Genomic DNA, 108,655 nt, shown 5'->3' with positions numbered 1-108,655 from the left:
TCTTGGTATGCCTGGGAAGAAGTATTTAGTGCAGTAACTCTGACTCCCAGCTTGGTATCACAATGTGTACATCAAACAGTCCCTTTATTCTCAATAACAGAAGGCTGCTCACTCTCCTTCACAGCCAGGCGTGCCTCCCTCCCTGGGTGGGGGCCCTGCTCATCTCACGTCTCCAGCGAGCAGTCTCTCGAGTGCAGTTTCCACAGGCAGGGCTTCTTGGTCTGGCCATTCTCTTCCACCCTGATAAGCCAGGTCTAGGTAGGTATCCAGCATCTGATCATTGATACCCGGATCGATCGCGCAGAAGGCACTCTTCAGATCATCTGCCCTCACCTCTCTGTGCAAAAACAACTCAGTCACTGCTATGTGGTGGTATGGGAAAGGAATATTTACTTATTTGTGTCACAGTAAGAATCCACGTTGCTTAAGTGCAGAGCACTGCAGAGCAGAAATGTCTTCTGATGCTGTTATCTCTGCCTCTACTAGCATCCCTCTGTTTTAAATACACATCAAATAAAGACTACTAAGAACTAAATTTCAAACTGAATGGAAGTTAGGAATAGATTTGTGATAACCTGGGAGACCTTAATTTCACTCTGTTGTGCATTGTGATATCATTTGTTAGAGAAATATAGTTTTTCCTTGCTCATTCATTGCCTACATTGGACAGTACTTAACTTCATGGGCATCTACCCCACCTTTGGTCTTCTCCTCCGTGCTCGGCACCAGGCTTTTTTTTTTATGCCTCTTTTTTTGAGGTGGAATTATTTCTCACATTTGCACCTTTAAATGTGCAGTTGTCAGTCCTATTCACTCTTCCCTCCTCAGAACCGATCTCTGAGGATGTGCAGGACTTTACTGCTATTTTTGGAGAGCTGAGGAGTGTTGAGGCATGAGACTTCAGGTACTGAAGGGGATTATTGGTACAACCAACATTCTCTACTCTCTGTCTGCTGTATCCAAGTCGTTTGGGTCAGGAGCTGACTCTGTGCAGTGTTTTGTAGAGCAGGGCTCAGCCAGGTTTGGGTATTTACTGTAATATTGACAGCTGGGGCTCTCTGTAGTGCAGGGGGCCCTGTGCTGGCCACGCACTCCTGTGCCCCCAGCGGGGTTCCCTCTGCACATGCTATCCTGTTCTACTGTCCCCATCAGCCCCTTCCCTCCAGACTTAGATTAAATCTCCCAGCTTGGTCTTCAGTTGGCTCAGATACTCCTGCTTCTCCCTGACATATTGGCTCCTCAGCTTTGCAACAAAAGGTTCAGCGTTCCCCTCCTCATCCTGAAAGAAATTACAGGTGTGTTAGCACTGAACATGGGTTCCAGTCTGGACAGGAGCTGCCCCCTGGTGTGTATTAAAATAACTCAGCTCTCCTAGAAATGGAATTTCAATGTGAAAAGTGGAAATAAAGAGAAAGAATATGGAAAAGGCACCAGCTTGCATTGCTGTTGTCTGCAGATGGCCTTCAGGTCTTAGAGCTTGTTGGCACTGCAGATTTGTTAGTCTGATAAACCTAGTTAGTCTGATAAAACTAATTTAATCCCTAAATTAGGCTCAATCCGAATCAAAAGGAGAACTTAAGTAACATTGTCTTACTTCTTTGAATAAGGATATGTAGTCAATGAGGTCTTCAGTGCTGTCCAGCTGGTACCTGCTTGCATCAACTAGTTCTTGGATTGACTCTTGCCTTTTCAGGGGAAAAGCTTCCCTCAGGGCCATGCTGTGTGGAGACAGGCAATCCAGACAGAAGCGTGTATGCTGTTTGCAGTACCTGCACTTAACAATGGCCAGCGTGGCTGGCTGGTTTTCAGGCTGTCAGGTTGTGCAAGTATTCTATGGGGCCAGGTCTTCAAAAATTCATTGCTTTCACAGGAGATGCATTTCAAGAAGCATGTGTACCTTCAGACACCAAAACAAGGGCAAAGCTTTCAGCAGAGCTTTAGGGCTCAGGTGAGTGTTGGATGCTGAGCCATGTGGGACACTCTGAATGCAGCTGTATTGGTTTTCTGTAAGCCCAGACCAAACTGGTTAGCGTGTCTGTACTGGATCCATGTTCCTAGCAAAGTGCTGGAAATGGCTGCTGCTTCTCTCCCATGCCATAGCCCAAAGAAATGCTGTATTTAGAGTTTCACTTAAGGCACAGCTGATTGATCAACTTGTAGAAGATTGACAAACCTTGCACCGCTACAAAATTCACAGAAATGCTTTGTGACCTTTACCAGGAGCTCGCGGGAGCACCATTCAGGGTCTCCTGTCCCCTCAGGGAGCAGGGCAGGGCACAGGAGCTGCCAGCCTGTCCCCCTGCATGTGTGAAACCCCCCATGTCTGCTCTCAGGCCTCCGGTTGCACTATTTAAAACCTGCAGTATTCACATTATTCTAAACCTAATGCAGAGCTTAACAAGTATAGACTTGCTACAGCTGTCCACACAGGAATATGAAAGAGAGAAAAACCCTCCTCCCCTGGCTGTGCTGGCTGATAAGCAAAGCAGACAGACTCAGCAGATCACAACATCTGACGTGTGCCAGACGTGGGCAGAGCTCAATGGGCAACAGTCAGCCTCCTGCCTGAACCGCTCGCTGGTCAGGGATCTGCTGTGCAAGCTGTCGCAGGCAGCCAGCTCCTTCCGCAGGTTGGAAACCAGCTCATTCTGGCCATGGTACTGTTCTTCACCCACCTGTGAAACAGGGCAGGTTCACCCGTCAGTAACCACCTCATCTGTCCCTCGGATTACCTTCAAGAGGGGAGCAAAACTGCGAAAGGATTGTGCTTGCTTCTAAAGCAACTTTTAGCAATTTACAAATAATTAAGCAAGCAACACAGTGACTTCTTGTTGAACATGTTGCCGATGTCCCTCCCCCACCCTTGGACACAAGTAGGGCACAAACCCCGGGTTAAAATAAGAAGAAATTTAATACAACAGTGTAATAAACAATCTGAACAACAACAGTAGCAATGATAACAACCATAAACAGCAATAACAGTGAACAAGACAAAAGATATACAGAGAAATACCGCAATGGATACAGACAGCTCGCTCGCGATGCTCCCTGCGACCAAAGCCACAAAGGAAAAAGTTCCCGCGCTCCCTCACCCGGACCTGACATCAGCATGCTAGGAATAACCCGGCTGGAGATCCCTTCCCCCTCTCTCTCTTAACCCTATCCTAGCTGAACCAGGACACTTCTTGTTGAACAACTTAAACTGTTAAACCCTCAGGTGCAGTTGCTCCCCAGAATGGCAGCAGCCTCCCTGCTCAGATGGTGGCACTTAGTCCCAGCCACTTTTCCATTTCCAAACAAGACATAAGTAGGGCAAGTATCAGAGGACCTGGGGGGTGGCACATGTCTGTGTTACAGGAGAGGGAAAGACGTGGCCATGTAGCTGGAGCTCTCCAGCTCTGACACGGTGCTGAGGAGCAGACAGCCAGGCTGCCGGGGCCTGCACAGTGCTGCAGTTCAGAGACTGTCCCCTGAACTTCACAAACACTGCCCAGGGACAGACCATGAGCTGTTTCGGGAAAGACTACTGAGAGAAGGAGGCACGTATGTAAGGCTTAGGAGGACCTCATCACAGTTCAACAGCACCTACAAAGAGAACGGAGGCTCTCTCTTTGGAAGAGCCACGTGGAGAGGATGAGGGGCAACAGGTACAAGTTACATTGGGAGAGGTTTCATCTTGGTATAAGAAATCTTTCACAGTGAGAACAATTAATCCCTGTAACAACCTCCACAGGGATGTGATGGAGTCCCCATCACTGGAGATTTTCACGGTGCAATTGGACAGGGTGCTAGATAATGTCACCATGCCTTCCTTCTCCACAGAAGGTTGAACCAGATGATCTTTCAAGGTCTCTTCCAACCTGAGCTGTTCTATGATTCTAAGTCTTGCAAACAGAAGCCTCTCATTGGAGAGTGCAGATAGGATGTGACTGAAAAAAATGGGGTCTTGTAGAAGCTCTGTTGGGAGCAGTAAGAGCCTGCCATGTCTTGCACGTACAGGGTTCCCTTCTCTGGGAAGCGTCAGTGTTTACTTTTATTCTCATGGGAAGATGCAGCTTCCCAGGGGGAGAATGGGAAGTGAAGGTGCTTTGCAGAGGAATGCTTCCCTGTCCCAGCAAAGGTGTGTGGGCAGAGTCTGGGCTGCGGGTTGCCTACCTTCCCGGTGAGGACGTCATAGAATGAACTTAGGACGTGGTTCGACTGACAGAGCCGCATGTTCTCGTGGAGGGTGTAAGACCACTGGAAAGCGGCATCGCCGTGCTTCCTCTGGAGGTAGCTGAGAAAGAACTCGGGAAGATTGGATCACATCCCCGTCTGCAGGTAGTAAGTGAGTAACTTCCAGCACTAAATCAAATCTGCCTATTTGATTCCAGCTGTTTTGTGTCTAGATGTCTGTCTTCTGGGGATCTCACACAGTGCCAGTGCTGGCTGGAGTCTTCTCTGTTATTGGGTTGTTCAAAATGTTTCTCCCAGGTTTGTCCTCTAACTGTGGGCAAGTTCACAGTGAAGCTCTTCTGTTGCTAAGATCACTGATAAAGTCTCTCTTCTACCTATTTTTGTGAAATATGTAGGAACTTGCTATCTGTAAGGTGCTACCCCTCTGCTAGATTTAGCTGATTTAGGTTGGCTCATGGGTTGAGATATGGAAGCAGTTACTGAAGAAAAGTAGAGCCAGGCAGTGATTGCAGCAACCCTATTTCCCCAGGAAACAAAGCTGAAAGTAAAAGACAGCTGCCATAGAAAATATTAAGCCATTTAGGGTTGGTCTCAGAGCTGTTTCTAGGCTTCTACCTCAAGAGAAGAAATCTGTAAAGTGATTCTGCGTCTCTCAAGGTTACTCTCATATGACTAAGGCACAGTAATAGGGTTTGTCCGGTATCTGGGGAGATGGTATCATACCTGTCCCTAACATGGGAAGAATTAAACAGCCACTTTTATACTCTTATAGACTCTTATGTCACCCCAGACAGGCAACCCATAATATCTGCCTTGGCAGAGAACACACACCTCATCCCCCTGACCTCCAGTTGTCACTCCAACCCACCCTGGACAAAGAAAGGGAAATTATTTGGGGTTTGTGTAACAAAATATTAATTTATTTATCAATATAATTTATTTTTTTTTTCCCCCTGCTCCTCATTTTTCCTGTAGTGCCACCTGTTCCTCTCTCGCATGGGCACAAACACCATGGAGCTTAATAACTGATTGGTGTGGGTTAAAATCAACCCTGGCCCTGCTGTGGCTGCACAGAGGTTGCCAAGTTTTCCACCACCTGAGAACAGATGCTGCAGAGTCATGATGGTGTGGCGGGGTACAGAGCCCCATCATAGCCCAGAATAACAGCAGTCCATCCAGCTGAGGCCTCGGACTCATGAGTGGGGCTGATTTAGCTGAGGGTGACTGCAGGGGTTCCTCCCCTGGGCACCCTGCCCTCACTGACAGCTCAGCTGCTCTTGCAGCAGCTGCTGGACTGCTGCAGTTTACAGCTCTGGACATCAAAGCAACCAGCGCTGACTTCTGGTTTCCTGAATGCCTCTGAGTTTGCAGTGGTGGCTGGGCATCAGCTGCTTCGTGAGCACTCAGCTCTCTTGGGAGAGGGAGCTGCAGAAGAAGCCTCTTCGGCCTGGGATGGAGCTACTCCAGTTATCCACGTGACACTATCCTAATGGTGAGTCAGAGCCCTGCCAGGTGCAGGGTTACTGCCAGCTGGGGCAGTTTGTTCTTACAATGTTTCACGCAGCTTGATCCAGATGAAACACTAAGCGGGACATGGGCAAGACCCTGGCTTCCCAAACTGGACTGACTGTCAGAGCTGTTTGTGGAGAGGAAAAATGGGACCAACCTGCTGTTCTAGTGCAATTTTCTCCTTCCAGACATCCTTTAGGATGTTCACCATATCCTTCTTAGTCAGCTTTTTGTTCTTGACTTCACCTTCATGCCTCAGGTACACAGGAACGTTGTCACCTTTGCCTTAAGTAATGGAAAAGAAATACAGAGAGAGGTAAGGCATTCGCCTCGCTGGCTGAAATGCAGCAGCAAAGCCACATTCTCAGCATCTGAAGCCATCAAAAGGAATAATTTGTGTGGGTCTCCTTCCCAGTACTATAAACCACATCTGTCAGCACCTCTGCAGTGTGTCTCAGGGGATTCAGGGTGGACAAAGTGGAACCATGTGAGAGGTTCTGCCCAGAAAAAACAGAAGGTGAAAGATCTTCCTTGGAAATATCTTCTAGGAAGGGCAGGACAAGCAGTTGAAGTGTCTGGAAAGGCTGAGGAAGAGATGTTCAAGGACTAAAGAAATGCTACTCTGTCTCTGAGAAAATCTTTGGATACAGTTATGAATCGTATGATGTCAAGAATCTGTGTAAAATTTCTCTGTCTCTGTGTCATTTCCTGATTCCCCCACGTGCCAGGGTGCAGTGCAATGGGACAGTGTGAGCTGAATTCACTTCCTGATGCCACAGAATGAGCATGTCTATGGGAATGACTATGTAGTCTTGCTACTGGCTCTTAGTCATTCTAGTGCTTTGTCTGAATTTGTCTCATCAGCAGAGAACTAATCTGGTTAAAAATCATTATTTCTCTGCTGGACAAGTTCCTGTCACCGCAGCCAGTACCAGATGTAGGGATGGGGGAAAAGGACAAGGTTTTTCAGCAGCAGGAAGCTGCTAATTTGTCTCAGCCACATAGTGCAGCATCAGTAAGGGGCTCTAGCCCACGAGTACTACCTCCATGTCTGACGATTCAGTGTAGAGTGGCTACTTCAGCTGCATCTTCAATATGTTCACACTCAGTTTCAGGTTTTCTATTGTTGACTTTTCCCAGTTTTAAAGTTTTTGGTGGTTACACCAATGGGAAAGTGAATGTTGAACACACCAGCCATGAAAGCAATTTTCCCACCCTTCTAATGGTTATTATGGCAATTAATTTCAGTGGAAACAAGCAGAGAAGAAAGCTTACACATACCCATCCAGGGAAGGCATTTATCTGTTTGAGCAATCCTGTTCCTATCTCTTCCAGAAGCACATTCACCAGCTCATCGCTGGTTTTCCTCTCAGCCAGAGAGCCCCACTGCTCAGCTCCACCAGGAATCACCTCTGCAACAGCAAAAACACGCTGAGCTGTGGAGAATGTGCCCACACATTCTGGTTTTGTATGAATACCAGTAGGAGCCTTATTATAGATACAGATCTCTAGACATCTAGTCTGCCTCCTAAGATGTCTAAGGCAGAATGGAATACCCTGCAATTTCCTCTCTCTCAGGCCACTCCCAAAAGCCTAGGAGAAAATGGGGCATTGCAGATAAGAAATGCACCATAGAAAAGTGTTTAAAAAATGAGCTGCCTTAAGCAAACCACTGCTGAATACATTTGGCACCTGAACACTTGGCCCAGTTTGGCCAGGGTGTGCAGTTGTGCTGAACTCGCTGGAGCTCAGCGCAGAAGTTGTCCAGCTCTTCTGCAGTCTCTCGGTGGATGTCCAGCAGAATTTCATATTCCTTATGGAGCTGATCAAAATCCTTCTGCAGAGTCTTCATCTAAAGGATACAGAAAGGAGGAGTGTAACAAACTAACCAGAGTAAAGGAAATTTTCTGTTGTCAAACAGCTCAGGTGAGCAGTCGGTGCAGTCCATGAACTTAAGGAGAGCTGTCCCAGGATAATTGATTCTAGATCGGAAGAAAAATTAATAATTTATTAAATTTTATTGTTACCATTTACAAAAACTTCCAACAAAACATGTCAATGATCCTTTTATACCTGTTTTTGTGTTTAAAAATAGATCTTAATCCACTGGGAGAGAGCAAGAGAAACATAGGCTTCTGTTCTAGAAATTTTTACGTGTGTCCCCTTCAGAACCACTATACTTTATTTAGAAAGTGTTTCTTTTTTGTGTGATTTACCTATGCTCTACTACTACAGAGGTGCACTCATAGGTAACCACAGCTCTAGTCTGGGTTTTGAGGGCTGTGTCTGTGTTTATTGTGTCCAGTTTTGGGCACCTCAATACAAGAGAGATCTCGAGGGGCTGGAGTGAGGGCAGAGGAGGGCAACGAGGCTGGGGAAGGGCCTGGAGAGTAAATCCTGTGAGGAGCCAGGGAAGGAGCTGGGAGTGTTCAGTGTGAGGAGGAGGAGGCTGAGGGGAGACCTCATCCCTCTCTGCAGCTCCTGACAGGACATTGCAGAGAGGCTGGTGCTGGGCTCTGCTCACAGGTGATTAGTGACAGAACAAGGGGGAACGGCTTTAAACTGCAACAGGGGAGGGTCAGACTGGACATGAGGAAAAAACTGTTCCCAGAAAGAGTGGTCAGAGAGTGGAATAGGCTGCCCAGGGAGGGGGTGGAGTCCCCATCCCTGGGTGTGTTTAAGGGTCGTTTGGGTGAGCTGTGGGGGATGTGGGGTAGGGGAGAACTTTGTAGAGTCGGGCTGAGGGTTGGACTCGATAATCCCGAGGGGCTTTTCCAACCTGAATGATTCTGGGACTCTGTGATTCTGCCATGACACAGGGACATGAACAGTGGATGAAGCTGTGCTGATGGTCAGGGCTGGAACAAAGCTGCCAATGGCTCAAACAAATCTTGAACAGCCCAGCACTGCTTTTCTGAAGCACAAAGACAGGTAGCACTTTTTTGCCTCAACGGAGCTTTTCATCCATCCCTCCGGACAGCTGTACATTAACTGTATGGTGGGAACCGATGTGTTTTCATCCTCCTAGAGATCAGGTCACTGCCACTCTGGCACTGTGGGGTTGGAAGCAGACCCCATCCTAACCACTGGTGTGCGTCATCCCTTGGATATCCTGCATGTGAAATGACACTGCTCCTGTGCATCTCCAATGCAAGATAAGCTGTCAAACATTTATTCTAAAAAGGCATCAATAAGATATAACATGAAGAACCTAGTCCAGTTCTTTCACAGCTGGAAAATGCATTGACCAGCTCCGTAGTTGGGAATCTTGGAGATCCAGTGGGCTAAAGAAGCCATTTATAGTACTGGAAAAGGCAAAAACCCAGCTAGACAGAGAAGCCAGCAGTAGTTTGTTAGCTGTTTTGGGCAAAGCTCTGCAATGTATGTGAGGTGAACCCAGTTCATTTACTTCTATATATGATGACTTCAGACAGTAGTTCCTAAATTGTAATCTGTGGGCTCTTGGTGGTCTGTGGGCCATTGTTGCTTTAATGGTATCAACTCAGTTAAACCTGATGTTAAGGATTTGTGATGGTATCCTTATTTTGAGTTCTCAGGCAGACTGTGGTTCCAGTAGACACAGAGATTTGGGGATTAGAAGACAGTGGCTTTTCATGTATTTTATATACAAAGAACAAAGAAATGCCCTTCTGTGAGCTCTAGGTTTACTGTCCCTATCCCAGCCTGAATACTGAAGCATCATGTTACGTCTGTATTTATGTGGTAAGCTTGAAAATTAGGAGTTTATGCTCACCTCCTGAAGTAAATCAGAGTATTTTTTTTCCAGTGATTCAAAATGTTTCCTGGGCACAACATCTCCGTAGTCTGCTATTACCATGTTCATCTTCAGCTGGGCTTTTGTGAGGTCCTGTCGAGCTATCTTTAATGCCAAAGTTAACTTCACCACATCTTCACCCTTGACATCTTTAAACAACAGCCATTGATGAAAGACCATGACAGTAAAATTGCAGTCATTTTCTAAATCATCTATTAAACTTTTCAACCATGTAGCCCTACAAAGTGTCAGCAAGAGCTGAACGGGCATAGATGTCTTATTATTAAAGAACTGCAAGTCCAGGAGTATACTGCAGTGTTCACATTCCCACCCACAGTCCTGCCTCCTCTCCCATGCACGCTTACATATTCAAAGGCTCAAGCTTGGTTTTGATTAACAGAAAGGCTCACAGGCAGGGAGACCCTTATGTGGATGCAGTAGCTACAGCCAGTGAGTAAGAAGCAGCAGCACTATGGGTGCCTGTAACCTGACTGTGGATCAACAGAGATGATGTATGAAAGGGTCCCACCATGAGTAACCTCTGTACTGGGTATTTGTGACACTTGAATTGTGAACAGGCACAAAGCTGCCATCTGTGGCTGGGTAAGATGTGCTAACAATATGCAATGGAGTCAAAAAAACATGAGGAATTTTTGCACTGGGCAGCTCCTGCCTTCAATTTACCTGTTGTGTTAAGCAAGTGTACAGGAACACCAGCAATGATTTGGTGAATCAGATCAGAGTAGTAGGTACCTCCCTGCCTATTCCCTCTCCTACTTGTTTATGGGCTTTTTGTCCATGAGTTTGTCTAACTTCTTTCAAGAATCAAAGCATATCTGAAGATATATCAGAGATATTCTGAATTTTTCATGCAATGTTGCACCCATGTGTGTGCATTTGGGTCTCTGCACTGGACAGGTTCTTACAGAGATCCACTCTCCCTACCTTGGACTTGGCGACGCGTCTTGTCCAGCTGTTCATTATGTAGATCGTTCAGTTTTGCCAGAAGCAGTTTTCGGGCACCGTGTTCATTGAGGTAGCGAGTGTACTCCTCAGCCACACTTGTCTGCAGATGCTCCACCTGCAGGAAACAGAGGCTTGAACAGATCGGGACCCACAGCATCAGTGGGAGCTCTTGGACTGGTTTGGTGGGTCTAGAGCAGAAACTAAGGAGCAGAGAGTGGGATATTATTTATAATTATTTTAACTATTTATGAGAATTTTGGTCTAGCTAGTGAAATCAAAGCCTCTGAGGTTCACCAGGTAAACCTACAACATTAGTACCAGGGAGATATTTATTTCCTTCCCCCCTTCAAATGTGACACTGGAAGAGCCAGATGGGACAACAGATACAAGTGAAAACTTCTGACAGTGGCATCACAGCCTGTCCCAAGAGAACAGGATATTCTCTGGAGCTGGCCAAGATCCAGCATCATTACCATGCCAGATGTTTAGTGCCTGCTCCAGAACTTCTACTGGCACCAAAGGATGAGAGGCTGGGAGGTAAGAGATCGGATGTGTAAAATGCATCCAACTGCAGTTGGGAAACATTCAACTTGTCATTGTCTAATTTACCTGAGTCTGAAGAGAATTATTTTCTTCCTTCATGTTGTCAATGATCTTTAATAAATGTTGCTTCTCTTGCTTCAACATATTTATTTAATCTTTCTCCTTTTCCTGAATTGCCAGTATCTGCCAGGAGCACTCCTCAGAGACAGTTGTGACCATAGCCTTCAGGGGTTCTAGGGCACGAACTGTCTTCTTCTGATGAGCTAAAGAAAGCAGAGGTGGGGGTCTCACAATGAGCAACAAAGCCTGAATTTCACTCAGCTGGGCTGTTGGATATTCAACACCAAACAGTGCTGGTGGGAAGTGGGACTGAACACGGAGCTTTTACTGCTTGGCCTGGTGAGCGCCTAAGGACTAGGAGGAGCCCTTAATCTTTTGGGATTATATCCCATTGTTTATCCAGCTGTGCATATGAACTTCATAAGGATTTCTGATTTCAGCTCATGCTATTTATCCTCGTTTAGAAAACAAAGGATGAACAGTATTTTATCTTGTTTTCTTGAGTACTTCAGGTTTTGATAAGATATAATGAGCACTGATGGCTTTGTCACGTTTCACTAGGTGGGAAGGTGTCACCATTTAAGCACAGGCAGCATATGGGGCTGAAGACAGCTGGTAATTAGCAAAATATCCTTTTTTGTGAAGGCCCATTCTACATGAACTTCAGTCTGCTTTCTTGTCTCCAAATGCATGGTCTCATGCAACCTTTTGTATACGAATTTGTTGTCTACCCACTCTCCTCTCTTTTAAAGTATGCCTTGACCTCTCTTCTTTTGCCTTTTTCTTCAGTACATTTAGTAAAGAACTCATGTGCTCTTCTTGCCTTTCTCTGCTGTAATGTGTGCTTTTTGCTCTCAGCTTTTTCCCCTTTGACTTGAAAATTTTTCTTGAAGATATTTACATGAGGAAGCTAGTGACAGTACTTGACGGGTCCCACATCCTACTTACAGTTACATGATAGAATTCGGTCTGATGTCACCTCCTTGGTGCAGAGGCTTGTTTTTACGACTAGATTGAATTCCACTGGGAGAATAAAATGATCAAAGACAGGATATGGTATGATTCAAATGAGGCTGTGAGCAAGCCTCATTTTGTTTGTGAATAACTGCATTATTCAGCAGTCAAAACTGTTCACTCCTTCTGCTGAACAGAAGGATAGAAATCCTGGTGGATGCTGAATAATACGATTTGGAGGTTTTTTTCCTCCTCAGTAAAGCCTGGTGTTAGTACTTATGTACAAATACTATACAACAGATTTTGCATTTTGAAAGATAAAAAGCGCACATAAATCTAAGAACAGGAACTACTTATTATACTTAGGTGTGAATTTCCTTCCCATGCTATAACTGTATCAAAGGTTTTACAGAACTGTTTTGCTATGATAGTTGTGTCAGGGCAAGTGATGGCAAAAATTAGAGCATTAGCACAGGAATTCTGCCACTAGACTCTCTGGTTTCTCAGTGTGACCATGTTGAAACTTCAGCAAACTTGTTTTGAAGTGTAGTTTGAGTGTTTCACAACTGACTCATGACCACAAGCAAACCCCTTTAAGTGCAACAGTATTTTTAATTGTAGCTGTCTAGTATGTCAGAAGTTAGAGCACAGTTTGGCTGCCAAAGTGATTATTTTGTAGTGTGGACACTGGCCAGCGCCATCTGAGAACATTAGCTCCCTGATGACCTCTCATAACTCTCCCCATGCCAAGAAAGGACAGACATTTTCCGTCTTGGAAAGAATTCAGGCTGTGGTGCAGCTCATTGCACATACAGAATTGCTGGATGGTCCCAGAAGTCTCAGCACCACAATGGGGTCAGTGTGAAGGCCCTGTAGACATAGAAACCTGAAAAAATCAACTTTTCTTGATTTTAATCAAGAAATTGATTCAGCTGTGGATAATGTCACTCTGAAGCAAAGACCTGCCCTGTCATTGAGCTTTGCCTTAGAGGAGCTCCCAACAACATAACCTTCATCTTGGGTCAGGCTAACAGCTGTAAGGACTTGGTGTCACTCTCCTCCATGATGATATTTCCCAAATTCTGCTTAGTACCTTCACATTCATGTGGATTTACTCCAGAAACAATGCCATAGAGCCTCAGTGCTGGCTCAGCACAACCTTAACACCCAAAGGAGCTACAGTGGTGTGTCCAGGTCTGGCCTAGGATGAATAGTTGCAAGCAGCCAGTACAGGCTGCACATCCCTGTAGCCCTCAGAGGCAGCTGCCTTCTGTGGTCTGCGTGCTCAGGTACGTGTGTGCTAGCTGCTTCAAACACCCTGCTGCCAAAGTGATGCAGCTAAATATATAGTGTAAGCAGTACAGTTTTAGGACAACATTTAATAATACAATTTTTTCATTTTTTTTAAACCAGATTATTCTGACTGAACAGGGAATATGTTGTAATACTTGCAGATTTAAGGTGAGAACCCACCCTGGCAGCGGGTGCAGTGGTGAGCACCTTGAAAGTCACATAGTCTAAGCTAGTACAGGCTGTATGACTAGGGCAGAAAAAACAGAGTAAGACAAAGCTGCTAAAACAGACTACAAAGATAAAATGCTGTAGTTTAAAGTAGGTTTAGTTTCAGTTTCAAAGGGATCTGAAGTGCTACAGATGGAGTATGCATGTTAGGTGGAGTGATGGGACATCTCTCCAAGCAAACTGTCCCATTTATCAGCTCCAAAACTGCACCTTAAAGACTCCAAGCACTGTAGTGAGGGACTATAAACAGGAAAAAAATCTCACATATTTTTGCGAAGTTGTTTTTGTTAAGCACAGTCAGACATATTTTAAGAATAAATACTTAGAAGTGCAGTTCTAAAAATGAGTAAATTTCCTTCAAATTTCCTTCCTTTTCTCTCTCTTTTGTACTCTTCCTGCTCTCAGGCATTTGCTTTTCTCTCTGCCCTAGCACAGGCACTTTCTTGAGCAATTTAACTCACTAAACCAACAGGAAACTTTGCGGCTCTTGGTCTTTGTCTTTCCTGCTGGGTGAGTTGACTCAGCTTGAGGAGGTGCCCAGTGAGTGGCAGAGCTGGTGTGTTCTAAGCAGTGGGAGTGCACCATCAGGACTGGGGATGTGGGACCTTCTTTCCATGGCCATGAGTGGTTGGCTTAGATCATCACTGCTCCCTTGGCTGGGTGGGTAAACTGCTGTCTGTGCTAGGTAGGGAGAAAGAGGCCTGGAAATCACTTCCTGATAACCCCATCCAATACCCTTAGCTAAAAGGGGATGGATGTCATGCAGGTCTCATTAGCAAGGTAAAATCTATAATTGGAAAAATGAGTCCTCAATATACAGAAAGGTGGGAGAATCCAAATCCCAATTAAAAAAAATAAAAAAATTAATTCCATTTCTTTTATTCTTAGAGCTTCAAGTGCATTTGCTACCATGGCATATTAGTTCCTTGTCATTCAGCTGATTTCCAGAAATAAAGCTATCACAAAAGATATGTTTTGCTCTGAAGTCTCCAGAAACTTCAAAGAAAAAAGGGGAAATATCACATCCAAGAAATACGGAGGAGTCAGTAAATGAATACTTTTAAAAAAAATAAAAGCTTCAGAGAGCAGTACAATATCAGCTACAGCATGGACACCAGTAATCTCCCTAGGAGCTGAAGCAAGGAAATGTCTACTAAAATGTTCTGAAAGGAAACCAATGTAAAAAAAAAAAAAAATATATATATATGTAAAATAATTTATATAGTGAATAAACTTTACCTATTCACCTGGTTGAAAGATACTGTGCAAAGAAAGATTTTTGTCTATAATGAAGGACTATGATTCGGTACCCCAGGTAACAGGTACTGAGATAAACAATATATATCCTTTAAGAGACTGTCCCAGTGGATAACTGTTGACATTTGATAGCTGCTCAGTGCCCAGTGTGAAATGAGCTCCTGGTTACAGTCTATTTCTAGCCTTCTGTGATTGTTTACAAAGTACTGGTATCACTGTGGCATCTGAATGCCAAGCAAAGTTTAAAGCACACTAAGAATGGCCAGGGAACAGCCAGTTCAGGTCTCTGCCCTGCCTTGCTTCAGGAGTCATTCAAGCTTCAAGTTACCAGTGCGAGTGCATCCACTATAAACGTGATTGTCCCAGAAAAAACTTGCAACACTGCTGTTGCCTGAACTGTGTATCTGATAAACATTTTAAAAACTTACAGGTCTTAAATCTAGATCTAAAAATTCAAAATGTTATAGGAAAAAAACCCTCCGCCAACTTCACCTTATGTATGAAGGAAATAGACCCAACGGACCAGAAGGATGGTTTTACCAGTTGACACCTATTTAGGCTGTTCATCCTATATATGTATCCAACACAACTAAGCTCTGTGAGAACATGTCTCTATTAGCATTTTTCTCCCCACAGGTCAAACGCCAACAGCTTACCCAAGGTAACTTCATATTCATTCTTTATAGCTGTCAGCAAGGGTTTGTAGGTCTTGAAGTCCTCTATGAAGGATTCAAAGATCTCTCTGTAGGGCTGAGAGAAGAGAGCAAGCTTGAGAAAACATTCAGTGGCACATTTTGCAGAATTCAGAGGTAGCTGTCTTGTCCAACACAAATGCCATCTAATGACAGTGAGAATAAGTATGAAAATACTGCCACCACATTTTCTTTTGTCTTTCCACCTCTGGCTTGCCATCCCAAATACATCAGATGAAGGTGGAGTTCTCCCCCCTGTTGACAGGCACCACAGCATGATGGAGAGCAAACAAAGCTATTAGCAGCCAAAGAGAAGCTTTGATCAAGTCTGCCAGGGTAAACCTCCAAAATATACTGTTCAGATGGTGTTTTGGAGAGCCTTCTCCCTTGTCTTCATTCTTTCCATTGGAGGACAGGGAAAGGATTCTCCAAATTTAGCCTGGAATTTAATTTGAGGTTTCATGCACATCTGGGATACTACCAATCAAAGTATTTGTATAGTATTACCAAAATCTGTTTACGAAGAATTTCAATTTGGCCTTATTAATCTGACTGATAATATTTCATGCACACCAAGTTGCTCCTGGAACAACACCTTCAGGGGATCTTTCACAGCTCTAAAAACTCCTTCTACTGTTTCAGAAATTTTTCATCTTCCCCGAGGAGGAAAACTTGAATCTGGTGACTTATGGAAAAGTGAGTGTTGGGAATGGAAAAATGGGTGGAACCGAGTAGTGCTTGTAATCTTATTGGGGAATAATTGTCTGAAAATGGATCTTTAAAATATAACACTATATTACAACTAAGATTTTTTTTTGTAAACATGAAGGAAAATGGCATGAAGTACTGTATTTGGGTGCTTTTGTGACTTTAAAGTAAAAATTAACTTGTTCATGAAATGGAATGTATGTGTTAGCAGAAAGCGTTGTTACAAAAGCTGTGAAACTGGAAAAGAAATACGTTGAGGATGGCTAGGACATGACTTAGAAACATTGGATTTACAATTCTGTCAGTATTTTTTGCAATTATTATAGGTATTGCTATAGCGAAGTGTATGATCTCTCATATTGTTTCCTCTCTTTCTCCCTCTGTTTGGTACGTCTGGATTACCACCCTCGCTGATGACTGCCCCAATATTTCACTGAATGAGTCACAGGGTGGTGTAAGGAACCGAAGGAAGGAAGGAAGGAAGGAAGGAAGGAAGGAAGGAAGGAAGGAAGGAAGGAAGGAAGGAAGGAAGGAATGCCTCAAACATTCATCCACACAGAAAACCTCAAGGACAAACTATGGCCTTTGTGATTAATCTAAGGAATGTCACTCAAGGAAGCACAGAATGTATCAAAGGATGCACCCCCCACTCCCTTGCAGTTGTATTGACAAATTCCTTAGATAAGCCTCAAAGAGGGGGAAAGTGGAATGAGTGTAACCGGAAGTTTCCTCTCAAGCACAAGTGCCACTAATCACTGGCTCCACTGTATAAGCCTGATACTTTGTGGCTCTATTGTGTAAACCAGACACAATGTATGCCTTGCTGATGACTTCATGCCTTTGCCATTGAAGAGGTGACAAGAACTGAGAAGAGGTGAGCATTTCTGCCCCAGGAGCCTGATGACTGCTAATGCTAATCAGTTGATAAGATGAATTTAAAAGACAACAGAAACTTTGCTGGTGGTGCACCCACCACCCAAGATTACTGGACCTGAGACAACCCTGGATCCAGGGGTGTGGATCTAGATTGCTTTGACACTTTCCCTTTCCTATAGATTTATAAGAAGCCACATTGCTGCTTATCCTTTTCCAAGTTTAAATTGTTTTCTACCACAAGTAAAACAGTTTAACCAGTTGTCTGGTGTAGTTTCACCTTAATTTAACCCAAGGGGATCACAGAACCATCGCGACTGTCTGGGCTTCCAGTCTGGGTCGTGACAGATGGAGCTGACTAGAACTCAAAGATGTAACAATATGGATGTTAAAGATATGTAACAAGATGATAACCTGCTTTTGTTGCCTATTTTATTAGGCACTCTCTGCAGATGTCCTTCTCAGCAGGATAAAACTTGTTCAGAGAGGATAGTCAAACTCCCAGGGTGTATGTGGGCCATGGGAAGACTTTACTAGCAATAAGGAATGTTCTCACTGAGTGTACCTCTCTATTAAATAAAACATGTCATGTAAGACAGTAAAAAATATTTCCAAAGCATAAACACATTTATGAAACCTCTATTTTCTCTTGCCTTTAGTCACTTTTTGTTTCCCTCTGTTCTATCTAGCACTTTCCTTCCCCATCACTACAGGCTTCCTTTGGGAATGAGAATTTGAATTAATTAGTGCAGAGAAAATAAAATCCAAACTTTCTGTGGTCTGCATAAATGCTCTAATTGCAGGATATTACAAAAACATGAGTACCCACTCCTCCTCTGTCTCTGCTTTAAAGTAAAGTTTATTCTCAATATCTCCATGAGGTGTGTCCTCAGACACTCACAACAAGCCCCCCAGGAGCAGACCCATTAGAAACTAAGAATTTTGGGGATCCTGATTAGGCTCAGGCAAGGGCTAGATTTGAAAGCTACTTTGTGTCACATGCAGAAACCTGACTTCAGAAATGAGAGGTTTTGCAGTGAAAATCTAGAAATCTACATGCTTGCTGTTTTACGGGTTTAGGCAGAAATCTTCAGTTTAGTGTGTAAATTCTGTTTCACATCCACTTTAAATTATCATGTCTTTTTGAAGACTTGGTCTTTGATTTGAAAATGGAAACTTATAGAAGATGTGGAATACATAAGAAGATGTGAACCCAACAACATGCAAACAATAGAAACCCAACATATAAATAAACTGCTTTCTGTGCAAGTTCTCTAATGTGAGCTGCAAACCCACTTATTCAATACTACCCATAGGTGCCTCCTCTACTCATCTATTTCTCCCTTTGGATGGTAAATTTAAGTAATCCATCTCAGCACCTAGTTTCAAGTCAAGAGAACCTTGTATCAGACCTGTAACTTCAGTTCCTGGGAGCTCTTTTCAGTCAGATCAAGAGACTGCAGCTCTTTCCTTAAGTAGGACTCCAGTTGCTTCAAGTATCGTGGCTTTGGAATGGTGAGAAGGGCCTGTTTATTGCTGCAGAGACACAGGAAAAGAACGGACACATAGACTTATGTGTGTTGTAATAAATCAGCTCAAGGATCTTGGTGTTCTTTCTACTGCCCACTGCATCACAGCAGGACTTTATCTTTACCATTGTGTCGCGGATGAAAGTATTGACAAGGTAATGATTTATAAAAATAATCTAGATTTATTAATAACTAACAACTATTTGTCAATACAAAATAACTCGGAAAGAAAAGCGACTTATTCAGGTTCTAAAATGACAATATTCACTCTAACTTACTTAACGGTACCTTAATTTATACACATATGTACATGCACATACACAAACCAGACATATACATACAAAAACAAAGGGGTTTGGATTCGGTAAAATGAACACAAAAGGGACAAACACACAGGAACAAGGGCAAGTGTACGTACCCACACCCCCCCCCCAATAAACAGGTGAAATAGAAGCTAGCTCAAAGAAAATTTCCCTCTCGAGTTCAGAGCAAATACTCACAATGCCTTGGCATTCCTCAGCGGGCGATAATTGAGACTCGAGCAGGGGGACTTCGCCCTGGCCTTCCGTCTGGAGCAGACGACACCTGAGAGGCTCCCAGCTCAGGGGAGATGCTGGTCACAGGCCGCTGCGATCCAGGAGAGCTCAAAGGGTCTCCCTGGTGGTCGCAGTTTATAGGACCCAAGATAACTGACTTTTGTCAAATACTATCTGGTGCCTTCCGGCAGTTGCACAAGAATTTGAATAACATGCAACCCTGTTATTGTTCCATCTGACCACATCCCAGGCACAGGGGTGTCAGGCCATCAGGAGATGATGGGCCAGTATAACCTTTTCCAAGCAATTGGGAGGGGCAGGAGCCAGGCTCCTCAAGGTTATTAGTCCTTATCTCCACAGATTGGTGTATGGCTCGGGGAAATGTGGATGGAATCACACCTGGCACCAAGCGGCCCAACAAGGAGGGCAGGGAGGGGTAGGAATTGCACCACCACACATTGTACATACATATTCTCTCAAAGCATACAATGGATGATTTAAAATTCCTTGATGGAGCAGGAATCTATTCAAGACATTCTGCTATTATTACTTTTCAGTTTAAGAACTTCATAATGCTTTTTGGTATAAAAAGCCAGGTGAGTGGGTTCTACATATGTTATTTGAAATGGGTCAAGGAAAACAGCCATTTGAAAAAAAGAACTCATAACATGGTTTCATCTCCTGAGGTTCTAGGTTCCTCAGCAGGTCCTAGGCCCAATGTCCCTTTGCTGGATGTTATCATCCCTATTTCATATTAAAACCAGCTAGAATTAAAAAGCCCAACTACCCTTATTGTATCATTCACAAACGCGTTGTGCAGTCTGTCAGAGCCCCAAGTGCACCAACAGGCTCTGCAACCTCTTCCCCTACACCCAGAGGTTTGGGTGTCTGTGTTCAAGGGCAGCTGGGACCCCACAGGGTGACAGCAAGGAAATGGGCGACAGTGACCTGCCCAGCAGGACACAGTGTCACGGGACCTGAACAAGAATAGCAGAGCAGGTCTCTCGATGGTAGCCAGGGTCACCCATAGTTTAGTGATGGTCAGGCAAGTCCACAATGTGAAGAGGAAGGTCCAGTGTCAAGCCGGGATGTCAAGTCAGCAGGCTGGGGTCAGTGAGATGCAAGGCAGATGTGGTTATAGCATAGCTCCAGCAGGAAGCAAAGGTGAGTGAGCCTCAGTGAAGGCTTCTCACATCTCTGTCTCACACAGCTCTTTGCACAGCACCTGATCACAGGTTAACCAGCTGTGCCGTATCAAAAACGGCCTTGAGCCCAGGCACCCAAACTCCTAGGACTGGAGAAGAGCTTGCAGAGCCTGTTGGTGCACTTGGGGCCCTGGCAGGATTATATATAATGTCAGTCAATGAATCATTAAATGATAGCATTCGGTGGTAACTTTTATACCAAGTATGACTCACATAAATACTTGATATCTCCTACAGAGCTACTACTCAGAACTAACAATGCCTTCTCTGTCATGCTGAACTCCTGGGGGCTAACCCAACACCATTGTTCTCACTAACACTGGAAGAGGTTCTGCTCTGTAAGGTCTTAGTTTTCAAAAAACGCTTCCAGCAGTCCTGGTGACTTAACCAGTAGTACAGGCTGAGCTTACCTAGACTGTCTCTCCTCTGGGGCACAGCAGGGTTTGTGGCTCCTGAGGACTGTCTGCCCAGATGCAAATGCAGGCCATGTGGACCAATGGCCTCTAGCAGAAAGCTGAAGAGATTGAAAGGAGAGAATCCCTTTGCTGTATCTGAGCACTACAAACTCACAACAAAGGGCCAAAATCCAGAATCAGTACATACAACTGCCTATGGAAAACAAGGGCTATACACTGAAACTCTTCTCAGCCAGGACTGACCACACCTGAAAACCAAGTAAACTTTTTGTGTTCTTTGAAGAAATCATCTTCCCAGACTAGCACCATTTGTTAAACACCTCTAACAATCTCCTGGTAGCCATTGTTCATGCTGCCGAGATTACATGATTGTGGGAAAGTGTTCACATCCTTGGGTGAAAAAATGATTTCTTCGTCTACACTGGGACCACTGGAAAATAAAGCATCACAAAAACAATCAGAATTTTGCATTAACCCAAAATAACAGGTTTCAATTAGGTCTTGTTTCCTCTAGGGAGATTCGCACTGCGGTGTGTCCCCCACAGTAAGGGCACACCAAGCTAGGTTAATTTGTAATGATTACGAGCTTTAAATGCAAGTTGGTGACCCTCAGCTGAATTTGCATCAGTGTAGAATGTAGTGAAGATAAGGTCTGGGGAACAGTAAAAAGAATGTGATGAATTAATTTTTCTTCAGAAGCTCTTACGAGAGCAAAATCTAGTTAATTTTAAGAGTCTCTTCTACCTTGGAACTTTCTCAGTGTTTCTCTGGGTGGAAAAAAGCCGACTATGCTGGATTGCTCTACTTTATCTTCATTATTACAACCAAATAATTGTTATGCGATTGTCCAATACAAATCCCTCCCTAATCTGTCTGTAAAATTTACCAAAAATTAATCATAGGCAAACAGGAAGGTTTGACTTTCAAAACCCAAACTTCAGATTGACCAAGCCTTGAAACAGTTAAATCTAAAGCCGTAGAAGTTTAAGTGTCCTAATTTCAGTTCAAGAAGCAGGAAGATTACATTGGAGAAACACTAAGATTCCAATTTACTGAGAGCTGAAAATCTTTTCTACAATGAGGAAAGTGCTTACAGAATGTCCAAGCTCTAGGGACAAAACAATACTTTAAGTTCTTGTGCTAATGTAGCACACACAGCTTGTCATAGAAGCGCACATTCTGAAATACAACCAAAATGTTAATGAAAAAGGAAACCCAAAAATATATAACGTATGACTTTTATAGGTCTTAACCTCCCATTAGTTTGTTGTATACATGTTCCTGGAATTTATTTTCTCATAATTTGGATATCGATTTTCCTCATGCTAGTTTATTTTATTTACTAAGACTGATAAATACTAGGGAGCAGATGTTCCTGCAGAATGCTCTTAGCCTATGATTAAACAGCACATGGTTTTGGTTTTGTTTTGTTTTTTTTTTCTTTAAACTACATGGTTCAAATTCTGGCTTCAGTATTTGGCATATATGTCCACTCATAAAGTTGCAGCCAAGAACAACATTCATATTCCTCTTTCCTCCACCCTTAAAAATGCAGTAATTAATTCACAAAGATGACATCTGAAGCTGAAGTTCAAGAGTTAGCAGCAATGTATAGATTTTTTATATATATATTTAAGAAAGATTAAAATTATTAGAACTTGCTAGACTTCCTAATAGTCCCTGGGCTGCCACTAAGATTCAAAGTTGACCAAGTTAGCTAAAGTTTGGATGTTTCACTGGAATTCTTCAACTCACCGGAGTCTTCTGTTTCTTGGACAGGATGTATTTCAGACCATTGATACATGTTTGGCAATCTGGAGTCTCAGAGGACGATTCAGGAGCAGTCCTGTGCAATGGCAAGAAAGAAACTTTTCACAACATACAGAATTAACTAAATATACAGTGGAGATTCAGAGTCCGTCTCATGCGTACTTAAGGTAAGCAGCCAATTATGAAGTACCTGATGGATGAAAATATCCAATAGGATAATGTACAGGGAGGGACTGATGGAAAGATTTGTGGTGCAGCTGAACTCCAGGGTTTGCCATTTGGTAACTGGCACAACATTTGGTACCTTCCTCACTATCCCAAAGAGAACAACCAAGCTGAACAACCTGCAGCTGGGGGAGCCTGAAACAAACTGGTCTTCTGATGAGGAGAGATTAGAGACAGAGCTAGAAAACCTGTTACTCAGAGGTCAAGAACCAGGATTTGGGCTCCCAAAAGTGCCTGCAAAGCCAGTAGTGCCATGGAACAGATGGTCTGACAGCCAGTAGAACTGGAAAACCATGGAACAAATCTAATCTGGAACTCTCTTTCCTAGACTAGAACCTGCATGTATAGGTGAAAGGCCTTTTATGAAGCAAACATACAGTTGCATGTCTATTTTAGGGAAAATCTGGGTGGCCATGATCTGGTAAAGCAATGCAGAGATCCCAGTGAATTTGCAGGCACTGGCACAACATGACCACACACTCAGCTTGGTATCTGAGCACTGGCTTCAACTGCCAGCCTAGCTTTATGCTCAGGTGGTAGGAAACTGTTATATCTTTAGCAGATCTACCTCTCCAACCATCCGCTTTCCAGGGGAGGTGTGCATAGAGTGAGCTGGACTAACTTTCAGGAGTCCACCAAGGGCCAGAACAGCGTTGGGGTGGGAGATTGTATCGGGTGAGCTGTTGGATCTCCCACCCTAGCGTATAAAATGGCAGCCTCAAGCTGCAGCTCTATGAAATGTGGTAACAGCTCAGCACTGCTGAAAGGGGAGGTAGTGTTTCTGCCCCAGCACAACAGGCTCCTGATGTCTAGGTAATGTCAGCTCTACCACATGCTGGGCAACATTCTGAGCTGTTTTAGTTTGTTAACCCAAGGGAAAACCTGCAGTTACCCAGTTTAGACCAACTAAAGACATAACATGCAAGTTCACCCCTCAGTGGGGGAGCGATTCTGCAGCTGGCAGTGAGGGTGGAGACAGAAACCCCAGGAAGTTGGGTCAGCTCAACCAAGGAACCTTGGGGTGAGATTCCCTGAGACACTGTGAGCTGATCTAGAAGATTACTGCTCTAGAAAAGCCATACCCTCTCCTCCTCCTAGCCATATCCTCCTGCTGTTTACCTTGTGTTGCTGCCACGTCTCATCATACCCCTTCATAAGCTGATTTACAGAATCACAGAATCATCTCAGTTGGAAAAGCCCTTGAAGCTCCTCCAGTCCAACCATGAACCTCACACTGACCGTTCCCAACTCCCCCAGATCCCTCAGCGCTGGGTCAGCCCGACTCTTCAACCCCTCCAGGGATGGGGACTCCCCCCCTGCCCTGGGCAGCCCATTCCAACGCCCAACAGCCCCTTCTGCACAGAAATCCTTCCTCAGAGCCAGCCTGACCCTGCCCTGGCGCAGCTTGAGGCCATTCCTTCTGGGCCTGGCGCTGGTTCCTTGGCTCAAGAGACTCATCCCCCCTCTCTGCACCCTCCTGTCAGGGAGCTGTAGAGGGCCAGGAGGTCTCCCCTCAGCCTCCTCTTCTCCAGACTAAACACCCCCAGTTCCCTCAGCCGCTCCCCATCAGACCTGTGCTCCAGACACTGCACCAGCTCCGTTGCCCTTCTCTGGACACGCTCGAGTCATTCAATGGCCTTTTTGTAGTGAGGGGCCCCAAACTGAACCCAGGAATCGAGGTGCGGCCTCACCAGCGCCAAGTACAGGGGTGAGATCCCTCCCCTGCCGCTGCTGGCCATGCTATTGCTGACACAAGCCAGGATGCCATTGGCCTTCTTGGCCACCTGGGCACACTGCTGGCTCCTGTTCAGCCAGCGATTTAGGTCATCACTTCAGCAGAAAACTAACACACGTTCATTTTTTAATTTTGTCTAGTGATCAGCACAGTGACATAGAGAAGTTTGTACCCGGCACAATATCCTTTCATGACACACTTCCACCAGCACAAGAAGGAAGCCATGGAAACTTGTACTGTGTGCCTGGCTACAGGGAGGCACAGAAAAGCAGTGGCAACTGGGAGGCATGTCTGAGAAGATCAGACTCTGCTGGCCAGGGACACTCCAAGACCAAAGAGGAGGATAAATATGAAGTGGCCTATGGTCGCAACTGCAGAGTGTTTTGAAAGTCTTCAGTATATAACAGACCATTAAACATATAGTAACTCATGTTTTCGAATCTGAAGGGCACTTTTCTTGCATTTAAACAAAATAAGGTCCCTAGCTACCCAGAAATGCATCTTCTTATCTGCAGCTAAACTTGTGACCAGTTTGATACTCAAAGTACTGAGCACTCTGCTTCCATTTGCTTTCATAAAAGCTGAGTGCCCTTACCACCCAAGAGTATATGTCTTTTTCTTGCAGGTTAGGATCTTAAGATAATGGCAATTTTTACAGCCATATCAGTCAGCTAGGCAGTCAGTATGCTAGCTACCAGCCATGACAGCTTTTCACTTACCTGGCAAGAGCAAGGTCTCTGACTACAAGACCCCAGGTTTGGCAATTGAAATGTGCCTGTTCCTAGGTAACCATATTAAGTGAAAAAAAGAAGTGCCTGAAACTTTTCACATGAGCAAAAGTGATTGTTACTTGGACTGTGGTACAGACAGCCTGGATTTGGAACCAATGGCTTTTATAGCATTGTGAAAACCATCAAAATTGAAGCAAGGAAAACTTGCTTTTTTATGAAATGTACTTCTCAGGAGCACAAAACATAAAACTTCAGTGTAATCAAAGTTGGTTTTACTATATGTAAACTTTCTTGAATGGATGTAGACATTGTTGTCCATATTGGAGCTCTCAAGGAGAAAAGGCAGTGATAGCGTGCTTTTAGACTACCTGCATCATACAGCTATGAGATCTGAAGATAAAAACTACCCATGGGTATAAATTAGGCCTTCACTGTGCCAGGGGTAGGCTCAAAACATACAGAGAAAAGTAGGCTTGACCATAAACATTACAGAATTTTCCTTTTGAGGCAGCCCAGGCAGATGTCAGGGCTTCCAACAGGCCTCAATTACCCTGACCAGCCTCAGCTGAGCCCCTCACTCATGCACCCCCTTGCCAGTTGGCCCAGGAGCTCCATTTAAGCTCAGGCCTGTGACTTCATAACTTGCCTGTGCTACTTTGTAGTTGTGACTACCTCCAACCTGCTCTCCTGGGTGTACCTCAGTTCTTCACTAAAGCCTTATCTCTAGTCCTGTCTCTAAGCTGCTTGTTCTGGACCTGATTCATCACTTGGCCTTGTGTAGGACCAGAGGTAAGTGCTGGTGGGGAGGGTCTTGCCTGTGCTGTAGTCACCTTTGGCAGCCATCCTGCCCTCCCCTGGGGAGAAGCCCTATGCTCTTAGAAGGCAGGTAAGGGATGACCAGCAGAACAAAGACCCATGTGGCAGAAAACACCATCCCCTTCTAGGAAAGGAAAAGAAAGGAAACCCCTCCACTTTTATAATTATTCTGAACTATTCAGACTAACTAGAACAAGGTATCAATGGCAGGGGCAGATGCTTTGGTAAAAGAATGGTATGGAAAACAACTAGTAAGGAGAGGCACTGCTTTCCAACCTATAAACTAACTATAAATAGTAACAATACAAAGACTACAGGAGTCGCTGAACAAGGTCTTTATTCCGTTGTGTGGCCCTTGCTAGAGAAACTCCGTGTCCTGAAGTGCCAAGGGCAGTTCTTGAAAGCCTTCCCCGCCGTTTATTTGCGCTTCCAGACAGGGTGCTATGGGAAACCGTGTCCTGCCGCCCCCGGTCTGCTCTGACGCCGGCTCTCGGCAGGCGGGGCGAGCAGCGCCCGCGGCATCCCAGCCCGTACGTGTGGCAGGGCCGGGGAGGCACCATGGCCCCGCGGGAAGGGAAGGGCTCCGCTCGGCTATCCCTGTCGGGCCCGGGCGCTGATACCTCCCTCCATTCCTTCCTTCCTCCGGCCTGGCCCTTACTCGCCCCGCGGAGCGCAGCGCGCCGCCATGTCCTGCACCGCCCACGCTGTTTACACCCGTCGCCTTGGAGACGCTTCCCCCCTGCCCCCAGGACCCTCACGCGTGCCGCCGCAGCTGCCCCAGCAGCGCCTGATGCACTGGTGCCGCTCGCCAGCCCGCAGCAGCCCCGGCGCGGCCCGGCCCAGCCCCGCCCCGGCGGGAGGCGGGCACTGCGGGGCGACCGGGCCCGGGGGGAGGTCGCCGAAACGGCGCTGCCCGCCCCCTTCCTGGCGAGGCAACCGAAGCCGAGTCCTGAGCGGAGGCGGGTGGCGGACGCCGGCAGGCTCAGGGCGGCCCTGGGGCACCGCGCTGCCGCGGAGCACGCTGGGAACGGGAGTCCCGCTGCCTGCGGCGCTCACCGGGGCCGGGCGGAGGGGGCGACGCATTTCCCAGCGTACAGCGCTCCGAGGGGCGGGGAGAGGCCTGGGCGCGAAGCCTTTCGGGAGCCGCAGTCTCGGCGGGCGCGGAGCGCGTGCGGGCGCCGGCAGCACGGACTCCGCTTCCCGTCGGGCAGCGCGGCCCCATTGTGGCCACGCTCGCAGCCCATTGGCTGGCGGCCGGAGCCGGGCCTCGCTCCCCGCCCGGTGACACAAAGCGAATCCAAGATGGCGGATGCGGGCGCGGGGAGCCTGCACGGGGGGGACGCGGCGCTGCCGTGCCCACCCGAGGAGCAGGAGCTGAGCCAGCGCCTCCGCCGCCTTTACCCCGCCGTCAACCAGGAGGAGACGCCGCTGCCGCGGTCCTGGAGTCCCAAGGACAAGTACAACTACATCGGCCTCTCGCAGGGCAACCTGCGCGTCCACTACAAAGGTGCCGGGCTGGGGCGGCGGCGCCGGGTTCGGCTTCAGCCTGGAGGGGGGCGGCCCTTGGCCCGGTCGCTCCGTTCGGCCAGCAGCCTGGGTCTCCGCTGGGGCGGCCCGCGGGTCTCGCAGCCCCGGGGGAAGCGGCGCCTCGGCTGGGGAGCAGCGCGGGGGCGGGGGGTGCTGCCGAGCTCCCGCGGCGGGGCGGGATGCTCCTCGTGGGTGCTGTGGCTGGCCTCCAGCCCGGCGTGGGGTTTTCCTGCGCTCGTGAGGCGGAGGTGGGCTGGAGCCGAGGACTCGCTTCCCGGTGGAGTGTGCTGCCTTATATAACGCTTTGCAGTGTCACCAGCTCGGGCCCGAGTGCGTCTGTGTAGCCAGATCGCCTGTTTACTCTGTCATCCTGCTTTAAACTCGGCCAAGGGGTCGGATGGCATCGTCACGCTGCATAACTGGGGCTTTGGCTCCTTGAGTTTACACAAAATAGATGCTTGCAGACTTCTAGGACTTGGGGAATCACACTGATGTTTTTCTCGCTCGCTATTGGAGGCTGTTCTCCCTACCCACCCAGTGGAGAACTGATTATTCCTTTTCCTGCCTGGTTAGTAAACACTGATGTCATTCCCCTCTTGTGTAATCATTTTTTGTCCTGTTTGTGTACCTTGGTCTTCAAATTATATATATATATGGGGAGGGGGAGAGTTAGTGTTGTGAGTCTCCTTCAGTAACTTCACAGTAAAACCAAAAAAACTACAGTGCTTGTAGTGTAGGGGTTGTTCATCGTGGCAGTGCAGGATTGTATATTCTAGCTCTCTGAAAAGCGTACTTTAAATTGTTGCATGTATGTAGAAACAGATCCCTTCTGTATTCAAATAGTGGTGTTTTAGATCCAAATGTTTGAGAGATCAAACCCCATCAGTACTTTTTATTTCTGTTCTTTCCCAGGTCATGGTAAAAATCACAAGGATGCTGCCTCAGTCAGGGCTACACACCCTATACCTGCAGCCTGTGGCATTTATTACTTTGAAGTGAAGATCGTCAGTAAAGGTAGAGATGGGTAAGTGCCTTATTCCAGTTTCCTGGTTGGTGATGTGTGTTTAGCAGTTCTGCTATACTCTGACCTCCCTTTCTGGAAGGGTTAGAGGTCCCATGGCTGCTGGGTGTAACAGGCAGGTACATCACGGGGAGGTTAATAGATGTAAATGTGGTAGAATGCACTGGAAGCAGAGGCACTTACATAGCTGCTTTCTGTGCTGTTTGATATGAGCAGTTTTAAAAATCTAGGAAACTTTGGGTCTTTTGGTACAGTTTGAAAGTTTTTCCTCTTGTTAGCTAGGTCTGCTCACTCAGATTTCTGGAATTATGATGCCTCAGAAGTGGAGTGAAATAGAAGGGAGGAACCTTTAACTTAATTTTGTACTTTGAGAGACATGTTTGCATGGTGAAGAGTAGCATAGCAGTTCTTGAGCAGTGGAAGGAGAACTTCTGAGACCATTTTTTAGAAACCCTATTTGCCTAATTAAGGAAAAGATGTTCAAAGAGAGGGAAATAGGATGATTTTGAATATAAGCTGGAATCTGCGCTACTTCTGTTGTCTCTAGTCTAAGACCTGAACTTGAACTCAAGTCATGACCTCAGGATAGATTGTACCACAGAGTGTTGTGACAGTTAACTGTGGAAGCTTGGGAGACTGTGCTGGAACCAGAATGCTAAACATGAGAACACTTTTCCCTGACATGATCATGTTTTTTGTGGTAATATTTAATATGGTAGGCTATTGCTGAGGCTGCATTTGCCCTATCAGTCTGTGCTACTTTGAGCAGTAGCAAGTGGAAGAACTGCAAAAGCAGCAAATGCTATCGGTAGCATTAGAAGTGCTGTCCCTTACTAGGTGGCACCTCAGTGAACTGATCAGATTTTGGATCTCATCCAGTCTTGTGGTCACTGTATTGGGTAGTATTTTGATCCAAGATGTCACTGAACCAGGATGTATGTGGAGTTGCTTTAAAGCATTATTCAGGATGTTGGGAAATGTGGGAAAGCATTAAAGGGGCATTTCTACTGCTAGTGTAAATTTTTTAATCGTTATGATGGTATTAGCCTGTTCTCTCTGTGTGGTGTTTTTCATTGCTAAAGGATGAATATCACAGATACAACTATCCAGAAGGGAAAGCCACACAGGAGAAGGTATTGAGTGTAATTAATCCAGTTCTTCAAGAATAACATTTGGACTCTGGCCAGTTTAGGGGTCTTGGGGAAGTTCAGGGAACATTCCTACTAAAATCCAAATTAAAGTCACAACTTCTTACTGTTGAAATTTTTTGCTGTCATTGTTGAATTGAGAAGTGGCCTACTTATAAAGAACCTTGAGTTGTGCTGCATTTTGGCCTGTAATAATTATTAGGTTATCTGTGCAGAGCTGGATGCTGGGCTGAATGCTTTACAAAGCAGGGGGGAAAAAAAAATCTTTTATACTTTCACTTCAGTGCCTTGGTGATTAACTGCTTGTCTGTTTTTGAAACCCTGCACTTGATTAGTTTATGTAACTGCTAAAATTAAAACAATTTATGGTGAACTTCAAGACAATTTTCCAAAGAAATCACATTACGAAAGGTCACTGAGCAGCACTTAATCCTTACCATGTTCTAGATCAATCTTACAGGGAGATAATGGAATTTGCTGCTTGTTTCCCAAGATCAGAGCTTTCTATATTAATAGTTCATTTTGTTTTTTATTGTTGTTCTGGAATTACAGTTACTTGCCAGGAATACTTTCAAAGATAGGGAACTGTGTGTATTAACATCCTACCAATACAAACATGAGGTGCTGATAGCAATGATCTGAAGTCATGGGTGTGGTGAGCCTTTGAGAGCTTGTTTGATGTCTCAGCTATTCCTATGCCTTGGTTTTTCTCTTGCTTCTGGAGAAAGCGCCAATTTTTATTTTGCACACTGTGGTGCTGGGGATTTGTAAATGTGAACTTGTATTGTAGCTGCTGCCTGTCTGTCACTTAAGAAGGTACTCCTGTGTGTCTCAACTTCCATAGTTTGAGGTCTGCCCATTGGAGGCTTGGTATGTTGTACTAGTGAACTGCAGCAGAGATGTCTTTTCTTGGGCAGCTCTCCAGTGTTTATTACACCATGGTGGCTTCAGTTTAAAAGAATAGAAGACCAGAAAGCTAAAGAAGCAATTGGAGAAATGAAAGGGAAGTTTTTAAGTGGCAAAGCACAACCCTAGGAACTCAGCTGGAAGCCCTTTAGCAAGGGGGAGAGGAAGAAGAATCTTTTCTGAGCTCATTTCCGGAATGGGCACTTTGGGTGTAAGGTCTCTGCTCCATAGCTTATTTTATTTATGCTGTATGGAGTAGTGAGGTAAGGACTGTGTGTTATTACTTACTGTGTCTCTCTTGCTGCAGCTGTGATATTTTTAAACCTAAATGTGAAAACCTGAGTGACTGTTTCAAAACAAGACTTACTCAAAAAATACTTTGGTGGAATGAATTTCAGGAATTGTGCTTTGAGAAGTTCTGAATGATTTTGCTCAATAGCTCAAAGCTATCGTCTTTCTGTGCTAACAGTTATTAGTGTAGCGCTCTACACTCTGATTAGATGCTGACAGATTCTAATGAACGACAGAAACTAAAGTTGCAGGTAAGAAATGGGGTGGAAGCTTCCAGTGCCTTCTACTGGAGCTGTAAGAATCCTGGAGCTCACATGATGACTTTCTGCAGCCTGACAAGAGATGTTGCCTGTATATGATATGCTGTGGTAAGAGTTCTTGAATTGGCATCAGACAGTGCCAGTTCCAGATTGGCGGTGTCACTGTGGTAGAGAAACCTGAGCTATAGAGACAACTGAGGTATCGGTACCACATTTCTAACTTCTCCCTTCTGTTACTTTCATTGGGCTGAGGTGATTTAAATCCAGTATGCTGTGGTTCTCTCCTTTTGTTTCTTCCCACCACATTGTATCCTAGCAGTAAAAACACACACCCTCCCCTCCCTTCATTTTTTGGGCAGATTACTTCTCTGCTCAGTTTTGCAAACCCCAGTGCAAGGGCAGAGGGAGGTACTGCAACAGCACAGACACAAGTTGCTTTAGACTGCCACAGCACAGCACCAGTAGCTGGCAGAAAAGCTTCCTCTTTTGCGCTTTCTCCCCAGCCTTTTAATGCACCTGGTCTGTAAAGGTTTTTTTGTTAAATAAGCAAATGAAATGATTTATGAAAACTCTCCCTTTACCATAACTAGTCTTTTCTGCATCAGTAAAATCTAGAGTTTACTGGCAGATATTTCAAAGTAACTACAGCATGCAAAAAATCCATTTGGTGCACTTATACTTTTAAGATCTCTCAGCTTTTCTTAACTTTGGATCTTCCACTGCTCATGCACTGACATGTAACCACAATCATCTGAGTTAAAGAAACATGATTCAGACTTACTTTTAGCTGAAAGGTGGTCATTTCTCATTCTGGTAGTTTTAGTCTTTATTGATAAGAGGTCATGTTTATTTACAGGGTTTGTTTTGTGGGTTTTTAGTGACGTATGGGTTGGGTTTTTTTTCTTCATCTGGAAGAGTGGAGGCTGCCTGGCTACCACTGAGGAGGCTAGGTAACACACCACAAATCGGATCTGTCACACCAGATCAGATCTGATCTGTTGTTTGTGTTACTCTGTTCGGGGGAGATGGTTTTTATCCTCAGAGGGGGGAGGAGAATTCAGTTTACAGGCTTTAGTTCCAGCCCTCCTCTTACGTCCTTGTCTGTGCTGAACACACAGGGAGTGGTTCCACAACACTTTAAGATGATAGAAGTCAAGACAGTGGGATTCTGCCCTTCCATTTGCTGTATGTTTATGTGCCTCCCCTCATGCTGACAGTCTGCTACCTGTTCCTATGGTGAGCTGGTTCAAGGAGATAACTGGCTTAAAGCTGGCCACATCAAAATAATTATGATTTTAACCTATTGGCATCACAGTCAGAAATTGCCTTTTTTTTCAGTTGAGGACTGTTTTTCAGGGTTCACCCTGACATGTGTTGAAGGTGAGTCTATAAAGGGATGGACTGAGCTGCGAGAGGGAGGGGTAGAATTGCCACAATACTCAGTTTCATTCAAAGTATTGCTGAACAGTTTTGTCTTAAGACTTGCTGTGTACTTAATTCCTGAGCCATTGTGTGTATGTCTCCTGAGTGTTGTCAACTGGAACAAAAGGGCAAGAGGCAGTGGGTCACAGGTTGTGGAAAGGGAAATGCTGACTGGATGTAAGAAAGCATTTTCCTTGTGAAAATAGTTAAGCAGCAGAACAGGATGCCCAGAGAGGCTGTGCATCTCCCATCTTCAAATTTGCTTGGGCAAGGCCCCAGGCTGCCTGATATAACTTTCAGAGTTACTTATGCTTTGGGCAGAAGGATGAAGAAGGAAGATCCCAGGGTCCTTTGCAGTCCAAACCTCTCCATAGTTCTGTGGGTGGAGTGCTTCCAGCATTCCTCAGATGAGCAGACTGGCAGAAATGTATGTGACTCTCCTGTTTCTGAGCTGCCAGAAATAACTCATGCTTTTATCATGGTGGTGTTTATAACAGTTCAACCTTAACTATATTTGAAGCACCAGACTCTTATCCTCTCTTTCTCTCTCAAATACATGTTTGTGTCTGCTGTTGATTTGTCAGCACATCTCACAGCTTCTGTTTCCCCATTAGATGATCTCTGCTTGGTAAACAGGAACAGTGTAAGACTCATCAGGGTAGGGCAGTCAACCCACAACTTGCAGGTGGTTGTGACTCAGGAGGACAGTTCATCTCTGTTGTCCTCTTTATGCTGGGACAAGGTGTCACTGTCTCATGAGTGCTGGTGCTTGTTCCTGACAACCATTTCGGTTTCTTGACCTGTTTTACCTCCCCTAGCCACGTGGTGGGTTGTGATGGAGTGTGGCTGGGGAGAACATCCCAGAGGCTGACCCTGAGTGTGCACAGATTCCTGATTCTAACAAAAGTCACCTGTCCTGCAGCCTCTTCTGTTTCAGAGCTGCTCCTGGGAGAGACAGTCCAGCAGCCTGGGTATTGCCTTTGCAATGGCAGTTTGCTCTCAGCAGCTGTCTTTGCTTATAATTGTTTAGTTTGGGATAGCAGCTTACTCACAGATACTTTGGAGTGCTGGCATTCTGCAGCGAGTCTGACCTCTCCTCTCCCTGTCCACGGCAGCTCTACAGGCTCTGTGCGAACAGACAAGTATGGTCTGTGGGCAGAGGAGGTGCCAAGTGGCACAGCCTCTGTGCCAGGGGAGCCAGGCAGTTTCTTGAGGACATGTAGCTGTCTCAGGAAGGCTGCCGAAAGAGTCAGTCTAGCTTTTCTTCTTGCCATGTTTTATGTCTCTTGTGTTTTTCTTTTTAAACCCTTTTCCTTTGTGCCAGCAGTAGTGACTGTGTAATGGGCTGTATGACATTAACTGTCCTTTTGCTGGATCAGTCCTTGGTACAGTGCTTTCTGTGCAATGAGTGATGAAGGGGAGACCCAGAAGGGCAGAAGAGGGAGGGTGGGAAGACAAGGGCAACAGGGTGTGTTGGTATCCTTCTCCCAGCACCATTTTGGAGTTGCTTTGAGATGTGCAGTCTGGAGATGTCGGTCAACACTAACTTATGTTGTGGGCATTTTTCTGAGAGAGGGAGGAAAGAGTGGCTGAAGAGCTAATCTAGCTTAGTCCATACCATAGTTTATTTAAAGTTTTCCTTTTGCTTTCATACACAAGCACACTATATCCCAGACTTAAAAATAGCTTGGTTTCTCTCTGACTGAAAAAGAAAAATAAGTCAGATGTATTGGTTGTTTAGCGATCTTTACGTTAGTATCAAGTAATCTATCCCTCTATTCCTTGCTTACATTTCTCCTTGCCAACTTTCCATTACTCTTCAGCATATGGGGAGTGTGATTGCTCTTTGAAAAGCCTTTTGCTCATGTGCTCTAATGGTTTCCAGATGCTGCTGATAGAAGGCCTGCCACAGACAAGTGCTATGACGTCGATGGCTTTAATGGCACGGTTGTCTGTGTGCATCCATCGGCTGGTTATGCTGCTGATACCTTATGTCACGCATGTCTGGATGTGGCTGTAGGGAAGGCTAAGGGATATTCTGTGGGAACTGAGGATTTCTAGTGTCTGTACATGCTGTGTGATCCCTTATTTGTATCTGATAAGCCTGTAAATAATTGATTTCCTCCCCCTTTTTATTTTGCCCATCCTGGTTTCTGAGAATCCAAAACCAGCACAGAGAGGGCGTTGTTCTTCTGTTTGCAGGTATGTCTGCTTACTTGAATTTATGCTGTTCTGCAGACATTCATTTAAACAAAACAACACATAAATAAATCCCCCCAAGTAGATTCAGTAAACAGTTCTCACCTTGTTTCCATTTGCAGTCAGTCTTGCCCAATCAAGTCTTGCTTGCTCAGCTACTGACAGATTGAGTTTTGGTGCTCTGAGGTGTAGAGGCACTCTCATTTTCTGTGGAGGCTTCATGTCAGTTGATGACATTTCATATGAGTTGTTATTTTGTTGTTCTGCTAAACTCTTGCAAGAGTGATACTGAGAGCAGCTTTTTCATTGTAAAGCAAGTTGTGATATTGGAATATCTGATTTGCAGTTGATAACTGTTTTTTAATTGCCTTTTTTTTAAATCAATGAAGTGGAAAGTGAAACTCAATGCTTTATAGCAGTATCATGGGCCTGTCTATTGTAATGGTAGAATGTCAGTTTCTCATGACAATAACTTGTGGAACTAGGAAATGAAATGGAAATAGTGGTGGTCATGTGCATTTAGGTCTGTGTCTGAAATCTCTTAGATCTCAGGCTGTGAACTTCTTTCTGTTAATTTTTCTTTTTTTGGTCCAGTTAGAGTTATGAGGTTTTTGCACAGTAAAGAAGAAAAACTTCAGAAAAAGTTTTGATTTTTTTTGCCTTCTTTCTCCTCCCCCTCCTGCTATTTCTGTGTATCTGTCATAGAAATAGTGGAAATATGGCAACAGTAAACTTTAGTAAAATCAACTGAACATCTTTAGAATGTGTAAGACATTATGCTTCAGTTCCTCAGAATGTTTACAGTTAATAAATCATAGAATAATGGGAACTAATTATTTGTTTCAGGCTTACAGATCTAAGCAATTCTCTAATAATTGTACAAGCTGCATAACTTTTTTTTTTTCGCACTCATGAAGCTCTGGGATGATGATAAATTCTTTAGTAGTTTATCTACTGTGAAGGCTTGACTCCTTTTCAGCTCTGCCACTGGACCTGTAAAGCTGAATTGTGTTAACTATGTGTTAAATAAACTGCACCACCAGATTCATTTTCTTAACTGCTTTTCTCAGAATGGGACTTACATTGTACCTGTGGTATAAGACTGGATCTTTACTTCCACACTGCAGTTTCAATCCTAGAGCAATAATCTTTTTTTTTGTTTACAAGTTCTTTGAATTTATGATCTCCACATCTAGCCTTTGTTCCTTGTTGTGGAGCTGTCAGTGTGTAAAGATAGGCGAGTTCAGTGTGTGTTGCTTTCCTGGTGCTCATCCTGACTGGCTGTCACTGTTTTGAAGAGAAAGTATTCTTATTTCATAAATACATCTAGCAAAACTTTGTGTTACTTTTTCTGTGTGTTTTCCACATAATTAACAAAAATAGATCTTCTGTAAATATTGCAGTTATTTCTTTCTATAATTTCATGAACACTTGTGTTAGGTAAATCCTCCTTTCATAAGAATTGTTACCATCCATTTCCTGATTGAAGCCTAAACCAGAGCAAATTAGCATGTAAGGATGGAAGAATAACTCTTAAGAGAACCTGCTACCTGATAGTGGAGTGTTTTCTTCTGGCTTGGGTATTGCATTTATATTGTTCCCTCTATTTTTTAGTGCAGAAAACAGCTTGAAGCTGCTGTTTGAAGCTGACTGTCTGTTATAATGGACTGAAATGCAAGATTTCAGTGTGAAACTTGTAGTCTTTACATGACTTGCGCACTTTTGGATGCTTTTGTTAGACACTGGAGGTACCACAAATACCTATCTTTACTGTTTTCATTACTTTGTTCATGCCAGGAAAAATGTCCTGTTGCTTAGACTGGCAGTAAAACACTCTTAAGTCCATCCACTTGTGGAAACCTTTTAACTTCCCTAATATATTGGATAAAAATTTTCAGCAGCTCTGAACAGTGCATTTGAAAATGAGGTTTATTAATCAGCAGGACAAACTGAACAAAAATTCTACTTAATCAATTGGATGAAACCAGAATAATTAATCAAAGAATTAATATCAGTAATGCTTTATGCTGTTCCCAGATTGAATGTACCATTTACCATTGACATGGTTTATGTGAACTTTGTTGAATACCAGCTGGCTTGTTTAAGTCAGCTGTCAAGAGTGAAAGGAGAAAAGCGTTGGAAAACTCAGCTGGTGGGACACCTTAGCTTCAGGCAGGGTTGGTTTCAACCACAGTATATTTGGAGGGTTTGGGGTCCTGTTGGATGTGGTGGTGACTGAGGTAGCAGATGGAGGAGTTGATTATTCTGGCCAGATCCAAGTGGTGATTTTAGACTGGTGAGGCTTGTATTGTGCCTTTTCTTTCTTAAATGGTGCCCAAGTCAAGTCTTCATCTGTGATTGTATTTTTCTGTCTTTCAGTATTCCTACATATATTGCTAATCTACGTCATCAGTCTTTTCCCTTCTTGAAGGTAACTCAGAAGCTGAGATTTGATCCTTCCTACAGCTCATCAGTTGAACATGATCCTAAAATTGCAAGGCAGCTGGGAATCTGATACTCTGGTCTAGCAAAAATAATTTTTTATTCTTCCTCTAGTTTTGTATTAAGCCATAAACAGACTGAGAAGATGGGTTGTAACCAGACTGCTGCCTCTTAAAGTGAGTGAGCAGAACAGAATTCTCTTCCATGCTCTTTGGCTTTTAGAGCTTCTTTGCCTTTCTAAGGGCTGATGTGCAGTGAATTCCTCCATGCCTTAGGATACTTGTAGTTGTTGTTTACAAACTCTTAAGCATTTTATTTTCTTGCCTTTATCTACTTTTTTCAGCCTTGCATTATTTGTCTTTCTGACCTCTACTTGGGGAATTGGGATTCTTTCTAGAACCCGTCAGTGCTATTTCTGAAGCAGCATTACAGAACAGCGCAATATCCTCGAATAAAACCAGAACCTCTTCCACTTTAGAGATTCATTATATTCTATTACAAAGTAGTTCCAAAATATTTACTGTTAAACTGAGGAGTCAGACAGTTGGAATCCAGTATTCTATGTGCCATAGGTAATTTTTTTAGACAGATGTAACTTGTTTTTTCACTGCCTTAAAAATAACATGCCCCATCCCCCACCATAACTGCGACAATGTGGTTTCAGGTGGTAAATTGATATGGGTTATCGTTTCTTGCCACTCTTCAAACCTGGCATGAAGTTAGGGCCTATCTCAGACAAGAAGAATGATAGTTCAGAGCTTTGCACAAGAGACTATGAAAGTCTGAAATGTCATCAGCATGATGGGGTGTATTATTAGTCTCTAACTTAGTAATTTAACTTGATTATCTTAGACTTAGCTCTGTGTGTTGAAAAAGTGGGGTGCATGATAGCTGGGAGGACAGGATTCCTACCAGATAGATGTGGTTATTAGAAAAAATTGCAGGATGCAGGAAGCCTTTGAATCACAAACTCACCTTTGGAAAAGAGGAACATCCCATGTTGAACTCATGGCTCAGCTGGGTTGCTTGGTCTTGGCTGAGCCATGTAATAAAGGCCAATCCCAGGAGTTCCTACATGTGTTAGTGATATTGTTAGCTCACTAACAGAGCAGGGAACAACTGACTGCTTTACAGGAAGTCATGGCCTACAAAACAAATTATTTAATGTCTCTCTGGTTTTAACTCCTTTAAGTGTGGGCCTTTGTGTACCTTGGCATATATAGTAAAGTGTGCTCTAAGGAGAGACTACTGCGTCAGTTACTGGTACAGTAAAGAAGAGTTCTAGGCTTGTGAGCATTAGATAAACCACATCAGTTTAGCATTGGTTGGCTTTCATCTTTTTTTCCCCAGCTTTCAGATGGGGATGAATTTTGTCTGCCTTCTAGGTAACCTTCACAGGCACTTGGAAGAGGAGCTGCATGAGTTGTTTCCCCACCCTCACTTGGTACCTTTTCAACAGGTTAAGAAATAAATAAAGGGGAACCACATCTTTCCTTTTATGGCAGAGCCACAATAAATCTGCTCTGCTAATTGTCAGAACTAGCATTTGAGATGAGTACTCTTCCCAAATTTCTTGGAGGAAGTCTCGTAGATTTTTTGGGGGGTAAAGAAATGCCTCCTTCTTTGTATACTGTTCTGGTCCAGTTACAACCATGGACTAATTGCTTTCTCCCTTCTTCGGCCCCACCTTTATTTTGCATATCACAATGCCTCCCAAGTGCTGAGTGCTTTCCAGGCATTCAAAGGGAGATGCTCTTTGCTTCTGGGATCCTTGAAACTGAAAAATGTAAAGGATGGGTGTATATCAGTTCTGTTGCTGTGTTCTCTGCTCTATCCAAGGAGTTCATGTCTGCACTTGAAAAGCCAAATAGATGCAAGTACTGGAATTTCAGCATTAGCTACTTGCTGTCAAAGGACAGGTCTGTTTTAAGTTTTTCTGCTGAGTTCATGAGGATTTTTGTGGGTTGCTCACACAGAGTAACTTCAGAGTAGCCAAAAAACATTTCTTACATTGACTTTTTGGCAGACTCTGGATATTATGTTTGCTCCAAAGAAACATCTTTTGACTTGAATTGCTTGTCACAAGGGTAGATTCCTCTTCGGAGACAAATTTGTTGCAGCCATCAGTGTACTCCTCAACTTGTATGACTGTAACACTTAGAACAGCTTCTTTAAGAGATCCCTTTGAATTAAGGTTAGTCAAATATTGTCACTTCTGTGAAATAACTTTTCTTGTAGCTTTTTGGATTATTTCTGCCCAGTGACAATATATAATGCTTCCTGGCTGAGTTGGTAAATCAGATCTTTTGTGTCTTTAAGAGTTAAATTTTAATTTAGAAGTACAGTCACCATTTTGCCTCTTTCCATCTCTTTCAGGGAAATTTTTATTGGCAGAAGTAAATAAAATTTTATATATTTTTAAATATACAAATTTAAATTGCAATTTTGAAAATATCTGCGCTGCAGAATCCATCACACAAGTTCTTTTAGGAGCCAGAAATGAATGCTGTCCTATTCAAATGTCACTGTGCTGGAGTAGCATACATACCAATGTTTACTGCTGAAGTACTTGGAAACTGGGGGAGGGAACCAAAATGCCTTCCTTCTCTTTGAACTTAATCTTGCCACAGAGCTGTATGATCTAGAGGGAAAAATACTGGCAATCCTGCTGGTGGTTGTGTGTGTGTGGAGCCAGCATCTTTTGGCATGAGGGTCCTTCATTCATCTGCTGTGGCCAAGGAGAGCCAGTGCATGGATGAAAGAGGCAGAGCTGATGTTATGGCTGGGTGATGTTAAGGGTGGCTGATTCAGTCTATTCAAATTTTAAAAAACCACCAGTATTAACTGGGCAGGGCTGAGGTGCACGAGAAGTCTGGAAAATTTTGGTGCTATGGTAACTGCCGAGGCTGCTGGTAAGTGGAAACAAGACTGTTCTTCTGACTGAATCACTAGCATGTGTCTGCATTTATTTTTGTCTGTCTGCTCTATTTGGAATTGATCTACTGATGCAGCATTTTTGAAGCTTCTGATCGGGTGTGGGGGACAGTTCCAAGTACTCAGTGTTCACTGCTGAGAAGATGGTTTAGGAGGTCACTTTTGCCTGGCTTTAGTTAAGGAATATAACTCAAGGAATATAATGTTACCCAAAACCCTCTTTATTTTTTTTCCTGTTTGAAAGAGGATACTAATGTTTATCTGCATCATCTTCTAAGAGGCAATTTGAATCCGTTAAAAAGGGACTGCAGTTCATGGATACCCCATATGGAGTCTGTCCATGTCTGAAATGTGTAAAACCAGGGATGATACAGACAGGCAGACTCTATAGAGGTTTATGTTGAATGATACTGAATATTATAATAATTTTTAAAAAGCAGTAGATTGTGCTTAATGATGTCCATAAATACTGTTTAACTAGTTTTGAATTTGTTGTATACACAAAACTGGTTTGGAAGATCTGGAATCAAGCAAGTGAGAAGCTATTCTGCATCAGTAAGTTCAGAAAGCAGCTGATGCTTGTGGTGGTGGCGTTGAAGATGAATTTTTTTTTTTTCTCTCAATTTCCAAGAGAATAGAGTGAGTTTTAATCTGAGGCTTTGTAGGTCTCAAAGCTCATTTCATCCATCACTTCTAATATGTTAATTGATAGTAGATGGGAAGAGCAAAATAGTTAGTATCTGCTAAAACAATAGCCAGCATTCAAGTATGTGACAACTTAGAATTCTGGATATAAGCTGTAGACTGTGGAGTTGAAACCCAACATGGTGAGAGTCTTATTTTAGGTTGTCTACAAATTCTGTGTATAGTTCCACAGTCATTATGGCCTTTATTTGTAAAGTTTGTCTTAAGCTTTAAATAGGAGCATTTAGTTGAAGAGTGAAATTTTGTGAACTGGGAAGGCTTGTGGTCATGTTAGTGGGTTGTTTTGTTTCTTCAGTGACACATTTCCAAAGTGTTGTGTATCTAGATTGAAGTGTAATCTTAAATTTAGAATTTCTGGATTTGTAGTACTTCTTTTTATAAAAATACAAGCTTCTAGCCCTAATTCAAAGCTGTGTTGTCTGAAAATGGAAAGACACTATTGTATGTGTGTTTGCCCTTGGTTATCTGCATGGGATTTGCTGCAGTACGCAGAAGATTGAGGATGAATCTGCATAGAAAATAATAGAATTAAGCAGGATAAGCTGAAGTGGGAGGTGACCTATTTTATCTGAGTTCAGCAATTATGTTGTTTCTTGTAATTTCCAACAGTTTGCTTAGTATTGCCACCTTTACGGTGGCAATGCAGTGCAATGACACAAGAGGTGGGGACAGAAAGGAAGCCATCAAAATGCTGCTGCCATGATTCTGATGGAGCTGTGCATCAAGGATGTGTGCAGAAGCAGTGTCTGCTCTCCGTTAAATTCCAGGTGTGTTAAGATCAGCAGCAGTAGAGGCAGAGGAACAGGCAAGCACCCCTGGGCAGTAGAGAGGGACAGAGTTGGCCTGTGGAGCTGTGCTGTATGACCCTGAAAGAAGCTGACACCACCACATGATGAAGCTGCATAGCGGAGGCAAAGTGGCTGCAGTTTTATGGTGTTTCACCTTTCAGCTCTGCCAACTAGATCAGGACATAAGAAACATCTCCTATGTCAAGAGGCATGTCCTGCTCATTGAACAAAATTTGGCAGCTGCCAGCAAATCCAAGATGTCTTGGACTTGCTAACATGAGCAGAAGGTGGTGGGGATGGTTCTGCCATTGTGGTTGAATGGTCTACTCCTTGACAGATTTTTGCTCAGTGTTTTTGAGCCTGCCAGTATCATGACTAAGCACTCTGGTATTATTGCACCAGGCTTAGATGGTGCCTTTATTGTATGTTCAAACAATTGGGGACCTTGAATCACAGCTCTCCTGTGGCTTGAACAATTGGCAGAGGTGGCACTTCTCGCTGCTCTCTGAAGCAATATAGACTGGGAATGTAGTTCTAGCTGTGGACTGTGATCCTGACTGCTTATGCACATAGCTGAAAAAAAAATCAACGTGGCAAAACCCAACATGTAGCAAGGAAAACTCTGTAGCTGCACAGTGTTCCAGACTCAACAGGAATAAGAAAATAGAAATGCGAACAAGCATGCTGTCTTATCTACCAGTGTGCCAGAAAGGTGGTGAGGAAAAGCTGGAGCACTCCCTGCAGATAGAGGGACAAATCTTCCATATTGCCTGGAATATTCCAGTGCCTGGAAGGCTGTGAACATATCCTTAAAATTCAGTTTAATCTTTATAGATGTGTTTATGTCATATGACCGTGTGAGTAAATTTTTAGATGCCATGAATCATAGACTGGTTTGGGTCTGGAAGACAATCTAGTCCCACCCCCCTGCCACAGGCAGGGACACCTTCCGCCAGCCCAGGTTGCCCAAAGCCCCGTCCAACCTGGTCTTGAACCCTTCCAGGGAGGGGGCAGCCACAGCTTCTCTGGGCAACCTGTGCCAGTGTCTCACCACCCTCACAGTGAAGAATTTTCTTTCCTTATATCTAATATCTACCCTCTTTCAGTTTAAAGCCATTACCCCTTGTCCTATCCCTACACCCCCCAATAAAGGGTCCCTACCCAACTTTCCTGTAGCCCCCTTTAAGTACTGGAAGGCCATGGTAAGGTCTTCCTGGAGCCTTCTCTTCTCTGAGGGGAACACCCCCAACTCTCTCAACCTGTCCTCACAGGGGAGGTGCCCTGATCATCTTCAAGCCTTGTCTGGACCCTCTTGAAGATCTATGCTTCCTTATGTTGGGGGCTCCAGGGCTGGATGCAGTACTCTAGGGGGGGTCTCACAAGAGCAGAGCAGACCACCTCCCTCACCTCACTGGCCACACTTCTCTTGATGCAGCCCAGGATGCTGTTGGCTTTCTGGGCTGCAGGCACACATTGCTGCCTCATACTAATTTTTCCATCCACTCCCAAGTCCTCCTCCAGAGGACTGCTTTCAATCCTCTTTTTGCCCAGCCTCTATTTGTGCATGGGATTGTCCCAGCCCACGTGAAGGACCTTGCACTTGGCCTTCCTGTACTTCATGAGGTTTGCATGATCCCACCTCTCCAGCCTGTCCAGGTCCCTCTGGATGGCGCATACCTTCCCTCCAGCATGTTGACTGCACCACACAGCTTGGTGCTGTCAGCAAACTTGGTGAGGGTGCCTCAGTCCCACTGTTGTGTTGCTAACAAAGATGTTAAACAGCATCAGTCCCAACACTCCAACACTGACTACTGAGGAATGCCACACATCACTGCTTTCCACCTGGACATTGAACTGTTGACCGCAAGTCTTTGAGTGCAACTATCCAGCCAATTCCTTATCCACTGAGTGGTCCACCCATCAAATTTACGTCTCTCCAATTTAGAGTCAAGGATGTCATGTGGGACAGCATCAAATGCTTTGCTCATATCCAGGTAGATGATGTCAGTTGCTCTTCCCTTATCTGTCAGCACTGTAAGTCCACTGTAGAAGGCCACCAAATTCATCAGGCACAATTTGCCCTTAGTGAAGCCATGTTGGCTGTCACCAGTCACCTCCTTATCTTCCATGTGATCTAGCATAGTTTCCAGGAGGATCCCCTCCATGATCTTGCTGGGCACAGAGGTGAGACTGAGACTTCCCTGGGTCCTTCTTATTTCCCTTTTTGAAAATGGGGTTATGTTACTCTTTTCCAGTCAGCAGGAACTTTCTCAGACTGCTGTGACTTCTCAAATATGGTTAGTGGCACAGCCACTTCATCTGCCAGGTCACTTAGGACCTGTGGATGCATCTCATCAGGTTCTATGGACTTGCACCTTCATGTTCCTCAGATGGTCTTGAACTTGATCTTCTACCGTGGGGGGTGCTCCATTCTCCCAATTTCCACCTTTTGCCTTCTGTATTTTGGGGGGTGTGGCCGGAGCACTTGCCAGTGAAGAAAGGCAAAGTCATTGAGTACCTCAGCCTTCTGCATGTCCCAGGTGACCAAGTCTCCCTTTTCCTTCCAGAGAGGGCCTACATTTTCCTGAGTCTTCCTTTTATCACCAAGAGCTTTGAAGAGGCTAGTCAGGGAACTCATGAGAAGGGATGTAACTTCTGACTCATGCTCTGAGCAGTGCAGAAAATGTTTACAAAAACCATTTGGTTTTAAGTTTCTCTGCATCACTGACCATAAGCACTCATGTTTAGCATCCTTTGAGAAACACTATAAAGAGGCCCTCAAAGCCTACCACTTCAGTGTTCATAAAAAAACCCACTACCCAGCAACAAAAAAGCCAGAAAAAAACCCTATATAGATTGAAGAAGCTTGTTCAAGAAGAGTTAATAAAAAGATTCAAACGGAAAGAGAAATGCTTTCAGATGGTATGAAGACTATTTAAGGAGATAAGGTATTGGAGGATCAGAGTAAAAGTGTATGAACTAATGAAGAGACTCAAAATGATCTGACAGTTGACATAACTAGACATGAGGGTGAGAGAGTGTAGAGATTCACCCTCCAAAAGTTGAAATTTTATTAGATGAGAAAAATGGAAAGAACAAACTTAAGTTTAAAAATACCTCAAGGTTGAACAAAATGACTTGAGGGACATCTGGCTCAAGGTCTGAAATGTTAAAAGAGTATTTTTCCCTCCCAAAGCATCAGGGATGAGAAACAAGCTGGAAAGTCTGTAAAACCAAGAGGTGATTCAGGAGAAACTTTTATGAAGGGCTATGAAAAGGTAGGAAAGTTTAGAGGCTCCCAAATGCAAGTGTTTGTGTTTCAGCCAGGATTATCTGGCGTAAATCAGAGTTAATACAACAACAATGTAATTTGTCAATAAAACACATGCCACTCTTTGTTTTTAAATTATCTGGTTCCTGTTGAAGGGTTAATACAACAGTGTTAATTATTCATAAGACACAGGGAAGAATGAAACAGCTGAGCTATTAACTGTGGTGTGTGATGTTTAAAAAGACTTGATTAGAGATATGTGTGTGGCTTTTTTTAAGGGATCCAAAGGAATGAATCACATAGTACTTTATTCTAGTCCCTTCTATCCTTGAGATCTCTACATCAGAGCTGAACCTTCCTTGTTGCTTTTCAAGTGGACACCAGGTTCAGGAGCCCTTCAACTGAAGAGCTAAAGAGCTCCTGGTGACGTACCAGGCAGCAGTCATTGTGGTGTGTTCTGCAGATCAGGAGCCAGTCTTTCCTGGATGATCCTTGATGGCTAGGAAGAAAGCTGCATTCAGTTGTTAGGATCAGATCAGGACTTCACTCGTGCTATATGTGTGTGCCTCAGGAAGTTCTGTCTTTTCTCAACTTGGTTGGTACCCTGCTTTATGCACTGCTAGTCAAGAGTTTTCTGCCTGTCAGCAAAACAATCCTGAAGTTGAGGTATCATTGAATAATTTAAGTTGAAAAGGGTCTCTGTAGGTCATCCATTTCAGTTCCCCACTCAAAGCAGGGCCAACTTCAAAGTTAATCAGGTTCCTCAGGACAAGGTGCAGTCAAGTTTTTACTGCCTCAGAGTGGAGATGCAGTAGCATTTCTGGGCCCTTCTCCCAGTGTTTGATCACCCTAATGGTTAAAATATTTTTAGTAATGTCTATTTGGAATCTTTGTTGTTACAACTTGTCTGTTTATGATGATGTGGAGGGGTGCGGTGTGTATCTGAAATCTTGTTCCACCTTCCCTGTACTCTCCCATTAGGTAGCTGTAGACAACACCGAGATCCCTGCTTTGTCTTTTGTTATTAAGACTAAACACCTTTCCCTCAGTGTATCCTCATACATCATGTGGTTTGAGTCCCCTGTCTTGCTGCACTCACTCCAGCTTGTTACTCTTCCTTGTGTTGGAGATCCCAAAACCAAATAGGATACTCACAGGTGCTGAATAGAAAGGACCAAATCCCTTCCCTTGACCTGCTGCCAGCACTCATAGAATGTGGTTGGTGGGAGTAGTTCTTTTTTACTGTGTTGTTTAATTATGGTGGTCTTCCTCCCAATTCTTTCTTCTGCTCCCCCTACCCCTCCCGCCTTCTTTTTCTTGGCTTTCCCAAATCTCAAGTCACAGGTGTTTGACCTGAGCCTGCAATATGATGCCTTTCTCTCATGTCTGTGTTCCTTCAAGCATTTCTCTTAGCCTTGGTCTCTTATCACTTAAATTGGTTACTAGTTTGTGAGGCAGCTTTCTTTTTATACTAAGATAATTTCTTTAAGATCTTCTGGTGAAGGACCTTTATCAAAATCTGTCTGTGTTTCAGCAGTGTTAATTTGCTTGTGGTGCTCCAAAATTTTTCCTTGTCCTTTTTCACAGTGGTTGTTGATGCTGGATGGCCTTGGGTGGGGGTGTTTTGTGGGTCATATTTTCTATCTTAGTAGGGAAGTGGAGACCAGCAGTTGATACCTGTTCATAAAAAGCTGAACACTTTCACTGATAGGTAAGATCAGAATAGTGACTAACTGCTCTTGTCTTAGCTGATAATTGATGTTGTCCTTCATTCAGGTGCATTTCCAAGGAGTTCCTAGGCCAAAGACAAAACAACATCTTCCCCTCTGGACTCTGTACAACAAAGGTGTTGCTAGCACCTCTGTCCCTCCTCAGATGAAACGAGGTGGTTTTTGCAGTTTATACAGAGTTACTGAGGAGTAGATAGTCCAGAGAACAGGTTCTGTCATCTCTATAGTTCTTTACGAGTTTAGGTTTTGGGGTGAATGCCCAGAAGTCTTGCCTTGTCTCTGCTCAGTTCATGTATCATTTGAAGCAATGCTGGTCTTTACCATATAGCTCTCTGTTTCAGGACATACTGTAGACTATGCAGGGCTCAATTTAGTGTGAATCCTCCACATGCCACTCTTCTGTTATGTCTTGCCTGGCTACTCTTTGGCATGTGGCACAGAAATGTTTGGGGTGTCTCTTGCTGGGCTCTGTCTTGGCAGCTTCTAATCCCTCCTTGGAGGGAGTGCATGCCCAGGCAGAGCTGACCTTTGGCTGACAGTTCTCTGAATGCGGGTGAAAGAATCCCTGTTTGTGCTGGAGGTGCTGGTTAGCCTGTGGTAGGGAAGGGAATGCCCTTGAGCTCCTTCCATCATGACCAAGCTAGATAATCCTCCTTATCTCCAGGATGGGGCCAGTCAGATCTAAAGTTTAGGGTTACTGTCTGCAGGAAGTAGTCACTTCACTTGTGTCCTGGGACTTGGAGCAGTGTAAAATACATTCAAGGCATTTGTGTTTCTGTGTGCAAGCTGTATTGCACTGGAGTGTTCACAGTCTTGTCTCAACAGAGTGCCTTGAGCTCTTCTTTTTGTAGACAGGCTGCAGGCATTTAGCACTTCTGCAGAGAATATCAGATTTGCTATGTAATAATGTACATACTAGGAAACCCTCACAAATCTCTCTTTATCCTTCAAAATGAGAAATAGGAAATCCAGCCAAATGTCCTGGAAGCTGTACTCTGACTGGAGAGTTTCTGAGATAAACTTTTTTGCCTTAAATGCTATCAGGAGGTTCAAATCTTTTGCTCCTGAACTGGCTTCTGTCAAAGTCTCTTTTGGGTATTTTTCTAAGTTCAGTGATCTTATTATTTCCTTTATCAAACACTAATGCTTTCCTGGTGCTTGTGTAGTTATGTAACTTATACATAATGTGATTTATGGTGAGAGCTGAAGGACCTGGGCTGGCCTTGTAGCTGGCTGTTCCATTGGCATGGCCCTGTTTGTCATCCCAGGAAAACTTGAAGAGCAGAAAAACACTGAGCTGGGTGAAGGGAAATTACAAATCCAGCAGCAAGTTCTCCATATGATGATCATGTATTACTTTCCTCTGAAGATAACTCTAAGAGGCCAGGAGCCAACTAAAAGGCAGACCATATAATGGTTAGCAATTGAGTGATCAGGTATATAGATAACTGGGTTTGTGACTCTAGGGAGAATGATATCGTGACTGGTAGACACAAATTACACAGCTCTCCTAGGGCATCTGGGTATTGTACCACTTGTTGAGCATGAAGTGATCGTTGTGGTCTCTGTGGTGGAAGAGCAGAAAAGATTCTCTGTGTAAAACTCTTAACCATTATGTAGGAAGCTGAAAACCAGGACCTCCGTTGTGCCAGTCTCCAAAATACTTCTCTGCACCTTTTTGCAGTATTGTACTTTGCTCACTACCAGGAAGAGAGGTGAGGAGGAACAGCTCTGCCATGTTGATGAGGAATTGGTCTGAGGAGGAGGGGTTTGGATCCTCTGGAAGCTGGAGCACTTCTGAAATAAAATGTGTTTTTTAAAGAAGGAACTGACTTAATCTAAAGCACGGTAAAACTGGTTTTCGTGTTTAAAATCTGGAAGATCATGCTACCAAGATGTGAAGTGTACAATGAAGTAGGCCATGTTTGTGAAGATGTTGTGCTGTTTATTAAAGATGTCATAGACTGATAAACTTAGAGAGCTATAAAGATTAACATTTCTCTGTAAACAAGAAAAAAAATCAGTTATTACCATTTCTGTGGTATTTGATTAGGGTGGTGACAATGATTGAGATGGAGAAATCAAAGGCAGGGAACAGTTGCTGTGGGAGACTTAACCCACGTTGCTTGGAGAAATGTAACTTTGGGGTCAAATTCTGAAATAGTATTTTTAGACATAGTTAATGTTTTATGGAGCAGGTGGCTGAGGAAGCCACAGGAAGAACACTGATACTGTGAAAGAATAGCAGGACACTGGCTGTAACCTTTTTGGATTTATACCTTTACATGAACAAGAGCTCATCAGTAACTGTTAATTTCCAAACGTAGTAACCTAAAAATATGGAAGCTTGTTAAAAACAAACTGAGCAGGGCAGCTGTTTCTGTGGTTCCAGGGCATATTAAGAGAATTACAGACCATGCAAATTAACAGAAATAGAACAAACAAAATGGGTATGTGCATAAATATTGCAGTGAAGAAGAGCCTTTGCAAAGGCTGGCTATGTCTTGCAGTCCTCTTGAACGCAGAAGCAGATAAAGATCAGTCTGCCTGGATTTTCAAAAGCCATTTGGCAAGGTTCAGTCTCAAAAATTCTTGAGGAAAGTCAAGGCAATGTGGGTTAAAGTGAAGGAGCTGGTGTGATTGAATGGTGGGTTAGATGATTAGCTAACAGGTAGGAAGTGGGGCAGAGGCATGAATGGCCCATATGTGCATGTCATGTCCCCTTCCTCCCTGCAGCTGAGGATGTTCAGTGGATTTCAGTGGAGGTGTGTACTACACCTCTGATGTTCACTACTGTAATAAATGACCTGGAAGTGAATTTAATAGTAAGATGATATTTTATGCTGATGATATGAATCTAACTAGAGTTGTAAAATCTAGGGCTGACTATGGATGATAAAATGAAAAATGTGGTTTAGGTTGAATAGATGTAAAATGATTCTCATGGGGAGAGAATAAGCAATCCAAACGACTCAAAAAATGTTCTCTGAGTTGCCTCTTACAGTGCAGGGACAAGTTCTCTGTGTCCTGGTTCCATGGAAAAATCAGCTCATTCTCATCTGCAGTCAAAAAATAAGGGGAATAAGAGAGACTGAGATGGGCAGGAATACAACCCAAACCAGAGAACATAATTATGCTGTTGTCGGTAACAATCACCATGCGTTTGTATTGTGAATGATGCTTGTGGTTCTGGTTTTCCCCTGCTTCTCAGAAGATACAGAACTGGAAGTGTAACAAGAGTATTAAAGTGTAGATGAGCTTCCATAATAGGAACACTGAATAGACTGTAAGTAGCCAACCTTGAGAAGAAACCATTGGAGAGTGGGGTATGAATCAGGACTTTAAAACCCTTGAGAAAGGTAACAGAGAAATGCTAGTACTCTCTCTTCTAATTCTAAAAATGTGAGTACCAAACTAGTTTGGACAGTAATTGAATGGTGGAGCTGCAGTATGTTGCCTTTTCAGAGAGCTTACAGATGTCCTGAAGTGATCGGATTAATGGAGGAAAATCTGTTGGAGTGTGAACTACAGAAAGACCACCTTTTGCTTAGGAAATTGTGTAAAACATATGTTGGACAATGAAATAATGTTTTTGGAAAGTACAATTGTTTGCCCTGTCCTGTGCATCCATTATCAGCTATTCCTGGAGACAATACGTTAGGCTGGATAAACATTTGTTCTCATATACTATATCTGCATTTAAGTATTTTTTTTTTTACTCTCTTGTTAATCACCTATACATTTTTTTTCTGACATATTGAAAAAAAACCCAAACAACCCACAACCCAGAAATTTAATTGCTGAGTGTTTTCCAGTCTTTTTCCTACCAATTAAGAGCTAAAGAATAGCTGTAGTTGTGTATTGGAAGGCTGTCAGTCACTAAAGCAGACTGACGTTTTATCTTGGAATAAAGAAAAAACTAAAAATGTAACAGAAAATCTTTAGTGATTTCAACATTCTTACCTTCAACAATTATGAATTGGTGAGGGGGTTTTTGGTTTCTCTTTTTTTGTGTGGTGTTTTTTTTTTACTGCTATATTTCTGCTGCAGTTAATCTTGTGGCTTGGCTATTCTGTGCTTGACTGATATTTTGTTTGGGGTTTTTTTTGAAGGTACATGGGAATAGGACTTTCTGCTCAAGGGGTCAACATGAACAGGCTTCCTGGTAAGTCACTGTTAAGGTTTGTTTTGGCTTTCTGTGTCAAAGATTTTAATGTATGTAATATGAATTAATGTGTTTCTATTAATAAAGTGTTGTCACTGTGTCTTATGTTTGGAAGTTTCAAACTATTATTTTCCTAAACTGAGTTACTAGTATTGTTAATGTAGCCATGATGATTTTAGCAGATAATAGAAATTAATATTAAAGTAATGACTAAGATGATGAGCTTTCAGACGTGCAAGCTCTTCTTTGCATCTGAAAAATAAGTAGCAAAATAATTTGACATTTAATCTGTGTATCTCACTTGACAAATTCGCATGGAAGAATCTGAAAATGACAGGAAAATTGGCCTGTCATATTGTCTCTCCTCTATTCTTCCCCTCTCCACGCCAAAATCTAGAAAATGTAATGGAGTGGTATTTCCAGATAATATTGTTTCTTTTGTTTGAAATGTTTGGGTTTAGGTTAGCTTCTAAGTTGGTTAAGTAGCTCCTTTTTAAAAAGTAATAGTAATATTTCTTTAACAATATCCAATTTATTAGGTCAAATTACGATTTCTAGATTTGGATTAACATAGTGACTTCTGTAGCAGGAATTCTTTCAGCTGGATTTGAAATTAGAATTGTCTGTGTTTGGTGGAAAGTAAATGTTCAAGTGCAAGAGTGGATGACAGCTGGTTCCCAGTGGTGGGGGCTTTTTTTGGTCTTGGGTGTGACTTACTTCTGGTGGAGTTGTTTTAAAGCCGAAATATGAGTTCAACCTTTATTATGCATCTTGGTATTCCCAAAGGAGAATGTTTTGTGAATGTCCTAACAAAAGGAGAAGCTTCTGTAGGGCTTCCAATAAGACCCTTGTGAATTTACTTCTCAGTGAGGATTTTGCTTTCATCTTTACTAGTAACTTGCATGTTCAGAGAGTGGAACATGCTTGTTTTCCTCCTTATAACCTTCAAGTGAAAATGATGTAGCATAGGAGCAAAATCCTTGACTGTTCTGGGAGCAAAATCTGGGATTCTGTAGCTCTGTTATAAATTTCTGAAATGTGTATTTCTATAGCTATGTTTCTGAAATTCTGCTAAGACTGCATATGGAGTCTCAGCAAGAAAATTAAAAGGACACCAAGACAGCCACTGGCCTTGGATGATTTCAGAAAATAACCAACTTTCTGGTGCCCATTCTTTTAATTGTAAAGCAGCTGCTGAATTTTGCAGTGGAACAACTGCTTTGTCTTGTTACTGAAGAGAAGTGTGGAGATCTTAAAATGCATGATGGAGCATTTGGGACCTTTTGCATTGATAAAGAAGAAACTTGGAATTGTAGGCTAATTGCATTAGTTAATTAGTTCAATTAAAATTTCACCAGTGAAACAACAAATATTGTTTTAGTGACAATGTCAGCACTGTGTGGGCTGTTCTTAAATCACAACCATGGTTAACAGTTGCAGGCAGCCTTTCCAGGTACCACTTTGATCATGTTTGTTTGAGTCATCTTTTGGCCACCGTCAGAAGCAAGTCCTAAGATCGCTTGGTCTCATGAGGGCGTAACCTTCCTTGCATCTATTTTTCTCTAGTAATTTCAGATCTGCTCAGAGAACTTGTGGAACCTCTAACTTTTTGAGATATTTAGGAGTCGGCTGGACATGGTGTTGACCCACCTGATCTAATTAGACCTTTGAGCAGGGGTTGGACTAGGTGACTTCTAGAGGTCCTTTCCCTCTTTAGTTATTCTGTACTTCTACAATAACTCTGTTTTTGGGAGAAGAGTTTCAGTAACACCCATGTTTTAAAGAATTTGCATCTTACTGCAAACTTAATAATTGTTATGACAACTACAGCATATACACATCGGAGAGAGAATTAAGGTCACAGGTTTTTATCCACTCAGAACTAGATCAGGGAAGGAGGAAGGCAGGACACTACCAGTTTTCTCAAGTGATAGTTGGTTGCAAAAATGTAGGGAATGTCTGGATCAAGATGAGTTTTCAGACTTCTCCTCCCTCTGCACTCCCTCTGCCCCCAGTCTTCCCAACCCAGGTGACTTGTGTGCATGTGCAAGACTACACATGGGTCTAGGCCCATCATCTCTTCCCAAGATTGAAGGGTTTGGCTATTTGGAAGAGGAGTTGTTTGGCTGTTAAAGGGAGCATGTTCTGTTCAGGAAATGGCTCTCTGGCTTGTGCAGTGGAAAGATGGATGGGATTGTCTTGTAGACTTGGCCTGTAGACTGTTCGTTGGATTATGCTTAAGCTAAGATTCTCCTGGGATTACAGCACAGACAGATACAGAGATATGTATATATATAATAACCACAGCTGAATACTAACCTGAGATGATACGTACTGAATGTCACAGGTGTGCTGTCCTGAAATTAAACAGCCAACATAATTTCTTTTTTTTTTTTCCCTTTAGAGACTAAAAACTAACCAAACCACTTCTGATAAATGACTTTAAAGGCCAAGAGCTACATCGGCAGTATTTTGTGGCCAGTTTGAATCAAAGTGCCTGTATATTACTGTTATTTCTAGACTGTATGTGGCGAATGTGGAATTATTTTTTGAGTGAAATAAAACATAAACTGAACTTGATACTTCAGCTAATGCTTATTTAGCAAGGAATTGTACAAATTTGATCCCATGAACCTGTTTGTTTGATCATGTGCAGATTATGCTGCCAAGAATGATTCTGCAGGCATGGTTAGGTCAACCTCCCATCATCAGTGTGAAGTGAACTGAATGGCTCTGTATTACAGCTCAGTAATTATCTTCCCGGCTTTTGGAGAATGAGTCAGATTTATTTTTTTTATAGTATATTGGTCAAGTAACTGAAGTGAGAAACATATATCAGGCTTAACTGTTAGCAGGTCCTTCACGGCACAGAGTAAGCAAGAGCTCACAAAGAAGTGACAGACCTTGGAGTCTTGACTTGGCTTCACATCAAAATGTAATTTTAACTTTGTGACCTGAAACCCTGCCAAATCAGTCTCTTTAGACCATTTCTAAGTTACTTCTGCTTTAACAGATCAATTTTTGCTAAGTGTGCTGTCAGGACAGTATGTGACCCACTACAAGTAGTGGCTTGGGAGCCCAAAGCCTGGTATGGGAGCCCAAGTTGGTCCCTTTCTTGTTCCCACTTTCAGTGAGGGTCCTTGGTACCTCATTCAAAGAACAATTTTGCTGCTGGGTTCTGTCTCTGACTGTTCCCCCCCCCCCCCCCCCCCCCCTCGAACAAATGCTTTGGGCATATCCAGTTCAAAGTTGGGGCATTTCTGCTTTATGCCAAAATTATTTTGGCTTCAGCCCAGCTCGGTGTTGACTGTGGGGTAGTGCTGAGCTTTCTCTGAAGACTGGAAGTGTGGTTGGAGGAACCTGAGCATTTTGTTAAACTACCCCTTTCTGCACTGCAAAGAGAGATTGCTTTTGAAAGGAGAGCGCCCTGTCTGTTCAACTCAAGGCTTCTGTGGGCTGTGCTTTGAAATTCAATCAGCAGGCCTGGAATTATTGTGGGTTTTTTATCGGAGTACCAACTTCTGTAACCCTAATGTGCCTTGATGATTTTTTTAATTATTATTTTTAAAATTTTTAAAGACATTTTGAACACTAATAAACATTCTGCTTTAAACTAGTGGCTTTTATTGAAATGTCTGCTCACTTCACCAACATTTTATTGAAATGGCTGTTCACTTTTTTCCCCAGATACAACTTCTTTTCATGTGTGCTCGGTATTTTGGTATCTGAGGATGAAATTACATGTTAACTGAACTGGTCTAAATCACTGTCATCAAAGGAGAGAAACCTGACCCTTCCTCCCCCACACCTACAGCTTCACAGTCCCTCTTCTTCCCTTGTGCAAGCCCCTGGCTCTGGCACTTGTCACCTCCCTGGCCAGGCCTGGCAGGCACCTGACTGTTTTTCTGCTGTGTTGGGGTTTTGGCAGGCTGGTTCCTTCAGTACTTATGGTGTAATGCTCTTACCTTTGCATCTTGAGTGTAACATCGGAAACTTTTTTTTTTTACATTATTGTTTAGCCTTTAATCCAGTACATTTTTCTGAGCTCAGCTGAAAATGCATTGGTGGTTTGCTACAGTTTTCACCTAAACCTTCATAAAATGGAGCAGATTGCTGTTCCTCTCTTTAATATGGATGAGATGTGCCTGCTGGAGATGATTCTTCCCGCATGTGATGTTCTGCATTGGTTCAAGTCCTTCATGCTGTTGAGAGATAACGTTTCATTTATTCTACGTCTTTGAGGGTAATCCAGCAGGAACGTACAGCCAGGCAGAGAGGGAAGGAGGGGTGATTCTCTGTGGTAGCAGCAAGGTCTTAATTCAACCTAAAATGTTGTGAAACCATACCCTTAGGCATACCCTGCTTCAGTTTCTGAAACAGCATAGATAGGATCTGACCAATCACTTTTAGAGACTTTAAACACCCTCTGGTTAATAACTGACTTGCCCTGCTATGCAGCATTGCACATGTTAAATGGTGTGCCAGCTTTCACTCACCATTGTTTTGTTTTATGAAACTTTGATTATTTTTTTCACCTTACTTTTCAGATGAAAAGATACTGCTTGGCTTATTCACTATCTGCTTCAAATTCCTTGTGAAAAGAACAAGCTTTCAAATTTAAGAATGTTTTATGGACTTGAATTAAAGTGTGGCCAGATAAACCACAGAATTTGGTGTAAGAAACGTGCTCTGTGTTGGGGTTTGGCTTCTGGGACTGTAATGCTTTAAGCCAGGTCAGCAAAAACAGAAACAGTTTGTCTAACTGACCTGTGTCTGTTCAGCAAAGGTCCTTGTGAGTGATCTGTTTCTGTAGACATGTAGGTAAAATAAAAATGAGCACTGGGAATGAAGACTTCTGCATACCCCTCTGCTCTGTGAAAGCCATCCATCCTCTTCCATAAGCCATCAACACAATGAACAGGCTTTCCATTTTAGCTTTGTTTGGAGATCCCTTCCTTTCCTTTGCATTCTCTTGGTGATAGGTTTCTGTTGACATTTGTAGATAGGACTTTATTTCTTCTTAGTTTGTCTTGCATGTTATCAGAGGAGATGCAAACAGGGGAGCAAGCTATTGAGGAATCTGTCTGCCTGTTCTTTTGAGAAGAAAAAGATACTGGTTTCTCCCTTACGGATGTTCACATGGGTTTTTCAGGCAGGCATGCTCCCTTCCAGGGGTGACTAGAGCAGGGAGGCTGGATAGATGTTGTCTTGTAGGAACCAGTGAGAAACTAGAGGAACTGGGCTTGTTCAGCCTACAGGAGGCAAAGAAGGGATCTACTAGCAGCCTTTCACTATCTAAAGGAGCTTGCAGAGATCATGGACCCAGACTTTTCTCAGAGGTGCACAGTACAAGGAAGAGAGGCAGTGGGCCCTAGTTGTGACAAAGTTATCATGGAAAATAAGATATCATTTTCAGACTTGGGGATGTATTACTACGGAGGCTCTATCCTCAGAGATTGTCAAATCTCAATTGGATAAGGCTCTAGGAGGTCTGATCTAACTTTTAAGTTAACCCTGCTAGGAGTGGGAAGTTTGGTTAGAGACCTCCAGATGTTCCTTCAAGCCAGTTTTGGGGTCTTTTTTGGTGATGGTTTTTTTCTGTGATTGCTTAGGGGATCTTTCTACTTCACATGTGTTTAAAGAACTTCATTTCCATGTATCAGCTTATGCTTTGGGTTGTTGCTTTCTATGGCTCCAATGGCAAATGAAGGACCTGTGCTAAAGGATTTAGTCCCAGTGGCAAATATAATAATTATAGAAGATGTGACCTCACCAAATCATCTGATCTGATCTAATTCAATTATGCATCAGTCCTGCCTGACAGGTGTGTGTCTAAACCAGTCTTTCATTATCTTTCTGGCAACTTCCTCCAACACTGTCCTTGTGTTGGAAACTTTTCCTGATGACTAAGTTGAATATTCCATGTAGTCGAAGTCCATTACTCTTGGATCACATGGAGGTGGAGAATAATTACTTTCTTTCTATTTGCAGCAGTGTACACAAAGACTTTTATCAGTTTTGTGGTCTTCTCTCTAGACCAAACATCCCTGGCTCTTTACCCTGTTCCTGTTTGTCATGTTTTCTTGATTTGTGACAATTCTTCCTGATCTTTTCTGAACTCTAACCACTGGATGCATCACAAGCACCAGTGTCTTACTCCCTATCGTAAAAGAAAACATTAGAATTCAGAGTAAGTCCAGGGAGTGGCTCTTATCCCACATTGCGAACAAGGGCAAAGGAAAATCCTTGCCAGGCTTTCACAATTTCTAAGGCTTAAGCAGAAAGGGTAGAAGCTAGGTGGTTAAGTGGGAAAAGGGCCTTCCCCCTTGGCTTCTGGAGCAACCAGCAAAAGTCCTGAGGTATGGGATTAAATATATGAACAGTATGTGGCAAACAAATAGTAATTCAGTTTGCTTTCAAATACTCCCAGCTAAATCAGCTTTTTGGACACCCAACTTGATTTTTATATCTTTAGAAGTATTTTTTACTATGTCTATTTATCAGGCTGTCTTAAAATACCTTATAGTATTTGTCCGTCTGCAAAGCTCTTCTAGAACTATCCTTAAAAATAGTTGACCAAAATGACACATGGGATTTTCATATAGTGTCTTAGTAAAGTTTTACACAATGGTACTTGCACTTTCTTGTCTCTTTAGTAAATATACCTTAGATGTAACTTTTCTTCTACTCTTTGCTGTGTTGAGGAAATAGAGCAAATCAGAGTTTTGCTTTTGGTTTAGATGTAATTTTAATTATGTAGTCTATCCTTATTGCAACTTGTTGACACATTAGGAAGGCAGATGGGTGGAAAAACAGACAAGAAAGCAGTGGCAGTCCAAGCTACTGACAGTATAGGTTTAATTTGTTAAGGCTGAGCGAGCTGACATCAGGGTACAGGGCAGGATGTTGTGCTCAGTGAGTGCTAGGTTGAAGGAAAGCTGCTCATGGTCAGTGCCTGTGGAGTGTGTAGGAAACCTTGGAGCGCCATAAAGAAACCTGAATTCTGTTCCTACCTCTGTTATTATCCATAAGGAAGGTTTAATGCTGTAAAGAAGCATGGAAACATTCAATTTACCTTCTGCTTGACCCCTGTTTTTTTCTTAGTGTTGTTGTGGCTCTTCATGGAGAACTTGAGGCCACTAAGGTTTCTAGTTAAACGACTCAAATTGGTCAAGAATGGCTGAAGGAAGCCTTGTGATTTTCTTAGAGATTTGAGTACTTGCTTTTACATGATCATTGCTTATAGTCCTTCTTTTTGCCAGTTTTCCTTGTATTTTCTTTTTGCATTTTGTTGGGTCCTCTTCAGGGTTAAGCACCATAGAAACTTTTGAGTACTGTTTGATGGAGTTTTGGGATAAAAGTGGTTACTTGAGTAATTTAATCAAAGTGGTACCAAAATGTATACTTGGTTCAACATTTAATACTCTTAATGGCAGTTTGGATCTGTTAATGTTACTTCTGCTAGACCAGTAGTGGCAATACCACCTATACCATGTCCTACTGGAGTTTAGTGAAGAGATATGACCCAACTTTGCCACTCCACATTTAAGCCTTTCCCCTTGCTAGCCAGGAGATTTGACTTGTCAGGAATTTGATTTTATTTGTGCAGTAAGTATAACCCAGATTGAATAGTACCCAAATCTTCATTTTGGTGTGTGATTTGTGTATAGGTAATTGTGGTACCCATGACGAATTTCATAAACACATCACTTAGCGCCTGCATAGATTACAGAGGATGGCAATTAATTTTTGTGTGTCAGGTTAAGGAAAATAGAGGGTTGATACTGGTTTGTTTTGGGTTTTTTTTAATGAATAAATGTGCATTGCCCCAAAACAGAAACACCCCCAGGACTTCGTTAGACATGCAGTCCTTCAGCTGGCTGTGCCAGTTCCTGTCCACAAACTTGCTTACACTTCTGGTACCCTCTCATTTATCCTAGCAAACCAGTTTGTGGGGCTGCATGTGAACTGGGTCATGTAATTGAGCTAGTAATAATGGGTGGGGGGCACTGCCTGATTTTGGGGTTGTTATTAACTTGGATCTGTTCTGTTGCCCAGTTGATCAGACAGTGCAGGTTGAAACAACTCCTCTGTGAAACTTTATTCTGCAGAAAGGTGTGGGTAACAGTGGTCTGAGATTAATTTTTGTTTCTATCAAAAGTACTCTCACCTAAGATATGTGCTGAAAACCTTAATTAAAGACTGATCATTCCCTCCAATAAACAGTTACACAGCTGATCATGGAGACTGTTTTTTATGAAGATGCATCTTGCTAGGGCATACTGGTCTGAAGCTAGCTTGGCTGGCTGTGTCTCTAGTTTTTTTATCTGTCTCTACCTTTTTTTCAAATTGCTTGAAGATGATGGCTGGATAACATTTATTTTGGTGATGAGTCAGATGATATTGGAACTTGACTGGATTTTTTTTTTTTTGCACTGAGCTTTGTTTCATTTAGTCACATAGTAAAGCACTGAAAACAGACGTTGATGAAAGCATATGCTTGTTTTTGCTGTTACCTTTCTGTACCTTATAGTCCACGTGGTGAAGGGACCAAAGGGACCTGGACTCAGAAGGATTATTAGCTATTACTGGAAGGACTGTATGCTAGTAGTGTCAGTGTCTGGGCTATGGAAGGGTGTGATGAGGAAAAGTGAAACATGGTTGATGCAGGAGAATCCTATCTTGGGAAATTTCTGAGTCAGATGCCTTCTGGCTGTGTCTGGTTTGTTGCAGTGATATGTTAAAGAGGCTGTGATGTGTGTGCTGTGGTTATTAACACCCTGGAATATGATGGGATGAGAACATCTACAGAAGTTGTCTTGGTGGTAGTGGAGAAAGTTACCTGAAATCAAAGGCAAGTGACTTCTTCTAAAGAAAGTGTATTGTAGAGCAGTCCAGTGGTAGTCTGAAGTAGAGGCCACCAGAAGCTCATTCACAATAAATCAAGGGTGATGCTGTTAATCATCCCAAAATACAAAGGGATGTGAAAGATCAAAGCAGAAAGAGCCTCTGACCTGGGGTGGCAGCAGGAGGTGGGCTGCGATCCCACCACTGCTTTCTCTGCCTCCCCAGGCAGAGTGAACCCTACAAACGTATTCTGAGCAAGATGCACTGGAGCATCTAGGGAAGTGTCCTGTTGCTTAAATGCAGGTTACTTGGGAGCAGTCAGTGATGCGAAAAATCTGATGTTCAGTAGGATCTGAGGGGACAAAGCAGTCTGAGAACTGCTCCAATAACTTTACTTGGGTAGCCTTGTTGTTGCTGACTTAACTAGGTTTTGACATGAAAATGTAATTTGTATCTGTCTTCAGCATCCTGAGAGGTTATTGGTATGTTCAGTAATTGCAAGTTTTAGTGCTGTATAATGGAAGAAATGAGAGCAAAGTGAGTCAGTGTGTTGGTTCAGCTCTGGAGTTAGTGATCCATTTGTGCAGAATGGATTTTTAGAGGAATTCCTGCCCTCTCAAGAGCTCATCTGGGTGTTGAAGGTTATTGTGGAGCTTGGAATAGTGGTTGATAATAAACATATACTGCCAAGAAAAAGATACATATTACAATAGGGTTAAGACTTTTGGCCTTTGTAAGTCAGTGTTTTGGGTTTGTCTACATGAGTCTCTTATTTTTGAAAGTGGGGTGTATTTTTTTAAGTGAATCTCCTGGTTATCACCACTTGATGTACTTCTGTTTACATCTGCAGTTGTGCTACCCTTGTTCCTTCTAAACAAAACTGAAAGATGCGCTCCAGGATCACAGTTAAGTGCACTCCAGCCACTAGTAACTATTCAGTCCATGGAACAAGGCTAATTAATACAAGGTACCCATCCCCATTTAAAAAAAAAAAAAAAGTAATGAAAAATACTGGAGAAAGTGTCTTGAAACTGGTTGTTTTATTCTCGAATCTGCTCTTACTGTGCTGCACCATATGCTATTTTCAAAATAGCTTCTGATAATTTTTAAAAATTTAAGTTGAAATGAAGGTAATACTAAAGAAATTGTAAAAAATTTGGGCTTCTTATATTAAAACAAAAGGATTTCCGTTGAACTTAAGCTTTCATATTTTTAGTGTAAGAATTTTTCCCATATGGAATCAATATCATGTGTTCAGTGTATGTAAAATTTCATCATAGGAAAGTAATCTGAGAAATACTCATTTTGGGTTTATTCTGGGCATCTCTGGTTCATTTATATTGTTTCTTTTTTCATTTTCTTTCTTAGTTCTATGTGTATGCAATGCCTGACCAAATTTTAAATGCACCATGGCATTACTTAACTCATCCTCATGTTGTTTTCTGTTCCTGCTCCTACTCTCTGAAGATCAGTAAACACCCTTTAAAAAGGTTGTTCTTTCTCAAAATTGTATGATTTTTATTTTTTTAAAAAAAGTTCTACATATCTTTATAAATCTCGTGTTTTAATTGACCTATCTACTAATAATCAAGGTTTGCCAAGCTCCACCTAATTTTTCAGTTGTCTTCATCTCATGTAAGCTTTCTCACTTTCAGGTCAGCTTTCTCAGATCCTACTATATGTGCTCAGCTTGCCTGAACTTGTGTGAAAATTCCACCTTGAATATCGAAATGGATTTGGTGCATTTGCTCTGAATTCATTAATATCACATATTCAGCTCCTAGAAGAACCGGAAGTTCATTCTTCCACATTCTTCAATTTTTCCCATATCAATAGTGGGCTTTCTGATAAGGTTTGGATTTACAAGATCTAAATTTTGGAGACATTTAAAGTTAAAACTTGCCAATATACAATTAAAAGAATTAACTAGGTGTATTGTGTGTGGGTGCATTGTGGTACAGGAGGGGAAGGTTGTGGACTGAATTTGTGTACAAGGATGGTTGTATTATAAAATATAGGTTGAGTTATGTGAATTGGTATTTTAAATTAGGTTATGTTGTTAGGGTGTTTGAATAACTTGAATTCAGATCAGCCATTCTTTTAAAATGCATATATTCTCTTGACATCGGTAGTTGCAAGCAAAGATTATTGGTCTTCAGGCATGTAGTAGCATTTATCTTTGCTTCCTCTCCTTTGTCTGGGCGTGGTGTCTTGCATGTGGTTGGCCTCATCTGAGGAAACAACTTTTATATAGAAGCTGGCAAAGGTGGTCAGCTTATGTCTTGTTTACCCATAATCAGCACTGGAAGAAGAGCCTGATATCTACACCACCTGCAGAAGGGAAGTCATAAGGGCATGAATGAGTCTAGCTTAGGAAGCTTGAGCTATCCTATTGGGTAGATCCTTAACCAATTTTCACTATGAACATACTGTGCAGGAATTGCAAGAAATGCACAAATTTGTATGTTAGTTTATGTATGGATCCCTTTTTCTTCCCAAAATGTCTTGGTTTTTGGAGTCGTGGTGCGCGTGTGGTGTCTAGGATCTGAAGTTTATAGTGGATGGACTCTCACAGTTTCTGTAAGCTGTCAAGAACAAGCAAACCAAGAAATGCTGAACTGGCTGTTTTGTTTGTACCTGGAAGCATGTGTAATTTCTTTCTTTACCCTCATGGCTGCCAAAGCGGCCGTCCTCATGCACTCCTGTGCTCTGCTCATTAGGTGTGCCTCCCCTCATTAGATTATCTTGCACATAGCTGGATACAAATTGTTTAGGTGGGACATGTTTTAAAACATGAGCCTTCTGTTAAGAGCTGATACTGGCTGAGCTGGCATGGCTTGGAGGAGTTGGATAGATGTCTTAGTACGTTGTGTGATACTTGATGAAGAGTGACACCAAGGTGGTGGTGATCAGGTCTTCAAATGGGGTCAGATCTGATACTTTGTCCAGCTCTGAACACATCTGACTAACAAAACCAGCTCCTGAACCACAGAATTGAAGTGAATAACCTTCTGAATTAAGGTTAAATTTAATGTCATGTTTTATTTATGGCTAGCTATGTGAAAATTAGGATTCTATAAAGTAGAACTTTTTTCCCCTTCAGACCCGCTTCAGTTCACTTGTTTGCTTGTATTTATTACATTGATTGCCCTGTCTGCAGCCAGAAAAACTGCTGCCAGCCATTTGGTCAGGTTTTTAGGGAGGTGGTGGTTTTATTTTTTTTTTCTTCTTTTTTCTTTTAGTCTTTTTGATTAGACTAGCTTTTGGGCACACAGACTACAGGTTTGAATGGAGGAGACGGACCAAAAGCTGAGCTTTCAGTAACCATGCTTCACCCTGGAATACTTGGGAGAGTGCTTAGCCACATCATTCAAGCTGAACAAAACTGTGAATTGGTATTTCAAGGCAATAACCCTGGCCTTGGAAGACTAATCAAAGAAAGTGTTTCCACCAGCTGTTAAGTGTTCAGGCATCAGTGTGGGTAAGTGATTCTTACTCAGGAGGTATGGCTGTCCTTGTGCTTTTCCGTGTCCTGATTTCTGTGCTGTAACTCTTTTGGAGATGGGCTGGCTCCTCACGGAAGTTCGGCACTCTTTTCTCATGCAACATGTTCCCAGGAATGTATGATGTGGGTACACTGGAGCTTGCCTTTGCGCAGAGCTCTCTGTCATCCAGCAGGTTGTGTTGGTTTTGTACCATGTAAAACCAAAGTTTCCAAAGCAGAGCGTAGACAGCATTGCATAGTGGAGTTTGTGATTTGGTCTTTACCAATATCCCAGCTTGCATCTCCAGCTGTAGCACAGGTTATGGATGATCCAGATAATTTTAGTGACAGTTAAGAGTTGACTAGCAAATTAGAGACATCAATTGAGCTGTCAACAGGAGTTGTAATCAACACTGCTTGTTTTTCAGATTTAAAAAAAAATTCTTTAGAGAGGCTGAACCTATTACTTGACCCTTTCGGATAAAAAGCAACATCAACACAAAGCTAAATTTCACTACAACTCAAAGTGATGGATAGCAGCAATTTTTACTGATGGATAAACGTGATACTCTTTAGAAAACCCTGTTGCTTTGCTTTAATTGATGTGGAAACTATTTAAGGAACCTCGGTTTAGAATCTAGAGGGCCTTGTTGTAATCACTTAGCATCATGAGATGCACTTCTTCTGGAAGACTTCTCTCTTCGTAAAGTCTCATGTTTATATAAATATTTTTTGTTAATGATTTTCTTACCTCATTAAATACCATTTTAAGGATTGTTTTTAATAGTAGCTGGATGCTGGCCCCCTGCATTATACAGTGAGCTCTAATATCACTTTTGGCTGAGTCAACTGCTCTGCCTTGGTGTCTCTATCAAATGACTCTTGCCCATTACCTTGCAAGATGTTCCTGAAGGTGACTTAATATTTTATAAAGGTGTTCTTGCTCATCAGCTAAAAGTTGAAAAGTTGGCCTATAAATGAACACATGAATTATTTAGTATGATGAGATTTGAAGCCTGGGTGTGTGATAAGCTTTTGTATCCAACTTGTTCTTTGGCCCTGCTACTTAATAGATAAATGGCAAAACTCCTCATCTGGCTTTTTAATCCCTGTCCTACATTGTTTTGCACCCCTGCTCTTCTCCCCACCCCCTCCAGTGTAGTGTGTCAGGGAATATAATAGATAATAGTACAGTGGTGACCTGATCATGCTAGAGTGCTTTTTGAGCCTTGCCTTTGTAGATAGAGCCAACCTGTTTTGTAATTGTTCTTTAACCATGTTGTGGTCTGTATGTATGAGGCTGTGTATGGCTTGTAGCACATCTTGACCTCTCTGGTGTTGGGAAGACCGGATCATGTTCTGAGTCTGGCAGAAGATGATGCATCAAGCTTGTAAGTTAGGAGGGCTTGCCATCTTTATTCTTTCAAAGGAGTAGGATTTTTATCTTGATTACTGTATTCTGTGGCGAGGTGCATGCTAAGTAGTAATGAAATGGGTTCATTAACAGTTCTCTGGGGCAGGTGGAACAGACCATTCCTTTTGACAAGGTATTACCCATTTTGCAGCCATCCAGAGCCTTCGGGTTTTGTTTTTTCTCATTGAGTCAATGGGTAGCATCACTTCATATAATTAAGTGTAGACTCTGGTTTGATATTGTTTTGAAGGCTAGTTAACGTGCAGTAGCTATCAAATGGCAGGAGTTGCTGACCTGGTCTAAAAATTGCCATGCCAGATCAATATTGTTAAAAAGGAAATCTTAGTGTTATGTTCCGCTTATAGTCTCTGTGGTGGATCAGGTAGTGCTTGTTAGCACCCACATTCTGCTGGATCTCCCAGACTTTTGCAGGGCTTTTTAGCTGTTTATCTAGTAGTCTTTTTGATCTTTGGATCACTGTGTCCTTTTGTTCTTGTTCTCTGTTAATATGAGAGATGCTGTGATTTTTTTTTTAATCTTTTTTCCTCTCCTTTGGATGCTTGCCACACTTAAGTCCTTCTGCCGTGAGGATTTGGTCTGAGCTTTGTCTCTTTTACAGTTGGAAGTTCAAAAACATGAAATAGCTTTTGAGCCAAACCTACAGCCAGGCCTGCCAAGAGTCCAGTGCTCTTTGATTAGCATCATCTGGTGTTGTTCTGCAGGGGCCAAACTGACCTTGGATGAATCTGCTTGATCTGCTGGGAGCTGGGGTGAGAGGGAGGCCACCATACAGCAGCCCCTCACTGGGATGTGTGCTGTGCTGTGGTGCGCTGCACCATTGCCTTGTACGCAATTTAGTGTGATGCTACAAAGACTGAGACCTGAGCACATCCAGCCCCTACTTTAGGAAGTTTGTCCTCTGGGGGGTAAAGTGGTTTTATTTTCTGTATGTGCATTGGTGCTGTAGTGCACTGTCTGGGCTTCTACTCCATTCAAAGTCATTTTGCCACCTTGCAGAAGTTAGGAGAAAGTTGGGGCATTACTAGTTAGGACTCTTCATTTCCTGACGTACCTAGGTAAGTGAGTTTTAGGGATTTTTTTCTTTATTTTTTTTTTTTTTCCCTTGACATGTTCTGGGCAGATGTCCAGGCCATTTGAAGTTCTGCCAGGAAGATGCTGTAATATGCTAAACATGCTGTTCCCTGGTCCTATTCCTGTCCTGCCACGGGTGTTGTGACTGTACCTAGACAGTTGTTCTGTGCCAGGACCATGCCTCTCCTATTCCCACCACCCCAAATCTACAGCATAGCTGCTCAGTGGCCACAGCAACCTATTTTTGTAGGCTGCTTATGGAAACAAAGATGTGTTGCAACATTAATAGTTGATCTGATTCTGAAGCACGTTTGAATGAAGAAAACCAAAGCTACCTCCCTGCTCTCACCCAAGCATCTGATGTTTATGCAACTTCATGTGGTTTGCCATAAATGCTGTAAGACTGAACTACAGCTGAGATACTGCAGCACCCCAAATGCTTCTCGGGGCAATGGGCTTTTCTTGACCAGGCATTTAGCTTCTAAGGCTGTAGGAGCACAGGGGCTTGCTTTGCTTTCCCTTTGCTGGGGACAAAGGCATGCTCTCACTGCTCTGAGCTAACATACCAATGGCACATCAAGTGGCAAGTCCACTGCAGGATGGTAGAGCAATAATGATGGTAGAATAGAGGGGGTCCTGTCCAGCTCTGGTAATGGTTTATTCCTCATATTTATTTTTGTCCTGTCCCTTCAGCCACTAGTCCCTGCCTGGGACTGCTCTGCCCAGAACACTGTGGAAGCAGCTCTGAACAGCAACATCCTACTTCTCCTTGCACCATATTAATCTGTCCAGCCTCTGTTTAATGAACCTTCCCATCCACTGACATCATGCTCTGCTGCTGCCAAAGACCCATAGCTGGCTGAGCAAGAGCAGCCTGCGTATGCTGTGCAGGGAAATGGCCATGTCTCCAGCCAGAACATGGTCCAGCAGTGACTCTGGGCTCTGCAGCTGGCTCCACCCTCAACAGCCTATTCCCCAAGCACCATACAAGCAAAGTTTGTACATCTGTTTCTGCTGGACTTTGGATTCAATAAATCTTATTAAAATTATCTTGTTTGGTTTATTTCAGTGTGTTGACACAAGTTCTTGTCTGTCTGCAGTTAGTGTTTGCACACTACTTGCCCTGGCATGGGCAGCTGTGGGAAGCTAGAGTTGCTGGCCAGAGGAGTGAGAAGAGGAATGCCACAGGCAAAATGCTGGACAAAGAAGAGGGAGAGGAGAAAAATGAAAAGTGTTTCAAAATACAGGAGAGAAAGTAGGTACAGGTGAAAGCTGGAAAGATGCAGACACTGCAAAGGGTTCTGCATAGAGCAGTGGGCTCCGGTGGAACATGCTTCTTCCCTGGAATGTGTACGGGTAGGGAATGGTCCATGTGTCAGTGATAAAGTCCATCTGTCTGCCATTGTTTTAAGGCCTGCAAGTGGCAGAGCAGGAAGAGTGTGAGGTGTGAGGCTGTAATTTACTGGAACCACCATCTTTTCCATGATCACTGGGGCCTTGCACATCTGTCTTTGGCATGCTGTCACAGCAGAGCTCAGTATGGATCCCTGTGAGTGTTGCCCTCCTCCTGTGCCCATGGGCAATTCTGGCATGTTTGAACCTTGATGTGCAAGGGGATGTCATCAGTTTGCTTTCTTCTCCACATGCTGTGGAAGGAGCAAAGGCCAGCAAAGACAAGATGAAGATACTGCTCTTGGTACTTAGGGCATCCTGTGCTGCGTTTCCTCTGTGGTGTATGTGGGCTGATGCTACACACTTCCATGTTTGAGCAGCATATTCAGGCCTTGGTGTCCCTAGATGTGGGACGTAGCTCTGATGCCAGTTTTACCCAGTGCCTACCAGTAGTTCTGTGTACATTGCTGGCTCTCTTGAAGTGGAAAGCTGAAAGGCAGTGTTATTTCTACAGTGCTAAGAGGTAAATGGTGTCCCAGCCCAATAGTGCCACTTCGCAGTTGCTGCTTTGTGAAGCAGAGCCTGATCTCAGCTATGGAAGTTAAGCCCATCACATGATCTGCCCCAAAAGTCAAGATTGAAGCAGGGCTGACATTGAATGGGCGAGGTGGGATTGAGCAGGAATGGATGTAGGACAATTAGGGGTACTAGCAGCACGCTTCATTTAACTCCAGTGCTCACTCTTAAGTGAGTTAAGTTGATCCTGTAACTGTGTCCTGAAGTAACTCAAGTCTTTTCTGCCACATGGTCTGGCATTGCGTAATTTTGGCCTGTTTATCAAGCAGCAGCAATAGAACTTGCTGTTCTTTTTTGGTTTTTTTGATGTGTGTTGGGATCAAGATAGTTATCTAGGAGGATCAACATATCTGCTTTTTCTTGTTAGCAGGCTAAACACAACTTCAGTTTGGTACTGAACATATAAAAATGCCCTCCCAAGCCCTACTCATGGTTTCTGTTTTTCTTTTTTCCAATTCTCTGATTGCACAGTCTGAGATATTCTTCATCTGTCTAATTTTTAATAAATACTATATATATTTTGGGTTAGGGGGTTGAAGTGTTCAATTCAAAGGGATATCATTTTAACTTTTTGTTCATTAGCTGCCGAGGTCCTACCTGCAAATTGGTTCTTGCTGTGGATTTGCATGTTCAAAGTGCAGTTGTCTTCAAGATGAGCTCTAGTGAAAACAGGAGACTTAGGAGGCAGGATGTTTAGGTTCTGCTTTGACCACTGCCATGGGTCAGGTGGCCACATCCTTTTGTTCTCTGCCTGTCTCTCTTTAAAATGATTTTGTGCTTTTGAAAAGAGGATGGGGAAGGAAAATAAAGGAATGAGAGAACAGTGCTACCCAGGCCCTCCAGCCACTCTATTTCACTAGATTTCAGTCTGTAGAATATGGTCCTTTGGGGGTCCGTGATCTACTTTATGTAGAAAAAAATCATGTTCTCCAATCTTGTCCAGATTTTTGAAATTTTGTAAGGAATCTGCACTTGCATTTGAGAATTTTTAGACTTGGTCAGCTGCACATAAGTGTGAAATGTCCGTTGCTCAGATGTCAGCTATCACCAAGAGATTGAAATGGGATGTTATTTAAACCTTACAGCCTTGTTGGAATGAGTTGCTGGTCAGAAACTGTTTGTGCATGGGTACTCCCAGGTTTTTTTTAGAAGCGGCTGCCTTTACCTCTCTAGCCCAGGATGGACTGGTCTAGCTGTTGAGGATGGTAGACTACTGAGGGTGAAGGGTAATGAAAGCTTCTAGAGAGGAGCTGTGGGAGTTAGCTGGGGCTGAGAGCACTGGTGATGAGATGGCAGATGAGAATCTGCGCAGAGAGAGCTTTGTCACAAGAGTGATGATGCATTTTGGAGTGATTACAATAGCTTAATGGAAACATCAGTTCAGTAGTAAAAAGGATAATAAAGGGGAAAATGCTAGGATTAACTCACAGAGGGCTAGGGAACAGTACAGAGAACAACTACAGCCTGCTTCCCTTCTCCATCGTGCACCTTCACCTCTGTTCCCAAAAGCAACATTGTAAATCCAGAAAAGGTTCAGGTGATGGTCAGAAATGCAAGGAATAGCTAAATAAGCCAGGAGTCATCAGTCTAGAAAAGGGATGATTATGGGGGATTTTGTAGAGGTCTATATAATGATGTATGTTCTGGAGAGACTGAATGCAGTTTGCCATCTTCTCCAGTGCAAGAACTACAGGGTATCAAATACAAGTAGTAGGTGGCATGTTTTCATGCAGCTTTCAATTATGCTGTGAAGCTCCTTGTTGCATGATACAGTGGATGGTTTAGATGCATTTAAAGGAGGATTGGACAATTTAATGGAAAGAAAATCCTTTGAGGAGTACTACACAAACAGAATTTCCCATCTGGCTCAGTGGGTCTCTGCTACAGGTGGCTGGAAAGTAATAATGCTCTTCAGTAAGAGCATGATACATGCATGTCTGATGCTTATGCTGTCTCACTTCTTGAAGAGGATCCTTATCTGGGTTGACCCCATACCCCCATATGGCCAGCCTTTTTAAGAACACGCAGATAACGTCTCATCTCTGCCTTCTGGGTCACAACAGTGGCTTCTGGAACTACTTGAGTACTAAGTGGTACAAAAGTTAAAATATCCAGAGAATTTGCAGATGTAAGTGTGGGGAAGGCATATGGGAAGTCTGATTCAGCCCTTATTAAAGCAGTGTTAGATTTTGTAGAGGAGGAAGCTGCAGAGTAACTGGAGGCATGACTAGTGTCATAGGAGTCAAAGAAAAAGTTGTAATATCATAGACCTGTTACTAGGTGGCGATAGTAAATTGTTAATGATGCAGAAAAGTCACAAGTTTTCAGCAAGTATTTTTGTATTTGGAGAAGTTGGAGGATGTATTTGCAAAATACATGTGATAAGTTACTCCCCACCCTGCTGGTAATCCAAGATAATGCCACACACTTTAGGTAGGGATATCCTATTTAAATCAATAGACCTGGATAACTTTCTCCTACAGGCATTTAGAAATGCTGGTTATTTTTAATTGAAATTATTAGAAAATTTCAGAAGACTGGCTGAAGTTGGCTGGTGCTGGAATGACCCATATGCCGTTGCCCTCGTGTTTATTCTGGGCAGGATTTCAGAAATACTGATACATTGTTTGATTAATAAATAACTAAAGGTTGGGCATATAATTAACACTACTCAGCTTATGTTTATGGTGAGTACAGTAAGTTCTTTCAAACAAATCTGGCTTGTTTTGTTAAGATGACCATGGTGATTTGATAAGGCTGACAGTCTCGATTTAAACACTTAGTGTTGTGTCAGGTCCAGATTCAGCACTACACAACATTTGAGTTGAAGTTAACTCTGTATATCACTAGCAAAGTGCTGGGTGAGTGAGATTTCCTTAACTGGTGATATGTGGCTGTCTGTGGAGAGTAAGATTCAAATCAAGCTTTTTCCAGGCACTGTTGCAATACATACCAAATTTGACTCTGTTCTCAAAGCCTTTATTCGGTCACTTCTCATTGGAGTTCATCTCATCAATGCATACATCACCACCTTCGGTGATACAACAAATACCAGTACTGTGAAGCACAAGTCTTACAGGAGCGAGAGGCGTTTTTTTTTCAGTAGAATCAGTTCTTATCTGTAGGTAATGAAAACTTTTTTTTTAATACTACAGAACCTGTAGTGTCTGCACTGGCACAAGTATTTTGTGAAATTGTCCTCACAGTTGGACGTGCTGTTGCATTTCTCATGGCAGCCTTTCCTGGTGCATGATGTGTAAGCATCTGACTGCTTAGATGTGACTGATGACAAGTTCTTATTAAATGCTGTGTAATGCCAGGAATGTTTTGTATGCAGAAGAGCTAGAAGTTTGTATTTGGATTGTATTATTAAGGAGTTTAGGAGATAAATTAGAGTTGTCATCTGAAGTTACCAACAGCTTCATTAGAGAAGTTCTGAACTGACACACATGTAACAGGCCTGGTTTTGGGGAGGCTGAAACGATAGATCAGCGATGACAGCCTTTCACAGGCCAGCAGCAGAGAACATAAAAGGGATAGTAGAAAAGAGGCATAGTGTTAAAAACTCAATATTTCAGTGACATTTTTACTGGATAGAGTTAGGAGTGGTAAATTTACAACAGACTCTAGAGCTCCTATCATTCCCTTCTTTGTTTTTAGCAACCCGATTTGGCATCGATTTTTGAGCTTGCTGAGGGTGCTGTCTGTGCTGTTGTGTTTCAGGAAGATATTAAACAGGACTGGTGCTACTGTCAGCAACTTGTTTGGAGATGGTCTGAGGGAAGACGGAGCTGACTCTTGGGACTTCTCAGTCTGTTCCTGTGGGTGTGAGGGACTTAACAGAGAAAATTATTCACCATTTCTGGACTAGGATTTTCTAGGAGTCCTTCACGCCTTTCACTCCCAAACTTTGCCCTGAGGTCCAAAATCTTGGACCATGGCATGTTTTAGTCTTGCTTCATTCCCTGACTTTCCTGTTGGCATTCATGTGGTGTGGTGCAATAAATGGAGGGCATTGGTCATGCATCAAATGTTTCATGCTTTTCTGAGAAACTGAGCATGTGGGTCCACTGATGATAAAACACCTGACTGCATGTAGCTGAGCACCATTTTTATGGGATTCAATTTCTAGTATGCTCATGTTGTTGGGTTTGTAGGAAAATCATGGCTTGCAGAAGTGCTCCATCCCACCTTTGCAGGGTTCCTCTCTGTGGTTTGCAGTGTGTTCAGTCTTTTTTTGCCTTATTGCAGGATGTGCACTTTCTACTTTTTAATCCTTCTTCTCTTACGGTCTTTGCATTTCTTCTGTAGTCCTTTTGCCCAAATTGTTGCTCCACATTTAACAGATTCTACATTGCCCATAGTAGTATAAGGTCAGTAGATGGTGAATGTACCTTCTTTTGCTTCTGCTTCAGTTGGCACAGTCTGCCTAAGGATCCAACCATATCTGTTTAAAACCCAGGTGGTTGTTATTAATGTTGTGTTTATCTCAGGCTTTTGATAGAAGTACATCTCTCTGTGAGATGTGGTTTTGATTGTGTAATTCATAGGAATGCTCCAAAGAGATGGAGGAAATCCTTATTCTTCTTGAAGTCTTATAATAAGACAGAATATGTCATGCTTACTTTAAGGTCTCTGGTAAGAGGACTGTTCCCCATGACTCCCTACTTGCCATAGCTGGTCTCCTAAGAGAGGCAAGGATAAGCCATCTTGAGCACTAGTGGCAACTGTAGTTGGTGGTCACGGGTTCGTAGATTCAGGTGGCATTTGCTGAATCACTCTGTGGCCACAACCATGGGAGCACTGTCCTCTCCTCTGCAAGAGGGAGATGAGAGTCCTGAAAAGAGAATCCCAGAATCATCTCGGTTGGAAAAGCCCCTGAAGCTCCTCCAGTCCAACCATGAACCTCACCCTTACCATTCCCAACTCCACCAGATCCCTCAGCGCTGGCTCAGCCCGACTCTTCAACCCCCCCAGGGATGGGGACTCCCCCCCTGCCCTGGGCAGCCCATTCCAACGCCCAACAGCCCCTTCTGCACAGAAATCCTTCCTCAGAGCCAGCCTGACCCTGCCCTGGCGCAGCTTGAGGCCATTCCTTCTTGTCCTGGCGCTGGTTCCTTGGCTCAAGAGACTCATCCCCCCTCTCTGCACCCTCCTGTCAGGGAGCTGTAGAGGGCCGTGAGGTCTCCCCTCAGCCTCCTCTTCTCCAGACTGAACCCCCCCAGTTCCCCCAGCCGTTACCCATCAGACCTGTGCTCCAGACCCTACACTAGCTCCATTGCCCTTCTTTGGCAAGAAGACCATTGTGTTGCCTGAAGAACACTTCAGCTTTTAAAGTATGGATTAATCTCTCTTCTTGAAAGTTACCACTTATATCTGGCATTTCTACATGTAAGAAATTCAGAAAATAATTTACAACAGAATTGGAGTAGAACAGAGCAAAATCAGGAACTCGGAATAATAGAGTTGCTTCAAGGTGAAGAAAAGAGCAAGTGTGCAGGGTGCAATCCCTGAGCCTAGCTTTAACCCTATGTACAGTGTTAACGGCAGAAGAAATAAAAGATAGTAGTGTTAGAATCGAACACTTTGAAAATTACCTATTGATGTTTAAGGGTTGTGTTTTAAGCTGTCCACAGAGTGGGAGATGATGTTGCCAAAGGGGAACACAGATATCCTAATCAACTGTTAGAAGGGAAATGTAAATGTGAGAATGTAAAAATTGCTTGTAGCCATTTGGTTGTGCCTGTGAGCAGCCCTTATGGTCAAAACTGCAATTGGCTGAGAGTTATTTTATTAAATGCTTTTGCTGGAAGATTGTCCTAGTGGGAAGCACAGATGTTTTACAAAGAGGAGCTCGTTTCACCGCAGGCAAGATAAAACAGAAACAGGGTTTTAATGTTTTTTTAAAACAAAAAGTCGTTGTCAAAGTGACTTTTGGCAATCTCTTCTTTTTATTAGTTTTCATGAGGGACAAATGAGGTTGAAACACAAATGATGTGTTGCGATTGATAACCAATAATTTCAGTTACTGGTATGTGAAAATTAATACTGGGATGAATCAGGAGTGGGAATCAAAAATTCAAATTTCCTACCAGAAGATTGTGTCCTGAGAGCTGTAGTTACCATGTTGTTCTGCTAAACTGATTTCATTGCTGACCTGTGCTTTTGTCTTGTCTTCTGCAGGATGGGATAAACATTCTTATGGGTACCACGGTGACGATGGGCACTCCTTCTGTTCTTCAGGGACAGGACAGCCCTATGGCCCTACATTCACCACTGGAGATGTGATCGGCTGCTGTGTCAACCTTATCAACAACACCTGCTTCTACACAAAAAATGGCCACAGTTTAGGTAAGTAAAGAAAGATGTTCTCAGGAACGGGATCCTCCTGCCCTGTTCTCACTGGTGCTGTTTAATACTTTGCATGTGTTGTAACTCTTGTCCCACATTTGTGGGTAAGATATAAGAAATGGGAGAGAAAAAGAGCACTAAGCAGCAGTCAGGAGATGTAAATTGACTCCAAGACATAAATACTTCTAGCACATAAAATGATTTCTGTGCCGCTCCATTTGTTTAAGTAGGTTAAGATTGCATCCCCAGCTTCTGCTCCTTTTCTCTGCTACTGCACGGCCTCTGGGAGGTTGAATAAGATGGCTAATGGCTGGACAACAGGGAAATAAAGTAGTGGGAAGTTTACTTAGTGTATTATTCAACTGACTACAAAGCCACTGTGTTCACTTTTGAAAGGGACTTGTCCATCTGTAAGCCTTAACACATTGGTCCAAGCATTCCCAAAGCTAGACACTAATTCAGCGTAGGAGGTCTTACTTGAGCATTGACCTGTAATTTGGTTCATTACACAGTTGTTTCACCTCTAAAGTTAAGGTCTTCAAAATTTTGCCCAAAGGAATATCTCACAGATGTTTTTCAGGCATCCATTGCATCTGATTTGTCTGGAATAGAAAGTTGTAGCCATTTTCACCTTGGATGACATATTCTCCACCTTGGATAAATTCTTGTCTTTTGGGTTTTTTTTGTCACATAAGATATGCAGTAAATTTTTATAAGTTCGTCTTTTTGCACTGGAATTCATTTGGTTTGGTAGGAACAGGCACTCCTTTCTTTTGCTTCTCCTTGCTGTGTCAATTCTACTTTGTTGAATTCAAGATGAAGCTGGTAGAAAAACACCTCACTCAAAACATTAATCAGAACAAAAGTTGTTTTGAGTTTCTGTCTGGGCTGAAGGACGGAGTGGGATTGGAGTGCAGTGTGTATCTGGAGAGTGCATAATTTCTGGTGAGCTCTTGGGAAAAGTACTGGGCTCCCCCGTACAAGAGAGAGATGGACATACTGGAGAGAGTCCAGCAAAGGGCTGATGGTTAGGGGACTGGAGTATCTTTCCTAGGAGGGAAGGCTGAGGGAGCTGGTACTCTTCAGCCTTGAGAAGAGAAGGGTCAGGGAAGATCTCATCAATGCATATAAATACCTGAAGGGAGACGGCAAAGAAGATGGAGCCAGGCTCTTCTCAGTAGTGCCCAGTGCCAGGACCAGAAGCAGTGGGAACATACTGAAACCCAGAGGGTTGGGACAAACTGAAACCCAGGAGGTTCCCTCTGTACATCAGGAAACACTTTTTCAGTGTGAGGGTGACTGAGCCCTGTTGCCCAGGGAGGTTGTGGAGTCTCCATCCATGGAGGTGTTCAGAAGTCACCTGGACACAGCTCTGGGCAGCCATCTCTGGGTGACTGAGCATAGGTATTGGACCAGATGACACCCAGAGTCAACCCTGTACTGGGAAGACAAATAGAGGTATGAAAGCAACAGCTGATGGTGTAGAGCAGGAGCTGTTGCTTAGCAATGAGACAATTTCACCATACACAACTTCTGAGGTGCTGAGATAGTTAAAAAGATTTCACAAAATCTCTCATTTTACTTGCTGTCCTTGATTTTTAGTGTGTATTTACACAGATTGGTTTGTGCTGTGCCCCTCTGGCTGTTTTACTTTGTTTGAGTGGGTGGTTTTTCAGCTTCACTGTTTTTCAGCCTGACAGCACTGTTAACTTTTCATCACGACAGCATAACAGTCAGGAAGAGGCCAGGTCTTCTATGTAATGAATACAAATTTGTTCATTTGAAATTTAATTTCCTTTTAGTGACCAGGAGTCTGCAGAGTAGAAGAGGTGTCAGTTAAAAAGTTGTCCCTTGCTCCATCGTCTGTTCTGTTCCCAGGACTGTGTTGTGCCTGGGTGTCTGGACAGATGAAGCCAAACAAAAAGCACAGCTCAGTAACATCTGTATTTCATTTTGTCATTACTGTCCTCTGATTCTTTGCCTCATGTCCTGCTCAGAGATTTGTTTGGGACATTTGGAGGTCTTTACAACAGTGAAGTTACCTGGTCTTCCTTTCTTGATTTTTAGCACTCCTTTTCCTTCAAAGATGGGTTTTTTGGGTGGAAAGCTTGTGTTTTCTAATTTGATATTGAATGATCTCTTGGGGAGCAGCCTACCCCAGGAGTGAACAATGCCAGTGGGAAGAAACAGGAAAAGGAAGGGAATTAAATTACACCATGGTTAGAGAACAGCATTAGATATAAGCATTGTTGTCTCCTGGGTATCCCCCTCTTGGGCTCTTCAGATATTACAAGACCTGAGATGTATGAAAAAATTACAGGTAGGAGACTCCTGAGCATTCACAACTGGCTCATTTGTATACCAGCTTCTCTTTGAGCTAATAGTAGCGTAATGGTGTACTCAAAGAGGAGAGATGGTACAGTTAGAGGAGACAGAGTAGGGGTTAGCAGACTAACAGTCATTGCTGGGCTGACCACCACAAAAGCTGCTGGGACATTTTACTGTCTTTTTACAAAAGTAAAATGAAAACCTCAGCAGGGAAGAGGGCCGGTAGTATCTATTTGTGGCACTGATAAAGAAAGACAGCATTCAAGAGAAGTGTTTGCCATTGAATGCTGAGGGGAGGAGTCCTGTAGACTACAGGCTGCCCAGGGAGGTAATGTAGTCCCCGTCTCTTGATGTGTTTAAGGGTCGTTTGGATGAGCTGTTGGAGGATGTGGTGTAGGGGAGAACTTTGTAGAGTCAGGCTGATGGTTGGAGTCGATGATCCCGAGGGGCTTTTCCAGCCTGAATGATTCTGTTGATTCTGTGATCTGTCTGTTATACAGCTTCTCACGGGCACAGAACAGACAGATGTGAGGCAGGTGTCAGAGAGGAACTAAGACCAGATGAAGGTAGGAGCAATGATTTATTTAAAAGGCAGAATGATTTCTGTGCTGGTGGAAGCATCTCGTTGAAGATCTTGAACGTTTCATGATACTTAATGCTAACCTGGGAATCTCATTTCTGTGTTGTGTAAAACCAGGGTTTACTAGGAAGGCAATGGACATGCTTTTTCTTGATGTTCCCTGACATAAAAGCTGCTAAAGCTGTATATGTCTCCCCTTAGGAAATGAGGTTATTGTGTAATCCTGCTGCAGATACCAAAAATATTCATGAGACTCATCAGCCCCTTTGTGATGCCACTAGGTTGAGAGCAGGGTTTCAGGGCTCTGCCTCTGGGCATTTTAATTTGTCTCACTTTTAATGGAATTACTGTAGTTTTGTCTTTCCTTAAAGATGATATTCTCTCTTTGCCATTTCTCTCTTCACCATTTCAATCCTCTCTCTTTCATACGTTAGACACCCCCTCCCCTTTATTTTCTGTGCAGTTTCTCCTATTGCTTAACTATGATCTTCCATTGTCTCCATACTTTTCCATTTAATCAGATCCACCAGGAGCACTGTACAAAAAACTTTTTTGTTGGCCATCAAAAATTCTGGATGTTCTGGTTAGAGCTAAGTCTTGAACTTTGTTTGGAGACATCACATGAAAGCGGTTTGACGTTGTATGTAGTCTTTGTTCTGGAAGATGCCTTGTATGTCTTCTGGCTGCTGATGCAGAGTCCTGGCAGTGAAAAACATGGTGAGATGTGTCTAGGAGTGCGGTGACGGTGAATTAGGAGAGAAAGAGAGAAATGTGAGAAATGTTGGGGCTCCAGCCGTTAAGCAGTGAGTCTTGGACACAGGACACGGTGAAACAATGTGACTGCTTCAGGTCTCTGGGATTAGGTGGGATGAGTCAGGGACTAATGTAGGAGCGTTTCAGATCTCAGACTTTGACAGCAGACCCAGGTAAATGGAGCAGCAGGACTATAAAAAGAGCATGCAACCCTCTGAAGTCTTGGCATAGAAAACTTCCTGTAGTCTGAGTTCTAGTGCAGGCACTTGGAAAGACCAGGTTAACTTCTAAAGTGAAATGTCCATTCTGCAGCCAGTTTAGAAACTGACAGGAACATTAGGGATAATGAAAAAGTCTGCTTGTCATAGAGATCCACAGATGTCCATCCCAGGCTTAACAGTTTTGCCCCAAAACCTTCAAACTAAGTTTGCAGAGAGCAAGAGCATTGGTAGGTTTAAAAGAAGAATTTAGATGAACAAAATTTAAAATGAATGGAAAATATCAGACTTGCCTACAGCCTTGTTTTTCTGCAAGAACAGTTTTACACAAGTGGCTTGATTGGAGGGTACCTGTTTCTAAGAGCATGTAGAGCTGTGTGGCTTTAATAGTGCTTCTCCACAGCAGCAAGTTGTAGAAGTATTCCAGTATTTCATGGGCTGACATTTCCTAGTCTACTCTTTAGGATGCCCATCTTGCTGAATGTGTTGTTGCTTATTGCAGTCCGTCAGCACTGTTTATGCATTCTCTGGATTACCTAAACCCTGCCATATAGGAAATGGGGTGCTGTGACTCATCACCCAAATATATGTTTTCTTGTGCAATCTGAAATGTATTGTGAAGAAAATGGCCAACTGAGGCAGACAGGATGGTTCCTGCTGGGTGGAGAGTAGAGCTTGGCTAGAAGGCGCACAAGCATGTTGTATGCATGGGGATGGGCATAAGGGCGCACTAGTCCCGGGAAGGTGGAAATCCTTTGATTAGGTGGCAGGTGAAGGTGTCGCTCACCCTGTCCTCTAGCACTGAGCCTTCATTTTATGTCTTTATGTCACTGTCCTGATGATCACGTTAACATCGTGGATTTACAGGAGAGGCTCTTCACACACTCGCTCTTGTTTCCTGACCTCCTGAGTTGTCCAGCTTTTATGTCTTTAAATTTATGAAGTTTGTTATTTTAAATTGGATCCAAGCTTTGGAGGTGATGCAGAGAAAGAATGCAGTTTCAAATTCAGCTGCCTGGTTAGAGCTATGATTCTTTTGCTTTCTGTTGTTGACTTTGTTAGATGTAGGTGTGCGGCAGTGCAGATTCGGGATGAACTCTCTAAGCAGACATATTTGTGCAACAGATATAGTTCTGTACTCATAAAACATTTCATTGGTCTTAGTTACGTAATAGAGGGTGCAAAACATACAAATGCCTTAATTTAAAGGCAATGTGATAAGTTTATTTATAGAATTATAGAGTAATTTTTGTTGGGAAGGATGCTTCCAATGCCCAGCTGAAAGCAGGACCAACTAGATCATGTTACTCAAACACATTAATTTTTTACTGTCTCCAAGACTGAAGATTCCCCAAGGAGCTTTTTTGGTCCCCTGACTCAGTGTTTGACCACATTCATACTGAATTTTTTCCACCTAATATCTAATCAGAATTTCCCATGTTGCAACTTGTCTCTGTTGCCTCCTGTCTCCTGTCACCATGCATCTCTGGAAAAGGTCTATCTCTGTCTTTTCTGTGCTCTCTCATAAGGTAGTTGTAGGCAGCAATAAGTGTGTTCCTTAATGTTCTTAAAACTGAACAACCCCTTTTCCCTTAACTTTTCCTCATTTTGTTGGCCTCTGCTGGACTCACTCCAGTCTCGCTGTTTTTTATTGGGGAGCCCAAAGTTGGACATCATAATCCAAGTTTAGGCTCACAAGTGTTGAAGAGAAGGGAGCAATCCCTTCCTTTAACCTACACTCTTACTAATGCACTCCACATTGTTAAGACAGCTCCAGCTACACTCTTACTAATACAGCTCAGGATGCAGTTGACCTGCTTTATTGCAAGGACCCACTGCTGACTCCTGCTCTACTTGTTGCCTAGCAGGACCCCCTGCGTCCTTTTCTGCAGATCTGCTTTCTCTCCAATCAGCCCCAGCCTGTCCTGTTTTCTGGGAACATTACAACCTGGTGGACGGGCTCTTCAGTTGTTTTGTTGAGTTTTATGAGGTTCGTGCTGGATTATTCTTCCAGCCTGTTGAGGTCCTTCTGAATAGAAGGATGCCCTCCAGCGTGTTGTCCACTCTCCTGCTTGGTAACATCTGTGAGCCTGCTGAGACTGCATGCGTTCCATTGACCAGGTCATTAGTAAAGACATTAAACTTTATTGGCCCTACCATCAATCCCTGAGAGACATGTGGACTTTGAGCTGCTGATCACAACCCTTCGGTCCTGACAGTCCTGCCAATTTTCCACTTGCCTTGTAGTCCACTCAGAAATCATATGCTTGCCCGTGTGCTGGATGCAGCTCCCAGCTGTGCAGCTACACGAGTTGTCATGGGCCGTCTTTGGCTCTGAGTGCTCCTGGGTGGCAGAAGAAGACTCCATGGGCAGCAGACTCAAGCAGGTTTGTCTCATTCTAGTGTAAGGGTAGAAACAAGCTTTCATCAAGATGACCAATACAAGTGCAAAGTGAAAAACAGGTTTGAGTGAGGAACAACAGTGCTGGGGTGAGACAAGTGCTGACTGACTGTTTTTCTCAGACAGGTATTCAGTGTCACTTGTAAACACAATTTTTGGTTGGGTTGTAGTGAGGATACTCAACAGACAAGGTCCAAACATGCCATGATGTTAATTAAACCGTACTGATTATCTGCCAGGGTGTTAATTAAACCTTACAGGCCATTTATTTAGTAAAATAGGATTTTTTTTCCAAGCATTTGATTTTGGATCTGTGCTGTTTTGAATAGTAATTACTTGTTTCCTATGTTGATTCCTATAACTGCTTTAAATTTCCATTTCAAGCTGATCTGGTCACAATTACATTGCAGCTCTTGTTTAAAATAGTCCCAATGTTAAAAACAGAATAATGTGCTCTTGCTTCTGTGCAGCTGTTTCACTGCTACCTAGAAAGGGACTGCTGCATGGCTGAGAGGTGGGATGTATGGGAGAACTGGGCATACTGGTGTGGGTACCAGCCTTCCTCTGGCTGGGGACAGAAAGCTTTGCTGGGAACACACATGGGGCAAGACTTCAGCTTCTAGATTGACTCTGGAAGTGTTAGCTTAAAACATGAATTAAGCTCAGCCTGATAAGGTGAACAGTGGCAGCAGTTTCCCCTGTGCTGTTGGTGAGGGTGACCCAAAATCCATGGGTTAGAGCTGCTGTCACTGGCTGATCGTCTCTCTGTGCTCCTGCCTCGCTGCTGGATCTCACCCATGGCAGATGGAGGGACACACTGCCCAGGAGAGGGAGCAGAGGCACCCTGCTTCTGAGCGGTACTTCACACCTAAACCAGATGCAGAGCGTTGCAGAGATGTGCCTGCGGGTAGCCTGACTTTGTAGCTGAGCATAGTCTCTGGCTGCAGCTCTGTTAGCCAGCCTAGGGCTGCCTCTGCTTAAATACCTCTCTTCTGACATACCACATATAAATAAAAAGGGAAACCATACACTTTTTCCCATCTCTCGTATTTGGAGCTGTAGCAGCGTACTTAAGGATGAAGCTGTTCTTTGTACAGTATTTCTGAGGTGCTCCTGGCTGCAGACTGGTCGTGTTGCAAGGCTGTTCCCAGCTGTAATGCTAAGTGTTGGATGTTCATTCCTGTCTCTGGCTGGTAAGGAGAAGTAGTTACAGTCTAAACCGAAGCAGCATTGTAGTAAAACTTCCTAAAGTTGAAGTGAATCTTGAAAACCAACTCCTTTGTAGTAATAAAGGGAGAAGCTAAGAAAAGAGGAGCTGCTTTTTAGAAAATCAGATTTTTGGGAGAGATGTCTGGAACATTTAGACTTTTCCCTGAACCTTTCTCCAGATGCAAAACCTTGCAGAGGAGGGGTCTGGGGAGGGAAGTTACTTCTAAATATGACAGGTGGTGAAATGCAGGGTCAGAGCTAGGATTTGTTCAAATGTAGTAACATTTTGTAGAATGTTAAGGATGTAGCCAAACAGGGAAAAAAATCCTTTGTCTTTTTAATTCTAATATTTTTCCCCCCACAGGTATAGCCTTTACAGACCTCCCTGTAAGTACACCTATTTTCAGTGTTTTAACTAAGGATGTAAACAGAAGGGAGGGGGAAGAGTGTGGGGGGGGTGATTTTTATTTTTTTTTTCTGTTTGATGCCCTGTTAAAAAATGGCAACGCACATTGATGAATGATGTGGATTCTCCTTTTTCTGAAACTTCGTAATCCTGTGGCTGGGTTTGTGGGCTACTCACATGCCTTCTGTCATCCCTCACCACTTCTAAGAATATGTTGCTCCTGCTGGAATTAAAGCAAGGATTCAAACTCCATTACAGGTCACTGTCTTCCAAATGCAGCTTCAACTGTGGGGAGTATATTTGCAACGTCACTGAGTAGCCCCTCATGTCCCATCATCAGAGAGCCAAAAAATGCCTAAAGATACTATTCTCAGCTTCTTCCTGTCTCATACAAGTCTTGCAGCCCTGGTGGAGTTGTTCCCTTTCCATGGTGTGGTTAAGGAAGGGTATTTCTGGAAATGAAGGTCAGGCTTAGCTGGCTGTAGCATGTGTGCTCATTGCATGGGTTTTTGAGAAGCCTCCACCCATGATGAGTAACCAGCCCCTGGAATTGCTCACGGAATGTATTTGGCATCCATGTGGGGCTGATAGTTACTCCTCTGCTTCACCAGCCCTGATACTGAGTTCTCTTGAGGGCAGTGACACCTGCTGAGTTACACCAGGCAGTAACGTCTAGTTGGGTCTTAGAAAAGCATGACTTTCCCAGTGGGTCATGAACAAAAAAATGTTCCTAGACAAGGAGCAGGTGTTTAGGAAAAGAAGATAAAACCAGGTCAGGCATAAACCAGTACATCCACTGCATCCATTTCTGTCATACATAGAACTTCTTGTCCTTGAGGTTGCACTCCAGTCTTTGTACTTAATAACCCCAAATGAATTTCCTCTGAGGAATTTCTTAGTTTCCGTAACTTGTTTAGACCTCCAAAGTGATTGATTTTCATGGCTGACTTCCATGTTGTGTGGAAGAAAGCTTGCTTCTCTTTATTTTGTACCTCTTGCCAAAAAATTTATTTTGTTCCTCTAATTTTTTGTGTGTAAGAAATAATGACTAGCACTCCCTGTTCACCTTCCCAATGGGATTTATGGCTTTACAACTGTCTCCCATATCCCAGCCAGTGTCTGCGCTGAAGGATGTTCCAGTTATTTCATTGGCCTGTCAATACAGCCTTTTTTTTTTCTTTTGTTCCCAGGCTCTTTGAACTTGGTAATGTTGCAGTATATTCTAAACCAGAAACCCTTTTTATGTGGGTTGTTCCACAGTAGTTTATTGATTTGATTCAAGTACAGTTTATTAAAGTAAAAGAGTGTTTTACCTGTCCATGAATATTAACCTTTTGGTGTGAGGTCTTGTGACAACCGTGCATCCATGGCAAGAAGACACTTCTGTGATATACCCCTTGTTTTAGGTGCTCTTTGTTTTCCCTCTGGATATATATTACATTAGGAATCAGTTTTACTATAGTCCTAATTTTTTCACTGCTTTGTCTTCTTGTTTGGCTAGACTGCTTTTCTTTCTGAGATGAGAGCAGTCTTCATGTTGGGATAGATATTTACTGTTCAGGCTCTTACTAATCAAAAATAGCTATCCAACACACACACCATTGTTTTGTCATTTACAGCCAAAGTGTTGCTGTTGGGCTTTGCAGCACAGATTTGGCAGGCTGAAATTACTGTCCTGCTTAGCTTAACTTGCATCCTTTTGACCCAGGAGTGCAGAGTGAGCTGATGTATATACATTTAATGTGCACTTGTAGGCTGTTCACACCAGTGTTGAGTCTCTGTTACAGAGGATGAACAGCTGAGGAAGATGCATGGGAGCAGCCCAGACAGAAGGGCTCTTGCAGCACTGAGGTCTCACAGTGCCGCAAAAATTGAATTCAAAACTCTCCTGAGCCCAGGACATCCCCCCATCCTGCTGTTTCTTGATTTCATCAGATAATCCTTACAGGATTTCATGCTCGTTTGTCTGTGTCCTGTGCAGAGGAGATTTTGTTTTAGTGCTAAAACTGGAGGAAGATCTGGTCAGGTGTTTCTTGGGATCAGCTATTCAGATGCCTTGTGGAGGAGTTCCAATGCTTGAATGGTATCTCTGTGCCTTTTACCAGCCAGTTTGCTGGCTTGTTTTCCATGGAAATCCCCTTCTGGCTTTTACAGCATCAACTAGTCCATAACAGTGTTTTTCTGGGCCAGGAAGGAGAACAGTGGATACCCTATAGGACTCCTACTGTCGAGAATTATTCTCCCTGAGAGAATTTATCTTTAAAAAGAGGGCAAGAGAAGCTTGACTGGGTCATTTCACCCCCTAACTGGAGCAAGCAAGAACAGGAGACTTCTGCCTCCATGTGGATTTTGGACATCTGTCTCCATGTGCTAAATGGCTCAGTTGCTGTGTCTGCTGGCAGCTTCTTCTGAAGGATACCTATACCCCACTTCCATCATTCCCATACTCCTGTTCCAATATCCTTCCCATGAATTACTGCCTTCTTCCCTCTGCCTTCTTTCCCTCTTCACCTCTGTATTCCATGCCCTTTTTGCTCCCTTGGTCCATGGCTCTTTAGTTGGTCTCCCAAACAGTTGAGGTTACTGCCCTTTCCTGAAGAAGGGGATGCTAAACCCAAGATAGACTTTTGGTTTAAATATTACGCCTATTGTGAGAGATTGTAGAAGTCTTGAGGTAGTAGGGAATTTGAAATTGATAGAACGTGCAACTGGTATTTTTCATTTATTACAGCAGCATGATCCTGGCTCGAACACAATATCCATTCATTATAAGGTAAAGAACAGAAAATATCCACCGTATGAAAGATACAGAATGTAATCTATGTTCTTCACCTGCTAAAGCTGCAGTCTAAAAATTTAACTGCAAACAAGAACGGGAACAGGCATCTTACCTGAGTGACCCTTGAGGTTCTCTGGTTTGAGCAGCTTGACACACACTTTTTGGCTCTGGCTCTGTTCCTTACCTAATTACTGAATTCCCCCTGCGAGGGGCTGTGGGTTGAAAACTTTTTCTTGCATTACAGTTTGTGATGATGGTAACACACATCAGTGAGAAGCTTGGCCAGTAGACCCCGTTACTTTTATACCTTTCAAGCTTAAATAACTTTTAGGGTTGGCATGTCAGTGAGATTACACAAAGAATTAATTTGACCCTTCAAAATGTTACTAGTCTAGAAATTGTTTCCTTAAAGTGCTTATTGCAAAATTCCCCTTTCAGAGGCAAATGATGTAGAAAATATTTTGCAATATTCACGTTAGGAAGTTGAAATGGACACTTTCTGTTGAAAACCACATTTTATTGTGATGTCTCACACACAGTGAAGCGTATTTGTTTCACCTTGTTTCAGTTCCCTCTAAAGAGTGTTTGCATTTGTATGAAAATACAGTGAGGGAAAAAATTGCCTTTTGGCTTAGCACAGGCTGAAGTTAATACAGAAATAACTGCTTGCAAATAGAAGTGAATATCCCACAGAGGGAGTTTTTCCCCTTTTTACCAATTTAAGTCAATGCTTAGGCCTAACTCTCTTATTGACACAAGCCTGTATCAGGTTTATCCTGCTTGTCAGTTTGCTAAAACAATAGGAAATGTAAGAAAACAGAATGTGAAAGAGCCCAGGATGGGATTGCAGGGGTGCAAGGGACAAGAGGATTAAAAAACAAGTCAAGGTGAACTAAGGGGTTGTGAGCAACTGGCCAGCAACATCAGAGGCAGGAGATGGTCCAAATGTCATAGGGAAGGTGTGCCTCAAGAACTTGGCAAGAGAAGCATCTGCCTGGTCAGTGGGCTCTGGGATGATGTCTCCCTGCATCTGGCAGGGTGGTGGAGATACGTGTGATTCCCAACAGTTGCTGAACAGAGAGGATACATCCCACATGTGAAAAATGGAATTTTAACTTGGAGATTATTTGAGAGAAGATGGGGATTAGCAACTTCCCCTCAGAGATGAACATATGTAAAAGTAGCTGAAAAATACATTATAGGTTTTAAATTGTGGTATTTTCCTTCTAACTTCCAAATATTTTGGGTGTCTGATTCCTGGCTTTGGAAGTCCTTGGGTTCATCATACTAAAAAGTTAAGTTAATGAAAAAGTCTAAAGTATGGACTGTGGAAAAGATCTGATCCCTCATTAGAGGTATTTCTTTATCAGCTAGGTTTGAAAGAAAGGAGAGACTGACTTTAAATACAATGTTTTCTTCTGGTAGCACTTCCTGTATCGTGCTGCATTTTCTCTGCACACCTCTCTAACCCAGTGACTTCCTTGGGGTGAGAGTAGGAAAGGAGGAGGTGTGCCGAGTCAACAATGATGCAATCATCCTGATTTTTGATTTCCAGCCTGAAATTTTTTTTTTTTTTTTTTTTTTTGAGATTTGATAATTTCAAAGGTAGAGCAGGTTGGCCAGGACCTTCTCCAGTTGAATTTTTAATATCTCTGAGGACAGAGATGCTGCAGTCTCTCGGGAACCTGTTCCAGTCCTTAATCATCCTCAGAAGGAAGAATTTCTTCCTTATGTCCCATCAGAATTTCCCTGGCTGCAGCTTGTGCCCATTGAACACCCTTGAGAGGAATCTGTCCCCACATTTTTATTACCTCCCTTTTGGGAGTGGAAGACTTTCAGTTAGATTTTCCCTTTTGTCTTCTCTTCTCCAAGCTAATTCCCTCAGCCTCTCCATGTATGCCATGCACTCCAGCCCTCTGACCATCTTAGCAGAATTCTGCTGGACCCCGTTTGTGAATGTCTTTCTTGTCTTGGGGATGTGGTTGTGGAAGCAGGGAACCAAGTACAGTACTGCAGATGTAGCCAGACCAGTGAAAGCAGAGAGAAATAACCATTTCCCATGACACGCTGGCTCCGTTTCCGCCAGTGTGATTAGGATTCTGCTGAGTTCTGCTTTGTAACAATCTTAACACCTTTAGTAAAGAGTAAAATCCACAACTACAGTACGTCTCAAGGGGAGATCACTGACGTTGTCTCAGGTCTCTGCAAATAGTTGTAGGCAAGCTCATGCCCTTTGCTATAGAGGAGGAGAGAACCGTTCTAGCTTTCTTTAGGATAACCACCAGTAGTAGTTCTTGCTGGTTTGACATAGAAAGAGAGGTCTTCACTGATCTAACATTTGACATGGGTTCAACTGTGAGCAAGACACCAGAACTTCAGTTTCACTACGTGCATCTGTGTGCGTTGCCCAGTGTCTGCTTTCTGGCTGTGTCAGTCTCCAGTGTGTTAGAGCAAAGTGAAAAAACCCAACACCAAACAGTTCAAACAGATTTCTTCCTAAACCCCACAGGCTATCAGCACATCCTCTGAAGCGGAGGATTAGTGAAGTTTTTGTTGTAAACAGGAAAGTAATTTGTGCTGCAGAAAAGTAACATGACAGTGAATGGAACATGCTCTTAAAAAAAAATGTGATCCAGAGTAATGAGAACCAGGCACCGTTGTATCTTTTCTGATGCCATTTCTCTTTTTCCCACATTTAAGTCAGCTCAGAGATTCAGTTTGCATCCATAAGCTTATTCTTAAAATAGCCAGAATTCAGGGAACTTCTAGATAGGCTTTGACCACCTATTTTCAATCAGATCATATTTGGAAGCTCAATTATTGTCTTAATTTTAGAGGAGTTTTCATGGTGGTAACCTTTTTCTTTTCCCCATGTTCTGGTGGGGGGTCAAAGCTTCCATTTGGATCCATATGCTGCTTCTTAAAATGAAATTAATCTATCAGTAGTGGAATTTCTTGTGTGGATGGCTTGCTGTCATGGGATCTTGAAAGACCTAACCTGAGCTCCACTACCATCCATTCTCTTTTCATCAGAGATGTAAAATACTCAGACAGCAACTTCTAAGGAATAAGAGACTTCAGCTGAAACATTGGAAAACGCATAGATCTGTTGATTGAGATGATGCCCCTTTCATTTTTTGTTATTATTATTTGCTGGCTCTTGAACTTTGGTAGAAATTGCAGAAAACTAAGCCAGAAAGTGGACATGCCATAGACAGCAGTCATGGCATCAATCAGACTGCTGGGGTTTGAACCCATTGTTCTGCTTGTATGCAATAACTTTTAATAACTGCACAGTAAGTCATGTGGTTCCTTGAGAGGTACCTAAAGGGCTGTTCCCCCTTCAGTACATTTTTCAGTTTAAAGAGCAGCTCTTGTCTTACCAAACCATGTAAGTAGAACCAGAAAGAGAAAGCTGGGTTTAATACAGGTTTCTTTTTCTTCCTTCCCAGTCAAATCTCTACCCTACAGTGGGTCTCCAGACTCCAGGAGAGATAGTCGATGCCAACTTTGGGCAGCAGCCATTTGTTTTCGACATTGAGGACTACATGAGGGAGTGGCGAGCGAAGATTCAGAGCACCATTAAGCGGTTTCCCATAGGAGACAGACTAGGCGAGTGGCAAGCCATGCTGCAGAAGTAAGTCTCTGTTCTGGTGTTCAGCTTCTTTCATTCTGTTAGGCTTTAAATACTTTTTTAATGCTAATTTATGCTTTCTTATGGCAAAAACTGTCAGTCAGTGCATTTTGCTCAAATTGTTTTACCCTCTGTTTTGTTGTTTGATAGTCTTTCCTGTGTAGATTGCTGCTGTTTCAAATGTAAAAGATATGAGAGAAGTTTTCAGCCAAAGACTGCATGAAAGCTTGTAGGAATGGAAAAACATACACTTTGAGATGATGCACTGGGGGAAGGGGATGGAGAGGACACCATAAAAGCTCTTAACATAGGAGAAAAGCCAGTGTGTAAATCAGCTGAATTCAGAAATGAAAAAGCAAGAAATAGCTTACACCAAAGGCTTCCAAAGCCAACCTAAATGAAAACGCAATTATGGCATTTTATAAATTTGTGAATATTGAGTGCCTTTCTCATTGCAAAAACGGTTGAGTGGAACTTGATGAGAACAACTGACAAGAGTTGTCAGAGGTCAGGAGTATCTTCTGCCTGAAGAAAGACAGAGTTGACTTAAGTCTTCACAGCTTGGAAACAGGTAATTGAGGGAGGTGGATGGTAGTTGTCTGTCAGTCATTTACACTGTGAAGAGCATAACTAGAAAGTGATTATTCAGTTTTTCAAAGCACAAGAATTGGAGAAAAAGAACCTTCCAGCTTAGAAACAAAATATTCTTTTCACTAAGTATGTAAAACTGGGGGAATTGCTGCTGCAAGAAGTTGTGGTGATTTAAGTGTAAGTGGATTTTAAGAGATACACATTTAAATATTCACAGTAATTCATGGTGGCCAATTCCATAGTTATATTTGAACCCCCCAAGTCTATGGCTATTGCTTCTATCTCTTGTTGTTTATATCTCTGGTTACAGATAGCTCTGTGTTTCACCTTTTTATTATATTCTTTCCCTGAACACCTGACACTGGTCACTACAGCAATGATTGTATCCATGTGATCGTTCTTGTTTTCTGCTAGTCTTGTATTTAGTTATCTGTACATAATTAAGGGCAACCAGCAAAGCCTTTGAAAAGCAACTAACAGAAGCTCTTGAAAATAATAATTATAACAATAATATCCTTCTTCAAGAAAATAAGGAGCGGGAGGTCTGCCAGAGAGTTTGTAGGGCCTGTAGAGGATTGCAATATTAAAAGAGACCTTGGGGAATATAAAACCATATCCAACTGAATTCTTTGACTTTGTGTCCAGAAATCAGGTAGGTTGTCATGCTAGGATGCTTCTTTGTGAGGGGCTTGGCAGAGGCTGTGTCTGGGATTGAAGTGTCTGTCAAAAAAAAGCACTGGAAGAAATAGGTGAGGGGAAGCGGAGTAAGTATCTAATCCCAGAGACTTTCTCCACTTCCCTCATCTATTTCTCACCTCCTAACAGGACTCAAGGAGAAGACAGGTGAGCTTGTGGCTGTAGAACAAATTTTCAAACTGCCTTGAGTCAAGAGAAGGGAAGGATGGTGCCATATTTCAGGAAGGGTTTCAGAAAAGTCAGGCAGCGACAGACTGAAACAACCTTGATGTCTGGCTTGCACAAATCCGTAGAAGCACTACTGAGGGGTAAATGCACTAGGCATGTGGAGAAATAGGACATGGGTTTTGCAAAGAGGAGCCAGCAGACACATGGATATGGTTCTTGGGCTGCTGTCTTTGCCTTGAAGTCCAAAAGGATTTTGAGAAGTTCCCTTGCTGCAAACTTAAGGGGGGACTGTGCAGCCAGTGTTTGAGGGCACGTGTCCAATGTGGATTATGAGTTGTTTAAAAGAGAGACAAGAGAGGGAATGAGTGGGTAAGGGATTGTCACTTTGGGAGGAGGACTTGGATGCATGCTGGTAGTGTGTGTGGTGTTGAGGGTGTTCAGAAATGGCTGGGAAGAAGGGACCCTTCAGGAAGGAATGAGATCTTTGGGTTATGATTAATCATTGCATGGAAAGGTCAGCTCAATTTTTGATAGCAAGCAGAAAAAAAAAAAAAGCTAGAATTTGTTAGGGAAAAAACAGAGGACAAATAATTCTGTCACTGTGTGAATATGTGGTGCACCCTTAATGTGAATACCATGTGATGTTTCTGTTCTTTCTCTCCAAAAGTGTGTAGTAGAAGTGAGAAAAACATGGGAAGAAAACAAGGCAGGATGTGCAAAGATATGGGGGGGGTGTAAGGCAGGGAACAAATATACAGACCCACAGCGTTGAAGGATATGATTGTGAGGGGTAAGGCAGAAGTGTGAAAAAAGTATCCTGAATAGCCTTGAGAAAGTGGTGATGGAACAATTGTACTGCAAGAATTAAAGGGCATCAAGTGACCTTCTGTGACAAGGGGACCCACTTAGTGGATGAGAATGTTGTCTGTCTAGACTTTAGTAAGGCCTTTGACACCGTTCCCCACAGCATTCTCCTGGAGAAGCTGGCTGCTCACGGCTTGGACAGGCGTACTCTTCTCTAGGTAAAAAACTTGCTGTGTTGAATGGAGTTCAGTCCATTTGATGGCTGGTCACAAGTGATGTTCCCCAGGACACAGTACTGGGGTCAGTTCTGTTTAATATCTTTATCAATGGTCTGTATGAGGGGATTGAGTGCACCCTCAGTAAGTTTGCAGACTGACACCAGATTGGGCAGGAGTGTTGATCTGGCTGAGGGTAGGGAGGCTCTGCAGAGAGACCTGGAGAGGCTGGAGCGATGGGCTGAGGCCAATTGTATGAGATTGAACAGGGCTCAGGTCCAGGTCCTCATAAGGTACCCTGAAAACAGCATGGATTCAGAAAGTGGCTGGACACATTATTAGAAAGAAAAATCTATCAGAGCTACAATGTAGAGAGATAAAACCTCTAGGACAGGAAGTATCTGACCGATCACTGGAAGCTGGAAGGGTTATGGGGAAAAGTATCCTTTCATATGTGTTTTGTTCCTTTATTTTTTTTCTAGGTGTTTGCTTTTGCCAGTTAGGAGGTACAAGTACTGGACTAACTGGGTGTTTGGTCTGACACAGCATGAATGAGATGTAACAACCGGCATTGACCTTAATGTTAATTTTTATTCTGATATGCTGGATTGTTGAGTTTATGGGGTCATTTCACTCTCTGGAGCGCATCTTGTCAGGCTGTGGAAAGACAGGATCTGCTTTTGGAACATTTGCGTAGCAGCCAAAGAGAATGAAGAGGTTCACTGATATTTAAATGGAAATACTTAGTTCCTAGTGCTCAAAAGGCAACTTGTTCAGAAAAAAGTGTGCGCACTGCATCTTTGAACATAAAAGCACCTGCATTGCGTGAGAGCACTGACCTTTCAAGCTTAGTTTTATGAATATGCTAATAGCACAGGTTCCTGCAGCACTTAACACTAAAGTGTTTTTTCCTTTCCCTGGTAAAACTGACCATTTTTAGACATCCCATTGTTAAACTGAATATTTAGCCATGTTGGACCTTCCTTTTATCACATGGTAACACAATTTCTTTGAGAAGCTTTGTTGAAAGACAGTGAAGTGTCTTTGGACAACCAGGTGGACTGCAAAAGTATCTCTTCTCTGCCTGTTCCAGATGCCCGCCAAAAATGTCACCAAATAACCTATGAATTCCCTTTACAAAACCTGTTGATTCTTCTGGAGTAGGACCAGTTTATCCCTGCATTTGTTCCTTGTGTTCTCCAGAATTGTATCTTCTGATGTGCATGATGGAGGTGTCAGGGTCAACAGTCTGGAGTTCCTCATATCTCATTTAGACTTCTTTTTAAGAATCAGCTTCACGTTTCCCATCTTCTTTCAGTAGGTAGGTTTAAGTCAGGGCTTGTACATCACGTTAGTCATCCAGCTGTTTCACGTTGGATCTTCAAGCTCTTGGACCAATGTTTACTCATCCTGTGGCTTTGTTAGGATTTGTATCTTACTTAATCTCCAACTGGGCAGCTAATCATTTCCTTCCCTTCAAAGACTCTCCTCCCTGACAGATCCTGAGAGGCATAGTCTTAGAGAGGCTCTCACTGGGGAAGGTTTGCTATAGGGAGTGCCTCCCTGGAAAGCAGAGGAAGAATTAGCCTGGCAGAATTTTCCATCTGTGTTGCACTCCTGGATATGCTGTCACCGGAGAGGCTGATCTGACAAGGTTTTCAAGTGCCTGAAACATGGATAACTCTTCTTGTGTGTTGTTACAGCCTTATAGGATCTCTGATATTTCTAGCTCTTGCTCTGAGGAATGTTGAGTAGGAGTCATCTGAGTCTTGGGATCGGCTGGTGTGGTTGATTGTGGGAGAAGGAATGGTATAGGTCCCTATTTCTGATAAAGCAGGAGGACTCGGCATTACATGGAATCATTCAGGTTGGAAAAGACCCTTGGGATTATCGAGTCCAACCATCAGCCCTACTCTACAGAATCTAAGTGGTACCAAGCAAAAGGAGGAGAACTTTGTGTAATTTGTAGGGAAGTGTGCAGCTGACTTCTGTTTCAAAGAAGAAAATCCACAAGCAATACAGGCCTCTCTACCACCACCATGACCACTCTAGGTGAGAGAAGCACCTCTAAATGCAGCAACAGAGATTACTGCTTGGGTGATTTGAGCACTTGTGCTCTCAACAAGTTCCAACCAAGGCTTCCAAGCAGTAAAAGCTATTGCCTTGAAGAACCTGGGATTCTGAAAGGTTTTTGTTGTTTGCATGCACGTGTCACATAGGTCACAGTGGAGTGCGATAACGTTCCCCCAGAACTTCAGGAGAGGTACCCTGGGATGCAAACATGCTGCTGAATGTTTGAGGGTGTGCAGCACTGCAGTAGTAAGTAGCTGAGACACAACTGGTAACTCATTGCTGAAAATCAGCCTGGCGTAGTGACCAGGATGTAATAGTGCTGTGTACCCATGCAGGGACACTTCTGTGATACCATGGGCAGAAGTGGCATAGGGAGGAGCTCAGGTTTTGTGCAGTTTTGTAGAGCATTTAAATCTTTGCAGCCTCTGACTCTGGCTACTGAAATACACTGAAGCAAGAGCTGGCTCTTCCCCTCTGTTCCTGCCAGCTTGGATCACTGTGTGCAGTGTTTCAGCCTGGCTGAGCCAGGGTGACCTGGCTGCTGTTTGACAGAGAGGGCTACACTTTATTATGCCTGTCTGTGCCATACCAAGGGCAAAGGGCATGTCTTGTACCAACAGTGGACAGAAGCCCTTGTTTTTAAAACAAGTTTTAAAAATTACACACCTGCTTACAATGTTATGCCTGAAAATTATTGTTGACTCATAAACTACTTCTTTCCTGTACTGAAAGTAGCCAAGTTGAATGTGTGTTTTGAGCTGTGACTTGATCAGATCAATACCAGCTTCATCACGAGAAGCCTGTTTTGAGATTCATCACTAGAAGCTTTGAAATCCTGTGCTGAATTTTCAGGTTTTGTTAAAACCCAGCAAACATTAACATCTGCCTGCCACATCCTGGGAAGGCACAAGTGCTTTAGAAATGGTCTGTTCAGAAAGACATTTTTGTTGTGTTTGTTTTGACAGTGATACTAAGCCCTCCCCAACCTTTTTTTAAAGTACAACTTAAAACTGTGTTAATGTTTGTAAAATCGGTGCTGACAGTCTACTCTTTGTAAATCAGCACATAAAAGTATCTGAATTTGTAGAATTCATAAGGAGATTCAAAGATATAGTTGCTGGCAAAATAAATGATGGAAGAAACTCCTGACCAGAATCTTTTTTTTTGACATCTACTTGAAAGCCATGAGCCTCTCTGAAGTTCAGATTTTATGTCTGTATAGGATGTCACTGGCAGTAACGCAGTACTGAGCTCTTCCAAGTGACCCCTGGACAGCAATCATAAAATAAATAAAAAACAGTATATGCATTTGAAGTCTTAATTTATTTTTTTTTCCCCTGTAAGGTGAATTTAGAGCCTCCCTGCTGTCTGCTGAGGACGAGGTGCCTATCTTGTAAATTTACACTGTCTGGACCCAGAAGTAGGACCCTGGTTATGTCCTAAGCAAGCTGAGTTTGGTCACTGAAATTGCCGCTTCTGTCATGTTGATTTTTTTTCTCCAGTGTGATTACCCCGTTTTACCAATGTCTCTTAATCTGTTTGTATTTTCTAGTATGGTTTCATCATATTTGGTTCATCATGGGTACTGTTCAACAGCAACTGCCTTTGCCGGAGTCACAGACACCACGATCCAGGAAGAACAGACCTCAATAAAGAATAGACAAAGTAAGTCTCTTGGGTAGTTGTTCCCAAAATGTGGCCTGCTGGCCATGTGTTGTCTTGAAGACTCTGCAGAGGAATGAAGTGCTGTGGAAGTAGAAAAGTTACTCCATGACAGTACAAAGCTGTCCATAGCACACTGCTGACTTAGTGTTGCTGCCTGTGGGTCAGTAGAGCTTGGGAACCACTGCTGGAAGCACTTTTCCCGTCATCACTGTGTCCTCTCCACCCTCTGTCATCTCTGCCTCAAGAACTGCCCTATTCTTTTCTTTGTCCGTCTGCTCTGAGAAGTGACCTGCATGCCTGTTAGTGTTGAGTATAAGTCTTCTGATCAACTTCGTTAATTTTACTCAGTCTTGTTGAAAATGAATAGCTGAATCCTGGAAGAGAGGTAATTCTTAGCTTTGAGTCCAGCAGTTTCACACATCAGGCTAAACATAATATCTAGGAAAAAAGGTGCTTTCTGGGAGATAGTGCTAAATCAGTGGAGAATGGAATGATTACCTTGGACTTTACCTGAACTGAGATCACTGTGCACCAGAGATCCCTTTGGATTTGGGTTCTTTGATGCAGTCTGTTGCAGCAGGGTCACTTTCATTAGCATGGTCGCAAGGACCCAGACACATCAATCTGTTTTAACTACAGCTCCCAGAGTTAATGAGTCTTCCAATCCCTTTGCACTTCTTGTCTTCAGGTGAATTTTTTGCATACCTAAGGGGTTTGCAAATTCATAGGCAAAATGTTTAGCTCACAGTAGGTGAAGAATTTATATTCTGTGTCTGTTTTGGTTACTGCTGTTTCCTCTGAAGTGGCTCATCTCTCAGCTGGTAAGGCTGTAAGTGCTTTTTGTTCCTGCAGAATAAGGCTTGCAGCTTTCTCCTGCTGTACTTTTTTTTTTTTAGCTTTTCTATTCAGAGGCTCAGACTGCAGAGTCACAGAACATTGGTGTGTTTTCTGCATTCTCGTGGCTGTTGAATGCAGGCTACACCCCGCTCTGTACATTTCCCTTCCCTTTGTGAACTGTTTCTCATGTGACTGTTTCGTATCAGGAGCATCGTGCCCCTTTGTTGCTCGCTTTCCATACATTACATACGCTTAGCCAGCATTCAGGTTCATTTGGGGACTCTGCTTAGTACCCAAAATAACTTGTAGTTGCTGCCCATTAGTGCTGATGGGCTTTTTGCTTTCCAGGTCATGCATTATGCAACCCTGACCCCAGCGACTGTTCTTGCTGGTGTGGGTTTAATTGGTAAAGGCGTATGGGAGGCACGCAAGACAGTGCAGTCTCGTTTGTCTGAGGACAGGTGACAATGCAGATGGAGGGAAGGAATATAGAGCTGTGAAGTTGGGGCTTAAATAAAAGGTGTGAGGAAAACACAGATGGGAAAACAAAAAGAGAGGAAAATATAAAAGACAACGACATCTGTGAGAGTTGCCAAACAAGGCAAAGAGAGCTGTCAGAAGCAGCGAGACATGAAAACGGACATGCAAGTAAGTAGAAGAAACAGTGAAATGAAGGAGACTGTGCAACACACATTGGTGTGAGAGCCATGACTTTGGTTTTATCTTTCAGCTACAAAACAAGTAAACAAGCACTGAGAAGTGGGAGCCAAGACAAGTCATTGCAGATTGTTACCGGGGTTTGCTAATGAGGATTACTAGCCTGGTCTTTGAACTGCTCATGATTTGCAGAAGTCACAGCTGGTTGTTATTACAGCTTCTGCTTGCAAAGCACCTCACAGGCAATCCAAAACCTTCTCTCTGTTGTTTGTAAGGAATCCTGGAAAAACAGAGGGAAATGCAATGCATTTTTAGTTTTAAGTACATTTAGGTTTAGTTTTAAGTACACTTAGAAAAAAAAGTAAAATGTGAACCTCTGTAGAGCAGCAGCTTCTCCGAGTGTTCAGGGATGGGATCTCAAGTCTTGCACTTGTGTCTTCCGACCCACTGAAGAAGCCTATGTGGGACATGAACACCCAGGATGATAGATGGCTTCTGCCTTGTGTCTTTGCACCTCCTAGAAGTGTACAACTTGTTGAACTCTTTCTAGCTTAGTCAATAGCTGATTTTTGGAGCTAACTTAGAGGTGCCACATTCTCATTGCAGGCCAAGCTCAGGTTACTTCTCTGGGAATATATTGAGGTGGGACTTGCAGGAACCCAGTTTTGTCAGTAAAATTGCTTCTGCTTAGAGCTAGGGGTATTGGGAAAACCGTACTGTGCTATGGTTTAAGCCCACAGACCCCCTAAGAATACTCTGCTTATCTGATGCTCACCCATACATATGCTTCCAAGTGTGAACCAGCCAGCAGATGTGATGTGGGGGGTGATCTAAGGGCTTCTCCTCTGAAACTGTAATTTCCCCAGCAGACTCCTTGCTCCCAACCAGCTCTCATGTCTTGCTTTCTTTTCCATTGCTTCATAGCTCTGTGACTAAAGTCCCAGAGCTCCCCACCCCAGTGCGCCTACCTCATCCTTCAGATCTTTCTTCTCTTGGTGTTTCTGAGCTACTAACAAATTCTCCCTCATTTTCACAGGCTTTTCTTCACCCTAATCCATAATAAACAAAATGTGGTCCCCAGTTCTCCCTAGCCCTTGTACAAGGTGGTAGTGGGGAGCTGTGTGGTGTACATGAGACAACTCTTCTGGCCATTCTTGTTGGCTGGTCCTGTGTGTCAATAGGTCTCCTTTTGCTTTCAGGAATACAGAAGCTAGTATTAGCAGGCAGAGTGGGAGAGGCTATAGAAGCCACCCAGCAGCTCTATCCTGGCCTCCTAGAACATAACCCCAACCTACTCTTCATGTTAAAGTAAGTATGAATAGCTTTATACTCCCTAGTGCTGAAATGTGTAGATGAAGGAGAGAGGAAAGAGGCTGTCCAGCCATCCAGTCTGGCTGCACACCTTGGCCTGAATTCAAACTGCTTGATAGCCCTTCAGGAGCAAGTGGGAGAGGACATAGGTTCAGTCCTTTGCACAGTGCTTGTAGCAATGTAAATGTAGCCCTTTTGTTGCTGCTCAGACCTAGTATGGCTTTGCCTCATGAGGTCAAGCAGAGGTAGATGAAATCTTGTGGAGATCTTGCAACACTGGAGCATGTAGCAGTTGCTGTGAAGGTTCCTAGAAAGGCAGATGTATGGAAAAGGCTATCTGGGGTAGAGACTAAAGGAAAAAAGTGCTTATGTGGCCTAGTTCTCCCAGCTGTACAGAGTGTCTCTCCCCGGCCTCCTGAGACATATAAGGATAAATCCCAGTAAAGCTAAATGAGGAGCTATCCTCATTGTCACTGTGGATATTGCATTTATTACCCTTCCTTCTCTATTTTCCATTGGCCATCAGTATTTCAAAGTTGATGGAGTAGCAGGGGAGCTATAATGTTCAGCGTATTTAGTATTTTCTCCCTGAAAAAAACCCTCACAATTGAATTTTGGAGTACCCGAAGAGGTGGTGGAGATGAAGTGAAGAGTTTCTTCTTAGCACAGTGGAAATATACTTACTTTTGGGGAATGTCTCAATGTTCACTAGCATCAAAGTTGCCGTTTTTGAACTTCTTCCTCCTGTAGCACGATCAGATCACTTGCAATACAAAGGTACCAGGAGTCTGAAATGTACTTTTGAAAGCCAAGAAATCTAACTCTTATGCAGTTTCTAGGACTTCTCCACTCAGTAACTAAGGAAACCTCAATGCAGAGCATCCTGGCTGTCACGCACCCTTTTCTCCTTCTTCCCTCCTATGAAATCAGGTGTCGGCAGTTTGTGGAGATGGTGAATGGGACAGACAGCGAAGTACGTTGTTTCAGTGCCCGCAGCCCCAGATCCCAGGACAGTTACCCCGGGTCCCCCAGCTTAAGTCCTAGACATGGATCAAGCAACTCACACGTTCATAGTACCGGTAAGTGTGTTTTCTCTGTCTCCCTAGAGTAAATGTCAAAGGTGGACATGGTTGTGTATTACATTACCTGCTCCTTTCCATGCATTATTCTATGAAATTGTTCCCAGACAGAGTGGTCAGAGAGTGGAATAGGCTGCCCAGGGAGGGGGTGGAGTCCCCATCCCTGGGTGTGTTTAAGGGTCGTTTGGGTGAGCTGTGGGGGATGTGGGGTAGGGGAGAACTAGAGTAGGACTGATCGTTGGACTCGATGATCCCGAGGGGCTTTTCCAGCCTGAATGATTCTGTGAAATTCTTCTTTCTTTTCTGATACCCAGCTGAGAGTACATACTGGTATCATGGGTGTCTCTGTACTGTTACAGAGTTGAGTTTGCATTAGTCATTTTCCATAGACAATTGTCTGCAGAGCAGTTTTTTTTCCAGAGTGAAGAAGCTTTTGAAGGTGGCCTTTTAGTGCAGCCACTAGTGATTCAGTGTTTCACTGACCGAGCTATAAGCGAAAAACAAAACCTGTTTCCTTTACCTTGGAGTCTGCAAAAGAATTCCTTTCCAGTAGGAGCCAAGCAGAAAATACACCTTTCCGGCCAGCTGAGCGAAAGATTAGAGGGATGCCTTGCATGAAAGCTTCTCCCTCTCCCATGGACTTTACCTTGCAAACTCTAAACATTTGAGAAGGGAACAGTTCTGTACCTGCAAAACCCATCTCTGGAGTATCAACTCCTTGCAGTTTGGGAAATTAAACTTTAGGATTTGAAGTGGAAAGAACAAGATAAAGCAGGACACCTACGATACCTTCCCTAGATAATTTGTGACTATGGCTTTGTAGATGGAATGGGCCAGGGAGTATGACATGCAGAGCCCCTGAAAACAATCTGGGCTGCTTCCTTGAGCTGCTCACAGCCATCCGAGTGTATTTTGTTTCGGTATTCCCACTGCTGCTTGTGACAAACTGTGGGCAGGCAAACATTTAAGGGAAGGGAAGACAATTACTTGAATGCCTTCAAGCTGTCACTCACCTTCCCAAGCTAGGATCTTTGTTTCCTGTATTGTGTTGTGAGAAACCCTGAGTATGTTTCTCTGGCTAAATAGTCAGAATGATCCCATCAGTCCATAAAAGCTCTTGGTAATTCCTGTTGTCAACCAGGAGATGCCTACATTAAAAAAAAAAACTGTGATGCAAGGCAGTATTCATATATATTTGTCTCTGTACATGGGACATCTCCTTGCACCTCTGTCAGACCTTGTACTTTCAAAATAATGATCATTTCATCAGTGCATGTTTCAAAGATTAAGCAGAACTGTTGTGCACAGTCTACTGCATCTTTGTCATTAAAATGTAGAAAACCAACAAAGATGTTGTTTGAATGTGTTGTTGTGATAAAAATATGAATAAATTCCCTAGCTATAAATACAATCATGGGATCAGCTGATGAATTTGGCTATATCACCATCACTTCTGGAGGAACAGCCATGCCAGGTCGCATCATCTAAGCAAGGTCCTGTAGTCAATATTGGTTGCCTAGGGAAGAATATATGAAGAAGGCAAGCCCATAGTGAGGTTTTTCCAAAATATTATTTAAGCCCGTAATGATTTGCAGTTGTCTTGGTATTAAAGAGCCCCTGTGAGTTTATCCAGTCATTTCTGAAGCTGTATAAAACCTGTGGGTAGTGACCAAAGGTTTGTGTCCTGTGTCAGTGAGTAAGTTCCACAGCTTGATAGGCACCTTTTGTGTGTGGATGAGATTTCAAGCCTGAGTCTCCTTTCAGTTCTCCTAAATGAGGAAGGTTAGCTTGTGATTAAGAGCTGCAAAGTGTTGTGTGAATCAGGTATATCCCTAATGTAAGATAGGTTGTGGAATGCCTGGGAAGTTCTGCTTGCAAAAATACTTGTGGTGGCCCAGTTTTCACCTGTGTTTTCATTGTTTTCCTGGGTAAAGGATTTATGAGAAATATTTGTGAGGAGAGAGTTTGTAAACTTCTTTACGAACCACCCATGCTTCATATTTCAACAATATTTTTTGTACTTGTGTGAGCTGTTTCTGCCAATCTGCCAATTATTTACAGCTCATTTTTCAAACTTCCTTAAGCTTAGATGTTGCTGGTGAGCAGTGGGGTTCTTTCCATATTAATTTGTGTTTTCTCTAAACCCCATTGAATTTAAGAACTATGAATCATAATTTAAGATCTTCAGTCTTATTTTGCTTTCTTCCTTTGGGGCCTGCTCTCTTGCTAAATTGTTTACTTCACAATAGAGTGATATTGTCTGTATGGTCTCATTTTTCCGTTTCTTCTTGACTTTCAGGAGCAGATAGTCCGACCTGTAGCAATGGAGTCATGTCCACAAAAAGCAAACAGAGTCACAGTAAATATCCAACACTGAGTTCATCATCTTCATCTTCCTCCTCCTCCTCCCCCTCATCTGTGAACTACTCTGAGTCCAATTCTACAGATTCTACCAAATCTCAGCAGCACAGTAGTACGAGTAACCAAGAAACCAGGTATTTTTTTTCCTTTGTAGATGCCTGAGGAGAGTGAGATGGTGGAAGAGGGCTCAGTCTGCTTTCTGAGGAGCCAGAAAGACACCTGTCCTGCTCTTTTGAACAACAGAATAACTCTTTATATCTACAAGGTCATTACTGTTCCCAGCAGACACAAGTCTGTTACAGTTCCCCTGCTCTGGCTCAGTCTTGGAGGCTCATCTCATAAAGAATATTATGATGCTCTTGTATTCAGGCACCAAGCTGTCCCATTAAACTGATGCTGTCAGAGCCCAACACGATTGTTGGCATAGAAGCTCTCCTCTTGAGCCTGGTTTTGTTGCTACTGCCTCAGCCAGTCAATTACTGCTGCTAAGCAGCTTGCCTGCTCTTTAGTGGGTGAGGCAGCAGCTCAACTCATTACTGGGTTTGCGCAGTGCCCTCTTGAGTAATTTTCTTGGTCTGCCTCTACCTGTTGCCCAGTTCCTTCCAGATGAGCCTCTGAATCAGCAATAATTTGTTTCATACTTACGACAGCAAGTCAGACCTTTAGAAACCCTCCCTTCTCCAAGAAGCCATAGGTGGTCCAGGAGAGCGATGTAGTTATTGCTGCATTTACTGGAGTTCGGAGCATATTGAGCCGTAGTGAAAACTGAGCTGCCTTTGGGCTCACTTCCCAGGCTGGTGTTGCAAGGCTGTGCGAGGCCCTGCTGGAGAAGAGGGTATCCTTGTGGTTAGTAGAAACTCTTGCTAATTGCAGCTGACACTCAGCCTCTGAGTACTGTGCTGAGCACAGTTTGCAGGACAGTTTGTAGCCTCTATCGTGACCTCTTGAGAGCCATACAGAATCACAGAATTTTCTAGGTTGGAAAAGACCTTGAAGATCATCCAGTCCAACCATCAACCTAACATTAACAGTTCCCATCTCCACCAGATCCCTCAGCACTGGGTCAACCCTACTCTTAAACAACTCGAGGGATGGGGACTCCCCCCCGCCCTGGGCAGCCCATTCCAACGCCCAACAACCCCTTCTGCACAGAAATCCTTCCTCAGAGCCAGCCTGACCCTGCCCTGGTGCAGCTTGAGGCCATTCCCTCCTGTCCTGGCGCTGGTTCCTTGGCTCAAGAGACTCATCCCCCCTCTCTGCACCCTCCTTTCAGGGAGCTGTAGAGGGCCAGGAGGTCTCCCCTCAGCCTCCTCTTCTCCAGACTAAACCCCCCCAGTTCCCTCAGCCGCTCCCCATCAGACCTGTGCTCCAGACCCTGCCCCAGCTCCGTTGCCCTTCTCGGGACACACTCAAGTCATTCAATGTCCTTTTTGTAGTGAGGGGCCCAAAACTGAACCCAGGAATCGGTGTGTGGCCTCACCAGTGCCGAGTACAGGGGTGAGATCCCTCCCCTGCCCCTGCTGGCCACGCTATTGCTGACACAAGCCAGGATGCCATTGGCCTTCTTGGCCACCTGAGCACTCCTGTTCAGCCGGCTGTCAGTCAACACCCCCAGGTCCCTCTCTGACTGGCAGCTCTCCAGCCACTCCTCCCCAAGCCTGTAGCGCTGCTGGGGGTTGTTGTGGCCCAAGGGCAGCTCCCGTCATTTGCCCTTATTGAAGCTCATGCAGTTGGGCTCAGCCCATGGCTCCAGCCTGTCCAGGTCTCTCTGCAGAGCCTCCCTACCCTCGAGCAGATCAACACTCCCACCCAACTGGGTGTCATCTGCAAACTGACAGGGGGCACTCGATCTCCTCCTCTAGATCATCAGTAAAGTTCGCACAGGAGTGGCCCCAACGCCCAGCCCTGGGGGACACCACTTGTGACCGGCCCCCAACTGGATTTAACTCCACCACTCTTTGGGCCTGGCCGTCCATCCAGTTTTACCCAGGAAAGCGTGTGCCCAGCCACGAGTAGCCAGTTTTGCCAGGAGAATGCTGTGGGAAACGGTGTCAAAGGCCTTGTTGTCAAGATAGACAACATCCACAGCCTTTCCCTCATCCAATAAGCATGTCGCCCTGTCGTAGAAGGAGATCAGGTTTGTCAACCAGGACCTGCCTTCCATAAACCCATGCTGACTGGGCCTGAGCATCTGTTTGTCCTACATGTGTTGTATGCTGGCACTCAGGATGAGCTGCTCCATCAGCTTCCTGGGCACTGAAATCAAGCTGACAGGCCTGTAATTTCCTGGATCATCCTTCTTACCCTCAGCACGTAACTGTGTGAGAAACACTTGTTCAAACTCAATTTACCAGAATCGTTTGATAATGCTGGATTTATGATTCTTTTTTTAAATGTAGAGCCCAAGTCCCAACAAGATTTTATCATCATTTTAGTTAATCAGCAATCTCATTCACACTGCTGCCTCAAACACTTAAGCCTAGAGCCCCTGTGTTCTGTATTGCACTTTTTGCAAGGGTTGATGGCTTACCATAGCCAACATTTCCCTCATGTTTAGTGTGTTAGTATGTTACCTGTTGTCTAGCTGTTGTTCACTGTCTCAGATATAACTGCTTCCTGAACGGAAAATGGTAAGCAGTCTGCACCTGTAATAATGACAGGTACTCTTGGAACAGAAACCTGTTTCATAAATTGTCTTCAGAAACCTGCAACAATTTTTGCTACGCTGAATTAGCCCATCTGGCCCTCTGTAGCCCAGCTGGCACTTTTTCTGGTCTACTGACCATTGCTGGGCACCACTGTAGAGAGGTTGGTGCTGGGCTCTGCTCACAGGTGATTAGTGACAGAACAAGGGGGAACGGCTTTAAACTGCAACAGGGGAGGGTCAGACTGGACGTGAGGAAAAAATTGTTCCCAGACAGAGTGGTCAGAGAGTGGAATAGGCTGCCCAGGGAGGGGGTGGAGTCCCCATCCCTGGGTGTGTTTAAGGGCCGTTTGGATGAGCTGTGAGGGGATGTGGGGTAGGGGAGGACTTTGTAGAGTCGGGCTGAGGGTTGGACTCAATTATCCCAAGGGTCTTTTCCCACTTGAATGATTCCTGGATTCTGTGTTTTGGCATCTGAGTTCTTAATTTCTTCCCTTTCTAATTAAGATACATGACCTTTCTTTCCTCCTTTCACTTTAGTGACAGCGAGATGGAAATGGAGGCTGAACATTACCCCAATGGAGTCCTGGAAAATTCATCCACCAGGATAATGAATGGCACCTACAAACATGAAGAGATCTTGCAGACAGATGAATCCAGCATGGGTAGGGCCTCAGAGGCAGGAGGGGTAAAGGGAAATAGAAAGAGCTGGCATTGAGAGTTAAGACTGATTGGACTGTGGGGAAAAAACATGAACTTTGGGTTTCTTTCCCCACCCTAGTGGATGAAGTTCTCAGGATGCCTCTTTCATGGGGAAAATGAATCTGTCCCAGAACTAAAACTAGATCTGGTTTTTCGTAGTCTTGCAGCAGCGCTGGTGATGTTGTGAAGCAGGGAAAGCAATAGGAGTTAAAGGTCTGTTGAGCACTGGTCCTGAATTCTGGCTCAGAGCAGTCCTGGCACTTCTGCCAACTGAGGAACTGAACCAAGCTGTGAAAGGCTGACTTGATGCCTGGCCACAGCATGCCCTCAGCACAGTGTGGTCAGCTACAACTGTCTTGTTTGTGGATGCTTTAGCCAGGAGAGAGAGGATGAATCAACTACACTACCTCCGAAACTGGGAGTTCCTCCAGTTACAACGGGTCTTGTGGCCACTTAATACTGGGAAGTTGGTGTTAACATCTCTGACTGAAAGTTTTCTGTGCCAAGGATTTTTTAGGCCAGGGGTTTCCGTGTTGTGTGTGCTGTATTACACACATGAAGGGGTAACAGCTGGAGTTGCAGGCTCCCATGATTTTACCAGAAGACTTGATTTTGTAGGTCATTCTCAGGCATTAAACAAACTGAGCTCAAGTTTTCCCTGTTCCTAACAGGTGCTATGAAAAAGCCAGTACTGGCTGTTGCAGTGTAGGGATCACAAAAACCTTCCACTGGGATAAACCTAGAGCAGGGCCCAGCTACCTGTGCCAGAAAGGAAAGGAGTTTATGGGTAGCATGACACAGAGTGGGCAGTGGTGAGGAATAAAAGATGATTGTTACTTCTCCACTGCCTTCCCTCTAGAAGACAGCTGCCCCCAGAGGCAGCTCTGTGGAGGGAACCACGCTGCCACGGAGCGAATGATCCAGTTTGGACGGGAGCTGCAGATGCTGAGCGAGCAGCTTTGCAGAGAATATGGGAAGAACACAATGCACAAAAAGATGCTTCAGGTAAGCCTGGGCCTTGTGCTGCATCGCAGCAGTTGTCTGAGTCAGGAGTGGGGTTGCGGGTTCTCTTGCAGAGCTCTGGGTGGCCCCCACTTCTGCACCTGGTGAGGAAGAGGGGGCCTGCATGGGGATCAGAGGTTGAAACTCAGTGAACATAGAGCATCTAGACCCAGTTCTTGGCACAGGAGAGAAGCAATACAGCTCCTGCCTGCCTTCGCTCTTCTTCTCTCCAGGTGACACTCTACCTGCCTTCCCGTGCTGGCTCCCCTGCCAGATGGAGGGGGCACCCTCTTTAATCTACTATCTTGATGGCCCAGTGTGGTCCCTTGCTGCCAAGAAGAAAAGGGCCGTTTCTTTTCAGGAGGTAGGCACCTGTCACCTTGGCGATGGCAGGAGGTGCCCCAGCTGATGGACTTGGCAGTTTTCCTGTGCCTTTTCAGCCATGCATGACCTTACTGTGCCTTTCTGTTCTCTCATACAGGACGCATTTAGCTTGTTAGCTTACTCAGACCCTTGGAACTGCCCCGTCGGTCAACAGCTGGACCCAATCCAGAGGGAACCTGTGTGTGCTGCTCTTAATAGTGCTATATTGGGTAAGGCCCGGTTCCTATGTGAGCTCTACCCACTGAACATACCTGCTCTCAGAGGCTGCCCTATGGCAGGCAAGCCTGTGAGCATTAGGAAAAGTTCATAAATACTTGTGTTTAACTTTTGCCTCTCTTTTCTGTTCCTGGGGACTGACAGGGTGTTGATGCAGGAAGGTAGGCAGGAGGGAAGCCTGCAGAGGACAGATCCACTTGAACTCATCTTTTGGTTCCCTTCCTTGGGTCTTCCTCAGTGCTGCTTCCAAGGATGCTCCTCAGGATTTTCCTCCCCTGCTTACTGAGGAAACCAAGATCTCTTCAGTGCATTTCCCGCCCCTCTTCCTTCTCGCTTCAAACCCAACTGAATCAGTTCACTAGCATTAGCAGCAAATCCGCTGTTTGGGTCGGCAGTTTTGTCCTGGCATCATCCTGCTTTCTGGTAGGGAATGCAGTTGCTCTGCTGCAGCAGCTCATGAGTGAAGCAGGTTTCCATAGTGTTGGCTCTAAAGCAGTTCCCTCTGATCTCATGTTTGGGCATGCAGAGTTAAACGGGTCTGTCTTCCCTTTAGGCATTGCCTCTGCATGTTCCCATCATGTGCTATGGCTGCTGGAGCCCAGGGAGCCTGGCTGCCTGCAGGAATTGGGGCTGTGGTAATGGTCCAGCCCTATTGCTCTTTCCCTTCTGATCTTAAGCTAAGAGGAGCCCCGTCTGTGTAGACACCTGGTTATACATTGGTTTTCTTCAGCTAGGAAGACAGACAGCTCCCCTTTTTCTGATGAGCTTTGCTGTTTGTGTCAGCAGGATGGATCATGGCTGGATCCAGGTATGAGCAGCCTCGTGCCCTCCTCTGTGTCCTCAGAGCTGAACATTTATGCCTGCTCCTCCATTTTCCTTAGACAAGCCTGTATCTTGGCCCAGCAGCTTGTTGTCATTTACTCTCCTGTCTTGAACCTGGCATAGTAAATGCAGCAGCTTCCCTGATGGAAGTCTTGTGCTTGCAGTCGATGAATTGCCATGTCATTGCTGACACTCCTGGCATCTTCAGCTACAGAAAAATCCCATGGTAGAGAAATATAGTGATAATGAGGTTACAGCCTGCCACCAGTCTGCAAGAAAGAGGTTGATTCATTCTAGGCAGGGCCCTTGATCCTGTCATCAGATGTGCATGTGCTGTGTCATTGCTCAGGTAACTTCACGGTACACTCCCCAGTCTGGTTTAGCTCAGTCCATCCACAGTGGGCTGAGCACTGACAGCTTCTGTCTCAGGAGTCCACGCTTGACTCCTGTGCACCTCACGTTGAGTGTGTCAGAAGGAGATTTAGAGATTTTATTCTGGGGGAAAGAACAGCTTGATGGACAAACCCGTGAGGGCTCCTGTTCTGTTTGAGTAAAGGAACAGAAATTACATGGTTTGGGAAAGGGAGACAATCAGGATGGGCAAGTGTTCAGCAGAGTGGCTTGGTTCTAGCTGTTGTTTGTCCAGTGCTAGAGGAGCATGAACAAGTTGCTGAGGGGTGTCACCAGGGAGACATGAAAGATGGTGTCTGGATGTACTTCATTAAACAGGTCACAAGATACCATGTCTAGCTGAGTTGAGGATTCTCTCTTACACACCCGGCAAACATGCAGTTGAACAGAAGCAGTAACCAGTGAGTGAGTTTGTTTGGGGTTTGGACTTCAGTGTAGACTTGCAAAAGTGGGAGAGATAGAGAGGTTGTCTCTCGCTTGGTGCCAATTTCTTCTGCCTTTCCTTATTCTTCCACGCTTTGATCTCTCATGCTTTGAGGGTTTTCTGACAGACAGTGAAGCAGCAGGAGCTCTGCTGCCTTTTTCTTGCCCTGGCCACCACAGCAGCACTTCTCAAAGGCCCTGATGAGCTGTTGCCCCGCGTGGGACATGTCACGGGTGGTGGGGTGTGCAGCAGAGCAGCGGTGCAGAGCCAGTGGTACTCGGGAATAGCTTCTTTCCAAAGCCAGTGCCTTCTGCCAGGGGGGCTGGGCTTGGTGCCCAGGTGGGACTGAAGAGAGGGACTCAAGTGCAAGGGGAGCCACTACGCAGCCAGGGCACCTCTTCTAAACAGATTTCTTTTTTTGCCCCCACAGAATCTCAGAACCTGCCAAAGCAGCCCCCGCTGATGCTTGCCCTGGGCCAGGCCTCGGAGTGTTTGCGGCTCATGGCTCGTGTGGGCTTGGGCTCCTGCTCCTTTGCCAGAGTAGACGACTATTTGCACTAGCCACCAGAGCAAGATGGAGTTGCATCGTTGAGTGCTGCCCTTCACCCTCCGTTGCTGCCACTCTACACCACCACCTCGTTCGATAGCCTGACCTCCCTGCCACCAACACCCCCTCTAGCACACACACACACACTGCCTGTGAAAGGATTGAGTCCCTCACTGTGTGGCTATTCCTGACCCCAGGAATGACTGGCAGATCTTACCTGTCTCCCTGCCATTGCTGCGGCTCCAGCAGCACTCAGTATTTCGCTGGTTATTCTAATGTAGCGCCTTCCGATGTAGGGATTTCTCTTTATTTTGATTTGAGTTGTTTCTCATGGATCCACCAATATTTTATCTGGAGAGTTTTGCTGAGCTGGTTTCTGCTGATTTACTGAGGAAGCTCATCAAGTTGGTGACAGCTTGTTTTCTTCCCTTCTCCCTCCATCGTGCACATACAGCACCATCTTCTGTGCTAGTTATCTGAACTCTTCTTGCAGTGGCAGTTCAGAGGGTTTTTTTAAATTTTATTTGAATCCTGTTTATTAAAAAGGTCTCTTCCACCTCCACAAAGTCACTGATGTATTTATTGCCCACAGACTCGGTCCCAGCCATACACATCATACAACCCTGCAGGAGACCTGGTGAGGTAGGTCCTGTCAGTGCTAATGATGGGAATTGGAGGAGTTTCCTGGTGCATGTCTCTCTTAATAGCACAAGGCTCTCAAACGCTTGTCTTTGTGAGTGGAAAGAGTAGAGGACCTGACATTGCTTATGTTAGTG

At 43.6% G+C, this 108,655-nt stretch overlaps 1 protein-coding gene across 4 annotated transcripts; it reads left to right on the top strand.

The window, feature by feature from the left end:
* Positions 1–27,293: 27,293 nt before the first annotated feature.
* RANBP10 (RAN binding protein 10) lies at positions 27,294–108,445 on the top strand. 4 transcript variants are annotated; one of them, XM_074912890.1, is made up of 14 exons: positions 27,294–27,504; positions 28,437–28,548; positions 50,754–50,806; positions 73,795–73,962; positions 81,816–81,838; positions 88,089–88,273; positions 94,370–94,482; positions 97,176–97,284; positions 98,218–98,366; positions 100,666–100,861; positions 103,912–104,036; positions 104,936–105,078; positions 105,557–105,668; positions 107,763–108,445. In XM_074912890.1, the coding sequence occupies exons 1-14, from the start codon at positions 27,300–27,302 to the stop codon at positions 107,891–107,893; spliced, it is 1,824 nt and encodes a 607-aa protein (XP_074768991.1). In that variant the 5' UTR covers positions 27,294–27,299; the 3' UTR covers positions 107,894–108,445. The 4 variants fall into 4 exon arrangements, with proteins under 4 accessions (XP_074768991.1, XP_074768990.1, XP_074768992.1 ...); XM_074912889.1 differs by having other exon boundaries at positions 104,933–105,078; XM_074912891.1 differs by lacking the exon at positions 28,437–28,548 and having other exon boundaries at positions 27,484–27,504; positions 104,933–105,078.
* The last annotated feature ends 210 nt before the right edge of the window (positions 108,446–108,655 follow it).

The sequence above is a fragment of the Athene noctua genome, chromosome 9, assembly GCF_965140245.1.
Source record: "Athene noctua chromosome 9, bAthNoc1.hap1.1, whole genome shotgun sequence".
In the NCBI taxonomy this organism is placed as follows: Eukaryota; Metazoa; Chordata; class Aves; order Strigiformes; family Strigidae; genus Athene; species Athene noctua.
Note: the sequence above shows the minus strand (reverse complement) of the source record. Positions and strands in the feature narration are given on the sequence as shown.

Excerpts from the sequence above, each read along its gene's own strand:
- RANBP10 (XM_074912889.1), top strand. The coding sequence starts at position 27,300 with ATGGCGGATGCGGGCGCGGGGAGCCTGCACGGGGGGGACGCGGCGCTG. Across the intron at positions 27,505-28,436 it reads CCTGCGCGTCCACTACAAAG|GTCATGGTAAAAATCACAAG; the intron begins GTGCCGGGCTGG and ends GTTCTTTCCCAG. Across the intron at positions 50,807-73,794 it reads CAACATGAACAGGCTTCCTG|GATGGGATAAACATTCTTAT; the intron begins GTAAGTCACTGT and ends TGTCTTCTGCAG.